The following is a 144,171-nucleotide window of genomic DNA, read 5'->3' as shown; positions in this document are numbered from 1 at the left end:
GATCCTATTGGTGGCCCTCTTTACCTAAAGATGTACAGTAGGGCGGAGTGAAAAAACTGAAATTGAGAAATTCAAAATCGGCTAGTGTGGAAAAGTTGTGACTTGACTTGAATAAGAAACGTGCAAAAGCATTTTGATCTGAGTCAACATCTTCTGTTCTGGCAAGAGGCCTGAAGTTTCACTTTTTTGGTAAAAATGACGAAAACTATGAAGATGCTCCGATCTAGTTAAAATTATGTCAGGATGTCTTAGAGTGGTTCATTAATATACTTTAGCATAGTAAAAGAGAGTACGAGATTGTCCTAGTGCAAAGTGACTGACTTTGGTGGGAGAAAAAATCCCTAATAATTGACCCATTTTCATGGTCACAATTGTGAATATTGTGTGTTTTCTCCTGAACGTGTTTATAATAGAAGAAGCACAAATACTCTAAATGGAATTTCGGTGACGCTGTGTGAAATATAACACTGCATAATAGCCCTTAATCAGACCTGATCCCAGTACAAATTTGTTCTCAAAATGGGCAAAACAAATGCTGCATTGCAGGTGGGGCAGATGTAACGTGCTGAGAGAGTTAAATTTGGGTGGGGTGTGTTGAAGCTGAAATCTAAATTACAGTGTAAAAATAATGCAGCAGGTATATTTACCTTGCACAGAAACAAAATAAGTCGCACAAATCTAAAGGTGGCCATACAGATCGATTGTCAGATATGGCCGGTTGGAACAAACAGCTGGTAATATCTGAATGACAGTTTTTCAGCATTTCAAAGCAAATGGTCAATTGTCATTTGCTCTCATCTTTTACCAGGATTTTGTTCCAACCAGACAGATCGGACAATAAATCTGTAGATGTATGGCCACCTTAAATCTCTCTGCACATGTTACATCTGCCCCACCTGCAGTCCAGCATTTTTTTTGCCCATTTTGAGAACAAATTTGTACTGCGATCAGGTCTGATTAAGGGCCATTATGCAGTGTTATGCAGTGTTATATTTCACACAGTGTCACTGAAATACATGAAATTGGATTTATGCTGCTCTCTTTGCAGTGCATATACAAAGATAGAAAATCCTGTGTACATAAATAAGAAATAACTGTTGCAGTCTGTTATTGAAAAACAGTAACTGTTACAATAAGTATTACAAGTAAGTGTAAACTGTCTAATGTATCATTTTACATATCACTTCTGTTTATTGACAGAAATACAGTGTTGCATCCCCTATGCTGGGAACATGAATGGGCTGCATTACAGCATATAATTATGCCAAAGATAAGCCAATATATTAACTGTTAAATACATTGAAGTGTATTATGATGTAATAAATTGTAAGCTTGCAGCAGGGCCCTCTAACCCCCAAGTCTGTCTGTCATTACCCAGTTTGTTTTATCACTGTCTACTATTGTAAAGTGCAACGGAATCTGCTGAGCTATATAAGAAACTGTAAATAAATAAATAAATAAACAAATACATCTAATGTTTAGGGGAAAAAAAACAAGAACATTGATTCAAAAAAATAACAGGTTAATCATTCTATGAGTGGTGTCCAGCAGTACATATATGCCAATCACTGTGTTCATTTCTAGGCAGCAGGGCCGTCTTAACAGCAGTGTGGGCACCTGGGCAAAGCAATGCCCTTGGGCCCTTACCCATTCTCCCCTCATAGGGGTGGGGGGTGGTATCAGCAGCAGCTTTGATGTCCCACGGGTGGCAGGGGGTGCTCTATCTTCCATTCAACATGTAGGACCTGGAGCAGTAACTTCTGCTAATTACTCCTTTACTGCACAGGTGGCGGGAGGGTGAACACTAACGTGTGGAAGGGGGCATTGAGCTGAATGAAGGGTCCCTTGTAAATGACTTCCAGGGAGGTAGGGGGTGTTTTATACACAGGGGACGGTTGGATAATGGAGTGGGCTTAATATTCGTCATTTTCCGGTGGAAGGGCAGCTTGTTTGACTGCAGATATCACCATTATCTGGAAATAGATTTCTTAGCCTAGTATAAAAACCTAGAGTCCCAACTTTCAGGAGGTGCTGGGAACTTGGGTATCAGAGATCAGGAGCCAGAGCAATCCATTGACAAAAATATAAAACTACACCAGACGTTTGGAGCTGGAGCAGGGACCGGCTGCTGGAAGGCTGATATCTCTGGTTCTGGGCATGATAGAGACAAGCTGCTAGTGTCAGAGAGAACCTGAGAAATAGGACTGGAAATTGTAATTAACAGGTCGGATGTGGACTGCTGCTTTGAAGTTGGATATCTGCAGTTCCCCAGGGCCGATTTTCAAAATTCTGGTATCCCTGGAAAAAGGGCTATCAACATACAGCCCTTATATGCCTGGGGCCCCTGGGCAATTGCCTATTAAGCCCATACAAACAGACGGCCCTGCTAGGCAGGATTGATCAGCAATACTTATTACCGCATAATGCATTTTAATGTATTTAACTGTTAATATATTGGGCTTATCTTTGGCATAATTATATGCTGTAATGCAGCTGCAGGTGGGGCAGATGTAACATGTGCAGAAGGAGTTAAGGTGGCCATACATCTACAGATTTATTGTCCGATCTGTCTGTTTGGAACAAAATACTGGTAATGGATGAGAGCACTTTGCTTTGAAATGCTGGAAAACTGCCCAAAACTGTCATTCAGATATTACCAGCTGTTTGTTCCAACTGGCCCAATCTGACAATCGATCTGTAGATGTATGGCCACCTTTAGATTTGTGTGAGTTATTTTGTTTCTGTGCAAGGTAAATACCGGCTGCATTATTTTTACACTGCAATTTAGATTTCAGTTTCAACCCACCCCACCCAAATTTAACTCTCTCAGCATGTTACATCTGCCCCACCTGCAATGCAGCATTTGTTTTGCCCATTTTGAGAACAATTTTGTACTGGGATCAGGTCTGATTAAGGGCCATTATGCAGTGTTATATTTCACACAGTGTCAATGAAATTCCATTTAGGGTATTTGTGCTTCTTCTATTATAAACACCTTCAGGAGAAAACACACAATATTCACAATTGTGACCATGAAAGTGGGTCAATTATTAGGGATTTTTTTCTCCCGCCAGTCAGTCACTTTGCACTAGGACAATCTTGTACTCTCTGTTACTATGCTAAAGTATATTAATGAACCACTCTAAGACATCCTGACATAATTTTAACTAGATCGGAGCATCTTCACAGTTTTCATTATTTTCACCTAAAAAGTGAAACTTCAGGCCTCTTGCCAGAACAGAAGATGTTGACTCAGATCAAAATGCTTTTGCGCGTTTCTTATTCAGGTCAAGTCACAACTTTCCCACACTAGCCGATTTTAAATTTCTCAATTTCAGTTTTTTCACTCCGCCCTAATGTACAGTCCTTCGTTGCATCATGTCCCGTTTGTGCACAGCATAAGTCCCCTCGACATGCACCCGCAGGGAAACTCCGGCCCTTATCCATTCCGACGCGTCCCTGGTCCCATCTGGCTATGGATTTCGTTACTGATCTCCCAAACTCCAACGGATATACCACCATTTGGGTCATAATTGACCGATTCTCGAAGATGGCCCATTTCGTGCCTCTAAAAGGACTACCTAGTGCTCCTACCCTGGCCCAACTATTCCTCACGCATGTGTTCCGTCTGCACGGGCTTCCAGAGGAGATCATCTCCGACCGAGGGGTACAATTTGTAGCCAGGTTTTGGAGAGCTTTATGTTCAGTTCTCCGCATACAGCTCAAGTTCTCAACTGCCTACCACCCGCAAACTAATGGGCAAACAGAGAGGGTAAATCAAGACCTCGAGACATTTCTTCGACTTTATCTATCCTCATCCCAGGACAACTGGGCGGAGTTACTTCCCTGGGCAGAGTTCTCCCATAATAACGCTTATCATAGCTCAAGTCAAACCACTCCGTTCCTGGTAGTTTACGGTAGGCACCCCAAAGTACCCGAGTTCTCTCAGCTCCCGGCTAGTGACGTTCCAGCAGTCAACACCTCGGTTCGTTTCTTTGCCAACATTTGGAAGAATGTCCACTCGGCTCTCCGCCAGGCATCCACCAGATATAAGAAGTTTGCAGATCAGCACCGATCAGCCGCACCAGTCTATCGTGTAGGCGATCGAGTCTGGCTTTCCACAAGAAACCTCAGACTTAAAGTCCCGACCATGAAGATGGCCCCTAGGTACATAGGCCCCTACGCCATCACCAGAGTGATCAACCCTGTAGCGGTTCGCCTAAAACTCCCATCTTCATTTAAAGTTTCCGACACCTTTCACGTCTCCCTGCTCAAACCTTTGATTTTGAATCGGTTCCGAAAGATCTCTCCCAAATTAACCTCGCCCAAAGTAGAGAAGGGAGTAGAGTTTGAAATTAAAAGAATCGTTGATGCCCGTCGGGTTTGGGGCAGGCTTCAGTTTTTGGTGGACTGGAGGGGATACGGACCAGAGGAGAGATCATGGGTACCAGCAGTAGATGTCCATGCACCGACCCTGGTGAAGAGTTTTTATCTCAGAAATCCGGCTAAGTGTCCTGTGGCCACTCCTAAAAGGGGGGGTACTGTCACGCGCCGCTGCGGCGCCAGGTCCGGCTCTGCCTACTCACCCCGTCGGGTCCTCCGGTCCTGGCGCCGCGATGGTGCAGGTCTGGGCGGCTCTGGGGTGCAGGCTGGCACAGGGGCTCCCCGGGTCCCGGCGGGTCCGGGCGCTGCGCAAACGCCGGCTCCCGGGACTGGGCGCCGCCATCTTGCCGGGGTCACGTGACCGCAGCGCTGAGGGTGATTTATCCCCTCTCTGAGTAGGAGGCTGGCCTAAACTAGCTGGGCTGAGTATAAATCCCAGCAGCCCTTGTACCTCAGTGCTGGTACAACTCTGCAGCAGCAGCATAGCTCTGCAAACAGCTCCCAGTGTCTATAGTGTGGTACTGCGCTCCCAGTCTCCTTCTATGTTCCAGTGTCTCTCCCATCCCAGATCCTGCAGTCCTGCCTGTCCCTGTGTATCCGGTTCCTGACCCGAGTTATACCTTTCCTGGACCCTCCAAGCCAAGTCGGCCATTTCAGTTATATTTATACCTTCCCTGGACCCTCCAAGCCAAGTCGGCCATTTCAGTTATATTTATACCTTCCCTGGACCCTCCAAGCCAAGTCGGCCATTTCAGTTATATTTATACCTTCCCTGGACCCTCCAAGCCAAGTCGGCCATCTTCAGTTTATTAAACCTTCCCAGAACCCTCCGAGCCAAGGCGGCTATCTCCGTTTCGTTTTCCCTCTACTGGACTTCTCCTAACACCCCGTGGTCTCCTCTGACCATCCCCAGTCCTGGCTATTGGGTTCTCCGAGTGAGGGGCCGCGACCTGCTGTCCAGACGCAGCGAAACCCAAACTTCCTTGCGGGGGGCCCTGGAGAAGACCGCTGGGCAGTTAGACTCCGCGCCTTCACTTCGGAGCTTCCGCCTAACCCTTAGCCTGGTATTTATGCAGAGGTCCTATATCCAGCCTGCTAAGTTTCAAGGGCCTCCAATACAGTCCTCCTTGGTCCAAACACCTGAGGTGGGTCCTCAACCTCCGTCGGCCGTGACACCACCTATCGTACCATTCGGTGCTTTATGGACTGTTCCCCGGCACACACACTGTTGGGGCGACCCAGGAAGCCTGGCGCCTTATAAACTGTTTTGAGGACGCTGTGTGGTTTGCCAGGAATCGCCTCATTTTGAGGAGGGAGAGGATGTCCGTGCAGGACTGCCGCAGGCTGATCCACAGCCTGCTCAGAGACTACTCCATCCGGGATAGCCCTGAGGAAGAAGAGGATTAACCCCCCCTTCTTCTGGCCCTTTCCCCATTGAACTGAGTGATACGAACTGTGACGTGGCCCCACTCCCCCATTTCACGATGTCTGTTGTTTTATTGATGTCCTGTCTATTTATTGCCCTCCCCTTATATGTGTCTGTCTGGTCAATAAAGCTTCGGGCAACGTGACTCCCCCTCCCTCACCCCCCTCCCCTCCACCCATAGTCTTATCCATAGTCAATGATTGTTTAAGGTTAGAATGCATAGTGCATAGCATGTCTTATGGTATTTGATTTCTTATACTGTATTTCATGAAATGTACTATACAGTTTTGCATGTGTGCTGTGTTTTGGCTGTGCTGCGACACAGTAGATATGTCTAAATGTTACCGTCTGTTTTTTGCTTTCTTTATGCACAATAAAGATTTGCCTTTTTCAATCAAAAAAAATGAGTCAATGGACGGGTCAGACTCTGCCCCCCTACAAACATCAGTAAAAGATAGAACTATTTTCTAGAAGGGCTGGGCCTATAACGTACCAGATGCTTACTGAAGCACCCAGCAGCAGCTGTTATATCTGGCACATGCCGATTTTCCTCAGGGGCGTGTGACACTTAAAACTGCCATTGGCTGCTGCTGGAAGCATCTCATACTTTATGCGCTTTTGGATTAAATCACTGTTTTCATCAATACCTGAGAGCTGCTCCTTTACTTTACCCACGTACTGGGGAGGTCAGTGTGTTTTTAAGGAATATTTTATGGACCCTGCACCATTCTTTAGTTACTATATTGGAGTGCCGCCTTGTCTGCAAATCCGATGTATATACAGTATATCTACATTTTTTACATATACAAAAACATGACTGAAATAACAGTATCGGATATATAACAGTATGGCAAGTGGATTTGCAGCTCCAGGTCCTATACTTCTTATGGGCCCATAGAATTTCAGTGGATTAAGGTATAGGGAACAGGCCAGTAAACTGACAACCAGCCTGCCCCCTGTCCTATGGGCTGAAGCTGGTTGGTTGACCAGAGGGTCTATCACTCTGTCAGCCACCAGCAGCAGCAAAAGAGAGAAAAAAACAAAGACATTGTTTTTTTAGGAAACATTGGTGCAGACCTAGCGATGTTTAAGGGTTAAATAGTGACCATCGGAACCATTTTACCGATGGTTCTGATCTAATGATCCCCATCCCTAGTTTGCTAAATAGAATGTCATGTGTCATGAATGACCAACCCTCCTGCTTTAATCCTAGGCTGGTATTGGAAAAATACATGTGTGATGTGATCCCGATATTTCACTAGCCGGCTAACACTGGTCGATATTGTTACCGCTATATCACCCAGTGTGTTTTCCCAGCTTAGTGGAAACCCCTTTAACACTTGGTACATCTCCAACTTGGGCTTTTCAGCACCCTGGCTCCACTCCGAGGTGGAACTAGCGAGTTCTGGGCTCTGTATTCAGCTGTTACAGTAGTCAGGGGCTGATGGGCAGTGTATGGGCAGTGTATGGGCACTGTATGCAGCTGTTACAGTAGTCGGGCTGATGGGTAGTGTATGGGCACTGTATGCTGCTGTTACATAGTCAGGGGCTGATGGGTAGTGTATGGGCACTGTATGCTGCTGTTACATAGTCAGGGGCTGATGGGCAGTGTATGGGCTCTGTATGCTGCTGTTACATAGTCAAGGGCTGATGGGCGGTGTATGGGCACTGTATGCTACTGTTACATAGTCAGGGGCTGATGGGTGGTGTATGGGCACTGTATGCAGCTGTTACAGTAGTTAGGGGCTGATGGGCAGTGTATGGGCACTGTATGCTGCTGTTACATAGTCAGGGGCTTATGGGTGGTGTATGGGCACTGTATGCTGCTGTTACATAGTCAGGGGCTGATAGACAGTGTATGGGCACTGTATGCTGCTCTTCCTGTAGTCAGCGGCTGATCTTCCTGTAGTCTGGTGCTGATAGGCGGTGTATGGGCACTGTATGCTGCTCTTCCTGTAGTCAGGTGCTGAAGGGCGGTGTATGGGCACTGTATGCTGCTGTTACAGTACTCAGTGCTGATGGGCAGTGTATGGGCACTGTATGCTGCTGTGAAATAGTCAGGGGCTGATGGGCGGGGTATGGGCACTGTATGCTGCTGGCACAGTAGTCAGGGGCTGATGGACAGTGTATGGGCACTGTATGCAGCTGTTACAGTAGTCAGGGGCTGATGGTCAGTGTATGGGCTCTGTATGCTGCTGTTACATAGTCAGGGGCTGATGGGTGGTGTATGGGCACTGTATGCTGCTGTTACATAGTCAGGGGGTGATGGGTGGTGTATGGGCACTGTATGCTGCTGTTACAGTAGATAGGTGCTGATGGACAGTGTATGGGTAATGTATGCAGCTCTTCCTGTAGTCAGGTGCTGATGGACAGTGTATGGGCTCTGTATGCAGCTGTTACAGTACTCTGGGGCTGATGGGCAGTGTATGGGCATTGTATGCTGCTCTTCCTGTAGTCAGGTGCTGATGGATGGTATATGGGTTCGGTATGCAGCTGTTACAGTACTCAGGGGCTGATGGGCAGTGTATGGGCACTGTATACTGCTCTTCCTGTAGTTAGGGGCTGATGGGCACTGTATGCTGCTCTTCCTGTAGTCTGGTGCTGATGGACGGTGTATGGGCACTGTATGCTGCTCTTCCTGTAGTCTGGTGCTGATGGGCGCTGTATGGGCACTGTATGCTGCTCTTCCTGTAGTCAGGTGCTGAAGGGCGGTGTATGGGCACTGTATGCTGCTGTTACAGTAGTCAGGGCTGATGTGCAGTGTATGGGCACTGTATGCTGCTGTTACATAGTCAGGGGCTGATAGGCGGTGTATGGGCACTGTATGCTGCTCTTCCTGTAGTCAGGTGCTGAAGGGCGGTGTATGGGCACTGTATGCTGCTGTTACAGTAGTCAGGGCTGATGGACAGTGTATGGGCACTGTATGCTGCTGTGAAATAGTCAGGGGCTGATGGGCGGTGTTTGGGCACTGTATGCTGCTGGCACAGTAGTCAGGGGCTGATGGACAGTGTATGGGCACTGTATGCAGCTGTTACAGTAGTCAGGGGCTGATGGTCAGTGTATGGGCTCTGTATGCTGCTGTTACATAGTCAAGGGCTGATGGGTGGTGTATGGGCACTGTATGCTGCTGTTACATAATCAGGGGGTGATGGGTGGTGTATGGGCACTGTATGCTGCTGTTACAGTAGTCAGGTGCTGATGGACAGTGTATGGGTACTGTATGCAGCTCTTCCTGTAGTCAGGTGCTGATGGACAGTGTATGGGCACTGTATGCAGCTGTTACAGTACTCTGGGGCTGATGGGCAGTGTATGGGCATTGTATGCTGCTCTTCCTGTAGTCAGGTGCTGATGGATGGTATATGGGTTCGGTATGCAGCTTTTACAGTACTCAGGGGCTGATGGGCAGTGTATGGGCACTGTATACTGCTCTTCCTGTAGTCAGGGGCTGATGGGCACTGTATGCTGCTCTTCCTGTAGTCTGGTGCTGATGGGCGGTGTATGGGCACTGTATGCTGCTCTGCCTGTAGTCTGGTGCTGATGGGCGGTGTATGGGCACTGTATGCTGCTCTTCCTGTAGTCAGGTGCTGAAGGGCGGTGTATGGGCACTGTATGCTGCTGTTACAGTAGTCAGGGCTGATGTGCAGTGTATGGGCACTGTATGCTGCTGTTACATAGTCAGGGGCTGATGGGCACTGTATGCTGCTGGCACAGTAGTCAGGGGCTGATGGACAGTGTATGGGCACTGTATGCAGCTGTTACAGTAGTCAGGGGCTGATGGACAGTGTATGGGCACTGTATGCAGCTGTTACAGTAGTCAGGGGCTGATGGGCAGTGTATGGGCACTGTATGCTGCTCTTCCTGTAGTCAGGTGCTGATGGGCGGTGTATGGGCACTGTATGCTGCTCTTCATGTAGTCAGGTGCTGATGGATGGTGTATGGGCTCGGTATGCAGCTGTTACAGTACTCAGGGGCTGATGGGCAGTGTATGGGCACTGTATACTGCTCTTCCTGTAGTCAGGGGCTGATGGGCAGTGTATGGGCACTGTATGCTGCTCTTCGTATAGTCAGGTGCTGATGGATGGTGTATGGGCTCTGTATGCAGCTGTTAAAGTACTCAGGGGCTGATGGGCACTGTATGGGAACTGTATGCTACTCTACCTGTAGTCAGCGGCTGATGGGCACTGTATGCTGCTCTTCCTGTAGTCTGAAGCTGATGGGTGGTGTTCTCAGGGCAGGCGACAGGGTTAGGGTTAGGCCTGAGTCTGTGGCATCCCCTGAAACCATGCCCCTTTTATATAGGCCACACCCCTTTTGGCATACATACAGGAGTGGCGGTGGGGATACCAGTGGTCAGAATACCAATGCTTGCATCCTGATGGAGGGACAGAACCCAACCTCCCCTTTAATGCCTAACTGTAAGCTGAAACCTTACCCCCCACCCAGCAGCCTAACCCTAAGCCCCCTTATAAGTTTCTAATGCTCTCCCCCCAACCTTATTACCAGCCAGGGCAGGCGACAGGGGGGTCAAAAGGGACACCCGTACCGGGCCCCGACCAGCTAAGGGGCCCAAAAGCTTTGAGGAACTCAGGGTCTGTAAGCATGACTGCCTAATCGCCTGTCTGGCTACCCATACTAATGAGTTTAATGACACAACACACCAAACCACACAACGCACAATGCTATGCCCTCCCATCTGCCCTTCCCTATTATATTGCATTGTGAATATTATCTGTTTATTTTTATTAATAAAAAATACATTCAATATGCAATGTAATAACAATCCACGTTCGTTGTTGGGGGGTCTCAGAGATATCCGCGTTCCGGGCCCCAAGATTTCTGTTGCCGGCCCTGCTACCAGCTGTCCCTACAGATGTGTTCACATAAGCCTTTCCTAAAATCTAGCCTTATGGTTTGATTTGGCACATCATGAACTAGGCCATTGATTGTCTAACTGCAATGTCTGGTGGGAAAGGGCGTTATGGTCAAACTTGTTGGAGGAGCCAAGCTTGTTGGAGGAGCCATGATGCACTAGGTGTTTACCCAGCATGCCCTGCTGTTCGTATGCAAATTAGCTGACCCATAATGCACTCTGATTTCAAAGGATGTCAGGTTTTATTGTTATTTTCCATAGTGCAGTTAATAGAAACGGTGATCAGCATACAGTACTGTAAGTATTCTACAAGACCAGATATAATTAAGACCAAAAAAGACACAAAGGATTACTCTCCATGACCCTAACAGCAATTGAAAACAAGGCCTTGAAAGCCGGTGCCATTGTTTAGGTGGGGGGGGGATGAGTCAATGGACGGGTCGGACTCTGCCCCCCTACAAACATCAGTAAAAGATAGAACTATTTTCTAGAAGGGCTGGGCCTATAACGTACCAGATGCTTACTGAAGCACCCAGCAGCAGCTGTTATATCTGGCACATGCCGCTTTTCCTCAGGGGCGTGTGACACTTAAAACTGCCATTGGCTGCTGCTGGAAGCATCTCATACTTTATGCGCTTTTGGATTAAATCACTGTTTTCATCAATACCTGAGAGCTGCTCCTTTACTTTACCCACGTACTGGGGAGGTCAGTGTGTTTTTAAGGAATATTTTATGGACCCTGCACCATTCTTTAGTTACTATATTGGAGTGCCGCCTTGTCTGCAAATCCGATGTATATACAGTATATCTACATTTTTTACATATACACAAACATGACTGAAATAACAGTATCGGATATATAACAGTATGGCAAGTGGATTTGCAGCTCCAGGTCCTATACTTCTTATGGGCCCATAGAATTTCAGTGGATTAAGGTATAGGGAACAGGCCAGTAAACTGACAACCAGCCTGCCCCCTGTCCTATGGGCTGAAGCTGGTTGGTTGACCAGAGGGTCTATCACTCTGTCAGCCACCAGCAGCAGCAAAAGAGAGAAAAAAACAAAGACATTGTTTTTTTAGGAAACATTGGTGCAGACCTAGCGATGTTTAAGGGTTAAATAGTGACCATCGGAACCATTTTACCGATGGTTCTGATCTAATGATCCCCATCCCTAGTTTGCTAAATAGAATGTCATGTGTCATGAATGACCAACCCTCCTGCTTTAATCCTAGGCTGGTATTGGAAAAATACATGTGTGATGTGATCCCGATATTTCACTAGCCGGCTAACACTGGTCGATATTGTTACTGCTATATCACCCAGTGTGTTTTCCCAGCTTAGTGGAAACCCCTTTAACACTTGGTACATCTCCAACTTGGGCTTTTCAGCACCCTGGCTCCACTCCGAGGCGGAACTAGCGAGTTCTGGGCTCTGTATTCAGCTGTTACAGTAGTCAGGGGCTGATGGGCAGTGTATGGGCAGTGTATGGGCACTGTATGCAGCTGTTACAGTAGTCGGGCTGATGGGTAGTGTATGGGCACTGTATGCTGCTGTTACATAGTCAGGGGCTGATGGGTAGTGTATGGGCACTGTATGCTGCTGTTACATAGTCAGGGGCTGATGGGCAGTGTATGGGCTCTGTATGCTGCTGTTACATAGTCAAGGGCTGATGGGCGGTGTATGGGCACTGTATGCTACTGTTACATAGTCAGGGGCTGATGGGTGGTGTATGGGCACTGTATGCAGCTGTTACAGTAGTTAGGGGCTGATGGGCAGTGTATGGGCACTGTATGCTGCTGTTACATAGTCAGGGGCTTATGGGTGGTGTATGGGCACTGTATGCTGCTGTTACATAGTCAGGGGCTGATAGACAGTGTATGGGCACTGTATGCTGCTCTTCCTGTAGTCAGCGGCTGATCTTCCTGTAGTCTGGTGCTGATAGGCGGTGTATGGGCACTGTATGCTGCTCTTCCTGTAGTCAGGTGCTGAAGGGCGGTGTATGGGCACTGTATGCTGCTGTTACAGTACTCAGTGCTGATGGGCAGTGTATGGGCACTGTATGCTGCTGTGAAATAGTCAGGGGCTGATGGGCGGGGTATGGGCACTGTATGCTGCTGGCACAGTAGTCAGGGGCTGATGGACAGTGTATGGGCACTGTATGCAGCTGTTACAGTAGTCAGGGGCTGATGGTCAGTGTATGGGCTCTGTATGCTGCTGTTACATAGTCAGGGGCTGATGGGTGGTGTATGGGCACTGTATGCTGCTGTTACATAGTCAGGGGGTGATGGGTGGTGTATGGGCACTGTATGCTGCTGTTACAGTAGATAGGTGCTGATGGACAGTGTATGGGTAATGTATGCAGCTCTTCCTGTAGTCAGGTGCTGATGGACAGTGTATGGGCTCTGTATGCAGCTGTTACAGTACTCTGGGGCTGATGGGCAGTGTATGGGCATTGTATGCTGCTCTTCCTGTAGTCAGGTGCTGATGGATGGTATATGGGTTCGGTATGCAGCTGTTACAGTACTCAGGGGCTGATGGGCAGTGTATGGGCACTGTATACTGCTCTTCCTGTAGTTAGGGGCTGATGGGCACTGTATGCTGCTCTTCCTGTAGTCTGGTGCTGATGGACGGTGTATGGGCACTGTATGCTGCTCTTCCTGTAGTCTGGTGCTGATGGGCGGTGTATGGGCACTGTATGCTGCTCTTCCTGTAGTCAGGTGCTGAAGGGCGGTGTATGGGCACTGTATGCTGCTGTTACAGTAGTCAGGGCTGATGTGCAGTGTATGGGCACTGTATGCTGCTGTTACATAGTCAGGGGCTGATAGGCGGTGTATGGGCACTGTATGCTGCTCTTCCTGTAGTCAGGTGCTGAAGGGCGGTGTATGGGCACTGTATGCTGCTGTTACAGTAGTCAGGGCTGATGGACAGTGTATGGGCACTGTATGCTGCTGTGAAATAGTCAGGGGCTGATGGGCGGTGTTTGGGCACTGTATGCTGCTGGCACAGTAGTCAGGGGCTGATGGACAGTGTATGGGCACTGTATGCAGCTGTTACAGTAGTCAGGGGCTGATGGTCAGTGTATGGGCTCTGTATGCTGCTGTTACATAGTCAAGGGCTGATGGGTGGTGTATGGGCACTGTATGCTGCTGTTACATAATCAGGGGGTGATGGGTGGTGTATGGGCACTGTATGCTGCTGTTACAGTAGTCAGGTGCTGATGGACAGTGTATGGGTACTGTATGCAGCTCTTCCTGTAGTCAGGTGCTGATGGACAGTGTATGGGCACTGTATGCAGCTGTTACAGTACTCTGGGGCTGATGGGCAGTGTATGGGCATTGTATGCTGCTCTTCCTGTAGTCAGGTGCTGATGGATGGTATATGGGTTCGGTATGCAGCTTTTACAGTACTCAGGGGCTGATGGGCAGTGTATGGGCACTGTATACTGCTCTTCCTGTAGTCAGGGGCTGATGGGCACTGTATGCTGCTCTTCCTGTAGTCTGGTGCTGATGGGCGGTGTATGGGCACTGTATGCTGCTCTTCCTGTAGTCTGGTGCTGATGGGCGGTGTATGGGCACTGTATGCTGCTCTTCCTGTAGTCAGGTGCTGAAGGGCGGTGTATGGGCACTGTATGCTGCTGTTACAGTAGTCAGGGCTGATGTGCAGTGTATGGGCACTGTATGCTGCTGTTACATAGTCAGGGGCTGATGGGCACTGTATGCTGCTGGCACAGTAGTCAGGGGCTGATGGACAGTGTATGGGCACTGTATGCAGCTGTTACAGTAGTCAGGGGCTGATGGACAGTGTATGGGCACTGTATGCAGCTGTTACAGTAGTCAGGGGCTGATGGGCAGTGTATGGGCACTGTATGCTGCTCTTCCTGTAGTCAGGTGCTGATGGGCGGTGTATGGGCACTGTATGCTGCTCTTCATGTAGTCAGGTGCTGATGGATGGTGTATGGGCTCGGTATGCAGCTGTTACAGTACTCAGGGGCTGATGGGCAGTGTATGGGCACTGTATACTGCTCTTCCTGTAGTCAGGGGCTGATGGGCAGTGTATGGGCACTGTATGCTGCTCTTCGTATAGTCAGGTGCTGATGGATGGTGTATGGGCTCTGTATGCAGCTGTTAAAGTACTCAGGGGCTGATGGGCACTGTATGGGAACTGTATGCTACTCTACCTGTAGTCAGCGGCTGATGGGCACTGTATGCTGCTCTTCCTGTAGTCTGAAGCTGATGGGTGGTGTTCTCAGGGCAGGCGACAGGGTTAGGGTTAGGCCTGAGTCTGTGGCATCCCCTGAAACCATGCCCCTTTTATATAGGCCACACCCCTTTTGGCATACATACAGGAGTGGCGGTGGGGATACCAGTGGTCAGAATACCAATGCTTGCATCCTGATGGAGGGACAGAACCCAACCTCCCCTTTAATGCCTAACTGTAAGCTGAAACCTTACCCCCCACCCAGCAGCCTAACCCTAAGCCCCCTTATAAGTTTCTAATGCTCTCCCCCCAACCTTATTACCAGCCAGGGCAGGCGACAGGGGGGTCAAAAGGGACACCCGTACCGGGCCCCGACCAGCTAAGGGGCCCAAAAGCTTTGAGGAACTCAGGGTCTGTAAGCATGACTGCCTAATCGCCTGTCTGGCTACCCATACTAATGAGTTTAATGACACAACACACCAAACCACACAACGCACAATGCTATGCCCTCCCATCTGCCCTTCCCTATTATATTGCATTGTGAATATTATCTGTTTATTTTTATTAATAAAAAATACATTCAATATGCAATGTAATAACAATCCACGTTCGTTGTTGGGGGGTCTCAGAGATATCCGCGTTCCGGGCCCCAAGATTTCTGTTGACGGCCCTGCTACCAGCTGTCCCTACAGATGTGTTCACATAAGCCTTTCCTAAAATCTAGCCTTATGGTTTGATTTGGCACATCATGAACTAGGCCATTGATTGTCTAACTGCAATGTCTGGTGGGAAAGGGCGTTATGGTCAAACTTGTTGGAGGAGCCAAGCTTGTTGGAGGAGCCATGATGCACTAGGTGTTTACCCAGCATGCCCTGCTGTTCGTATGCAAATTAGCTGACCCATAATGCACTCTGATTTCAAAGGATGTCAGGTTTTATTGTTATTTTCCATAGTGCAGTTAATAGAAACGGTGATCAGCATACAGTACTGTAAGTATTCTACAAGACCAGATATAATTAAGACCAAAAAAGACACAAAGGATTACTCTCCATGACCCTAACAGCAATTGAAAACAAGGCCTTGAAAGCCGGTGCCATTGTTTTTCACCTGGGTGTAAAACCCCAGGTGGGGGGGGATGAGTCAATGGACGGGTCGGACTCTGCCCCCCTACAAACATCAGTAAAAGATAGAACTATTTTCTAGAAGGGCTGGGCCTATAACGTACCAGATGCTTACTGAAGCACCCAGCAGCAGCTGTTATATCTGGCACATGCCGCTTTTCCTCAGGGGCGTGTGACACTTAAAACTGCCATTGGCTGCTGCTGGAAGCATCTCATACTTTATGCGCTTTTGGATTAAATCACTGTTTTCATCAATACCTGAGAGCTGCTCCTTTACTTTACCCACGTACTGGGGAGGTCAGTGTGTTTTTAAGGAATATTTTATGGACCCTGCACCATTCTTTAGTTACTATATTGGAGTGCCGCCTTGTCTGCAAATCCGATGTATATACAGTATATCTACATTTTTTACATATACACAAACATGACTGAAATAACAGTATCGGATATATAACAGTATGGCAAGTGGATTTGCAGCTCCAGGTCCTATACTTCTTATGGGCCCATAGAATTTCAGTGGATTAAGGTATAGGGAACAGGCCAGTAAACTGACAACCAGCCTGCCCCCTGTCCTATGGGCTGAAGCTGGTTGGTTGACCAGAGGGTCTATCACTCTGTCAGCCACCAGCAGCAGCAAAAGAGAGAAAAAAACAAAGACATTGTTTTTTTAGGAAACATTGGTGCAGACCTAGCGATGTTTAAGGGTTAAATAGTGACCATCGGAACCATTTTACCGATGGTTCTGATCTAATGATCCCCATCCCTAGTTTGCTAAATAGAATGTCATGTGTCATGAATGACCAACCCTCCTGCTTTAATCCTAGGCTGGTATTGGAAAAATACATGTGTGATGTGATCCCGATATTTCACTAGCCGGCTAACACTGGTCGATATTGTTACTGCTATATCACCCAGTGTGTTTTCCCAGCTTAGTGGAAACCCCTTTAACACTTGGTACATCTCCAACTTGGGCTTTTCAGCACCCTGGCTCCACTCCGAGGCGGAACTAGCGAGTTCTGGGCTCTGTATTCAGCTGTTACAGTAGTCAGGGGCTGATGGGCAGTGTATGGGCAGTGTATGGGCACTGTATGCAGCTGTTACAGTAGTCGGGCTGATGGGTAGTGTATGGGCACTGTATGCTGCTGTTACATAGTCAGGGGCTGATGGGTAGTGTATGGGCACTGTATGCTGCTGTTACATAGTCAGGGGCTGATGGGCAGTGTATGGGCTCTGTATGCTGCTGTTACATAGTCAAGGGCTGATGGGCGGTGTATGGGCACTGTATGCTACTGTTACATAGTCAGGGGCTGATGGGTGGTGTATGGGCACTGTATGCAGCTGTTACAGTAGTTAGGGGCTGATGGGCAGTGTATGGGCACTGTATGCTGCTGTTACATAGTCAGGGGCTTATGGGTGGTGTATGGGCACTGTATGCTGCTGTTACATAGTCAGGGGCTGATAGACAGTGTATGGGCACTGTATGCTGCTCTTCCTGTAGTCAGCGGCTGATCTTCCTGTAGTCTGGTGCTGATAGGCGGTGTATGGGCACTGTATGCTGCTCTTCCTGTAGTCAGGTGCTGAAGGGCGGTGTATGGGCACTGTATGCTGCTGTTACAGTACTCAGTGCTGATGGGCAGTGTATGGGCACTGTATGCTGCTGTGAAATAGTCAGGGGCTGATGGGCGGGGTATGGGCACTGTATGCTGCTGGCACAGTAGTCAGGGGCTGATGGACAGTGTATGGGCACTGTATGCAGCTGTTACAGTAGTCAGGGGCTGATGGTCAGTGTATGGGCTCTGTATGCTGCTGTTACATAGTCAGGGGCTGATGGGTGGTGTATGGGCACTGTATGCTGCTGTTACATAGTCAGGGGGTGATGGGTGGTGTATGGGCACTGTATGCTGCTGTTACAGTAGATAGGTGCTGATGGACAGTGTATGGGTAATGTATGCAGCTCTTCCTGTAGTCAGGTGCTGATGGACAGTGTATGGGCTCTGTATGCAGCTGTTACAGTACTCTGGGGCTGATGGGCAGTGTATGGGCATTGTATGCTGCTCTTCCTGTAGTCAGGTGCTGATGGATGGTATATGGGTTCGGTATGCAGCTGTTACAGTACTCAGGGGCTGATGGGCAGTGTATGGGCACTGTATACTGCTCTTCCTGTAGTTAGGGGCTGATGGGCACTGTATGCTGCTCTTCCTGTAGTCTGGTGCTGATGGACGGTGTATGGGCACTGTATGCTGCTCTTCCTGTAGTCTGGTGCTGATGGGCGGTGTATGGGCACTGTATGCTGCTCTTCCTGTAGTCAGGTGCTGAAGGGCGGTGTATGGGCACTGTATGCTGCTGTTACAGTAGTCAGGGCTGATGTGCAGTGTATGGGCACTGTATGCTGCTGTTACATAGTCAGGGGCTGATAGGCGGTGTATGGGCACTGTATGCTGCTCTTCCTGTAGTCAGGTGCTGAAGGGCGGTGTATGGGCACTGTATGCTGCTGTTACAGTAGTCAGGGCTGATGGACAGTGTATGGGCACTGTATGCTGCTGTGAAATAGTCAGGGGCTGATGGGCGGTGTTTGGGCACTGTATGCTGCTGGCACAGTAGTCAGGGGCTGATGGACAGTGTATGGGCACTGTATGCAGCTGTTACAGTAGTCAGGGGCTGATGGTCAGTGTATGGGCTCTGTATGCTGCTGTTACATAGTCAAGGGCTGATGGGTGGTGTATGGGCACTGTATGCTGCTGTTACATAATCAGGGGGTGATGGGTGGTGTATGGGCACTGTATGCTGCTGTTACAGTAGTCAGGTGCTGATGGACAGTGTATAGGTACTGTATGCAGCTCTTCCTGTAGTCAGGTGCTGATGGACAGTGTATGGGCACTGTATGCAGCTGTTACAGTACTCTGGGGCTGATGGGCAGTGTATGGGCATTGTATGCTGCTCTTCCTGTAGTCAGGTGCTGATGGATGGTATATGGGTTCGGTATGCAGCTTTTACAGTACTCAGGGGCTGATGGGCAGTGTATGGGCACTGTATACTGCTCTTCCTGTAGTCAGGGGCTGATGGGCACTGTATGCTGCTCTTCCTGTAGTCTGGTGCTGATGGGCGGTGTATGGGCACTGTATGCTGCTCTTCCTGTAGTCTGGTGCTGATGGGCGGTGTATGGGCACTGTATGCTGCTCTTCCTGTAGTCAGGTGCTGAAGGGCGGTGTATGGGCACTGTATGCTGCTGTTACAGTAGTCAGGGCTGATGTGCAGTGTATGGGCACTGTATGCTGCTGTTACATAGTCAGGGGCTGATGGGCACTGTATGCTGCTGGCACAGTAGTCAGGGGCTGATGGACAGTGTATGGGCACTGTATGCAGCTGTTACAGTAGTCAGGGGCTGATGGACAGTGTATGGGCACTGTATGCAGCTGTTACAGTAGTCAGGGGCTGATGGGCAGTGTATGGGCACTGTATGCTGCTCTTCCTGTAGTCAGGTGCTGATGGGCGGTGTATGGGCACTGTATGCTGCTCTTCATGTAGTCAGGTGCTGATGGATGGTGTATGGGCTCGGTATGCAGCTGTTACAGTACTCATGGGCTGATGGGCAGTGTATGGGCACTGTATACTGCTCTTCCTGTAGTCAGGGGCTGATGGGCAGTGTATGGGCACTGTATGCTGCTCTTCGTATAGTCAGGTGCTGATGGATGGTGTATGGGCTCTGTATGCAGCTGTTAAAGTACTCAGGGGCTGATGGGCACTGTATGGGAACTGTATGCTACTCTACCTGTAGTCAGCGGCTGATGGGCACTGTATGCTGCTCTTCCTGTAGTCTGAAGCTGATGGGTGGTGTTCTCAGGGCAGGCGACAGGGTTAGGGTTAGGCCTGAGTCTGTGGCATCCCCTGAAACCATGCCCCTTTTATATAGGCCACACCCCTTTTGGCATACATACAGGAGTGGCGGTGGGGATACCAGTGGTCAGAATACCAATGCTTGCATCCTGATGGAGGGACAGAACCCAACCTCCCCTTTAATGCCTAACTGTAAGCTGAAACCTTACCCCCCACCCAGCAGCCTAACCCTAAGCCCCCTTATAAGTTTCTAATGCTCTCCCCCCAACCTTATTACCAGCCAGGGCAGGCGACAGGGGGGTCAAAAGGGACACCCGTACCGGGCCCCGACCAGCTAAGGGGCCCAAAAGCTTTGAGGAACTCAGGGTCTGTAAGCATGACTGCCTAATCGCCTGTCTGGCTACCCATACTAATGAGTTTAATGACACAACACACCAAACCACACAACGCACAATGCTATGCCCTCCCATCTGCCCTTCCCTATTATATTGCATTGTGAATATTATCTGTTTATTTTTATTAATAAAAAATACATTCAATATGCAATGTAATAACAATCCACGTTCGTTGTTGGGGGGTCTCAGAGATATCCGCGTTCCGGGCCCCAAGATTTCTGTTGACGGCCCTGCTACCAGCTGTCCCTACAGATGTGTTCACATAAGCCTTTCCTAAAATCTAGCCTTATGGTTTGATTTGGCACATCATGAACTAGGCCATTGATTGTCTAACTGCAATGTCTGGTGGGAAAGGGCGTTATGGTCAAACTTGTTGGAGGAGCCAAGCTTGTTGGAGGAGCCATGATGCACTAGGTGTTTACCCAGCATGCCCTGCTGTTCGTATGCAAATTAGCTGACCCATAATGCACTCTGATTTCAAAGGATGTCAGGTTTTATTGTTATTTTCCATAGTGCAGTTAATAGAAACGGTGATCAGCATACAGTACTGTAAGTATTCTACAAGACCAGATATAATTAAGACCAAAAAAGACACAAAGGATTACTCTCCATGACCCTAACAGCAATTGAAAACAAGGCTTTGAAAGCCGGTGCCATTGTTTTTCACCTGGGTGTAAAACCCCAGGTGGGGGGGGGATGAGCCAATGGATGGGTCGGACTCTGCCCCCCCCTACAAACATCAGTAAAAGATAGAACTATTTTCTAGAAGGGCTGGGCCTATAACGTACCAGATGCTTACTGAAGCACCCAGCAGCAGCTGTTATATCTGGCACATGCCGCTTTTCCTCAGGGGCGTGTGACACTTAAAACTGCCATTGGCTGCTGCTGGAAGCATCTCATACTTTATGCGCTTTTGGATTAAATCACTGTTTTCATCAATACCTGAGAGCTGCTCCTTTACTTTACCCACGTACTGGGGAGGTCAGTGTGTTTTTAAGGAATATTTTATGGACCCTGCACCATTCTTTAGTTACTATATTGGAGTGCCGCCTTGTCTGCAAATCCGATGTATATACAGTATATCTACATTTTTTACATATACACAAACATGACTGAAATAACAGTATCGGATATATAACAGTATGGCAAGTGGATTTGCAGCTCCAGGTCCTATACTTCTTATGGGCCCATAGAATTTCAGTGGATTAAGGTATAGGGAACAGGCCAGTAAACTGACAACCAGCCTGCCCCCTGTCCTATGGGCTGAAGCTGGTTGGTTGACCAGAGGGTCTATCACTCTGTCAGCCACCAGCAGCAGCAAAAGAGAGAAAAAAACAAAGACATTGTTTTTTTAGGAAACATTGGTGCAGACCTAGCGATGTTTAAGGGTTAAATAGTGACCATCGGAACCATTTTACCGATGGTTCTGATCTAATGATCCCCATCCCTAGTTTGCTAAATAGAATGTCATGTGTCATGAATGACCAACCCTCCTGCTTTAATCCTAGGCTGGTATTGGAAAAATACATGTGTGATGTGATCCCGATATTTCACTAGCCGGCTAACACTGGTCGATATTGTTACTGCTATATCACCCAGTGTGTTTTCCCAGCTTAGTGGAAACCCCTTTAACACTTGGTACATCTCCAACTTGGGCTTTTCAGCACCCTGGCTCCACTCCGAGGCGGAACTAGCGAGTTCTGGGCTCTGTATTCAGCTGTTACAGTAGTCAGGGGCTGATGGGCAGTGTATGGGCAGTGTATGGGCACTGTATGCAGCTGTTACAGTAGTCGGGCTGATGGGTAGTGTATGGGCACTGTATGCTGCTGTTACATAGTCAGGGGCTGATGGGTAGTGTATGGGCACTGTATGCTGCTGTTACATAGTCAGGGGCTGATGGGCAGTGTATGGGCTCTGTATGCTGCTGTTACATAGTCAAGGGCTGATGGGCGGTGTATGGGCACTGTATGCTACTGTTACATAGTCAGGGGCTGATGGGTGGTGTATGGGCACTGTATGCAGCTGTTACAGTAGTTAGGGGCTGATGGGCAGTGTATGGGCACTGTATGCTGCTGTTACATAGTCAGGGGCTTATGGGTGGTGTATGGGCACTGTATGCTGCTGTTACATAGTCAGGGGCTGATAGACAGTGTATGGGCACTGTATGCTGCTCTTCCTGTAGTCAGCGGCTGATCTTCCTGTAGTCTGGTGCTGATAGGCGGTGTATGGGCACTGTATGCTGCTCTTCCTGTAGTCAGGTGCTGAAGGGCGGTGTATGGGCACTGTATGCTGCTGTTACAGTACTCAGTGCTGATGGGCAGTGTATGGGCACTGTATGCTGCTGTGAAATAGTCAGGGGCTGATGGGCGGGGTATGGGCACTGTATGCTGCTGGCACAGTAGTCAGGGGCTGATGGACAGTGTATGGGCACTGTATGCAGCTGTTACAGTAGTCAGGGGCTGATGGTCAGTGTATGGGCTCTGTATGCTGCTGTTACATAGTCAGGGGCTGATGGGTGGTGTATGGGCACTGTATGCTGCTGTTACATAGTCAGGGGGTGATGGGTGGTGTATGGGCACTGTATGCTGCTGTTACAGTAGATAGGTGCTGATGGACAGTGTATGGGTAATGTATGCAGCTCTTCCTGTAGTCAGGTGCTGATGGACAGTGTATGGGCTCTGTATGCAGCTGTTACAGTACTCTGGGGCTGATGGGCAGTGTATGGGCATTGTATGCTGCTCTTCCTGTAGTCAGGTGCTGATGGATGGTATATGGGTTCGGTATGCAGCTGTTACAGTACTCAGGGGCTGATGGGCAGTGTATGGGCACTGTATACTGCTCTTCCTGTAGTTAGGGGCTGATGGGCACTGTATGCTGCTCTTCCTGTAGTCTGGTGCTGATGGACGGTGTATGGGCACTGTATGCTGCTCTTCCTGTAGTCTGGTGCTGATGGGCGGTGTATGGGCACTGTATGCTGCTCTTCCTGTAGTCAGGTGCTGAAGGGCGGTGTATGGGCACTGTATGCTGCTGTTACAGTAGTCAGGGCTGATGTGCAGTGTATGGGCACTGTATGCTGCTGTTACATAGTCAGGGGCTGATAGGCGGTGTATGGGCACTGTATGCTGCTCTTCCTGTAGTCAGGTGCTGAAGGGCGGTGTATGGGCACTGTATGCTGCTGTTACAGTAGTCAGGGCTGATGGACAGTGTATGGGCACTGTATGCTGCTGTGAAATAGTCAGGGGCTGATGGGCGGTGTTTGGGCACTGTATGCTGCTGGCACAGTAGTCAGGGGCTGATGGACAGTGTATGGGCACTGTATGCAGCTGTTACAGTAGTCAGGGGCTGATGGTCAGTGTATGGGCTCTGTATGCTGCTGTTACATAGTCAAGGGCTGATGGGTGGTGTATGGGCACTGTATGCTGCTGTTACATAATCAGGGGGTGATGGGTGGTGTATGGGCACTGTATGCTGCTGTTACAGTAGTCAGGTGCTGATGGACAGTGTATGGGTACTGTATGCAGCTCTTCCTGTAGTCAGGTGCTGATGGACAGTGTATGGGCACTGTATGCAGCTGTTACAGTACTCTGGGGCTGATGGGCAGTGTATGGGCATTGTATGCTGCTCTTCCTGTAGTCAGGTGCTGATGGATGGTATATGGGTTCGGTATGCAGCTTTTACAGTACTCAGGGGCTGATGGGCAGTGTATGGGCACTGTATACTGCTCTTCCTGTAGTCAGGGGCTGATGGGCACTGTATGCTGCTCTTCCTGTAGTCTGGTGCTGATGGGCGGTGTATGGGCACTGTATGCTGCTCTTCCTGTAGTCTGGTGCTGATGGGCGGTGTATGGGCACTGTATGCTGCTCTTCCTGTAGTCAGGTGCTGAAGGGCGGTGTATGGGCACTGTATGCTGCTGTTACAGTAGTCAGGGCTGATGTGCAGTGTATGGGCACTGTATGCTGCTGTTACATAGTCAGGGGCTGATGGGCACTGTATGCTGCTGGCACAGTAGTCAGGGGCTGATGGACAGTGTATGGGCACTGTATGCAGCTGTTACAGTAGTCAGGGGCTGATGGACAGTGTATGGGCACTGTATGCAGCTGTTACAGTAGTCAGGGGCTGATGGGCAGTGTATGGGCACTGTATGCTGCTCTTCCTGTAGTCAGGTGCTGATGGGCGGTGTATGGGCACTGTATGCTGCTCTTCATGTAGTCAGGTGCTGATGGATGGTGTATGGGCTCGGTATGCAGCTGTTACAGTACTCAGGGGCTGATGGGCAGTGTATGGGCACTGTATACTGCTCTTCCTGTAGTCAGGGGCTGATGGGCAGTGTATGGGCACTGTATGCTGCTCTTCGTATAGTCAGGTGCTGATGGATGGTGTATGGGCTCTGTATGCAGCTGTTAAAGTACTCAGGGGCTGATGGGCACTGTATGGGAACTGTATGCTACTCTACCTGTAGTCAGCGGCTGATGGGCACTGTATGCTGCTCTTCCTGTAGTCTGAAGCTGATGGGTGGTGTTCTCAGGGCAGGCGACAGGGTTAGGGTTAGGCCTGAGTCTGTGGCATCCCCTGAAACCATGCCCCTTTTATATAGGCCACACCCCTTTTGGCATACATACAGGAGTGGCGGTGGGGATACCAGTGGTCAGAATACCAATGCTTGCATCCTGATGGAGGGACAGAACCCAACCTCCCCTTTAATGCCTAACTGTAAGCTGAAACCTTACCCCCCACCCAGCAGCCTAACCCTAAGCCCCCTTATAAGTTTCTAATGCTCTCCCCCCAACCTTATTACCAGCCAGGGCAGGCGACAGGGGGGTCAAAAGGGACACCCGTACCGGGCCCCGACCAGCTAAGGGGCCCAAAAGCTTTGAGGAACTCAGGGTCTGTAAGCATGACTGCCTAATCGCCTGTCTGGCTACCCATACTAATGAGTTTAATGACACAACACACCAAACCACACAACGCACAATGCTATGCCCTCCCATCTGCCCTTCCCTATTATATTGCATTGTGAATATTATCTGTTTATTTTTATTAATAAAAAATACATTCAATATGCAATGTAATAACAATCCACGTTCGTTGTTGGGGGGTCTCAGAGATATCCGCGTTCCGGGCCCCAAGATTTCTGTTGACGGCCCTGCTACCAGCTGTCCCTACAGATGTGTTCACATAAGCCTTTCCTAAAATCTAGCCTTATGGTTTGATTTGGCACATCATGAACTAGGCCATTGATTGTCTAACTGCAATGTCTGGTGGGAAAGGGCGTTATGGTCAAACTTGTTGGAGGAGCCAAGCTTGTTGGAGGAGCCATGATGCACTAGGTGTTTACCCAGCATGCCCTGCTGTTCGTATGCAAATTAGCTGACCCATAATGCACTCTGATTTCAAAGGATGTCAGGTTTTATTGTTATTTTCCATAGTGCAGTTAATAGAAACGGTGATCAGCATACAGTACTGTAAGTATTCTACAAGACCAGATATAATTAAGACCAAAAAAGACACAAAGGATTACTCTCCATGACCCTAACAGCAATTGAAAACAAGGCCTTGAAAGCCGGTGCCATTGTTTTTCACCTGGGTGTAAAACCCCAGGTGGGGGGGGATGAGTCAATGGACGGGTCGGACTCTGCCCCCCTACAAACATCAGTAAAAGATAGAACTATTTTCTAGAAGGGCTGGGCCTATAACGTACCAGATGCTTACTGAAGCACCCAGCAGCAGCTGTTATATCTGGCACATGCCGCTTTTCCTCAGGGGCGTGTGACACTTAAAACTGCCATTGGCTGCTGCTGGAAGCATCTCATACTTTATGCGCTTTTGGATTAAATCACTGTTTTCATCAATACCTGAGAGCTGCTCCTTTACTTTACCCACGTACTGGGGAGGTCAGTGTGTTTTTAAGGAATATTTTATGGACCCTGCACCATTCTTTAGTTACTATATTGGAGTGCCGCCTTGTCTGCAAATCCGATGTATATACAGTATATCTACATTTTTTACATATACACAAACATGACTGAAATAACAGTATCGGATATATAACAGTATGGCAAGTGGATTTGCAGCTCCAGGTCCTATACTTCTTATGGGCCCATAGAATTTCAGTGGATTAAGGTATAGGGAACAGGCCAGTAAACTGACAACCAGCCTGCCCCCTGTCCTATGGGCTGAAGCTGGTTGGTTGACCAGAGGGTCTATCACTCTGTCAGCCACCAGCAGCAGCAAAAGAGAGAAAAAAACAAAGACATTGTTTTTTTAGGAAACATTGGTGCAGACCTAGCGATGTTTAAGGGTTAAATAGTGACCATCGGAACCATTTTACCGATGGTTCTGATCTAATGATCCCCATCCCTAGTTTGCTAAATAGAATGTCATGTGTCATGAATGACCAACCCTCCTGCTTTAATCCTAGGCTGGTATTGGAAAAATACATGTGTGATGTGATCCCGATATTTCACTAGCCGGCTAACACTGGTCGATATTGTTACTGCTATATCACCCAGTGTGTTTTCCCAGCTTAGTGGAAACCCCTTTAACACTTGGTACATCTCCAACTTGGGCTTTTCAGCACCCTGGCTCCACTCCGAGGCGGAACTAGCGAGTTCTGGGCTCTGTATTCAGCTGTTACAGTAGTCAGGGGCTGATGGGCAGTGTATGGGCAGTGTATGGGCACTGTATGCAGCTGTTACAGTAGTCGGGCTGATGGGTAGTGTATGGGCACTGTATGCTGCTGTTACATAGTCAGGGGCTGATGGGTAGTGTATGGGCACTGTATGCTGCTGTTACATAGTCAGGGGCTGATGGGCAGTGTATGGGCTCTGTATGCTGCTGTTACATAGTCAAGGGCTGATGGGCGGTGTATGGGCACTGTATGCTACTGTTACATAGTCAGGGGCTGATGGGTGGTGTATGGGCACTGTATGCAGCTGTTACAGTAGTTAGGGGCTGATGGGCAGTGTATGGGCACTGTATGCTGCTGTTACATAGTCAGGGGCTTATGGGTGGTGTATGGGCACTGTATGCTGCTGTTACATAGTCAGGGGCTGATAGACAGTGTATGGGCACTGTATGCTGCTCTTCCTGTAGTCAGCGGCTGATCTTCCTGTAGTCTGGTGCTGATAGGCGGTGTATGGGCACTGTATGCTGCTCTTCCTGTAGTCAGGTGCTGAAGGGCGGTGTATGGGCACTGTATGCTGCTGTTACAGTACTCAGTGCTGATGGGCAGTGTATGGGCACTGTATGCTGCTGTGAAATAGTCAGGGGCTGATGGGCGGGGTATGGGCACTGTATGCTGCTGGCACAGTAGTCAGGGGCTGATGGACAGTGTATGGGCACTGTATGCAGCTGTTACAGTAGTCAGGGGCTGATGGTCAGTGTATGGGCTCTGTATGCTGCTGTTACATAGTCAGGGGCTGATGGGTGGTGTATGGGCACTGTATGCTGCTGTTACATAGTCAGGGGGTGATGGGTGGTGTATGGGCACTGTATGCTGCTGTTACAGTAGATAGGTGCTGATGGACAGTGTATGGGTAATGTATGCAGCTCTTCCTGTAGTCAGGTGCTGATGGACAGTGTATGGGCTCTGTATGCAGCTGTTACAGTACTCTGGGGCTGATGGGCAGTGTATGGGCATTGTATGCTGCTCTTCCTGTAGTCAGGTGCTGATGGATGGTATATGGGTTCGGTATGCAGCTGTTACAGTACTCAGGGGCTGATGGGCAGTGTATGGGCACTGTATACTGCTCTTCCTGTAGTTAGGGGCTGATGGGCACTGTATGCTGCTCTTCCTGTAGTCTGGTGCTGATGGACGGTGTATGGGCACTGTATGCTGCTCTTCCTGTAGTCTGGTGCTGATGGGCGGTGTATGGGCACTGTATGCTGCTCTTCCTGTAGTCAGGTGCTGAAGGGCGGTGTATGGGCACTGTATGCTGCTGTTACAGTAGTCAGGGCTGATGTGCAGTGTATGGGCACTGTATGCTGCTGTTACATAGTCAGGGGCTGATAGGCGGTGTATGGGCACTGTATGCTGCTCTTCCTGTAGTCAGGTGCTGAAGGGCGGTGTATGGGCACTGTATGCTGCTGTTACAGTAGTCAGGGCTGATGGACAGTGTATGGGCACTGTATGCTGCTGTGAAATAGTCAGGGGCTGATGGGCGGTGTTTGGGCACTGTATGCTGCTGGCACAGTAGTCAGGGGCTGATGGACAGTGTATGGGCACTGTATGCAGCTGTTACAGTAGTCAGGGGCTGATGGTCAGTGTATGGGCTCTGTATGCTGCTGTTACATAGTCAAGGGCTGATGGGTGGTGTATGGGCACTGTATGCTGCTGTTACATAATCAGGGGGTGATGGGTGGTGTATGGGCACTGTATGCTGCTGTTACAGTAGTCAGGTGCTGATGGACAGTGTATAGGTACTGTATGCAGCTCTTCCTGTAGTCAGGTGCTGATGGACAGTGTATGGGCACTGTATGCAGCTGTTACAGTACTCTGGGGCTGATGGGCAGTGTATGGGCATTGTATGCTGCTCTTCCTGTAGTCAGGTGCTGATGGATGGTATATGGGTTCGGTATGCAGCTTTTACAGTACTCAGGGGCTGATGGGCAGTGTATGGGCACTGTATACTGCTCTTCCTGTAGTCAGGGGCTGATGGGCACTGTATGCTGCTCTTCCTGTAGTCTGGTGCTGATGGGCGGTGTATGGGCACTGTATGCTGCTCTTCCTGTAGTCTGGTGCTGATGGGCGGTGTATGGGCACTGTATGCTGCTCTTCCTGTAGTCAGGTGCTGAAGGGCGGTGTATGGGCACTGTATGCTGCTGTTACAGTAGTCAGGGCTGATGTGCAGTGTATGGGCACTGTATGCTGCTGTTACATAGTCAGGGGCTGATGGGCACTGTATGCTGCTGGCACAGTAGTCAGGGGCTGATGGACAGTGTATGGGCACTGTATGCAGCTGTTACAGTAGTCAGGGGCTGATGGACAGTGTATGGGCACTGTATGCAGCTGTTACAGTAGTCAGGGGCTGATGGGCAGTGTATGGGCACTGTATGCTGCTCTTCCTGTAGTCAGGTGCTGATGGGCGGTGTATGGGCACTGTATGCTGCTCTTCATGTAGTCAGGTGCTGATGGATGGTGTATGGGCTCGGTATGCAGCTGTTACAGTACTCATGGGCTGATGGGCAGTGTATGGGCACTGTATACTGCTCTTCCTGTAGTCAGGGGCTGATGGGCAGTGTATGGGCACTGTATGCTGCTCTTCGTATAGTCAGGTGCTGATGGATGGTGTATGGGCTCTGTATGCAGCTGTTAAAGTACTCAGGGGCTGATGGGCACTGTATGGGAACTGTATGCTACTCTACCTGTAGTCAGCGGCTGATGGGCACTGTATGCTGCTCTTCCTGTAGTCTGAAGCTGATGGGTGGTGTTCTCAGGGCAGGCGACAGGGTTAGGGTTAGGCCTGAGTCTGTGGCATCCCCTGAAACCATGCCCCTTTTATATAGGCCACACCCCTTTTGGCATACATACAGGAGTGGCGGTGGGGATACCAGTGGTCAGAATACCAATGCTTGCATCCTGATGGAGGGACAGAACCCAACCTCCCCTTTAATGCCTAACTGTAAGCTGAAACCTTACCCCCCACCCAGCAGCCTAACCCTAAGCCCCCTTATAAGTTTCTAATGCTCTCCCCCCAACCTTATTACCAGCCAGGGCAGGCGACAGGGGGGTCAAAAGGGACACCCGTACCGGGCCCCGACCAGCTAAGGGGCCCAAAAGCTTTGAGGAACTCAGGGTCTGTAAGCATGACTGCCTAATCGCCTGTCTGGCTACCCATACTAATGAGTTTAATGACACAACACACCAAACCACACAACGCACAATGCTATGCCCTCCCATCTGCCCTTCCCTATTATATTGCATTGTGAATATTATCTGTTTATTTTTATTAATAAAAAATACATTCAATATGCAATGTAATAACAATCCACGTTCGTTGTTGGGGGGTCTCAGAGATATCCGCGTTCCGGGCCCCAAGATTTCTGTTGACGGCCCTGCTACCAGCTGTCCCTACAGATGTGTTCACATAAGCCTTTCCTAAAATCTAGCCTTATGGTTTGATTTGGCACATCATGAACTAGGCCATTGATTGTCTAACTGCAATGTCTGGTGGGAAAGGGCGTTATGGTCAAACTTGTTGGAGGAGCCAAGCTTGTTGGAGGAGCCATGATGCACTAGGTGTTTACCCAGCATGCCCTGCTGTTCGTATGCAAATTAGCTGACCCATAATGCACTCTGATTTCAAAGGATGTCAGGTTTTATTGTTATTTTCCATAGTGCAGTTAATAGAAACGGTGATCAGCATACAGTACTGTAAGTATTCTACAAGACCAGATATAATTAAGACCAAAAAAGACACAAAGGATTACTCTCCATGACCCTAACAGCAATTGAAAACAAGGCTTTGAAAGCCGGTGCCATTGTTTTTCACCTGGGTGTAAAACCCCAGGTGGGGGGGGGATGAGCCAATGGATGGGTCGGACTCTGCCCCCCCCTACAAACATCAGTAAAAGATAGAACTATTTTCTAGAAGGGCTGGGCCTATAACGTACCAGATGCTTACTGAAGCACCCAGCAGCAGCTGTTATATCTGGCACATGCCGCTTTTCCTCAGGGGCGTGTGACACTTAAAACTGCCATTGGCTGCTGCTGGAAGCATCTCATACTTTATGCGCTTTTGGATTAAATCACTGTTTTCATCAATACCTGAGAGCTGCTCCTTTACTTTACCCACGTACTGGGGAGGTCAGTGTGTTTTTAAGGAATATTTTATGGACCCTGCACCATTCTTTAGTTACTATATTGGAGTGCCGCCTTGTCTGCAAATCCGATGTATATACAGTATATCTACATTTTTTACATATACACAAACATGACTGAAATAACAGTATCGGATATATAACAGTATGGCAAGTGGATTTGCAGCTCCAGGTCCTATACTTCTTATGGGCCCATAGAATTTCAGTGGATTAAGGTATAGGGAACAGGCCAGTAAACTGACAACCAGCCTGCCCCCTGTCCTATGGGCTGAAGCTGGTTGGTTGACCAGAGGGTCTATCACTCTGTCAGCCACCAGCAGCAGCAAAAGAGAGAAAAAAACAAAGACATTGTTTTTTTAGGAAACATTGGTGCAGACCTAGCGATGTTTAAGGGTTAAATAGTGACCATCGGAACCATTTTACCGATGGTTCTGATCTAATGATCCCCATCCCTAGTTTGCTAAATAGAATGTCATGTGTCATGAATGACCAACCCTCCTGCTTTAATCCTAGGCTGGTATTGGAAAAATACATGTGTGATGTGATCCCGATATTTCACTAGCCGGCTAACACTGGTCGATATTGTTACTGCTATATCACCCAGTGTGTTTTCCCAGCTTAGTGGAAACCCCTTTAACACTTGGTACATCTCCAACTTGGGCTTTTCAGCACCCTGGCTCCACTCCGAGGCGGAACTAGCGAGTTCTGGGCTCTGTATTCAGCTGTTACAGTAGTCAGGGGCTGATGGGCAGTGTATGGGCAGTGTATGGGCACTGTATGCAGCTGTTACAGTAGTCGGGCTGATGGGTAGTGTATGGGCACTGTATGCTGCTGTTACATAGTCAGGGGCTGATGGGTAGTGTATGGGCACTGTATGCTGCTGTTACATAGTCAGGGGCTGATGGGCAGTGTATGGGCTCTGTATGCTGCTGTTACATAGTCAAGGGCTGATGGGCGGTGTATGGGCACTGTATGCTACTGTTACATAGTCAGGGGCTGATGGGTGGTGTATGGGCACTGTATGCAGCTGTTACAGTAGTTAGGGGCTGATGGGCAGTGTATGGGCACTGTATGCTGCTGTTACATAGTCAGGGGCTTATGGGTGGTGTATGGGCACTGTATGCTGCTGTTACATAGTCAGGGGCTGATAGACAGTGTATGGGCACTGTATGCTGCTCTTCCTGTAGTCAGCGGCTGATCTTCCTGTAGTCTGGTGCTGATAGGCGGTGTATGGGCACTGTATGCTGCTCTTCCTGTAGTCAGGTGCTGAAGGGCGGTGTATGGGCACTGTATGCTGCTGTTACAGTACTCAGTGCTGATGGGCAGTGTATGGGCACTGTATGCTGCTGTGAAATAGTCAGGGGCTGATGGGCGGGGTATGGGCACTGTATGCTGCTGGCACAGTAGTCAGGGGCTGATGGACAGTGTATGGGCACTGTATGCAGCTGTTACAGTAGTCAGGGGCTGATGGTCAGTGTATGGGCTCTGTATGCTGCTGTTACATAGTCAGGGGCTGATGGGTGGTGTATGGGCACTGTATGCTGCTGTTACATAGTCAGGGGGTGATGGGTGGTGTATGGGCACTGTATGCTGCTGTTACAGTAGATAGGTGCTGATGGACAGTGTATGGGTAATGTATGCAGCTCTTCCTGTAGTCAGGTGCTGATGGACAGTGTATGGGCTCTGTATGCAGCTGTTACAGTACTCTGGGGCTGATGGGCAGTGTATGGGCATTGTATGCTGCTCTTCCTGTAGTCAGGTGCTGATGGATGGTATATGGGTTCGGTATGCAGCTGTTACAGTACTCAGGGGCTGATGGGCAGTGTATGGGCACTGTATACTGCTCTTCCTGTAGTTAGGGGCTGATGGGCACTGTATGCTGCTCTTCCTGTAGTCTGGTGCTGATGGACGGTGTATGGGCACTGTATGCTGCTCTTCCTGTAGTCTGGTGCTGATGGGCGGTGTATGGGCACTGTATGATGCTCTTCCTGTAGTCAGGTGCTGAAGGGCGGTGTATGGGCACTGTATGCTGCTGTTACAGTAGTCAGGGCTGATGTGCAGTGTATGGGCACTGTATGCTGCTGTTACATAGTCAGGGGCTGATAGGCGGTGTATGGGCACTGTATGCTGCTCTTCCTGTAGTCAGGTGCTGAAGGGCGGTGTATGGGCACTGTATGCTGCTGTTACAGTAGTCAGGGCTGATGGACAGTGTATGGGCACTGTATGCTGCTGTGAAATAGTCAGGGGCTGATGGGCGGTGTTTGGGCACTGTATGCTGCTGGCACAGTAGTCAGGGGCTGATGGACAGTGTATGGGCACTGTATGCAGCTGTTACAGTAGTCAGGGGCTGATGGTCAGTGTATGGGCTCTGTATGCTGCTGTTACATAGTCAAGGGCTGATGGGTGGTGTATGGGCACTGTATGCTGCTGTTACATAATCAGGGGGTGATGGGTGGTGTATGGGCACTGTATGCTGCTGTTACAGTAGTCAGGTGCTGATGGACAGTGTATGGGTACTGTATGCAGCTCTTCCTGTAGTCAGGTGCTGATGGACAGTGTATGGGCACTGTATGCAGCTGTTACAGTACTCTGGGGCTGATGGGCAGTGTATGGGCATTGTATGCTGCTCTTCCTGTAGTCAGGTGCTGATGGATGGTATATGGGTTCGGTATGCAGCTTTTACAGTACTCAGGGGCTGATGGGCAGTGTATGGGCACTGTATACTGCTCTTCCTGTAGTCAGGGGCTGATGGGCACTGTATGCTGCTCTTCCTGTAGTCTGGTGCTGATGGGCGGTGTATGGGCACTGTATGCTGCTCTTCCTGTAGTCTGGTGCTGATGGGCGGTGTATGGGCACTGTATGCTGCTCTTCCTGTAGTCAGGTGCTGAAGGGCGGTGTATGGGCACTGTATGCTGCTGTTACAGTAGTCAGGGCTGATGTGCAGTGTATGGGCACTGTATGCTGCTGTTACATAGTCAGGGGCTGATGGGCACTGTATGCTGCTGGCACAGTAGTCAGGGGCTGATGGACAGTGTATGGGCACTGTATGCAGCTGTTACAGTAGTCAGGGGCTGATGGACAGTGTATGGGCACTGTATGCAGCTGTTACAGTAGTCAGGGGCTGATGGGCAGTGTATGGGCACTGTATGCTGCTCTTCCTGTAGTCAGGTGCTGATGGGCGGTGTATGGGCACTGTATGCTGCTCTTCCTGTAGTCAGGTGCTGATGGATGGTGTATGGGCTCGGTATGCAGCTGTTACAGTACTCAGGGGCTGATGGGCAGTGTATGGGCACTGTATACTGCTCTTCCTGTAGTCAGGGGCTGATGGGCAGTGTATGGGCACTGTATGCTGCTCTTCGTATAGTCAGGTGCTGATGGATGGTGTATGGGCTCTGTATGCAGCTGTTAAAGTACTCAGGGGCTGATAGGCACTGTATGGGCACTGTATGCTACTCTACCTGTAGTCAGCGGCTGATGGGCACTGTATGCTGCTCTTCCTGTAGTCTGAAGCTGATGGGTGGTGTTCTCAGGGCAGGCGACAGGGTTAGGGTTAGGCCTGAGTCTGTGGCATCCCCTGAAACCATGCCCCTTTTATATAGGCCACACCCCTTTTGGCATACATACAGGAGTGGCGGTGGGGATACCAGTGGTCAGAATACCAATGCTTGCATCCTGATGGAGGGACAGAACCCAACCTCCCCTTTAATGCCTAACTGTAAGCTGAAACCTTACCCCCCACCCAGCAGCCTAACCCTAAGCCCCCTTATAAGTTTCTAATGCTCTCCCCCCAACCTTATTACCAGCCAGGGCAGGCGACAGGGGGGTCAAAAGGGACACCTGTACCGGGCCCCGACCAGCTAAGGGGCCCAAAAGCTTTGAGGAACTCAGGGTCTGTAAGCATGACTGCCTAATCGCCTGTCTGGCTACCCATACTAATGAGTTTAATGACACAACACACCAAACCACACAACGCACAATGCTATGCCCTCCCATCTGCCCTTCCCTATTATATTGCATTGTGAATATTATCTGTTTATTTTTATTAATAAAAAATACATTCAATATGCAATGTAATAACAATCCACGTTCGTTGTTGGGGGGTCTCAGAGATATCCGCGTTCCGGGCCCCAAGATTTCTGTTGCCGGCCCTGCTACCAGCTGTCCCTACAGATGTGTTCACATAAGCCTTTCCTAAAATCTAGCCTTATGGTTTGATTTGGCACATCATGAACTAGGCCATTGATTGTCTAACTGCAATGTCTGGTGGGAAAGGGCGTTATGGTCAAACTTGTTGGAGGAGCCAAGCTTGTTGGAGGAGCCATGATGCACTAGGTGTTTACCCAGCATGCCCTGCTGTTCGTATGCAAATTAGCTGACCCATAATGCACTCTGATTTCAAAGGATGTCAGGTTTTATTGTTATTTTCCATAGTGCAGTTAATAGAAACGGTGATCAGCATACAGTACTGTAAGTATTCTACAAGACCAGATATAATTAAGACCAAAAAAGACACAAAGGATTACTCTCCATGACCCTAACAGCAATTGAAAACAAGGCCTTGAAAGCCGGTGCCATTGTTTTTCACCTGGGTAAAACCCCAGGTGGGGGGGGATGAGTCAATGGACGGGTCGGACTCTGCCCCCCTACAAACATTAGTAAAAGATAGAACTATTTTCTAGAAGAGCTGGGCCTGTAATGTACCAGATGCTTACTGAAGCACCCAGCAGCAGCTGTTATATCTGGCACATGCCGCTTTTCCTCAGGGGCGTGTGACACTTAAAACTGCCATTGGCTGCTGCTGGAAGCATCTCATACTTTATGCGCTTTTGGATTAAATCACTGTTTTCATCAATACCTGAGAGCTGCTCCTTTACTTTACCCACGTACTGGGGAGGTCAGTGTGTTTTTAAGGAATATTTTATGGACCCTGCACCATTCTTTAGTTACTATATTGGAGTGCCGCCTTGTCTGCAAATCCGATGTATATACAGTATATCTACATTTTTTACATATACACAAACATGACTGAAATAACAGTATCGGATATATAACAGTATGGCAAGTGGATTTGCAGCTCCAGGCCCTATACTTCTTATGGGCCCATAGAATTTCAGTGGATTAAGGTATAGGGAACAGCCAGTAAACTGACAACCAGCCTGCCCCCTGTCCTATGGGCTGAAGCTGGTTGGTTGACCAGAGGGTCTATCACTCTGTCAGCCACCAGCAGCAGCAAAAGAGAGAAAAAAACAAAGACATTGTTTTTTTAGGAAACATTGGTGCAGACCTAGCGATGTTTAAGGGTTAAATAGTGACCATCGGAACCATTTTACCGATGGTTCTGATCTAATGATCCCCATCCCTAGTTTGCTAAATAGAATGTCATGTGTCATGAATGACCAACCCTCCTGCTTTAATCCTAGGCTGGTATTGGAAAAATACATGTGTGATGTGATCCCGATATTTCACTAGCCGGCTAACACTGGTCGATATTGTTACCGCTATATCACCCAGTGTGTTTTCCCAGCTTAGTGGAAACCCCTTTAACACTTGGTACATCTCCACCTTGGGCTTTTCAGCACCCTGGCTCCACTCCGAGGCGGAACTAGCGAGTTCTGGGCTCTGTATTCAGCTGTTACAGTAGTCAGGGGCTGATGGGCAGTGTATGGGCAGTGTATGGGCACTGTATGCAGCTGTTACAGTAGTCGGGCTGATGGGTAGTGTATGGGCACTGTATGCTGCTGTTACATAGTCAGGGGCTGATGGGTAGTGTATGGGCACTGTATGCTGCTGTTACATAGTCAGGGGCTGATGGGCAGTGTATGGGCTCTGTATGCTGCTGTTACATAGTCAAGGGCTGATGGGCGGTGTATGGGCACTGTATGCTACTGTTACATAGTCAGGGGCTGATGGGTGGTGTATGGGCACTGTATGCAGCTGTTACAGTAGTTAGGGGCTGATGGGCAGTGTATGGGCACTGTATGCTGCTGTTACATAGTCAGGGGCTTATGGGTGGTGTATGGGCACTGTATGCTGCTGTTACATAGTCAGGGGCTGATGGGCACTGTATGGGAACTGTATGCTGCTCTTCCTGTAGTCAGCGGCTGATCTTCCTGTAGTCTGGTGCTGATAGGCGGTGTATGGGCACTGTATGCTGCTCTTCCTGTAGTCAGGTGCTGAAGGGCGGTGTATGGGCACTGTATGCTGCTGTTACAGTACTCAGTGCTGATGGGCAGTGTATGAACACTGTATGCTGCTGTGAAATAGTCAGGGGCTGATGGGCGGGGTATGGGCACTGTATGCTGCTGGCACAGTAGTCAGGGGCTGATGGACAGTGTATGGGCACTGTATGCAGCTGTTACAGTAGTCAGGGGCTGATGGTCAGTGTATGGGCTCTGTATGCTGCTGTTACATAGTCAGGGGCTGATGGGTGGTGTATGGGCACTGTATGCTGCTGTTACATAGTCAGGGGGTGATGGGTGGTGTATGGGCACTGTATGCTGCTGTTACAGTAGATAGGTGCTGATGGACAGTGTATGGGTACTGTATGCAGCTCTTCCTGTAGTCAGGTGCTGATGGACAGTGTATGGGCTCTGTATGCAGCTGTTACAGTACTCTGGGGCTGATGGGCAGTGTATGGGCATTGTATGCTGCTCTTCCTGTAGTCAGGTGCTGATGGATGGTATATGGGTTCGGTATGCAGCTGTTACAGTACTCAGGGGCTGATGGGCAGTGTATGGGCACTGTATACTGCTCTTCCTGTAGTTAGGGGCTGATGGGCACTGTATGCTGCTCTTCCTGTAGTCTGGTGCTGATGGACGGTGTATGGGCACTGTATGCTGCTCTTCCTGTAGTCTGGTGCTGATGGGCGGTGTATGGGCACTGTATGCTGCTCTTCCTGTAGTCAGGTGCTGAAGGGGCGGTGTATGGGCACTGTATGCTGCTGTTACAGTAGTCAGGGCTGATGTGCAGTGTATGGGCACTGTATGCTGCTGTTACATAGTCAGGGGCTGATAGGCGGTGTATGGGCACTGTATGCTGCTCTTCCTGTAGTCAGGTGCTGAAGGGCGGTGTATGGGCACTGTATGCTGCTGTTACAGTAGTCAGGGCTGATGGGCAGTGTATGGGCACTGTATGCTGCTGTGAAATAGTCAGGGGCTGATGGTCAGTGTATGGGCTCTGTATGCTGCTGTTACATAGTCAAGGGCTGATGGGTGGTGTATGGGCACTGTATGCTGCTGTTACATAATCAGGGGGTGATGGGTGGTGTATGGGCACTGTATGCTGCTGTTACAGTAGTCAGGTGCTGATGGACAGTGTATGGGTACTGTATGCAGCTCTTCCTGTAGTCAGGTGCTGATGGACAGTGTATGGGCACTGTATGCAGCTGTTACAGTACTCTGGGGCTGATGGGCAGTGTATGGGCATTGTATGCTGCTCTTCCTGTAGACAGGTGCTGATGGATGGTATATGGGTTCGGTATGCAGCTTTTACAGTACTCAGGGGCTGATGGGCAGTGTATGGGCACTGTATACTGCTCTTCCTGTAGTCAGGGGCTGATGGGCACTGTATGCTGCTCTTCCTGTAGTCTGGTGCTGATGGGCAGTGTATGGGCACTGTATGCTGCTCTTCCTGTAGTCTGGTGCTGATGGGCGGTGTATGGGCACTGTATGCTGCTCTTCCTGTAGTCAGGTGCTGAAGGGCGGTGTATGGGCACTGTATGCTGCTGTTACAGTAGTCAGGGCTGATGTGCAGTGTATGGGCACTGTATGCTGCTGTTACATAGTCAGGGGCTGATGGGCACTGTATGCTGCTGGCACAGTAGTCAGGGGCTGATGGACAGTGTATGGGCACTGTATGCAGCTCTTACAGTAGTCAGGGGCTGATGGACAGTGTATGGGCACTGTATGCAGCTGTTACAGTAGTCAGGGGCTGATGGGCAGTGTATGGGCACTGTATGCTGCTCTTCCTGTAGTCAGGTGCTGATGGGCGGTGTATGGGCACTGTATGCTGCTCTTCCTGTAGTCAGGTGCTGATGGATGGTGTATGGGCTCGGTATGCAGCTGTTACAGTACTCAGGGGCTGATGGGCAGTGTATGGGCACTGTATACTGCTCTTCCTGTAGTCAGGGGCTGATGGGCAGTGTATGGGCACTGTATGCTGCTCTTCGTATAGTCAGGTGCTGATGGATGGTGTATGGGCTCTGTATGCAGCTGTTAAAGTACTCAGGGGCTGATGGGCACTGTATGGGCACTGTATGCTACTCTACCTGTAGTCAGCGGCTGATGGGCACTGTATGCTGCTCTTCCTGTAGTCTGAAGCTGATGGGTGGTGTTCTCAGGGCAGGCGACAGGGTTAGGGTTAGGCCTGAGTCTGTGGCATCCCCTGAAACCATGCCCCTTTTATATAGGCCACACCCCTTTTGGCATACATACAGGAGTGGCGGTGGGGATACCAGTGGTCAGAATACCAATGCTTGCATCCTGATGGAGGGACAGAACCCAACCTCCCCTTTAATGCCTAACTGTAAGCTGAAACCTTACCCCCCACCCAGCAGCCTAACCCTAAGCCCCCTTATAAGTTTCTAATGCTCTCCCCCCAACCTTATTACCAGCCAGGGCAGGCGACAGGGGGGTCAAAAGGGACACCCGTACCGGGCCCCGACCAGCTAAGGGGCCCAAAAGCTTTGAGGAACTCAGGGTCTGTAAGCATGACTGCCTAATCGCCTGTCTGGCTACCCATACTAATGAGTTTAATGACACAACACACCAAACCACACAACGCACAATGCTATGCCCTCCCATCTGTCCTTCCCTATTATATTGCATTGTGAATATTATCTGTTTATTTTTATTAATAAAAAATACATTCAATATGCAATGTAATAACAATCCACGTTCGTTGTTGGGGGGTCTCAGAGATATCCGCGTTCCGGGCCCCAAGATTTCTGTTGCCGGCCCTGCTACCAGCTGTCCCTACAGATGTGTTCACATAAGCCTTTCCTAAAATCTAGCCTTATGGTTTGATTTGGCACATCATGAACTAGGCCATTGATTGTCTAACTGCAATGTCTGGTGGGAAAGGGCGTTATGGTCAAACTTGTTGGAGGAGCCAAGCTTGTTGGAGGAGCCATGATGCGCTAGGTGTTTACCCAGCATGCCCTGCTGTTCGTATGCAAATTAGCTGACCCATAATGCACTCTGATTTCAAAGGATGTCAGGTTTCATTGTTATTTTCCATAGTGCAGTTAATAGAAACGGTGATCAGCATACAGTACTGTAAGTATTCTACAAGACCAGATATAATTAAGACCAAAAAAGACACAAAGGATTACTCTCCATGACCCTAACAGCAATTGAAAACAAGGCCTTGAAAGCCGGTGCCATTGTTTTTCACCTGGGTGTAAAACCCCAGGTGGGGGGGGATGAGTCAATGGACGGGTCGGACTCTGCCCCCCTACAAACATCAGTAAAAGATAGAACTATTTTCTAGAAGGGCTGGGCCTGTAACGTACCAGATGCTTACTGAAGCACCCAGCAGCAGCTGTTATATCTGGCACATGCCGCTTTTCCTCAGGGGCGTGTGACACTTAAAACTGCCATTGGCTGCTGCTGGAAGCATCTCATACTTTATGCGCTTTTGGATTAAATCACTGTTTTCATCAATACCTGAGAGCTGCTCCTTTACTTTACCCACGTACTGGGGAGGTCAGTGTGTTTTTAAGGAATATTTTATGGACCCTGCACCATTCTTTAGTTACTATATTGGAGTGCCGCCTTGTCTGCAAATCCGATGTATATACAGTATATCTACATTTTTTACATATACACAAACATGACTGAAATAACAGTATCGGATATATAACAGTATGGCAAGTGGATTTGCAGCTCCAGGCCCTATACTTCTTATGGGCCCATAGAATTTCAGTGGATTAAGGTATAGGGAACAGGCCAGTAAACTGACAACCAGCCTGCCCCCTGTCCTATGGGCTGAAGCTGGTTGGTTGACCAGAGGGTCTATCACTCTGTCAGCCACCAGCAGCAGCAAAAGAGAGAAAAAAACAAAGACATTGTTTTTTTAGGAAACATTGGTGCAGACCTAGCGATGTTTAAGGGTTAAATAGTGACCATCGGAACCATTTTACCGATGGTTCTGATCTAATGATCCCCATCCCTAGTTTGCTAAATAGAATGTCATGTGTCATGAATGACCAACCCTCCTGCTTTAATCCTAGGCTGGTATTGGAAAAATACATGTGTGATGTGATCCCGATATTTCACTAGCCGGCTAACACTGGTCGATATTGTTACCGCTATATCACCCAGTGTGTTTTCCCAGCTTAGTGGAAACCCCTTTAACACTTGGTACATCTCCACCTTGGGCTTTTCAGCACCCTGGCTCCACTCCGAGGCGGAACTAGCGAGTTCTGGGCTCTGTATTCAGCTGTTACAGTAGTCAGGGGCTGATGGGCAGTGTATGGGCAGTGTATGGGCACTGTATGCAGCTGTTACAGTAGTCGGGCTGATGGGTAGTGTATGGGCACTGTATGCTGCTGTTACATAGTCAGGGGCTGATGGGTAGTGTATGGGCACTGTATGCTGCTGTTACATAGTCAGGGGCTGATGGGCAGTGTATGGGCTCTGTATGCTGCTGTTACATAGTCAAGGGCTGATGGGCGGTGTATGGGCACTGTATGCTACTGTTACATAGTCAGGGGCTGATGGGTGGTGTATGGGCACTGTATGCAGCTGTTACAGTAGTTAGGGGCTGATGGGCAGTGTATGGGCACTGTATGCTGCTGTTACATAGTCAGGGGCTTATGGGTGGTGTATGGGCACTGTATGCTGCTGTTACATAGTCAGGGGCTGATGGGCACTGTATGGGAACTGTATGCTGCTCTTCCTGTAGTCAGCGGCTGATCTTCCTGTAGTCTGGTGCTGATAGGCGGTGTATGGGCACTGTATGCTGCTCTTCCTGTAGTCAGGTGCTGAAGGGCGGTGTATGGGCACTGTATGCTGCTGTTACAGTACTCAGTGCTGATGGGCAGTGTATGAGCACTGTATGCTGCTGTGAAATAGTCAGGGGCTGATGGGCGGGGTATGGGCACTGTATGCTGCTGGCACAGTAGTCAGGGGCTGATGGACAGTGTATGGGCACTGTATGCAGCTGTTACAGTAGTCAGGGGCTGATGGTCAGTGTATGGGCTCTGTATGCTGCTGTTACATAGTCAGGGGCTGATGGGTGGTGTATGGGCACTGTATGCTGCTGTTACATAGTCAGGGGGTGATGGGTGGTGTATGGGCACTGTATGCTGCTGTTACAGTAGATAGGTGCTGATGGACAGTGTATGGGTACTGTATGCAGCTCTTCCTGTAGTCAGGTGCTGATGGACAGTGTATGGGCTCTGTATGCAGCTGTTACAGTACTCTGGGGCTGATGGGCAGTGTATGGGCATTGTATGCTGCTCTTCCTGTAGTCAGGTGCTGATGGATGGTATATGGGTTCGGTATGCAGCTGTTACAGTACTCAGGGGCTGATGGGCAGTGTATGGGCACTGTATACTGCTCTTCCTGTAGTTAGGGGCTGATGGGCACTGTATGCTGCTCTTCCTGTAGTCTGGTGCTGATGGACGGTGTATGGGCACTGTATGCTGCTCTTCCTGTAGTCTGGTGCTGATGGGCGGTGTATGGGCACTGTATGCTGCTCTTCCTGTAGTCAGGTGCTGAAGGGCGGTGTATGGGCACTGTATGCTGCTGTTACAGTAGTCAGGGCTGATGTGCAGTGTATGGGCACTGTATGCTGCTGTTACATAGTCAGGGGCTGATAGGCGGTGTATGGGCACTGTATGCTGCTCTTCCTGTAGTCAGGTGCTGAAGGGCGGTGTATGGGCACTGTATGCTGCTGTTACAGTAGTCAGGGCTGATGGGCAGTGTATGGGCACTGTATGCTGCTGTGAAATAGTCAGGGGCTGATGGTCAGTGTATGGGCTCTGTATGCTGCTGTTACATAGTCAAGGGCTGATGGGTGGTGTATGGGCACTGTATGCTGCTGTTACATAATCAGGGGGTGATGGGTGGTGTATGGGCACTGTATGCTGCTGTTACAGTAGTCAGGTGCTGATGGACAGTGTATGGGTACTGTATGCAGCTCTTCCTGTAGTCAGGTGCTGATGGACAGTGTATGGGCACTGTATGCAGCTGTTACAGTACTCTGGGGCTGATGGGCAGTGTATGGGCATTGTATGCTGCTCTTCCTGTAGACAGGTGCTGATGGATGGTATATGGGTTCGGTATGCAGCTTTTACAGTACTCAGGGGCTGATGGGCAGTGTATGGGCACTGTATACTGCTCTTCCTGTAGTCAGGGGCTGATGGGCACTGTATGCTGCTCTTCCTGTAGTCTGGTGCTGATGGGCGGTGTATGGGCACTGTATGCTGCTCTTCCTGTAGTCTGGTGCTGATGGGCGGTGTATGGGCACTGTATGCTGCTCTTCCTGTAGTCAGGTGCTGAAGGGCGGTGTATGGGCACTGTATGCTGCTGTTACAGTAGTCAGGGCTGATGTGCAGTGTATGGGCACTGTATGCTGCTGTTACATAGTCAGGGGCTGATGGGCACTGTATGCTGCTGGCACAGTAGTCAGGGGCTGATGGACAGTGTATGGGCACTGTATGCAGCTGTTACAGTAGTCAGGGGCTGATGGACAGTGTATGGGCACTGTATGCAGCTGTTACAGTAGTCAGGGGCTGATGGGCAGTGTATGGGCACTGTATGCTGCTCTTCCTGTAGTCAGGTGCTGATGGGCGGTGTATGGGCACTGTATGCTGCTCTTCCTGTAGTCAGGTGCTGATGGATGGTGTATGGGCTCGGTATGCAGCTGTTACAGTACTCAGGGGCTGATGGGCAGTGTATGGGCACTGTATACTGCTCTTCCTGTAGTCAGGGGCTGATGGGCAGTGTATGGGCACTGTATGCTGCTCTTCGTATAGTCAGGTGCTGATGGATGGTGTATGGGCTCTGTATGCAGCTGTTAAAGTACTCAGGGGCTGATGGGCACTGTATGGGCACTGTATGCTACTCTACCTGTAGTCAGCGGCTGATGGGCACTGTATGCTGCTCTTCCTGTAGTCTGAAGCTGATGGGTGGTGTTCTCAGGGCAGGCGACAGGGTTAGGGTTAGGCCTGAGTCTGTGGCATCCCCTGAAACCATGCCCCTTTTATATAGGCCACACCCCTTTTGGCATACATACAGGAGTGGCGGTGGGGATACCAGTGGTCAGAATACCAATGCTTGCATCCTGATGGAGGGACAGAACCCAACCTCCCCTTTAATGCCTAACTGTAAGCTGAAACCTTACCCCCCACCCAGCAGCCTAACCCTAAGCCCCCTTATAAGTTTCTAATGCTCTCCCCCCAACCTTATTACCAGCCAGGGCAGGCGACAGGGGGGTCAAAAGGGACACCCGTACCGGGCCCCGACCAGCTAAGGGGCCCAAAAGCTTTGAGGAACTCAGGGTCTGTAAGCATGACTGCCTAATCGCCTGTCTGGCTACCCATACTAATGAGTTTAATGACACAACACACCAAACCACACAACGCACAATGCTATGCCCTCCCATCTGTCCTTCCCTATTATATTGCATTGTGAATATTATCTGTTTATTTTTATTAATAAAAAATACATTCAATATGCAATGTAATAACAATCCACGTTCGTTGTTGGGGGGTCTCAGAGATATCCGCGTTCCGGGCCCCAAGATTTCTGTTGCCGGCCCTGCTACCAGCTGTCCCTACAGATGTGTTCACATAAGCCTTTCCTAAAATCTAGCCTTATGGTTTGATTTGGCACATCATGAACTAGGCCATTGATTGTCTAACTGCAATGTCTGGTGGGAAAGGGCGTTATGGTCAAACTTGTTGGAGGAGCCAAGCTTGTTGGAGGAGCCATGATGCGCTAGGTGTTTACCCAGCATGCCCTGCTGTTCGTATGCAAATTAGCTGACCCATAATGCACTCTGATTTCAAAGGATGTCAGGTTTTATTGTTATTTTCCATAGTGCAGTTAATAGAAACGGTGATCAGCATACAGTACTGTAAGTATTCTACAAGACCAGATATAATTAAGACCAAAAAAGACACAAAGGATTACTCTCCATGACCCTAACAGCAATTGAAAACAAGGCCTTGAAAGCCGGTGCCATTGTTTTTCACCTGGGTGTAAAACCCCAGGTGGGGGGGATGAGTCAATGGACGGGTCGGACTCTGCCCCCCTACAAACATCAGTAAAAGATAGAACTATTTTCTAGAAGGGCTGGGCCTGTAATGTACCAGATGCTTACTGAAGCACCCAGCAGCAGCTGTTATATCTGGCACATGCCGCTTTTCCTCAGGGGCGTGTGACACTTAAAACTGCCATTGGCTGCTGCTGGAAGCATCTCATACTTTATGCGCTTTTGGATTAAATCACTGTTTTCATCAATACCTGAGAGCTGCTCCTTTACTTTACCCACGTACTGGGGAGGTCAGTGTGTTTTTAAGGAATATTTTATGGACCCTGCACCATTCTTTAGTTACTATATTGGAGTGCCGCCTTGTCTGCAAATCCGATGTATATACAGTATATCTACATTTTTTACATATACACAAACATGACTGAAATAACAGTATCGGATATATAACAGTATGGCAAGTGGATTTGCAGCTCCAGGCCCTATACTTCTTATGGGCCCATAGAATTTCAGTGGATTAAGGTATAGGGAACAGGCCAGTAAACTGACAACCAGCCTGCCCCCTGTCCTATGGGCTGAAGCTGGTTGGTTGACCAGAGGGTCTATCACTCTCAGCCACCAGCAGCAGCAAAAGAGAGAAAAAAACAAAGACATTGTTTTTTTAGGAAACATTGGTGCAGACCTAGCGATGTTTAAGGGTTAAATAGTGACCATCGGAACCATTTTACCGATGGTTCTGATCTAATGATCCCCATCCCTAGTTTGCTAAATAGAATGTCATGTGTCATGAATGACCAACCCTCCTGCTTTAATCCTAGGCTGGTATTGGAAAAATACATGTGTGATGTGATCCCGATATTTCACTAGCCGGCTAACACTTGTCGATATTGTTACCGCTATATCACCCAGTGTGTTTTCCCAGCTTAGTGGAAACCCCTTTAACACTTGGTACATCTCCACCTTGGGCTTTTCAGCACCCTGGCTCCACTCCGAGGCGGAACTAGCGAGTTCTGGGCTCTGTATTCAGCTGTTACAGTAGTCAGGGGCTGATGGGCAGTGTATGGGCAGTGTATGGGCACTGTATGCAGCTGTTACAGTAGTCGGGCTGATGGGTAGTGTATGGGCACTGTATGCTGCTGTTACATAGTCAGGGGCTGATGGGTAGTGTATGGGCACTGTATGCTGCTGTTACATAGTCAGGGGCTGATGGGCAGTGTATGGGCTCTGTATGCTGCTGTTACATAGTCAAGGGCTGATGGGCGGTGTATGGGCACTGTATGCTACTGTTACATAGTCAGGGGCTGATGGGTGGTGTATGGGCACTGTATGCAGCTGTTACAGTAGTTAGGGGCTGATGGGCAGTGTATGGGCACTGTATGCTGCTGTTACATAGTCAGGGGCTTATGGGTGGTGTATGGGCACTGTATGCTGCTGTTACATAGTCAGGGGCTGATGGGCAGTGTATGGGCACTGTATGCTGCTCTTCCTGTAGTCAGCGGCTGATCTTCCTGTAGTCTGGTGCTGATAGGCGGTGTATGGGCACTGTATGCTGCTCTTCCTGTAGTCAGGTGCTGAAGGGCGGTGTATGGGCACTGTATGCTGCTGTTACAGTACTCAGTGCTGATGGGCAGTGTATGGGCACTGTATGCTGCTGTGAAATAGTCAGGGGCTGATGGGCGGGGTATGGGCACTGTATGCTGCTGGCACAGTAGTCAGGGGCTGATGGACAGTGTATGGGCACTGTATGCAGCTGTTACAGTAGTCAGGGGCTGATGGTCAGTGTATGGGCTCTGTATGCTGCTGTTACATAGTCAGGGGCTGATGGGTGGTGTATGGGCACTGTATGCTGCTGTTACATAGTCAGGGGGTGATGGGTGGTGTATGGGCACTGCATGCTGCTGTTACAGTAGATAGGTGCTGATGGACAGTGTATGGGTACTGTATGCAGCTCTTCCTGTAGTCAGGTGCTGATGGACAGTGTATGGGCTCTGTATGCAGCTGTTACAGTACTCTGGGGCTGATGGGCAGTGTATGGGCATTGTATGCTGCTCTTCCTGTAGTCAGGTGCTGATGGATGGTATATGGGTTCGGTATGCAGCTGTTACAGTACTCAGGGGCTGATGGGCAGTGTATGGGCACTGTATACTGCTCTTCCTGTAGTTAGGGGCTGATGGGCACTGTATGCTGCTCTTCCTGTAGTCTGGTGCTGATGGACGGTGTATGGGCACTGTATGCTGCTCTTCCTGTAGTCTGGTGCTGATGGGCGGTGTATGGGCACTGTATGCTGCTCTTCCTGTAGTCAGGTGCTGAAGGGGCGGTGTATGGGCACTGTATGCTGCTGTTACAGTAGTCAGGGCTGATGTGCAGTGTATGGGCACTGTATGCTGCTGTTACATAGTCAGGGGCTGATAGGCGTGTGTATGGGCACTGTATGCTGCTGTTACAGTACTCAGTGCTGATGGGCAGTGTATGGGCACTGTATGCTGCTGTGAAATAGTCAGGGGCTGATGGGCGGGGTATGGGCACTGTATGCTGCTGGCACAGTAGTCAGGGGCTGATGGACAGTGTATGGGCACTGTATGCAGCTGTTACAGTAGTCAGGGGCTGATGGGCAGTGTATGGGCTCTGTATGCTGCTGTTACATAGTCAGGGGCTGATGGGTGGTGTATGGGCACTGTATGCTGCTGTTACATAGTCAGGGGGTGATGGGTGGTGTATGGGCACTGTATGCTGCTGTTACAGTAGCCAGGTGCTGATGGACAGTGTATGGGTACTGTATGCAGCTCTTCCTGTAGTCAGGTGCTGATGGACAGTGTATGGGCTCTGTATGCAGCTGTTACAGTACTCTGGGGCTGATGGGCAGTGTATGGGCATTGTATGCTGCTCTTCCTGTAGTCATGTGCTGATGGATGGTATATGGGTTCGGTATGCAGCTGTTACAGTACTCAGGGGCTGATGGGCAGTGTATGGGCACTGTATACTGCTCTTTCTGTAGTCAGGGGCTGATGGGCACTGTATGCTGCTCTTCCTGTAGTCTGGTGCTGATGGGCGGTGTATGGGCACTGTATGCAGCTGTTACAGTAGTCTGGTGCTGATGGGCGGTGTATGGGCACTGTATGCTGCTCTTCCTGTAGTCAGGTGCTGAAGGGCGGTGTATGGGCACTGTATGCTGCTGTTACAATAGTCAGGGCTGATGTGCAGTGTATGGGCACTGTATGCTGCTGTTACATAGTCAGGGGCTGATGGGCACTGTATGCTACTGGCACAGTAGTCAGGGGCTGATGGACAGTGTATGGGCACTGTATGCAGCTGTTACAGTAGTCAGGGGCTGATGGGCAGTGTATGGGCACTGTATGCTGCTCTTCCTGTAGTCAGGTGCTGATGGGCGGTGTATGGGCACTGCATGCTGCTGGCACAGTAGTCAGGGGCTGATGAACAGTGTATGGGCACTGTATGCTGCTCTTCCTGTAGTCAGGTGCTGATGGATGGTGTATGGGCTCGGTATGCAGCTGTTACAGTATTCAGTGGCTGATGGGCAGTGTATGGGCACTGTATACTGCTCTTCCTGTAGTCAGGGGCTGATGGGCAGTGTATGGGCACTGTATGCTGCTCTTCGTATAGTCAGGTGCTGATGGATGGTGTATGGGCTCTGTATGCAGCTGTTAAAGTACTTAGGTGCTGATGGGCACTGTATGGGCACTGTATGCTACTCTACCTGTAGTCAGCGGCTGATGGGCACTGTATGCTGCTCTTCCTGTAGTCTGAAGCTGATGGGTGGTGTACTCAGGGCAGGCGACAGGGTTAGGGTTAGGCCTGAGTCTGTGGCATCCCCTGAAACCTTGCCCCTTTTATATAGGCCACACCCCTTTTGGCATACATACAGGAGTGGCGGTGGGGATACCAGTGATCAGAATACCAATGCTTGCATCCTGATGGAGGGACAGAACCCAACCTCCCCTTTAATGCCTAACCGTAAGCTGAAACCTTACCCCCCACCCAGCAGCCTAACCCTAAGCCCCCTTATAAGTTTCTAATGCTCTCCCCCCAACCTTATTACCAGCCAGGGCAGGCGACAGGGGGGTCAAAAGGGACACCCGTACCGGGCCCCGACCAGCTAAGGGGCCCAAAAGCTTTGAGGAACTCAGGGTCTGTAAGCATGACTGCCTAATCGCCTGTCTGGCTACCCATACTAATGAGTTTAATGACACAACACACCAAACCACACAACGCACAATGCTATGCCCTCCCATCTGCCCTTCCCTATTATATTGCATTGTGAATATTATCTGTTTATTTTTATTAATAAAAAATACATTCAATATGCAATGTAATAACAATCCACGTTCGTTGTTGGGGGGTCTCAGAGATATCCGTGTTCCGGGCCCCAAGATTTCTGTTGCCGGCCCTGCTACCAGCTGTCCCTACAGATGTGTTCACATAAGCCTTTTCTAAAATCTTGCCTTATGGGCCCCATACATCAGCAATCACAATTTATGGATTTTCAGATATAGGGATATTTTGGCCAGATAAATGGATTTTCAGATCTATCTGACTTTGCACACACATTACAGATGTATTTCAGTGATCGGCAGATTTTTCCATCTAAAGACTGCATCTTCATATCTGGAAATTGCCCAATCGATTGGGATTGCCAAATTGGGAGAGCCCACACATCTAAAATTAATTGTGGCAATCATCTCCATATCTGAAAATTGCCACAATTAATTGCTGATGTATGGGGCCCATAATGGTTTGATTTGGCACATCATGAACTAGGCCATTGATTGTCTAACTGCAATGTCTGGTGGGAAAGGGCGTTATGGTCAAACTTGTTGGAGGAGCCAAGCTTGTTGGAGGAGCCATGATGCACTAGGTGTTTACCCAGCATGCCCTGCTGTTCGTATGCAAATTAGCTGACCCATAATGCACTCTGATTTCAAAGGATGTCAGGTTTTATTGTTATTTTCCATAGTGCAGTTAATAGAAACGGTGATCAGCATACAGTACTGTAAGTATTCTACAAGACCAGATATAATTAAGACCAAAAAAGACACAAAGGATTACTCTCCATGACCCTAACAGCAATTGAAAACAAGGCCTTGAAAGCCGGTGCCATTGTTTTTCACCTGGGTGTAAAACCCCAGGTGGGGGGGGATGAGTCAATGGACGGGTCGGACTCTGCCCCCCTACAAACATCAGTAAAAGATAGAACTATTTTCTAGAAGGGCTGGGCCTGTAATGTACCAGATGCTTACTGAAGCACCCAGCAGCAGCTGTTATATCTGGCACATGCCGCTTTTCCTCAGGGTCGTGTGACACTTAAAACTGCTGCTTTATGCGCTTTTGGATTAAATCACTGTTTTCATCAATACCTGAGAGCTGCTCCTTTACTTTACCCACGTACTGGGGAGGTCAGTGTGTTTTTAAGGAATATTTTATGGACCCTGCACCATTCTTTAGTTACTATATTGGAGTGCCGCCTTGTCTGCAAATCCGATGTATATACAGTATATCTACATTTTTTACATATACACAAACATGACTGAAATAACAGTATCGGATATATAACAGTATGGCAAGTGGATTTGCAGCTCCAGGCCCTATACTTCTTATGGGCCCATAGAATTTCAGTGGATTAAGGTATAGGGAACAGGCCAGTAAACTGACAACCAGCCTGCCCCCTGTCCTATGGGCTGAAGCTGGTTGGTTGACCAGAGGGTCTATCACTCTCAGCCACCAGCAGCAGCAAAAGAGAGAAAAAAACAAAGACATTGTTTTTTTAGGAAACATTGGTGCAGACCTAGCGATGTTTAAGGGTTAAATAGTGACCATCGGAACCATTTTACCGATGGTTCTGATCTAATGATCCCCATCCCTAGTTTGCTAAATAGAATGTCATGTGTCATGAATGACCAACCCTCCTGCTTTAATCCTAGGCTGGTATTGGAAAAATACATGTGTGATGTGATCCCGATATTTCACTAGCCGGCTAACACTGGTCGATATTGTTACCGCTATATCACCCAGTGTGTTTTCCCAGCTTAGTGGAAACCCCTTTAACACTTGGTACATCTCCACCTTGGGTTTTTCAGCACCCTGGCTCCACTCCGAGGCGGAACTAGCGAGTTCTGGGCTCTGTATTCAGCTGTTACAGTAGTCAGGGGCTGATGGGCAGTGTATGGGCAGTGTATGGGCAGTGTATGGGCACTGTATGCAGCTGTTACAGTAGTCGGGCTGATGGGTAGTGTATGGGCACTGTATGCTGCTGTTACATAGTCAGGGGCTGATGGGTAGTGTATGGGCACTGTATGCTGCTGTTACATAGTCAGGGGCTGATGGGCAGTGTATGGGCTCTGTATGCTGCTGTTACATAGTCAAGGGCTGATGGGTGGTGTATGGGCACTGTATGCTACTGTTACATAGTCAGGGGCTGATGGGTGGTGTATGGGCACTGTATGCAGCTGTTACAGTAGTTAGGGGCTGATGGGCAGTGTATGGGCACTGTATGCTGCTGTTACATAGTCAGGGGCTTATGGGTGGTGTATGGGCACTGTATGCTGCTGTTACATAGTCAGGGGCTGATGGGCAGTGTATGGGCACTGTATGCTGCTCTTCCTGTAGTCAGCGGCTGATCTTCCTGTAGTCTGGTGCTGATAGGCGGTGTATGGGCACTGTATGCTGCTCTTCCTGTAGTCAGGTGCTGAAGGGCGGTGTATGGGCACTGTATGCTGCTGTTACAGTACTCAGTGCTGATGGGCAGTGTATGGGCACTGTATGCTGCTGTGAAATAGTCAGGGGCTGATGGGCGGGGTATGGGCACTGTATGCTGCTGGCACAGTAGTCAGGGGCTGATGGACAGTGTATGGGCACTGTATGCAGCTGTTACAGTAGTCAGGGGCTGATGGTCAGTGTATGGGCTCTGTATGCTGCTGTTACATAGTCAGGGGCTGATGGGTTGTGTAAGGGCACTGTATGCTGCTGTTACATAGTCAGGGGGTGATGGGTGGTGTATGGGCACTGTATGCTGCTGTTACAGTAGATAGGTGCTGATGGACAGTGTATGGGTACTGTATGCAGCTCTTCCTGTAGTCAGGTGCTGATGGACAGTGTATGGGCTCTGTATGCAGCTGTTACAGTACTCTGGGGCTGATGGGCAGTGTATGGGCATTGTATGCTGCTCTTCCTGTAGTCAGGTGCTGATGGATGGTATATGGGTTCGGTATGCAGCTGTTACAGTACTCAGGGGCTGATGGGCAGTGTATGGGCACTGTATACTGCTCTTCCTGTAGTTAGGGGCTGATGGGCACTGTATGCTGCTCTTCCTGTAGTCTGGTGCTGATGGACGGTGTATGGGCACTGTATGCTGCTCTTCCTGTAGTCTGGTGCTGATGGGCGGTATATGGGCACTGTATGCTGCTCTTCCTGTAGTCAGGTGCTGAAGGGCGGTGTATGGGCACTGTATGCTGCTGTTACAGTAGTCAGGGCTGATGTGCAGTGTATGGGCACTGTATGCTGCTTTTACATAGTCAGGGGCTGATAGGCGGTGTATGGGCACTGTATGCTGCTCTTCCTGTAGTCAGGTGCTGAAGGGCGGTGTATGGGCACTGTATGCTGCTGTTACAGTAGTCAGGGCTGATGGGCAGTGTATGGGCACTGTATGCTGCTGTGAAATAGTCAGGGGCTGATGGGCGGTGTTTGGGCACTGTATGCTGCTGGCACAGTAGTCAGGGGCTGATGGTCAGTGTATGGGCTCTGTATGCTGCTGTTACATAGTCAAGGGCTGATGGGTGGTGTATGGGCACTGTATGCTGCTGTTACATAATCAGGGGGTGATGGGTGGTGTATGGGCACTGTATGCTGCTGTTACAGTAGTCAGGTGCTGATGGACAGTGTATGGGTACTGTATGCAGCTCTTCCTGTAGTCAGGTGCTGATGGACAGTGTATGGGCACTGTATGCAGCTGTTACAGTACTCTGGGGCTGATGGGCAGTGTATGGGCACTGTATACTGCTCTTCCTGTATTCAGGGGCTGATGGGCACTGTATGCTGCTCTTCCTGTAGTCTGGTGCTGATGGGCGGTGTATGGGCACTGTATGCTGCTCTTCCTGTAGTCTGGTGCTGATGGGCGGTGTATGGGCGCTGTATGCTGCTCTTCCTGTAGTCAGGTTCTGAAGGGCGGTGTATGGGCACTGTATGCTGCTGTTACAGTAGTCAGGGCTGATGTGCAGTGTATGGGCACTGTATGCTGCTGTTACATAGTCAGGGGCTGATGGGCACTGTATGCTGCTGGCACAGTAGTCAGGGGCTGATGGACAGTGTATGGGCACTGTATGCAGCTGTTACAGTAGTCAGGGGCTGATGGACAGTGTATGGGCACTGTATGCAGCTGTTACAGTAGTCAGGGGCTGATGGGCAGTGTATGGGCACTGTATGCTGCTCTTCCTGTAGTCAGGTGCTGATGGGCGGTGTATGGGCACTGTATGCTGCTCTTCCTGTAGTCAGGTGCTGATGGATGGTGTATGGGCTCGGTATGCAGCTGTTACAGTACTCAGGGGCTGATGGGCAGTGTATGGGCACTGTATACTGCTCTTCCTGTAGTCAGGGGCTGATGGGCAGTGTATGGGCACTGTATGCTGCTCTTCGTATAGTCAGGTGCTGATGGATGGTGTATGGGCTCTGTATGCAGCTGTTAAAGTACTCAGGGGCTGATGGGCACTGTATGGGCACTGTATGCTACTCTACCTGTAGTCAGCGGCTGATGGGCACTGTATGCTGCTCTTCCTGTAGTCTGAAGCTGATGGGTGGTGTTCTCAGGGCAGGCGACAGGGTTAGGGTTAGGCCTGAGTCTGTGGCATCCCCTGAAACCATGCCCCTTTTATATAGGCCACACCCCTTTTGGCATACATACAGGAGTGGCGGTGGGGATACCAGTGGTCAGAATACCAATGCTTGCATCCTGATGGAGGGACAGAACCCAACCTCCCCTTTAATGCCTAACTGTAAGCTGAAACCTTACCCCCCACCCAGCAGCCTAACCTTAAGCCCCCTTATAAGTTTCTAATGCTCTCCCCCCAACCTTATTACCAGCCAGGGCAGGCAACAGGGGGGTCAAAAGGGACACCCGTACCGGGCCCCGACCAGCTAAGGGGCCCAAAAGCTTTGAGGAACTCAGGGTCTGTAAGCATGACTGCCTAATCGCCTGTCTGGCTACCCATACTAATGAGTTTAATGACACAACACACCAAACCACACAACGCACAATGCTATGCCCTCCCATCTGCCCTTCCCTATTATATTGCATTGTGAATATTATCTGTTTATTTTTATTAATAAAAAATACATTCAATATGCAATGTAATAACAATCCACGTTCGTTGTTGGGGGGTCTCAGAGATATCCGCGTTCCGGGCCCCAAGATTTCTGTTGCCGGCCCTGCTACCAGCTGTCCCTACAGATGTGTTCACATAAGCCTTTCCTAAAATCTAGCCTTATGGTTTGATTTGGCACATCATGAACTAGGCCATTGATTGTCTAACTGCAATGTCTGGTGGGAAAGGGCGTTATGGTCAAACTTGTTGGAGGAGCCAAGCTTGTTGGAGGAGCCATGATGCACTAGATGTTTACCCAGCATGCCCTGCTGTTCGTATGCAAATTAGCTGACCCATAATGCACTCTGATTTCAAAGGATGTCAGGTTTTATTGTTATTTTCCATAGTGCAGTTAATAGAAACGGTGATCAGCATACAGTACTGTAAGTATTCTACAAGACCAGATATAATTAAGACCAAAAAAGACACAAAGGATTACTCTCCATGACCCTAACAGCAATTGAAAACAAGGCCTTGAAAGCCGGTGCCATTGTTTCTTACCTGGGTGTAAAACCCCAGGTGGGGGGGATGAGTCAATGGACTCGTCGGACTCTGCCCCTCTACAAACATCAGTAAAAGATAGAACTATTTTCTAGAAGGGCTGGGCCTGTAACGTACCAGATGCTTACTGTAGCACCCAGCAGCAGCTGTTATATCTGGCACATGCCGCTTTTCCTCAGGGGCGTGTGACACTTAAAACTGCCATTGGCTGCTGCTGGAACTGGAAGCATCTCATACTTTATGCGCTTTTGGATTAAATCACTGTTTTCATCAATACCTGAGAGCTGCTCCTTTACTTTACCCACGTACTGGGGAGGTCAGTGTGTTTTTAAGGAATATTTTATGGACCCTGCACCATTCTTTAGTTACTATATTGGAGTGCCGCCTTGTCTGCAAATCCGATGTATATACAGTATATCTACATTTTTTACATATACACAAACATGACTGAAATAACAGTATCGGATATATAACAGTATGGCAAGTGGATTTGCAGCTCCAGGCCCTATACTTCTTATGGGCCCATAGAATTTCAGTGGATTAAGGTATAGGTAACAGGCCAGTAAACTGACAACCAGCCTGCCCCCTGTCCTATGGGCTGAAGCTGGTTGGTTGACCAGAGGGTCTATCACTCTGTCAGCCACCAGCAGCAGCAAAAAAGAGAAAAAAACAAAGACATTGTTTTTTGAGGAAACATTGGTGCAGACCTAGCGATGGTTAAGGGTTAAATAGTGACCATCGGAACCATTTTACCGATGGTTCTGATCTAATGATCCCCATCCCTAGTTTGCTTAATAGAATGTCATGTGTCATGAATGACCAACCCTCCTGCTTTAATCCTAGGCTGGTATTGGAAAAATACATGTGTGATGTCATCCCGATATTTCACTAGCCGGCTAACACTGGTCGATATTGTTACCGCTATATCACCCAGTGTGTACCCAGCTTAGTGGAAACCCCTTTAACACTTGGTACATCTCCACCTTGGGCTTTTCAGCACCCTGGCTCCACTCCGAGGCGGAACTAGCGAGTTCTGGGCTCTGTATTCAGCTGTTACAGTAGTCAGGGGCTGATGGGCAGTGTATGGGCACTGTATGCACCTGTTACAGTAGTCGGGCTGATGGGTAGTGTATGGGCACTGTATGCTGCTGTTACATAGTCAGGGGCTGATGGGTAGTGTATGGGCACTGTATGCTACTGTTACATAGTCAGGGGCTGATGGGCAGTGTATGGGCTCTGTATGCTGCTGTTACATAGTCAAGGGCTGATGGGCAGTATATGGGCACTGTATGCTACTGTTACATAGTCAGGGGCTGATGGGTGGTGTATGGGCACTGTATGCAGCTGTTACAGTAGTTAGGGGCTGATGGGCAGTGTATGGGCACTGTATGCTGCTGTTACATAGTCAGGGGCTTATGGGTGGTGTATGGGCACTGTATGCTGCTGTTACATAGTCAGGGGCTGATGGGCAGTGTATGGGCACTGTATGCTGCTCTTCCTGTAGTCAGCGGCTGATCTTCCTGTAGTCTGGTGCTGATAGGCGGTGTATGGGCACTGTATGCTGCTCTTCCTGTAGTCAGGTGCTGAAGGGCGTGTGTATGGGCACTGTATGCTGCTGTTACAGTAGTCAGGGCTGATGGGCAGTGTATGGGCACTGTATACTGCTGTGAAATAGTCAGGGGCTGATGGGCGGTGTATGGGCACTGTATGCTGCTGGCACAGTAGTCAGGGGCTGATGGACAGTGTATGGGCACTGTATGCAGCTGCTACAGTAGTCAGGGGCTGATGGTCAGTGTATGGGCTCTGTATGCTGCTGTTACATAGTCAGGGGCTGATGGGTGGTGTATGGGCACTGTATGCTGCTGTTACATAGTCAGGGGGTGATGGGTGGTGTATGGGCACTGTATGCTGCTGTTACAGTAGTCAGGTGCTGATGGACAGTGTATGGGTACTGTATGCAGCTCTTCCTGTAGTCAGGTGCTGATGGTCAGTGTATGGGCACTGTATGCTGCTGTTACATAGTCAGGGGCTGATGGGTGGTGTATGGGCACTGTATGCTGCTGTTACATAGTCAGGGGGTGATGGGTGGTGTATGGGCACTGTATGCTGCTGTTACAGTAGTCAGGTGCTGATGGACAGTGTATGGGTACTGTATGCAGCTCTTCCTGTAGTCAGGTGCTGATGGACAGTGTATGGGCTCTGTATGCAGCTGTTACAGTACTCTGGGGCTGATGGGCAGTGTATGGGCATTGTATGCTGCTCTTCCTGTAGTCATGTGCTGATGGATGGTATATGGGTTCGGTATGCAGCTGTTACAGTACTCAGGGGCTGATGGGCAGTGTATGGGCACTGTATACTGCTCTTTCTGTAGTCAGGGGCTGATGGGCACTGTATGCTGCTCTTCCTGTAGTCTGGTGCTGATGGGCGGTGTATGGGCACTGTATGCAGCTGTTACAGTAGTCTGGTGCTGATGGGCGGTGTATGGGCACTGTATGCTGCTCTTCCTGTAGTCAGGTGCTGAAGGGCGGTGTATGGGCACTGTATGCTGCTGTTACAGTAGTCAGGGCTGATGTGCAGTGTATGGGCACTGTATGCTGCTGTTACATAGTCAGGGGCTGATGGGCACTGTATGCTACTGGCACAGTAGTCAGGGACTGATGGACAGTGTATGGGCACTGTATGCAGCTGTTACAGTAGTCAGGGGCTGATGGGCAGTGTATGGGCACTGTATGCTGCTCTTCCTGTAGTCAGGTGCTGATGGGCGGTGTATGGGCACTGCATGCTGCTGGCACAGTAGTCAGGGGCTGATGAACAGTGTATGGGCACTGTATGCTGCTCTTCCTGTAGTCAGGTGCTGATGGATGGTGTATGGGCTCGGTATGCAGCTGTTACAGTACTCAGTGGCTGATGGGCAGTGTATGGGCACTGTATACTGCTCTTCCTGTAGTCAGGGGCTGATGGGCAGTGTATGGGCACTGTATGCTGCTCTTCGTATAGTCAGGTGCTGATGGATGGTGTATGGGCTCTGTATGCAGCTGTTAAAGTACTTAGGTGCTGATGGGCACTGTATGGGCACTGTATGCTACTCTACCTGTAGTCAGCGGCTGATGGGCACTGTATGCTGCTCTTCCTGTAGTCTGAAGCTGATGGGTGGTGTACTCAGGGCAGGCGACAGGGTTAGGGTTAGGCCTGAGTCTGTGGCATCCTCTGAAACCTTGCCCCTTTTATATAGGCCACACCCCTTTTGGCATACATACAGGAGTGGCGGTGGGGATACCAGTGGTCAGAATACCAATGCTTGCATCCTGATGGAGGGACAGAACCCAACCTCCCCTTTAATGCCTAACCGTAAGCTGAAACCTTACCCCCCACCCAGCAGCCTAACCCTAAGCCCCCTTATAAGTTTCTAATGCTCTCCCCCCAACCTTATTACCAGCCAGGGCAGGCGACAGGGGGGTCAAAAGGGACACCCGTACCGGGCCCCGACCAGCTGAGGGGCCCAAAAGCTTTGAGGAACTCAGGGTCTGTAAGCATGACTGCCTAATCGCCTGTCTGGCTACCCATACTAATGAGTTTAATGACACAACACACCAAACCACACAACGCACAATGCTATGCCCTCCCATCTGCCCTTCCCTATTATATTGCATTGTGAATATTATCTGTTTATTTTTATTAATAAAAAATACATTTAATATGCAATGTAATAACAATCCACGTTCGTTGTTGGGGGGTCTCAGAGATATCCGTGTTCCGGGCCCCAAGATTTCTGTTGCCGGCCCTGCTACCAGCTGTCCCTACAGATGTGTTCACATAAGCCTTTTCTAAAATCTTGCCTTATGGTTTGATTTGGCACATCATGAACTAGGCCATTGATTGTCTAACTGCAATGTCTGGTGGGAAAGGGCGTTATGGTCAAACTTGTTGGAGGAGCCAAGCTTGTTGGAGGAGCCATGATGCACTAGGTGTTTACCCAGCATGCCCTGCTGTTCGTATGCAAATTAGCTGACCCATAATGCACTCTGATTTCAAAGGATGTCAGGTTTTATTGTTATTTTCCATAGTGCAGTTAATAGAAACGGTGATCAGCATACAGTACTGTAAGTATTCTACAAGACCAGATATAATTAAGACCAAAAAAGACACAAAGGATTACTCTCCATGACCCTAACAGCAATTGAAAACAAGGCCTTGAAAGCCGGTGCCATTGTTTCTTACCTGGGTGTAAAACCCCAGGTGGGGGGGATGAGTCAATGGATGGGTCAGACTCTGCCCCCCTACAAACATCAGTAAAAGATAGAACTATTTTCTGGAAGGGCTGGGCCTGTAATGTACCAGATGCTTACTGAAGCACCCAGCAGCAGCTGTTATATCTGGCACATGCCGCTTTTCCTCAGGGGCGTGTGACACTTAAAACTGCCATTGGCTGCTGGAACTGGAAGCATCTCATACTTTATGCGCTTTTGGATTAAATCACTGTTTTCATCAATACCTGAGAGCTGCTCCTTTACTTTACCCACGTACTGGGGAGGTCAGTGTGTTTTTAAGGAATATTTTATGGACCCTGCACCATTCTTTAGTTACTATATTGGAGTGCCGCCTTGTCTGCAAATCCGATGTATATACAGTATATCTACATTTTTTACATATACACAAACATGACTGAAATAACAGTATTGGATATATAACAGTATGGCAAGTGGATTTGCAGCTCCAGGCCCTATACTTCTTATGGGCCCATAGAATTTCAGTGGATTAAGGTATAGGGAACAGGCCAGTAAACTGACAACCAGCCTGCCCCCTGTCCTATGGGCTGAAGCTGGTTGGTTGACCAGAGGGTCTATCACTCTGTCAGCCACCAGCAGCAGCAAAAGAGAGAAAAAAACAAAGACATTGATTTTTGAGGAAACATTGGTGCAGACCTAGCGATGGTTAAGGGTTAAATAGTGACCATCGGAACCATTTTACCGATGGTTCTGATCTAATGATCCCCATCCCTAGTTTGCTAAATAGAATGTCATGTGTCATGAATGACCAACCCTCCTGCTTTAATCTTAGGCTGGTATTGGAAAAATACATGTGTGATGTGATCCCAATATTTCACTAGCCGGCTAACACTGGTCGATATTGTTACCGCTATATCACCCAGTGTGTTTTCCCAGCTTAGTGGAAACCCCTTTAACACTTGGTACATCTCCACCTTGGGCTTTTCAGCACCCTGGCTCCACTCCGAGGCGGAACTAGCGAGTTCTGGGCTCTGTATTCAGCTGTTACAGTAGTCAGGGGCTGATGGGCAGTGTATGGGCACTGTATGCAGCTGTTACAGTAGTCGGGCTGATGGGTAGTGTATGGGCACTGTATGCTGCTGTTACATAGTCAGGGGCTGATGGATAGTGTATGGGCACTGTATGCTGCTGTTACATAGTCAGGGGCTGATGGGCAGTGTATGGGCTCTGTATGCTGCTGTTACATAGTCAAGGGCTGATGGGCGGTGTATGGGCACTGTATGCTACTGTTACATAGTCAGGGGCTGATGGGTGGTGTATGGGCACTGTATGCAGCTGTTACAGTAGTTAGGGGCTGATGGGCAGTGTATGGGCACTGTATGCTGCTGTTACATAGTCAGGGGCTTATGGGTGGTGTATGGGCACTGTATGCTGCTGTTACATAGTCAGGGGCTGATGGGCAGTGTATGGGCACTGTATGCTGCTCTTCCTGTAGTCAGCGGCTGATCTTCCTGTAGTCTGGTGCTGATAGGCGGTGTATGGGCACTGTATGCTGCTCTTCCTGTAGTCAGGTGCTGAAGGGCGGTGTATGGGCACTGTATGCTGCTGTTACAGTACTCAGTGCTGATGGGCAGTGTATGGGCACTGTATGTTGCTGTGAAATAGTCAGGGGCTGATGGGCGGTGTATGGGCACTGTATGCTGCTGGCACAGTAGTCAGGGGCTGATGGACAGTGTATGGGCACTGTATGCAGCTGTTACAGTAGTCAGGGGCTGATGGTCAGTGTATGGGCTCTGTATGCTGATGTTACATAGTCAGGGGCTGATGGGTGGTGTATGGGCACTGTATGCTGCTGTTACATAGTCAGGGGGTGATGGGTGGTGTATGGGCACTGTATGCTGCTGTTACAGTAGATAGGTGCTGATGGACAGTGTATGGGTACTGTATGCAGCTCTTCCTGTAGTCAGGTGCTGGTGGACAGTGTATGGGCTCTGTATGCAGCTGTTACAGTACTCTGGGGCTGATGGGCAGTGTATGGGCATTGTATGCTGCTCTTCCTGTAGTCAGGTGCTGATGGATGGTATATGGGTTCGGTATGCAGCTGTTACAGTACTCAGGGGCTGATGGGCAGTGTATGGGCACTGTATACTGCTCTTCCTGTAGTCAGGGGCTGATGGGCACTGTATGCTGCTCTTCCTGTAGTCTGGTGCTGATGGACGGTGTATGGGCACTGTATGCTGCTCTTCCTGTAGTCTGGTGCTGATGGGCGGTGTATGGGCACTGTATGCTGCTCTTCCTGTAGTCAGGTGCTGAAGGGCGGTGTATGGGCACTGTATGCTGCTGTTACAGTAGTCAGGGCTGATGTGCAGTGTATGGGCACTGTATGCTGCTGTTACATAGTCAGGGGCTGATGGGCAGTGTATGGGCACTGTATGCTGCTCTTCCTGTAGTCAGCGGCTGATCTTCCTGTAGTCTGGTGCTGATAGGCAGTGTATGGGCACTGTATGCTGCTCTTCCTGTAGTCAGGTGCTGAAGGGCGGTGTATGGGCACTGTATGCTGCTGTTACAGTAGTCAGGGCTGATGGGCAGTGTATGGGCACTGTATGCTGCTGTGAAATAGTCAGGGGCTGATGGGCGGTATATGGGCACTGTATGCTGCTGGCACAGTAGTCAGGGGCTGATGGACAGTGTATGGGCAATATATGCAGCTGTTACAGTAGTCAGGGGCTGATGGTCAGTGTATGGGCTCTGTATACTGCTGTTACATAGTCAAGGGCTGATGGGTGGTGTATGGGCACTGTATGCTGCTGTTACATAATCAGGGGGTGATGGGTGGTGTATGGGCACTGTATGCTGCTGTTACAGTAGTCAGGTGCTGATGGACAGTGTATGGTTACTGTATGCAGCTCTTCCTGTAGTCAGGTGCTGATGGACAGTGTATGGGCACTGTATGCAGCTGTTACAGTACTCTGGGGCTGATGGGCAGTGTATGGTCATTGTATGCTGCTCTTCCTGTAGTCAGGTGCTGATGGATGGTATATGGGTTCAGTATGCAGCTTTTACAGTACTCAGGGGCTGATGGGCAGTGTATGGGCACTGTATACTGCTCTTCCTGTAGTCAGGGGCTGATGGGCACTGTATGCTGCTCTTCCTGTAGTCTGGTGCTGATGGGCGGTGTATGGGCACTGTATGCTGCTCTTCCTGTAGTCTGGTGCTGATGGGCGGTGTATGGGCACTGTATGCTGCTCTTCCTGTAGTCAGGTGCTGAAGGGCGGTGTATGGGCACTGTATGCTGCTGTTACAGTAGTCAGGGCTGATGTGCAGTGTATGGGCACTGTATGCTGCTGTTACATAGTCAGGGGCTGATGGGCACTGTATGCTGCTGGCACAGTAGTCAGGGGCTGATGGACAGTGTATGGGCACTGTATGCAGCTGTTACAGTAGTCAGGGGCTGATGGACAGTGTATGGGCACTGTATGCAGCTGTTACAGTAGTCAGGGGCTGATGGGCAGTGTATGGGCACTGTATGCTGCTCTTCCTGTAGTCAGGTGCTGAAGGGCGGTGTATGGGCACTGTATGCTGCTGTTACAGTAGTCAGGGCTGATGGGCAGTGTATGGGCACTGTATGCTGCTGTGAAATAGTCAGGGGCTGATGGGCGGTGTATGGGCACTGTATGCTGCTGGCACAGTAGTCAGGGGCTGATGGACAGTGTATGGGCACTGTATGCAGCTGCTACAGTAGTCAGGGGCTGATGGTCAGTGTATGGGCTCTGTATGCTGCTGTTACATAGTCAGGGGCTGATGGGTGGTGTATTGGCACTGTATGCTGCTGTTACATAGTCAGGGGGTGATGGGTGGTGTATGGGCACTGTATGCTGCTGTTACATAGTCAGGGGCTGATGGGCGGTGTATGGGCACTGTATGCTGCTGGCACAGTAGTCAGGGGCTGATGGACAGTGTATGGGCACTGTATGCAGCTGTTACAGTAGTCAGGGGCTGATGGTCAGTGTATGGGCTCTGTATGCTGCTGTTACATAGTCAGGGGCTGATGGGTGGTGTATGGGCACTGTATGCTGCTGTTACATAATCAGGGGGTGATGGGTGGTGTATGGGCACTGTATGCTGCTGTTACAGTAGTCAGGTGCTGATGGACAGTGTATGGGTACTGTATGCAGCTCTTCCTGTAGTCAGGTGCTGATGGACAGTGTATGGGCTCTGTATGCAGCTGTTACAGTACTCTGGGGCTGATGGGCAGTGTATGGGCATTGTATGCTTCTCTTCCTGTAGTCATGTGCTGATGGATGGTATATGGGTCCGGTATGCAGCTGTTACAGTACTCAGGGGCTGATGGGCAGTGTATGGGCACTTTATACTGCTCTTTCTGTAGTCACGGGCTGATGGGCACTGTATGCTGCTCTTCCTGTAGTCTTGTGCTGATGGGCGGTGTATGGGCACTGTATGCAGCTGTTACAGTAGTCTGGTGCTGATGGGCGGTGTATGGGCACTGTATGCTGCTCTTCCTGTAGTCAGGTGCTAAAGGGCGGTGTATGGGCACTGTATGCTGCGGTTACAGTAGTCAGGGCTGATGTGCAGTGTATGGGCACTGTATGCTGCTGTTACATAGTCAGGGGCTGATGGGCACTGTATGCTACTGGCACAGTAGTCAGGGGCTGATGGACAGTGTATGGGCACTGTATGCAGCTGTTACAGTAGTCAGGGGCTGATGGGCAGTGTATGGGCACTGTATGCTGCTCTTCCTGTAGTCAGGTGCTGATGGGCGGTGTATGGGCACTGCATGCTTCTGGCACAGTAGTCAGGGGCTGATGAACAGTGTATGGGCACTGTATGCTGCTCTTCCTGTAGTCAGGTGCTGATGGATGGTGTATGGGCTCGGTATGCAGCTGTTACAGTATTCAGTGGCTGATGGACAGTGTATGGGCACTGTATACTGCTCTTCCTGTAGTCAGGGGCTGATGGGCAGTGTATGGGCACTATATGCTGCTCTTCGTATAGTCAGGTGCTGATGGATGGTGTATGGGCTCTGTATGCAGCTGTTAAAGTACTTAGGTGCTGATGGGCACTGTATGGGCACTGTATGCTACTCTACCTGTAGTCAGCGGCTGATGGGCACTGTATGCTGCTCTTCCTGTAGTCTGAAGCTGATGGGTGGTGTACTCAGGGCAGGCGACAGGGTTAGGGTTAGGCCTGAGTCTGTGGCATCCCCTGAAACCTTGCCCCTTTTATATAGGCCACACCCCTTTTGGCATACATACAGGAGTGGCGGTGGGGATACCAGTGGTCAGAATACCAATGCTTGCATCCTGATGGAGGGACAGAACCCAACCTCCCCTTTAATGCCTAACCGTAAGCTGAAACCTTACCCCCCACCCAGCAGCCTAACCCTAAGCCCCCTTATAAGTTTCTAATGCTCTCCCCCCAACCTTATTACCAGCCAGGGCAGGCGACAGGGGGGTCAAAAGGGACACCCGTACCGGGCCCCGACCAGCTGAGGGGCCCAAAAGCTTTGAGGAACTCAGGGTCTGTAAGCATGACTGCCTAATCGCCTGTCTGGCTACCCATACTAATGAGTTTAATGACACAACACACCAAACCACACAACGCACAATGCTATGCCCTCCCATCTGCCCTTCCCTATTATATTGCATTGTGAATATTATCTGTTTATTTTTATTAATAAAAAATACATTCAATATGCAATGTAATAACAATCCACGTTCGTTGTTGGGGGGTCTCAGAGATATCCGTGTTCCGGGCCCCAAGATTTCTGTTGCCGGCCCTGCTACCAGCTGTCCCTACAGATGTGTTCACATAAGCCTTTTCTAAAATCTTGCCTTATGGTTTGATTTGGCACATCATGAACTAGGCCATTGATTGTCTAACTGCAATGTCTGGTGGGAAAGGGCGTTATGGTCAAACTTGTTGGAGGAGCCAAGCTTGTTGGAGGAGCCATGATGCACTAGGTGTTTACCCAGCATGCCCTGCTGTTCGTATGCAAATTAGCTGACCCATAATGCACTCTGATTTCAAAGGATGTCAGGTTTTATTGTTATTTTCCATAGTGCAGTTAATAGAATTGGTGATCAGCATACAGTACTGTAAGTATTCTACAAGACCAGATATAATTAAGACCAAAAAAGACACAAAGGATTACTCTCCATGACCCTAACAGCAATTGAAAACAAGGCCTTGAAAGTCGGTGCCATTGTTTCTCACCTGGGTGTAAAACCCCAGGTGGGGGGGGGGGAGATGAGTCAATGGATGGGTCGGACTCTGGCCCCCTACAAACATCAGTAAAAGATAGAACTATTTTCTAGAAGGGCTGGGCCTGTAACGTACCAGATGCTTACTGAAGCACCCAGCAGCAGCTGTTATATCTGGCACATGCCGCTTTTCCTCAGGGGCGTGTGACACTTAAAACTGCCATTGGCTGCTGCTGGAAGCATCTCATACTTTATGCGCTTTTGGATTAAATCACTGTTTTCATCAATACCTGAGAGCTGCTCCTTTACTTTACCCACGTACTGGGGAGGTCAGTGTGTTTTTAAGGAATATTTTATGGACCCTGCACCATTCTTTAGTTACTATATTGGAGTGCCGCCTTGTCTGCAAATCCGATGTATATACAGTATATCTACATTTTTTACATATACACAAACATGACTGAAATAACAGTATTGGATATATAACAGTATGGCAAGTGGATTTGCAGCTCCAGGCCCTATACTTCTTATGGGCCCATAGAATTTCAGTGGATTAAGGTATAGGGAACAGGCCAGTAAACTGACAACCAGCCTGCCCCCTGTCCTATGGCTGAAGCTGGTTGGTTGACCAGAGGGTCTATCACTCTGTCAGCCACCAGCAGCAGCAAAAGAGAGAAAAAAACAAAGACATTGATTTTTGAGGAAACATTGGTGCAGACCTAGCGATGGTTAAGGGTTAAATAGTGACCATCGGAACCATTTTACCGATGGTTCTGATCTAATGATCCCCATCCCTAGTTTGCTAAATAGAATGTCATGTGTCATGAATGACCAACCCTCCTGCTTTAATCCTAGGCTGGTATTGGAAAAATACTTGTGTGATGTGATCCCGATATTTCACTAGCCGGCTAACACTGGTCGATATTGTTACCGCTATATCACCCAGTGTGTTTTCCCAGCTTAGTGGAAACCCCTTTAACACTTGGTACATCTCCACCTTGGGCTTTTCAGCACCCTGGCTCCACTCCGAGGCGGAACTAGCGAGTTCTGGGCTCTGTATTCAGCTGTTACAGTAGTCAGGGGCTGATGGGCAGTGTATGGGCACTGTATGCAGCTGTTACAGTAGTTAGGGGCTGATGGGCAGTGTATGGGCACTGTATGCTGCTGTTACATAGTCAGGGCCTGATGGGTAGTGTATGGGCACTGTATGCTGCTGTTACATAGTCAGGGGCTGATGGGCAGTGTATGGGCTCTGTATGCTGCTGTTACATAGTCAATGGCTGATGGGCGGTGTATGGGCACTGTATGCTACTGTTACATAGTCAGGGGCTGATGGGTGGTGTATGGGCACTGTATGCAGCTGTTACAGTAGTTAGGGGCTGATGGGCAGTGTATGGGCACTGTATGCTGCTGTTACATAGTCAGGGGCTTATGGGTGGTGTATGGGCACTGTATGCTGCTGTTACATAGTCAGGGGCTGATGGGCAGTGTATGGGCACTGTATGCTGCTCTTCCTGTAGTCAGCGGCTGATCTTCCTGTAGTCTGGTGCTGATAGGCGGTGTATGGGCACTGTATGCTGCTCTTCCTGTAGTCAGGTGCTGAAGGGCGTGTGTATGGGCACTGTATGCTGCTGTTACAGTAGTCAGGGCTGATGGGCAGTGTATGGGCACTGTATGCTGCTGTGAAATAGTCAGGGGCTGATGGGCGGTGTATGGGCACTGTATGCTGCTGGCACAGTAGTCAGGGGCTGATGGACAGTGTATGGGCACTGTATGCAGCTGTTACAGTAGTCAGGGGCTGATGGTCAGTGTATGGGCTCTGTATGCTGCTGTTACATAGTCAGGGGCTGATGGGTGGTGTATGGGCACTGTATGCTGCTGTTACATAGTCAGGGGGTGATGGGTGGTGTATGGGCACTGTATGCTGCTGTTTCAGTAGTCAGGTGCTGATGGACAGTGTATGGGTACTGTATGCAGCTCTTCCTGTAGTCAGGTGCTGATGGACAGTGTATGGGCTCTGGTACCTACCCCTTTCACCATACCTCCCAACTGTCACGATTTTAGAGGGACAGTCCCGATTTTCGGGTCCTGTCCCTCTGTCCCACCCGCGGCAGGCATTGTCCCGCTGCGGGGGGTGACAGTTGGGAGACCCCCCAATCTAGTAGAATAGACGCTGTTTGGCAGTATACCCCCCCCCCTAATTGCACCCTCTACCTGGCAAAATATTGAGTTGTAATGTATAAGTAGATTGCTTAGTCTGCCCGGTTGCCACAGAATTCTCTTTATCTTAGCAAGTAATTGTGAAACTACAAGAAAAAAGTTTTAACTGCATTGACATTGTTTATTGTCTTGGATTGTTGCAACTGCTTTTAGATAAGTATTTCATATGCTGTATTGCCTTTTCCTTATACCTGTAAAACATAAATAAAGAATATATATAAAAAATATATATTGCAGTGCGAAAATGAAAAGGCCTGATTTTAAACAACACCTAAATTAAATCACTCACCCAAATGTAATTGTCAAAGCACATTTTACTAGGGAAGCCAATCCCAGGGCATTTTTTCAATCCCGGGATTCGGGATTGAAAAATGCTCAATCCCGGGATTCCCGGGATCCCGGGATTGGCTTTCCCAATAAAAAGACTGCCCCAAAATTACTTACATTTTGAGGGGTTGCTGTGTGGGGGGCGGGTCGTCAATGCCGCTGGGTGCGGGCTGGCGTGCTGGCTGGGTGGGCGGGTGGATGCGCTGGCTGGTTGGGTAGGCGCGCTGCTGGCTGGCTGGCTGGCTGGCTGGGCGGGCGGGCGGGCGGGTGGACGCGTTGGCTGTCTGGGTGGGTGGGTGGATGGGTGCGCTGGCTGGGCGGGCGGTGCGGCATTACAATGCCGGGCGCGACCTCTTCCTGCGCAGCGTGACCTCTGATCTCACGCTGAGAGGTCACGCTGCGCAGTGCTGCCGGGAGAAGTCGGGCAGCGTCTGAGCAATGCTCAGATGCTGCCCGGCATTAGACTGCGCGCATGCGCAGTCTAATCCCGAAATCCCGGGATTGGAAACTCCAATCCCGGGATTAAAATCCCGGCGTTTTGGGGGCCAAATCCCGGGATCCCGCCGATCCCGATCCCGGGATTGGCCACCCTACATTTTACATCTGCACCTCTGTAGTGCAGATTTTAATCACCAGCTAAAGCTGGGTACACATATATACAATCCCTGTTTCTTGCAACCGTTTGGCCGACCGTACTCCCGTAGGACCGTCCACAAACAACAGCCGATCACACGCGTACACACATGTACAATTTTACTGGCGACGTCCGATGTACTCCCGTCCAAACAGTCGCAAGAAAAAGATTGTACCACCGTACACACTGTCTCGATTTGGGCTATTGACACGTCGTATGTGAGCAAAATTATCATAATGGGCTGGGTTAGGGCATAATTATAGCAAACTGCTATATACGCGAAATTAGTCAGCCGGCATGGTGACTAAAATTTAGACGCAAACCCGTCTATATAGAAGTTTAGTCAGCCGGTAGGGTGACTAAACTTCTATATAGATGGGTTATGCGTCTACATTTTAGTCACCCTTTTACCCATTAAAAAAAATGGCGTGGGGTCCCCCCGCACGGCTGTAACCAGCACCAGGCTGAAAGAGCCGGGGCTGGTATTAAAAAATCAGGAAACCCGACAAATAGGGCTTCGCTGATTTTTTAAAACCAGCTCCAGGTCCGGGTCTGGTTCCCAAAATACGGGGGACAAAATGACTAGGGGTCCCCCGTATTTTAAGAACCAGCCCCAGCCCAAACCAGCCAGCAGGGTAATGCCACAGCCGGGGGATACTTATTATATAAGGTCCCGCGGCCAAAGCATTCAGCCCTCTGACCGGTCAGCCTGGCCAGGGGTCCTGGGGACCCCCCAATTAAGGGGTCCCCCCCTCCAGGATATACCTGACCAGGCTGAAGCCTGGTGCTGTCCCTGGTGACCCTGTGCGGTGGTCACCGGGCTGATTGAGTGTAAAAAAAATAGAATTAAAAACTATTGTCTTTTCCAAGCCTCCCCCACATGCTGGGACTTGGAGAACCACATTAAAGGGCCCGCTGGCACTTGTAGTTCCACAAAAAAAAATAGTCAAATAAACACACACTGACACACAATAAAAATAAAACTTGATTACATCCAAAGCCCATACATACTGATACGGTAGGTCCCTGGGTCCGGTGCCTTGGTTCCGGGACTGATCCGGGGTCTGGGGCTCCAGGGCTGAAGAGTCCGGGGTCCTGGATCCTAAGAAATCCATGGGGGACCTGTGGAAGGAAATCCTACTCACCCAGGTCCTCTGGCGACGATCTTCTCATCTTCTCCATCTTCTTCATCTCCGCCGCCGGTACCCGATGGACATTGAGAGGCACAGAGATGTTTCATCTTCAGCGCCTCTCATCCAAATGATTCTATTGGCCGCCTAGCGGCCAATCAGGAGCCGACTTTCTAGGCGGCCAATAGAATCATTTGGATGAAAGGCGCAGAAGATGAAACATCTAAGCGTGTACTGGCGGCGGAGACGACGGAGAAGAAGAAGAAGATGGAGAAGATGTCGGGATGTTCTCCAGAGGAACTGGGTGAGTAGGATTTCCCTCCACAGGTCCCCCATGGATTTCTTCAGATCCAGGACCCCGGACTCTTCAGCCCTGGAGCCCCGGACCAGCCCCGGAACCAAGGCCCCGGTACCAAGCCACCGGACCGGACCCAGGGACCTACCGACGGGCTCAAGATAGGTAAGTATCAGTATGTATGGGCTTTGGATGTAATAAAGTTTTATTTTTATTGTATGTCTGTGTGTTTATTTGACAATTTTTTTTCTGTGGAACTACAAGTGCCAGCGGGCCCTTTAATGACCCGCATGCTGGGACTTGTGGTTCTCCAAGTCCCAGCATGCGTGGGAGGCTTGCTGGGACTCATAGTTCCACAGGAAAAGACAATAGTTTTTAATTCTATTTTTTTACACTTAATCAGCCCGGTGACCACCGCACAGGGTCAACGGGGGCAGCACCAGGCTTCAGCCTGGTCAGGTAAGTCCTGGAGGGGGGGACCCCTTAATTGGGGGGGTCCCCACTCCCCCAGGACCCCTGGCCAGGCTGACCGGTCAGAGGGCTAAATGCTTTGGCCGCGGGACCTTATATAATAAGTGTCCCCCGGCTGTGGCATTACCCTGCTGGCTGGTTTGGATTAGAGGATTAAGGATTCTCAAAACCTCCACGTTTAAAGATAATAAAACATTTACGGAGGAGTGGGATACAATTTTAGATAATTGCTCAAAAAATCTTATTAGAATACTCATAAGATATAGAGAGACTAAAGTAAATGAAATACAAAAACAAATAGAGAAAATACAAGAGCAATTAAAGGGACATGTGGGAGACCCTGAGTTCTTAAAACGAGACCAGCAGGTCAACAAAAATGTGGAGGAATTTGAGAAATCCTTGATTCACAGGAAAAATAACAAACTGAATAGGGATAAAACTGATTATGCCCAAGGAACTGTACATACGTACAACAGAACAAAAAGGTGGGAGTATAACAACTATCCCAATAGAGGGAATGAAAGAAGGTACCAGGGAGGAAATCCGGAGCAAAGAAATAAAAAGTTTAACTATAAACAGCAACATGAACAGACTAGGTGGAGAGCACCCGTGGTAACAACCCAAAATAGGTATGAACCCCTGAATAATTTGGAAACCCCCAATAGTCAGAGAGATGAATATACCCCTAGAAATAAATATCACAGAAGGGATATTGGGTGGAAAAATCAGGATAGTCCCATACCCTCAAGTAGAGAGAATGATTTTTTAGGGGATCGCCCCAGACAACAGTTGAGAAATCGAGGGGAGGGCCAATATGGACCATTAAAAAGACAAAGAGATCACGATTCCGGGGAAAACGAGGAGGAAGGAAATTATCAAGGAGGAAAAAATCAAAGACAAAGGTAAAAGGGAAAGGTATATTTAATCTCACAAAAAGAACGTTGAGTGAAGAAGAAATAAGCCTCCTTGAGAAAGGGTTAAACTATGCGCCGGCAAATAAGCCAAACTTATTTGAATTATTCATCGACCTAAATAGGTTTGTTAGGAATTTAAGCCAAAAAAGATACTTTGCCCTAAAAAAACAGAAAGATGTGCCAGAAATTCCCATAATCCTAGACTTGGAAGATCAGGAAGCGATAGAAATGCTAGAATCATTATCAGAGGAGAGTCTAATCAAATCCAGTAATGAAAGTATACCCATATATGATTTAAAAAGAAACTCCCCAACAAAGAAAAAATTTAGAAAAAAATCAGATTTCTACCCCTTACAATATAGGGGACCCTATGTAGAGAGTTTCTACAAAACTACCCTAGAACAGTTCCGTGAGTTGTGTAATAGAACAGATAAAACCCCCTTGAAGGACAATTTAACAAAAAAAGAGAGAAAGGCCATCAAACAATTATGTGATGATCCGAGTTTAACTATAAAGCAAGCCGATAAAGGGGGGGGGGTGGTAATTATGGAGTCAGTAGATTACCTGAGGGAAGCCTCTAGACAATTATCCAATACTCAATATTATAGTAATTTACAAAGTGACCCCACCCAAATTTTCCAGAAAGAATTTAGTCATCTATTGGATGAGGGTGTGATGGTGGGAGCAATATCCAGGGAGGTGTATAATTTTTTGTTTGTTCAGTACCCTATAATACCCACTTATTATTTTCTGCCCAAGATACATAAAACAATAAATAACCCGCCAGGTAGACCTATAATAGCGGGGGTAGGGTCTATGACAAATAATTTATCATTTTTCGTTGACAGTTATTTACAAAAATATGTACACAAATTAGATTCACATATAAGGGATACCACTCATTTTCTGCAAAAAATTAGTACCATTAAATGGAAGGATAGTTACTTTTTTATTACATGCGATGTCGAGGCACTTTACTCGAACATCGATCACGAATTAGGGATTAAAGCTGTAGCACATTATTTTTCCAATGACTCAGAAATTTCTGATGAATTGGGAAAATTTATTTTACAATCAATTAAATTTATTTTGACACATAATTATTTCATTTTTGACTCTAAATTTTATTTACAGTCGCTTGGCACGGCCATGGGGACCAGGTTCGCCCCAAGTTTCGCAAACCTCTTCATGGGGCGCTTTGAGGAGCAACACGTGTGGGGGTGCGATCTTGGGGAGAACCTGGTCCTCTATGGGAGATTCATCGATGATTTGATTTTTGTTTGGGATGGGGACATTGAGTCAGTTATTAATTTCACAGCTAGTTTAAACAATAACACATGGGGTTTAAAGTTTACCAGTGATTTCCAAAAGGGGGGGATAAACTTCCTGGATATTGCTCTCACCATCAACAATGGTAATATAACAACTGAAACTTATATTAAAAGTGTTGATCAGAATAGATATCTTGATTATCATAGCAACCATTATAATAAATGGAAAAATAATATTCCAAAAAGTCAACTTATGAGAATAAAGCGTAATTGCTCCACACAAGGGGCTTTTGAAAAACAAAGTAAAATGATATGTCAGTCTTTTCTGGAACAAGGCTACCCAGCTAAACTGGTGGAGGAATCAATGTTAACAGTCAGTCTGATGGAGAGGGAAGATTTGCTTAAAGATAAACCCACTAAAAAGAACGAGAAAAAGGATAAAATAACGAAAACCTCATTTGTAACACAATATAATGTAAAGGCCATGGAGATAAAAAAGATCATAAAGAAAAATATGTTGTTATTGGAATCAGATGAGGTTCTAAAGAAAGAAACTGATATTAGTGATGTGGTGGTGTTTAGAAAAGCACGGAATCTAAAAGAAAAATTAGCTCCTAGCTTTTATAGTGATAAAAAAGATAAAAAGGAAGAGAATCAAGGGAGACCTACTTGGCTTCCAGAAAAGCCGATTGGCTTCCATGTCTGCGGGATGGATGCATGTGTATCGTGCAAACACACAACAAGGAAAACTGTGAAATTCACATCATTTGTTACAGGGGAAGTATTCCCTATAAAGAGTTTTATTAATTGTAAAACGAAATACGTGATTTATGTGCTTATCTGTGGATGCGGTCTACAGTATGTGGGCCGCACAATTAGGAATACACATATAAGATTTATGGAACATAAAAGGAACATTGAAAAAATGAATAGAATGAACAGTTTATATAAACACATAACGGTCTGCCAGCAGGGGAGGATGGGAGAAATAAAAATGTTAGCAATAGAACAGATAAAAAGTACACCCAGGGGAGGAGATAGATATACTTTATTATGTAGGAGGGAGGCGTATTGGATATTTTGTTTAAGAACGTTGACACCTTCTGGGTTGAACGACACAATAGAGCTAAATAATGTATAATAATAGGGAGGAGGGTAGGGATCAATTAGTGGGGTATGATATGTATGGGTTCTGTGAGAGGGGATTGGTCAAATAATGGTAAGGGTTATAAATTCAAGGGGAGGAGGGAGGATGTGAGGGAGGGGGAATGATTATTAATTTAATTGGGTTTATATTCATGAATTATATATACAATTTTAATATTATTTTAATTATGTTTAGTTTAATTGAGTGTATGTATTAATTAGATATGTAAATCGTGATTATACAAAATGGAGGCATATGAGGCTTTGGTGATTTATGTAAAATGAGGCATGGTGTTAAATATGAGGTGATTATCTATGGAGGCTATTATATGAACTGTAAAAATTATATGGTAATATGGCTTGGTAAAATCAAATTCCATTATAAGTCCGGATTATGGATCCAAAATGGCGGCCAGCTACATTTGATTGGAAGCTGAAAATGAGGCATGGTTCTATGTAACATCCAGGAACATATGAAAGTTAAAATGGACGCTTGTGAATGCTCATAGGAGAACCAAAACGAGGTTTGGAGCACAATCTAAAATGGCCGCCGTAAGCCTATAAAAAGGCTGAGTGAAAGAGAGGCTTGGAGCGCAACCCGGAAGTAAACACGGAAGCGCGATCGCGGCAAAACCCCGCGAATATCTGGCTATAAATGAGTGGCAGTGGAGTATGGAGGCTTATCTGAGGAAGCCGCCGATACAACAAAGGCGGAGAAACGCGTATGTAAGCCTCTTATCTATTGCCAGGAACCGCTGATTATCGCAATATCTATGGCCATTGGGCTAAACAGAGACTGTGACCGGTTTATGGATTCTAATTAAACATCCAAGCCTGGGAGTGTGGAGTCCTGTTGGATATAAGGAGAAGGGGGCGCTTATACCCCACAAGGAGAAGACTACCAAAAGCACACCAGGGAGAGACATTTCCAACAACCATAACATATGGTCACAGATGAGATTGATTCTGTGAAATGCGGGACTGGTAACTATACCCATTGCCTCATATATATTGCAAAAGCCTAAATTACCAAAGCCTCATTAGTTAAATTTATAGCCTCATCATGAATTCTATTATATGTTATATGTAGTTTGTCTTGTTTGTCTATTTTTATTAAGAAGTGCACTTCAAATAACTGTTTTATGCTATGTGGAAAATAAATTTGTATTTTTGAATATATACCAATTGTGTTTATTGCTCTGGGTTTGGCTGCGCCTCTTATAAACAGAAGTTGGTGTTTTCACCAATCTTCTATCCCCAAAAAGTTTCCGTCCAGAGGACCACAAAAACCTCTGAATATAGGGGGCAGCAATCTAAACCCAGATTAAAAACCCTCCCTTCTTGAAAAGGTTATAATAAACTGATATCATCAGCGCTTCTGTGTGGCATATTGTCACAAAAAACCTATCCTAGATCTGTTCGCGAATTTTTGTGAAACAGGAGCAGCAGATATATATGTTTATGAAAATTTGTTGATTGAAAATTGTTTTTAGTACATATAATTATATAAAGATGTCAGGTTTGAAATGCATTAGTGAAAGACTGGAGAGGAGGAATATGTATTTAAAAGATCCTGTAAGAGCCCAGCAGATGGCAGTAGAGAATAATGATGAGAATATGCATAGTTTGTTTAATAAACTTGAGAATCTTTGTACCGATGAAACGAGACACTGGTGGGACCAGGTCTCACTGCAGAAATATTTAGACCAGGACCTAATCCCTAGAGGATTAAGGATTCTCAAAACCTCCACGTTTAAAGATAATAAAACATTTACGGAGGAGTGGGATACAATTTTAGATAATTGCTCAAAAAATCTTATGAGAATACTCATAAGATATAGAGAGACTAAAGTAAATGAAATACAAAAACAAATAGAGAAAATACAAGAGCAATTAAAGGGACATGTGGGAGACCCTGAGTTCTTAAAATGAGACCAGCAGGTCAACAAAAATGTGGAGGAATTTGAGAAATCCTTGATTCACAGGAAAAATAACAAACTGAATAGGGATAAAACTGATTATGCCCAAGGAACTGTACATACGTACAACAGAACAAAAAGGTGGGAGTATAACAACTATCCCAATAGAGGGAATGAAAGAAGGTACCAGGGAGGAAATCCGGAGCAAAGAAATAAAAAGTTTAACTATAAACAGCAACATGAACAGACTAGGTGGAGAGCACCCGTGGTAACAACCCAAAATAGGTATGAACCCCTGAATAATTTGGAAACCCCCAATAGTCAGAGAGATTAATATACCCCTAGAAATAAATATCACAGAAGGGATATTGGGTGGAAAAATCAGGATAGTCCCATACCCTCAAGTAGAGAGAATGATTTTTTAGGGGATCGCCCCAGACAACAGTTGAGAAATCGAGGGGAGGGCCAATATGGACCATTAAAAAGACAAAGAGATCACGATTCCGGGGAAAACGAGGAGGAAGGAAATTATCAAGGAGGAAAAAATCAAAGACAAAGGTAAAAGGGAAAGGTATATTTAATCTCACAAAAAGAACGTTGAGTGAAGAAGAAATAAGCCTCCTTGAGAAAGGGTTAAACTATGCGCCGGCAAATAAGCCAAACTTATTTGAATTATTCATCGACCTAAATAGGTTTGTTAGGAATTTAAGCCAAAAAAGATACTTTGCCCTAAAAAAACAGAAAGATGTGCCAGAAATTCCCATAATCCTAGACTTGGAAGATCAGGAAGCGATAGAAATGCTAGAATCATTATCAGAGGAGAGTCTAATCAAATCCAGTAATGAAAGTATACCCATATATGATTTAAAAAGAAACTCCCCAACAAAGAAAAAATTTAGAAAAAAATCAGATTTCTACCCCTTACAATATAGGGGACCCTATGTAGAGAGTTTCTACAAAACTACCCTAGAACAGTTCCGTGAGTTGTGTAATAGAACAGATAAAACCCCCTTGAAGGACAATTTAACAAAAAAAGAGAGAAAGGCCATCAAACAATTATGTGATGATCCGAGTTTAACTATAAAGCAAGCCGATAAAGGGGGGGGGGTGGTAATTATGGAGTCAGTAGATTACCTGAGGGAAGCCTCTAGACAATTATCCAATACTCAATATTATAGTAATTTACAAAGTGACCCCACCCAAATTTTCCAGAAAGAATTTAGTCATCTATTGGATGAGGGTGTGATGGTGGGAGCAATATCCAGGGAGGTGTATAATTTTTTGTTTGTTCAGTACCCTATAATACCCACTTATTATTTTCTGCCCAAGATACATAAAACAATAAATAACCCGCCAGGTAGACCTATAATAGCGGGGGTAGGGTCTATGACAAATAATTTATCATTTTTCGTTGACAGTTATTTACAAAAATATGTACACAAATTAGATTCACATATAAGGGATACCACTCATTTTCTGCAAAAAATTAGTACCATTAAATGGAAGGATAGTTACTTTTTTATTACATGCGATGTCGAGGCACTTTACTCGAACATCGATCACGAATTAGGGATTAAAGCTGTAGCACATTATTTGTCCAATGACTCAGAAATATCTGATGAATTGGGAAAATTTATTTTACAATCAATTAAATTTATTTTGACACATAATTATTTCATTTTTGACTCTAAATTTTATTTACAGTCGCTTGGCACGGCCATGGGGACCAGGTTCGCCCCAAGTTTCGCAAACCTCTTCATGGGGCGCTTTGAGGAGCAACACGTGTGGGGGTGCGATCTTGGGGAGAACCTGGTCCTCTATGGGAGATTCATCGATGATTTGATTTTTGTTTGGGATGGGGACATTGAGTCAGTTATTAATTTCACAGCTAGTTTAAACAATAACACATGGGGTTTAAAGTTTACCAGTGATTTCCAAAAGAGGGGGATAAACTTCCTGGATATTGCTCTCACCATCAACAATGGTAATATAACAACTGAAACTTATATTAAAAGTGTTGATCAGAATAGATATCTTGATTATCATAGCAACCATTATAATAAATGGAAAAATAATATTCCAAAAAGTCAACTTATGAGAATAAAGCGTAATTGCTCCACACAAGGGGCTTTTGAAAAACAAAGTAAAATGATATGTCAGTCTTTTCTGGAACAAGGCTACCCAGCTAAACTGGTGGAGGAATCAATGTTAACAGTCAGTCTGATGGAGAGGGAAGATTTGCTTAAAGATAAACCCACTAAAAAGAACGAGAAAAAGGATAAAATAACGAAAACCTCATTTGTAACACAATATAATGTAAAGGCCATGGAGATAAAAAAGATCATAAAGAAAAATATGTTGTTATTGGAATCAGATGAGGTTCTAAAGAAAGAAACTGATATTAGTGATGTGGTGGTGTTTAGAAAAGCACGGAATCTAAAAGAAAAATTAGCTCCTAGCTTTTATAGTGATAAAAAAGATAAAAAGGAAGAGAATCAAGGGAGACCTACTTGGCTTCCAGAAAAGCCGATTGGCTTCCATGTCTGCGGGATGGATGCATGTGTATCGTGCAAACACACAACAAGGAAAACTGTGAAATTCACATCATTTGTTACAGGGGAAGTATTCCCTATAAAGAGTTTTATTAATTGTAAAACGAAATACGTGATTTATGTGCTTATCTGTGGATGCGGTCTACAGTATGTGGGCCGCACAATTAGGAATACACATATAAGATTTATGGAACATAAAAGGAACATTGAAAAAATGAATAGAATGAACAGTTTATATAAACACATAACGGTCTGCCAGCAGGGGAGGATGGGAGAAATAAAAATGTTAGCAATAGAACAGATAAAAAGTACACCCAGGGGAGGAGATAGATATACTTTATTATGTAGGAGGGAGGCGTATTGGATATTTTGTTTAAGAACGTTGACACCTTCTGGGTTGAACGACACAATAGAGCTAAATAATGTATAATAATAGGGAGGAGGGTAGGGATCAATTAGTGGGGTATGATATGTATGGGTTCTGTGAGAGGGGATTGGTCAAATAATGGTAAGGGTTATAAATTCAAGGGGAGGAGGGAGGATGTGAGGGAGGGGGAATGATTATTAATTTAATTGGGTTTATATTCATGAATTATATATACAATTTTAATATTATTTTAATTATGTTTAGTTTAATTGAGTGTATGTATTAATTAGATATGTAAATCGTGATTATACAAAATGGAGGCATATGAGGCTTTGGTGATTTATGTAAAATGAGGCATGGTGTTAAATATGAGGTGATTATCTATGGAGGCTATTATATGAACTGTAAAAATTATATGGTAATATGGCTTGGTAAAATCAAATTCCATTATAAGTCCGGATTATGGATCCAAAATGGCGGCCAGCTACATTTGATTGGAAGCTGAAAATGAGGCATGGTTCTATGTAACATCCAGGAACATATGAAAGTTAAAATGGACGCTTGTGAATGCTCATAGGAGAACCAAAACGAGGTTTGGAGCACAATCTAAAATGGCCGCCGTAAGCCTATAAAAAGGCTGAGTGAAAGAGAGGCTTGGAGCGCAACCCGGAAGTAAACACGGAAGCGCGATCGCGGCAAAACCCCGCGAATATCTGGCTATAAATGAGTGGCAGTGGAGTATGGAGGCTTATCTGAGGAAGCCGCCGATACAACAAAGGCGGAGAAACGCGTATGTAAGCCTCTTATCTATTGCCAGGAACCGCTGATTATCGCAATATCTATGGCCATTGGGCTAAACAGAGACTGTGACCGGTTTATGGATTCTAATTAAACATCCAAGCCTGGGAGTGTGGAGTCCTGTTGGATATAAGGAGAAGGGGGCGCTTATACCCCACAAGGAGAAGACTACCAAAAGCACACCAGGGAGAGACATTTCCAACAACCATAACATATGGTCACAGATGAGATTGATTCTGTGAAATGCGGGACTGGTAACTATACCCATTGCCTCATATATATTGCAAAAGCCTAAATTACCAAAGCCTCATTAGTTAAATTTATAGCCTCATCATGAATTCTATTATATGTTATATGTAGTTTGTCTTGTTTGTCTATTTTTATTAAGAAGTGCACTTCAAATAACTGTTTTATGCTATGTGGAAAATAAATTTGTATTTTTGAATATATACCAATTGTGTTTATTGCTCTGGGTTTGGCTGCGCCTCTTATAAACAGAAGTTGGTGTTTTCACCAATCTTCTATCCCCAAAAAGTTTCCGTCCAGAGGACCACAAAAACCTCTGAATATAGGGGGCAGCAATCTAAACCCAGATTAAAAACCCTCCCTTCTTGAAAAGGTTATAATAAACTGATATCATCAGCGCTTCTGTGTGGCATATTGTCACAAAAAACCTATCCTAGCCCCGGACCTGGAGCCTGAGGCTGGTTTTAAAAAATCAGCGAAGCCCTATTTGTCGGGTTTCCTGATTTTTTAACACCAGCCCCGGCTCTTTCAGCCTGGTGCTGGTTTTGGCAGTGGGGTGGACCCCACGTCATTTTTTTTTTGTCACCCTGCCGAGAGATTATGCAGCTAAGGAACGCCCACATGGGTGTTCCAGCTTTGGCAGTATATCGGTCGAACGTGCGTACACACTGCACTTTTGTTCTGATATGGGGCCGTCCTGTCGGATGAAAATTAAACAGCAAAGAACCGTAGACCGAACGAGTATGGACGGTCAAGACAGTTTTTTGCCGTTTATCGCTCGTACGGGACAGCGTACACACAATTGAACGGCCGTCCGAACCAGAACTGAAGAATGGCCCGACAATTGTATATATGTGTACACAGCTTAAGAAGGATTTAGTCTGAAAGAGTGAGGTACAATAAGGGCAATTAATTCAGTCATGTGTCTGTTTGTGTGTCTCTATCTGTGTGTGTACATATATATCCTCATATCATGAGGGATGCCTGTATCTATATGTGTGTCACTTTTACAACAATCCTGCATGGTGACATGACACATATATGCACAGAACCATACAACCTACAATTGTTCTTAAACTCTCAATGGGGCAGATGTATTAATCTGCCTATAACGTTTGGCGAATAACGATTCCCGCTTCGCCAGCATAACCTGGAGAAGCGGGCAAACGTTATAGGCAGATGTTTTAACTCCATCCCAGCTGATAAGGAGAGCCGTTATCCCCAGCATGAATGGCTCTCCTTATCGTCTCCCTCGCCGCCCCGCACATGCACACTCGCCCCGGCCGGCTTTCTGGGCATGCGCGAGATCTCGCTAAAACCGCGAGATCTCCAGCGCAGCCCAAGCCAGACGGCTAGCGTTGTCCCCATAGTGGGGGATAGGACAACGCTAGCCCTGAGCTGGCGAAGCGGCCGGGGTGAATTAACGCCTTGAAGGCTGTTAATACATCGCCCCGGCCGCTAATCCCTGGGGGGATTGCAGGGGACAGTACACTCGGCGGGCTGTCACTAGCGCACGTTAGGTGCGCTAGTAATACATTAGGATAAACGTAATCCCCCCCAGTTAACCAGCGCTAAGTGCATTTTTGCACTTAACGCTGGTTGATACATCTGCCCCACTGTTCCTAAATAATGTCATGCATATGTGTGTGAATGTGTGTCCTGTTGGAAACATTAGTAATAATAAATTCATGTATGGTTGTGTATGCTGCCTCCTCACTCCACTGTCTTCCACCATATCAGATGCAGATCACTAATTTCAGCTTGGTCATAAGGGCACCAGATGTGTGTGACAGATATGCGTTTGCCTTTTGAAAGTATGTTTTGGTAGCCTAGATAAGTCTGTTGGTTTGTTGTTGTACACGCCTGAAAAGGTGGTGCAATTTGTGATGGGTTGCTATTTTCTCCACAACCTCTGTGTGTATTAACATCTCCCAGACATTGCCATGGAGAGAACAGCAAGCCTGCATTGGACCTTAAAACATCTACGAATAGATGGAGTTCTGCGTCTGTGTGGCAGATTAACTATGACCTCATACAGGCGTCCTTTAGTGGTGAGTAATTATTGCAGAACGGCAACATGTAATCCATCCTATATGCACATTGCAATGGTACATGTGATGTTAGCTACTACACTTTGAAAGTGGCGTCACGTGTGCTACATTTGTTTTGTTATGATCAATGCTACTGTATGTTACATATGGTGCAAGATCAGTTGTATGATTGGGGTGAATAGTGGTTGTATGGGTTCTAATGATGTCACATTCTCTCCCCGACATACCAATACATGTATTTGAAATAAATTTTATTAATTGAGAATTAATAATGTAGCTTGTTTGTGTGCATCTCACACACACACACACACACACACACACACACACACACATCACACACACATCACACACACATAACACACACATGTGGATGGTGCTACTGTGCGTGGGGTGGGTTGTACCTTGATCTCACCTCCAGTGCTGTTATTTGCCAGTAACTATTGTGTTTGAAGTGTAAATTGTACAAATATGTGTGTTATGTATGATTACTGTATGTTGCAAATGTATGTACTGTAATATTTTATTTTGGTATTTAAACTTGTGTATGCTAATTTGTACACATAGAAATACATCATATCCTCATGATATAATTAATACCTACCTCTCTTTCTTCCCTGCACACTGATGGTGTGCGTTCATCACACCTATGTGGATGATGTGTGAAGCTGTGGTTAGCCTGGATGGCGCCTCCTGTAACTTTATTTTCGTGTGAATGCTGACAGTATAAATGAGGAGTATGGGTTGGCATGATGTATACGTTTGATTACTAAATGGTTATTAGATTGATGTTATGCAAATGTTGTGGACTGTATGCAGTTCTTTATATAATTTTTTGTGTAAAGGCTTCCCAGGGGTGGATTGGCCCACCGGGAAACCGGGCCATTTCCCGGTGGGCCGGCCAATAACACATTAGAAGGGGCCGGTTTCTTCCCTGGCTGCGCCACGGAGCGAGCGTCAACAGCCAGGGTATTTTGCCCTAATCCACAATGGCCACGGGAGGGCTGCTGCGCATGAGCGGCCACACACAGCTCCTCCCATGGTCCTTTGCGGAGCTCATGAGTAAAGGCTCACGGCTCCGCCCTCTTGCCTCTGACCCCCGGCTGCCCGGCGGCAGTTTAGCGCAGCACTGAGTGTTTGAGTGTTTGCGCGCTGCGGCTGCACCTGCTGGCAGCAATAGACAGTCACTGAAGGGACCAAGAGAGGAAAACAGTGGGCAGCGGCAAGGAGAGCGCAGCGGCGGCCGGAGACCAAGCAGAGCAGCAGCACCCGTGAACCAGGAGCCGGAGAGCAGTGGCAAGCGGCGAGCAGGAAAGTCATGAGGCCGGCGCTGGGGAATGGGTGGCTCATTGATCATGGTAAGATGAGACCTGCCTCACTCTCCCCTCCCTCTACTCTTCCACCTGTCACCTTGTCCATCTGTCAACTCAACTCATCCCCTCACAGCTTGCCCCGCATTACCTTGAACCCTGCCATCTCACCCTCTGTCACTCCAGTCCCCCTCACCCCCTGTCAGCTTGCCCCCATCACCTCAAGCCCTCTTGTCCCCCCCCCCCCATCATCAGCTTGCTTCCCCGTCAACACACTCACCCTGACGCCACCCCCACCCCCCCACCTCACCTCACCTCACTCCGTACTGGCCCAGGGGCTGACTGGCAACTTTTAGCCTGGGGGGCAAGTCCAGGGCACTGGCCCATTGGGGGACAGGAACCCCTTGCTCCCCCGTATAATACTAATAACAGCAGGACACCACAGGCAGCTCCCCCTGTATAAATAGAACGTGACACCGCAGGCAGCTCCCCCTGTTTAAAAAGAACGGGACACTGCAGGCAGCTCCCCCTATTTAAAAAGAACGGGACACCACAGGCAGCTCCCCCTGTATAAAAAGAACGGGACACAGCAGGCAGCTCCCCCTGTATAAAAGAACAGGACACTACAGGCTGCTCCCCCTGCATAAAAACAGTACACCACAGGCTGCTCCCCCTGTATTATATTAACACCATGACACCACAGGCAGCGAAAAGCAGAAATATATTTGTGTTTTGTTATTTAGTAGATAATGTCACCTGCCTGTGTAAGTCTCTACTACTGCCTTTCAAGTTTTGCCGATCTCTGGGTCCTTGCTAAAATGCTGCGGCTCCTGCCTCTTAGTTTCTGCCCAGGCGCTGCTTTCCCATGTTGCGGCCACAGGCTCAACCTCCGTCCTCCCCGTCCTCCATCTCTTTCCCCCCACCATTAGAGTCGACGCACGGTGGGAGATGTCGGCGTCATGTCATCACACGCTGCGTCCATCACTGCAAAAGGAAATTCATTTAAGACAGCCAGCCATCACCTATTGATCCCTGGACATGTCCTCATCTAGGAGGCCAGCCGCCATTTTCAGGTAGTCGCAGCCATGTTTTCAAAGCCGGCGCCACCTACAGGAGGACTGGAGATCTGGGTGAGGTGGTAAAAAAACCAGGCAGCCCGCAGCAGTACCTGATAGAGCGGCCCGGGGGACACATGGCACCCTGCCCCCCGGCCCAGCCAGCCACTGCCCTGGCCCCCCTCATCACCTCACCTGGTCACCCCACCGCCTCTCTCCTCACCCTGTCACCTCACACCCTCTTGCCTCACCCCCCGTCACCTCACCCCATCACCTCACTCCGTCACACACAATTCTAGGGGCCCAAAGCCTTTTATGCTACCCCTGTTGTAAAGCCCTTCTTCCCTCACCTGATCTGCTGCACTGCACTGTATGCCCTTATAACCACCAGCATCTGCTGTAGTACCACTCAGCCCAAAACATAGTCGGTAGGCCGCACTGCATTACTGGGATTCCTGGGACAGCTGCTATATAGCGCTGTCAGTCTGCCACTAACCAATCAGTAGCCTGTCCTACAGTGGGAGGCGGGAATCAGGATTCCTGTTCCATGCTCGCTGGCTTGTGTTCAGCCAGCGGCTGTGGCAGCGTGTCTTCTGGCTCCTGGGGCCTAGCTTCACTGGCTCAGGGCTAGATGTACTAAGCTTAAAAAGTGATAAAATGGAGAGTGATAATGCACCAGCCAATCAGCTCCTACCTGTCATTTTTCAAACTCAGTCTGTGAAATGACAAACAGGAGCTGATTGGCTGGTGGTTTATCACTCTCCATCTATCTATGAAGTCAGGCTCTCCCTGTTAATAACTCTTATGTGTCGGGTGCCCCCATAGATAACACACACATACCCCTTAGATGGGGCACTCCTGGCATCATGAAATAATAAATCCACAGAGGCATAGATATACTGGGCAATGTTTCCCATTTTACATTCCTGTGAGTGGTTTTGTAGGTAGGGGCCCCACTGCACTGCTTTGCCCAGGGCCCACAATGCTGTTAAGATGACCCTGCTGTCACCCCACTCTTCACCCCCACCCATTATTCCTATTTTTAGCTCCCCCCATGACCACTGACAATTAGCATTCATGTTATTTTTCCCTTTAAATGAAGAAACGTAATGGAGTTCCGCTGCCAGAGAGCCTTTCCTCCTGTATGATGATGATGATGAGCGCACCATGAAACCATGCAACACTGCATAGGAATGAGGTACTGTAAGTAAAATGTTTTTTTTTTTTACAGTAATACAGCATTTCAGCTGCCACCAACCCCACCCTCTGTCCACCTCAGTGTAAACCACCCAGGGCCTCACCACTACCACTGTTTCCTGTATTGCGAATCCTATGACAGCTGTCTTGCCCAACATTGCTAGATACCACTTACACTATCTCTCCCCGTCCTGTTTGCTCTCCCCTCTCTAGTTCTCTCTACCATGGTCTTCCCCCCACCCTGTCTCTGCCACCCTCTGTCTCCCCTGCTGTCTTTTCTTTTTCTCTCTCACCTTGTACCCTCGCTCCTCTCCCTTTACCTGCTTTCTTCCCCCATCTCTCTTTCTCAGCCCTCTCTCACTCCGCCTCCATCTCCCCTCTCTTTATCTCTCTATCGCCCCCAGTTCCTCTTTATCCTCTATCTCTAATCTCCTCTTCTTTCCCCATGCATCCCCTCACACTCTCTCTCTCTTTTCTCCCTCTCTGACAGTCTCTCTCTCGCTCTCTCTACCTGGCGCTGTCTCTCTCCCTTTCCCTGACTCCCTCTCTCTCATTCTGTCCCCTTTCTCTCCCTGACACTCTCACTGTCTCTTGCTTCCATCTCTTTCCCTGACATTCTCTCTTACTCCTGCTCACAACCTTCCTTCGCAGGTTGGCTACACATAAACACACACACATGTAGCCTAACCCTATCCACACACACCTATAGCCTAACCCTATCCACATACACCCGTAGCCTAACCCTATCCATACACACACACACACATACCCATAGCCTAACCATGTCCATACACACACACACACACAGCCTAACTCTGTCCATACACCCTCCCTCCCGCAGCCTAACCCTAATCTTTCATACACCCTGGTCTGCACCATAACAGTGGTGGGAAAATCTCTTAAGGTGGCATGGTCAGCTGGGGGGGAGAGAGATATGAGGCGGGAGTATATCCTTTCACTTGGATGACCACGCCCCCTCATGAGATCCCGCCCCCATTAGGGCTGCTTTGAGAAATTTCCCGGGCTGGTTTAAAATCCAAATCCGCCCCTGAGGCTTCCTATTGGTTGAATACAGTGTAGAAGTGTCCTTTTCATGTTCAGGGCTGGACATGCAGCTATTTTGATAAGTAGCTTTGTTTTCTATTGTGTGTGTGTGTGTGTGTGTGTATGGGTGAAAAGTAATACATAGAGAAGGTAATTTTTTGGGCTTAGTAAGTTGTATTGTTTTGTGTAATAAATTCATTACTTGTGCTAATGTTTGTGTGTGTGATGTGTTACATATATTGCATAAAAAACGTCACACATGGTTATGGCAAAATGTTTTACTGGTCTTTGAAAATTGAAAATACCAATTGTTGCCTTACAAGGAAATACATTATTTCTTGTGACCACGCTTGGTGCCTGTAGACTCCTTCACAGTCCCATTATCGGAGCGACTTGTTTTTTGCCGATGAGATCGGCGTGGTGGTGATGCTATAGGTGTTGATAGTGGGGTTGCCGTGCTTCCTTGTGAGGGTGTGGTGCCTCTTCCAGCTAAAATATTTTGCTCCTTTAGCGACAACGAAATGTCCTCGAAATTTTCCTCCAGCGCCAAGGGACCGCCATGAGGTCTAATATGGAACAAAGTTATGCCAACCTGGTCATGGCGGCCTATGAGGAGGAGCACATAATCGGAAACCCAGCCTACAGTGGAGATATTGTCATGTATGTGAGATACATTGACGACCTGTTCCTGATCTGGACAGGGGGTGAAGAGAAGCTCTTGAGTTTCATCCAATACCTGAATTCTATACCCGGGACCATCAGGTTCACCACCAGTCTCAGCCAAAAGCTCATCAACTACCTAGATGTCACTGTGATGCTGCATGAAGGACACCTCAGTACAAAGATTTATTCCAAAGAATCGGACAAAAACACATTGCTACTAGCCTCCAGCTTCCATCCTGGGCCACTCAAGCGAGGTCTGCCTTACTCGCAACTCCTACGGGTGGTGCGCATCACATCTGACCCTGATACTATGAAGCAAGCCTTGGAAACTATGAAGAACAAGTTTCTGGAGAGGGGCTATCATGCCGCTGAGGTCAAAGAAGCAATGGAGAGGGTATCCCTACTCAACAGAGAGGACTTGCTTTGCACTACTGCCACGGCTTCCACAGATAAATCACCCAGATTGAATTTTGTCAGCACATATACAGTGGCATCGAAACACATCCGAGAGAAAATTAATGAACACTGGCACTTGGTAGCCAGTGACCCCTTTTTATCAAAAGAGCTCAGCCTGCCCCCGAGATTTGCATATCATAGAGGCCCTAACCTCAGGGATATGCTGGTCAAGACTGCCACAAACCCCACCGTATCCTCCAAATTTAATTGGCTTAAACTAAAGAAGGGTACGTTCAAGTGTGGCAGCTGTGTGAACTGTCAGTTCCTGCTCACTGGGACAAAATTCACCAATCCCTCAGATGGGGAGACCTTCAATATTAAATACCGCCTGGACTGTAACAGCAAATTTGTTATATATGCTCTGCAGTGTCCCTGCAAATTGGTCTATGTGGGCAAGACCACCCGCATGCTTAAAGAGAGGCTGAACCAACATAGATCGTCCATAAAGAAGAGTACCAGTCCAGATGTGATACACAGTGATTTGAAGAACTTACCTGTTGCAAGACACTTTCTCAATAAATCCCATAAAGTCACAGATCTGAAATGTACTATACTAGACCACATCCCTCCCCTCAAATATGGCGGGGACAGGGAAAGGATGTTACTCCAGCGGGAGCTCTCGTGGATTTTCAGACTGAACTGCCTTGCACCCTTGGGTCTCAATGAAGACTTTAAAATGGGTTGTTTCCTGTGACTTATGATTCCCTTTATTTTATATGTCTTTCCTGTATTGCTGTGATGGTTCTTGCTAACTCTGGGCACCGCTGAGTGCTCAGGGATCAGATGTATGCGCTGCCGTGCGCTTTTCTACCTACTATGATGTGCTGATGTGTTATTTGCGGTATTCTTTCCCCAAATTTATGGTACAGGTGTTGACACCGCCGCGTGTCGTCAGTTTTGAGGCAATATTTATAATAGAGGTGTTGACACCGCTATGTGTCGTCCGTTTATATTAACATGTGTTTTTTGCTTTAACACATGGCTATGTGCATCAATGTCGTCAGTTTTGAGGCATTATATACAATAGAGGTGTTGACACCGCTGTGTGTCGTCAGTTTATTGCAACATGTGTTTTTTGCTTTAACACATGGCTATGTGCACAATTAACGACCCTGCCGTTTGTTTGACACTGTACATCCATGCTTCCCTGTATTATGCTATACCCTGGGGTCAACCAGCCTGACACATGGACACAACATGATACGCTACTATCCACTTGATATGACAGCGCCAGCGCAGCATCTATGATCTTCCCCTTACGGCCCGCAGCATCACCCTTCCCCTCTCCTTCAGCAACAATGAGCGCCCAGCGGCTCAGCTGTACAAGTAGTGACAGCAGCCGCATCGCACTCATGATGCGCACGGAACCCCAGAGACAGCCGCATCTAGGCTGATTATGCTCTGGAGTTTCCCATTCAGTCGCATCACAGAGCCCCTCCCCCCGCCTTCCCAGCTGTCACTCAATGGAGATGACGAGCCAGGTCAGTGGAGGTCTGGTTGACCTCATTTACATGTTTTTTGGCGCAATTGTATGGTATATATGTTTGCTCTGCTGCAGTGTGCTTCACCTCTGATGAAAACTGCTCACATGCAGTTGAAACGGCTGTCAGGTCGGCAGCTGTCTCTTTGTGCAATGATGTAATTGCAATAAACCCTTTTTTTCTTCACCTACTACCGTTTGCCGGCTCAAATCCTTTCTGCGAGGGGGTAAGTGCTTTCTATTAACCACATTATGTGCCTGGCACCGGAACAGTTTTATCTTTAACCAGAGTGCCAACCTGAGAACCCAACTGTCTATATATATATATATATATATATATATATATATATATATATATATGTGTGTGTGTGTGTGTATGTAACAGCACCCTTGTGACGGTGTAATGTTGTACCTGGTTTCCAGGTGATGGTTGGGTTCAGCACTCAACAACTTCTTCTTCCTTAGCAGGAGCCTGTGGCAGAAGGATGAACACCCCACGCAACACACCCACAGAGTAACTAGTACACAAAGTGATGGTGACAATAAAATGTATTAACCAGGAATCAATTGGTCACCTCTGATTAAACGTGGTTATTGCCAAAACACAAACAATAATCCTCAGCACAATACACTGTTTCGATGCAGCATTCAATTATGACAACACTGGTTATACATTCAAAGGACCACATAAGAACTTGTAATGGTCTATTCACATAAATCTTATCTAGCAATTAATCATTTAAATCTACATATCAATATTCAGACACTATAAAGCCTGCAATAACATATCACTGAAACTGGCAAAATATCTAAACTGTCCACAGAATATTAGCCCCTACTGTTTTTGAGTTCAGTCCGTTATTGTAAGTGAATTGTTCAAAGTAATAAGATTCTCTGAGAAGGCTGATGGTGTGTACACACGGTAGATGTGCCTTAAGATCCTATCCACGATCCGATCAGATAGGATCGTGGATAGGATCTTAAGGTACATCCGATTTGCATCCTATCTTGACTATATAGTGCAGATCTGCACTATATAGACAAGGCAGCCAAGACTTTCTGGCTTCCGATACGTGAACACGCATCGGGATCGGATCGGGATCGCAAGGGTTAAAACCCTTGCGATCTGCATCCGATTCCGATCCGATGTTGACTATATCATCAACATCGGAAAGGAAATCGGACCGTGTGTACACACTATGCAAAGTTGAACTGTGCACAGTTATTTGTATTCCAATAGGGGTTGTTAGAAGCATACAAGTTTAATGTATACAAGAGTCAACAAATAGAGGGCACTGTGGAACACTTTTCCTCAATGTACGACAGAAGCAACAAATAGAGGGCGCTGTGGAGCACTTGGCTTAACACACTGTACTCTCAATGCAGTCTTTCAGCAATGGGAACACTGTATAACGATTAAACAGCTCAGTCCTGACTTGTACAGTAGGTGAAAGTAAATACACTGTCTCTCCTTAATTCCAATTCCAGCAACACTGTGGGAGTAATGGCACAAGTTATTGGTAGGCAGCCCACACACTTCCAGGCTAAACACTGTCTCTAGTTAGCACTCTGTCTGACATGCTGAGCATCTTCCAGTGACCGACTCCAGAAGGCTGGAATAATTACAGGGCAGTCTCTGTTGGAGTTTATCCCCATAGGGATTTGCATGTGACCAGGGGGTCTGGAATAAAGCATACCTCCCAACTGTCATGATTACAGCGGGACAGTCCCGATTTTCGGGTCCTGTCCCGCTGTCCCACCCGCGGCAGGCATTGTCCCGGGGGTGGCAGTTGGGAGACCCCCCAATCTAATAGAATAGACGCTGTGCACATGCGCACAGCGTCTATTCTCGTATGAAAATGAGGACGGATTTTGGGCTCCTGCCAGTATTGTCTCCTTGCAGCTCCCACTGCTGTCTCTCCCTCGCTCTGCTCCTCCACACTCGGCATACCTGCCCTCGCAGTCCAAATTAAGCAGGGACTTCCTCTCTCAGCACAGCATGCCTCCTCTCCACATGCTGCCTTCTCTCCTCTCTTCCTCCCATGCTGCCTGGCTGACCTCACACCTCAGTTTGAGAGAAAGACAGATTTGTCTCTATAGTGGTGCACCAGGAAATAATTTGGAGACTTAAAATATACCTTTTATTAGGTTAATTAAAAAAGGCGCTGCGAGATATGACAAACTACAATAAACATGTAACATAGACAGTGAAACAAGTGCAAATTAAAATTAGGGCTCATGCGGTGTCCCTTAGCTTTCTTCCTAATTAATTCAATGGGTTGTGATTTAGGCGTCTCTCTCCCAAAGTGCCGGCTATTTGGCCTGTGCTTTTAATTGGGGGACGCTATAGACACAATTTTTAAATTTTATCGATATTTTCTTATCTGTTGTGGTGGCTTGTGTTCACTGATAACCTGTCAGATATATCCCAGTTCTCAATAGTGTCCTTAGGTTCACTGTCTCATGTCAGTACATACATCAGGCTTGAATAAATTCTTTACCCCACATGAAACTGTGTCAAGTTGTGACATTTATTACAAATATCTGCAGAGAGAGAGGCTAGTAACATACATTGTTGCAATATAAGTGGCAATCCTAGTAATCTCACTGTGTAGCGTATAGGTCTTGATGTCAGACCAGCTCAGTGATTGGTGGGTGTGTTTGTCCCTGTGGTAGCCGGCAGATATCTCCTGGTGTATACTGCACGGATTGCGCAATCTGTGGGAAACACCTTACATCAGTTTTGCAAACTAGTTGCAGCCTCTAATCTCTTTCCTGCAGTATATATCAAAGTGTCGATAAGTCACTGTTATAAGTACTAAGGCAATGGTAGACACCGTATTACTAACAATATGGGGGGAATAGATGCAGCGCTACTGATGGATACCTGGATATAGTAAGTGAGCGGGTGAGCCATACGGGTCTAAATGCCGGTGTGCCCGTATGCTGGGATATGCACGGCACCTCGGTCAGATCGCTGTGTTTAATGCCAGTGTGGACAGTATATGACAGTCGAACTCATGCACACATTTACAAAAACAGAGTCCTTAAAAGGACTGGAAATCAGACAGTTAGACAAGATGTAGGAAGGCTAAACGAACGTCCGCACGGCTTGTGGAGGCCGGCGTACGCTTCGCAGTTCTTCTTCGGGGTTGCCTGACAGGAACACTTTCAGCAGCAGAACGTGATGCTGTTAGGAGGAAAGAAAAACAACAAACAATATAGAGTGTGTGCAAACACACATGAGGAGACAAACATGTACCTGTGTGAACATCAAAGAACTCGGACTCAGGAGGGGCATCCGAAACAGTAGCCGAGGGACGGGCTTTGTGGTCCGGGACACTTTCAGCAGCAGACCGTGATCGGTGTTGGCGGTGCTGGGAGCTTTGTCTGGGTGAGGAAATCAAAACCCCTTTAGCACGTGCTGCTGTAATCATAAAAATGATTAGTAAAAACATGACAAGTCGTAAACATTCGTACACGTATGAATCTGAAATACGAATACAAATTTTTTCAAGCGTAATCTTAGTAAATTTCCCCCGAATTGTAAAGCATGAAAAATGCAAATAAAGAAGAAAAATCGTGAAAAACATGTTAACCTTTTCATGTGCCAACCTAGTGATTTCAACCCTGTTCCTGACAACCTATTATCCAGATACCATTACAAACACCCTGGGTAAGCTAATGTATGTAGTTACAGGTGCCAGCATAGTATTTCATCTAGTAACTTAGGGGTACATTTATTATAGCGGCGCTAAACGCTTCATCTCATTAGCGAGGAGGGGAGACCGACAAGATGTATTAACATCTTGTCCGCTGAAGTGGGGGAGCGCTAACTTCCCCCTCCGGTGATGTCCCCTCCTGGAGACAGCGCATCAGTTAACACTGATGCGCTGTCTCCTTTCCCCCGGCTGGCTCACTGCGCATGCGCGGGATCTCGCTGCTCACATGAGAGTCCCAGCGCAGCCCAGAGCTAACAGCAGGGACAGCGTTGTCCCTGCTGTGGGCATAGGGCATTGCCACCTGCAGCTGTCGAAGTCGATAGCTGCAGGCGACAGAATGGTCAGCGATGCTGACCGTTTATACATTAGACAGGAGGCAGCAGTACAAAATATCCTCCCTGCGCTATGCCTCCTGCCCCACACCGCCGCACGTTAGACACCCGCTCAGTGGGTGTCATAGATCAGGGGAAGACTATTGTACTTATGGGCTGTAGTACCCTGATCAAGTGGGTGTTTTCATTTAAAGAAAACAAATGGCATTCATTATTGCTTGCTTTCTCCTTTTACATCACAGTAACACTGATTAGTATATGTGTGAACGGGGCTAAGGGCAGAGTAGGCGGGGCGGGGGCCTTGGGTAAAGGGGTGTGACCCGTTTTTATCATTTTGGGGGGAGTGCTCAGAGCTTGTTGCAAAGGCACAGACAATGACACACAGGTCCATACCTCCCAACATAACCCATTCTAGGAGGGAGCTCTAGTCTTAATGTATGATTGCCATCACCTGTTTTGAAATGGTTAATGGCGGGATGTAGTAATGGGAAAATGCGGTAAAACATTTGGGTGGCGATACCCTATAGAAGCCTATGGGCTTCTTTTCGTGCCCGATGCCTCCGCCGAAAAACCCGCCGACCCCCTCTCCCCCTCCATCTGGCTTACCTGGTCCAGGTCCTCCTGGACCCGGAAGGTAACACCTTCCTCCCCCTAGTGATGCAGCCGGACGTTCTTCCGGCTGCAGGGGGAAGGAGGAGGTGCCGGGGCCAGCCTGCTTAGCTGTCCCCAGAGTGAGTGATGCAGGAGGGGGCAGGGAGGTGATGGAGGCCCCCGCCGGCGAAGGGCGGTGATGTATATTAATTAGAGATGTGCGGCGGCCACTTTTTTGGGTTTTGGTTTTGGATCTGGATCTCCCTTCGTGTTTTGGATCTGGATTGGTTTTAGCAAAACCACCCTTGTGTGTTTTGGTTTTGGTTTTGGATCTGGATTTTTATGAAAAAATGCTAAAAATGGCTAAAATAACAGAATTTGGGCCTGTTTTTGCCCCTAAAGTATTATTAACCTCAATAACATTAGTTTCCACTCATTTCTAGTCAATTTTGATCACTTCACAGCTTACAAAATTGTTTTTATTTACTGTAGTTGGGCCAAAAGGTCACACTGAACACAGCCCCTGTACAGCCCCTTGTACACTGGCCACTGCAGCCCCTGTACACTGGACTTGTGTACAGCAGCCCCTGCAGACCCTAATCGAGTGAGCAGCAACAAAATAATATATTATTATTATAGCACAGCACACAGCACAGAGCACAACCACCCTCTTCCCTCTCCTATGCTGGAGTAAAGATGGCGGGGCGCGCGTGCGTCTTATATAGAATCCAGAACTCGCGCGATGATGACGTTTTGCCTCGGTTTCGGTCCGGAATTTAGGCGGGAACTCCCGAGCCGGCTCGGATCCAGACTCGGCTCGCGATATTCGGATCTGTCGGATCCCGGCGATCCGGACCCGCTCATCTCTAATATTAATACATCCCGCCCTAAGTGATAAGAAAGGTGTTTCAACACAGATGATTGTGTCCATCCTGGAAAGGGTTAGGTTGTGAGCTATGCAGGTCTGAATCAGCTGTACTCTGCACTACAATTGTGAAATGTTTATAGGTGCTTCAGCAAGACCTTTGTAATACTTTCTGTTTCAGCTCAGGTGGGGCCAGTGACAGGCAAAATTCTAAAGAATAAGCTGCAATACGAACTGCGAGGTTGGTAATAATAGTTACAGCTGATGACTGGGAACAACTTACCTTTCCACAGAACAGGTAAAGAGGACAGGTACAGTAATTGTGCTGCAGCGAAGGGTGACCAGTCCTATGGGGGTGAAGGACAAAGGGTGAAATGTAGGGTTATAACATGCCCACTAAGTAATGTGACGAGGCAATACACTCTGTGGCATTATTACGTACTCAATAGAAAACTATCACAGGATATAAGTGGTTGTGGGGAAGGAGGGGGGAGATTGTGATTTGTTCCAATTAGTGTCAACTTGTATGTCAACTACACGGACTCTGTTGGTTAACAAAGAAAAAACATAGACAACTATGATCTGCAGTAGGGTTGTTACTTCTGTTCCTTGGGAGACTTTATTTGTTTACTTTGTGTTTATAATTATATACTGTGCTGTGTAACTAGTAGTGGATATTTCATTGTATAATTAGTAGTGGATGAAGGGATTTGGATATACAGATAATATCAATACGTCAAAGTATGTGACTGGCTTTAATATGTTACTGTGGGTTTAACTCATTCTATTCCTGCAGATCCGTACAAGCATTGGTGTAACTGTAGAGGGTGGAAGGGGTGCGCTTGCTAAGCGGCACGGTTAGGGTGGCCAACTCATCCCTTTAATACGGGACACATATTAATTACACAGGTTCTGTGGCTGGCTTTCACCTGGTTTTAAACTGCAACGCCTCAAGACTCCATTTCACCTCGTTTTAAACTGCCACAGAACCTGTGTAATTAATATGTGTCCCGGATTAAAGGGATGAGTTGGTAACCCTAGGCACGGTGGCAGTGCCTGCACCCCCACTCTCTCTCTGGGGGCTTCTCCCCCTGCCATAGGTCTCCAACAGCCAACATCTCTGTCCCATCACCAGGGCACAGCAGCAGCCTGATTTTCTCTCTCTTTCACTTTGAAAGAGCACAACAGCAGCCAATCTATCTCCAATCCCCCCACCAACACCCACACATACGCATCAGCAGCGATTGTCAGTGTCTCTCCTACCCCACCCCCAAAGCAGCAGACCCCCCCCACACACACACACACACACACTCTTCACACACAGAAGCAGCAAGCTTCTCCCCTCTCCCACTAGAGTGCAGCACTGGCAAGCTTCTAAAGAGCCCCACAACACCAGATCACAGCAGTGGCCAGCTTCTCCAGCCCCCACTCCCACCACGGCGAAACAGGAGCCACCATCCCACCACACCCTAGACCACAGCAGTGGCAAACTTCTCCAACCTCAAAGCGTAGTGCAGTAGCTGCCAGAACCCCACCCAGACCACAGCAGTCAACTGTTCCAACCTCAACATCCCTGCTAGAGAAAATGCCGTTAAGTACACAAATATATAAATATATATATTACTGATTAAGTCCAGTTCAGTGGCACTGAAAAAGTAAAAGTTGTACCATTGGTACTGCTGCTGCATAAGTACATACTGCCGTTAAGTAAAAAAATAGAGATTTATTTTAATCAAATTTTCTTCTGTCTTTGCCGTATGTGTGTGGTTTAGGGGTACACTACTCTCCTGTGCTGCTCGAATAATATTTTTCAAATAAAGGGGTTATTAATAATCCCTTTAATTTTTTTCTGTGTTTGCTGTGTGTGTGTGTGGTTTAGGGGTACACTACTCTACTGTTATTAATCAGTCTAATGTTTTTAGGCTTTGCCGTGTGAGTGTGGTACACTCTCCTGTGCCGCATATAGTAAATAACCCACACTGGAGAGTTATCCGGGCATTGTGGGAGAGGAATGGTGCTGTATTAGATATTAAATTGTTGAGTATTCACTGGAGTAAAACAAAGGTAGTTTGTGGAAGGCCCAACTGAAATATTGCATCTTTTTCCTGCCAATATGATTGTAAGCTAGCAAGCAGGGCACTCCTACATATACATAGGTCTGTTACTAGTACTACTACCCAGTTTGTTTTATCACTGTTATTCCAATTGTAATGTGCAGCGGAATATGCTGCGCTATATAAGAAACTGTAAATAATAAATGGACGGTCTGACATGCCTGCTTGGATACTGTCACTGAAGAAATAAATATTATCCTCCACCATTCTTTCAATGGAGACAGTCTCATATGCAGTAACACTGTAGACCTGTCCGTAATTGTAGCGTGTTTTTTTTTTTTTTATGTTGTTGAGCTCTTTGTACCTCTGCAGATTTGTGTCCATCAGAAACATAGATACAGATTTACAATACCTGGAATTAAGTACAGTGGCCAAAATACTATGATCTGATTTCAAAAGAGTGACCACCCTTTTCAGCCCGCCGACAGAATCTCCTGCACGCCCCTGTCATTTTATGGAATAAAATGATCCTCTGCTATCAAATAAATTGTGTCAGAAAAACATGGGACTTTTTGGAATTTGCAGTTACTTGTCTCACAACATAAATTATCCCTACAATGAATGTGTTTGCGTAAAATGTGTTTGTGTAAAATAATACATGTGGTAATAATAAGGGAATACGTATAATAAGCTCAATTTTGTCCTTTCCACATGTGGGTGGTTAAGTGGATGGGTGGTACAACTGCATTTATGAGTTAAGGACACCAATGACACTTTTTTAAATGTCCCTTGTGCAGGAAATTGCTTGTGTAGTGAAGTTGAATCCAGAGTGGGCACGCAGTATGTCAATTAACTGTGTAAATCCCACTGCACCAATGGTGGATACTGGATGCATGTCTAACAGCACCAAAGTTGCTATGGCCCCAGTAATCTGCTTAGCGACTAGGTGACTGCTGTCATACTTCCTTGTTCCCTGTAAAATGAAATAGTATTCCAAAACAGAATTATTTTCACACTAGCCAAGTGTAGTTACCGTACAGTATTGGTAGGGTCAGGCCTAGACATCACAAACCGTGGACACACTTGGACTCTGTTGGGGATATCTGAATCACCGTTAGTTCCTGTGCTTGCCTTTAACAAGCTTTATTTTTAAAAATTTTAGAGAGGGAGGAGGGCTTCCATCTACATGAGAAGCTGAACCACCAGTCATGAACATAAGTCAAGGCCTTAGCCTTTACTTGCCTCTTCCTGTTGTAAATAGCATGTTGCCAAGTTAGCATTTGTCTGTACATAGTTAAAAAAAAATGAGTTATTAATTATTATGTTTAGGTTGTTGGATTTTGCATTCCCTCTATGACATTGTGCATCAGCCTGAGCAGACAATGTTTTTTTTATCTTTATAATTTTATTCACAATATATAACAGTACATTTAAAATCACATTACATGGGGGGGGGGGGGGGGGCATGGCTTGACCTAGCTAGGGGAAGGAAGCAGAGTGCGGGAGCTCCGGGGAAAAATCCTTTTAAATACCCTGTTCAGGTCATCCGGGCACCCTTGATCTACTCACCCATGCTCCTGGAGTTTTCCTGCTTCCAACAAGCTCCTCCGTACCCCGGTGCAGCGTCTTGTGTGGCCGCAACTAAACCTCTGGCCTGATACCGCTGGCTCTCTGGATCCTTCACACCCGGGCGCCATCTTGAAAGCTGCACTCCGCGACGATCCCCGCTGCGTGCGACTGCTGTGACCGCAGTATATTCGCTCCTGCACACAGCTGCCAGGACTGGTAAGCGGGTCTCCTAGATGAGAAGGGGCCTGACTGTTCAGATAAGTGCGCGCTGTCTTCCTGCAGTTAGCGCAGTAGTAGCCAGGTGCCAGCTTGGTAGCTCCGATTCTTCTTGTGGAGCACCCTCTCAGTGACTGCCCTACAGCTCTCTTCAACTGGTTACCCCATATATACAAGACCTGCAGCTCCACACCGGTCTCTTGCCCTACTCTGTTTGCGGTGTGCTAGCCACCGCCACTTCTGCAGTTGCTGTTTGGTCTGATTATTGAGCTGGACATCTCCTGTGCAATATCCGCATATATTTTGTTTTTTTCAACATATTCCATATCCTGGAAGCTATCCATGCCTCTACGCAAAGGCTACTTAATATGTTTGAGGAGCCTAGAGTGGATAAGTCTCCATTCTCCTACAATCCTGTGACGGAGTTTAAATCTGAGATATTTATACCCTGTGAACCATCTACTCCTCGAATCCCAATAGCTGATTCCATCTTGGATATGCCCCTGCCTGTACCTATGCCTAACAATACAGTGTCTGGTCATTACATATTCAGTCATTATAAAGTCACCATGTACTGTCTAAAATTTTCTCCTGTTCACTCGCTGGATGTCATGGGACCTTGGAATTTTGTGGACATGCCTCTGATGTGGTACACCTTGTGTCTCGGCTCTAGAGGGCCTCGGGGCAGGGGTAGCACTGTACAGGGGCGGATCCAGGATAAAATGACAGGGGGGGCACCATGATAAAAAAGGGTTTAGGTGGGGGAGGGGCGGTGTTAGTGGTGCCAGTGTACATGCTAAGAGAGCGGCAGGAGAGGGTGGGAATGAAAATAAAAATAGGCCCTGGCATTTAAAGTCCCACCATGGCGACAAAAGTGAAGGATGTAGTGAGCGCGCCAAAGGCGCGCTCCAGAAAAGGGTGTGTGGCCACTCAACAGGGGGCGTGTCAACATCATATACAACTTCTACACATTATGCAACAAAATACTAGACCCCATTATACTTGCCCCTTACACATGATGCCAAATGGAATGAGCCAAAATTGACATAATGCCACATGGATTGTGTCAAAATTCACATAATGCCATACTGATTGAGCCAAAATTCACATAATGCCACACGGATTGAGCCAAAATTCACATAATGCCACACGGATTGAGCCAAAATTCACATAATGCCACATGGATTGGGAAAAAATTCACATAATGCCACACGGATTGGGAAAAAATTCACATAATGCCACATGGATTGAGCCAAAATTCACATAATGCCACACGGATTGAGCCAAAATTCCCATAATGCCACATGGATTGAGCCAAAATTCACATAATGCCACACGGATTGAGACAAAATTCACATAATGCCACATGGATTGAGCCAGAATTCACATAATGCCACACAGATTAAGCCAAAATTCACAATACACTTCATAAACAGGGACATTGTCCACCAAAGGCGCGCATTACACATTTACACCATAATGTCCATTACACGTTAAGTTACACGCCATTATGTCCATTATGTGTTATGCCAAACACCATAATGCCTATTAAAAATTACGCTACATAAGTGCTGCTTCTCTACATGCTCATTGCCAAGGGTTCCATGCTCATTGCCATGTGGGATTACATGCTCATTGCCAAGGGGGAATACATGCTCGTGGTAAATGGGGGACAGCCGCCGCCAGGCAGAAGTGATAGCCACTGACAGTGTCAGAGCCTGGCTGTATTCAGAGCACTGCAGGTCCCGGCTATTTGAAATAATACCCGTTTCACACCAGAAAATGCATTTCCAGGTTGGCCCCTTTTACACCAGCCTAGTCCCTGCATTTTCTGGTGTGAGGGGGAGAGAAAACCACCCCTCCCCCCTTTAACCAGTTATCTCATAGTACCGGCTATATCTTCGGAACCAACTGACCCATTAACATGAGAAAAGTATTATATTGAAGAACTTTTGAGTGGGCTTTGAATGATTTTGGTCCAGTGAAACTGGAACGTTTGGTTCCAGAGTAATCTGCCCTCAAAAACATGAACAGCCATGAAATTACATTTCAAAAATAAAGAAATCGGTTTACACGCAATATCTGTAGAACCGATTAACCGATTTGGACCAGCCTGGTACCATATTGAAGGCCCAGCGATTTGGAATTGAATGAAATCAACCACAAGCTTCTGTGATGCCAGGGCGGGAACTGGCAGCCGTCGGAACCGGGTGGGGGGCGGAATTGTCGGGTCCCATATTATCCTATGGGGAAAAAACGTTACAGCTTTGCCATGCGATATCTCCGGTTCCCGGGGGGCTAGAGACACGGGGCTGGGCTCGTTGGAAAGCCCTGGTCCTCAGCTACAAAATAAATGACAGGGGGGCACGTGCCCGGGTGCCCCCCCCCTGAATCCGCCACTGGCACTGTATCCGCTCTCGGACGAGATGTCGAGAGTTGGCCGGACTGATTTTGCTAAATTTGATATGTCGACCTCTACCACATCTCACCACGTTTATTATCCTGCATGCATATGTGCATTTATAATTTCTGTGAATCTCTACATTTTTTTTAGTTGCCTGCTTGTTATATAACCAAAAATCCAGTTTGAGCCTTCTCGCTTCTCTACGTGTGTCATATCACAATGTTGCCTATATAGCTCATCCTTGAGTAAATCTTAATGCTATGTAAATATATTTTTACACTTTCTGTGGACAAAGCATTGGGGTTGCGTGGCAAACGTATTTTTATTTTATGTTAATTCCTTTTTTCACCATTGGCACCGGGGGAGCAATGGTTGAATATTATGCCTTTGGGTCTTAAAATAATTTGCTCCTGCTTTGTATTGCCCCTGTCAGCTATCCGTTTCTCTTATCCTTTAAGGGGAAGGGGGGAGGGGGGGTTAGATAGGTAATATCTAAATAGTTGGGTGGGTGGGACGGGAGGGATAGATTAGCTACTTGGCGTAGATTAGTACATTTTTTAACTGATGGCCACTAATCTAATTCCTCTTGAGTTAATCTATTTTAATATAGGTTGGGGAAGGTTGCAATTATTGGGATCTAAGTATGCCTAGGGTTGGGTTAGGCCATACAGGGTGGGTTTTTTTTGGGAGGTTTGTGTTGGGAAGTTTTATTTTATTTAACTCTATTTCTACTCTTGATTTGGTTGCTCAGACACGATGTGGCGATATATATTTAATAGCTATTGCAACGGTGATTTATAACTCTGACATCTCTATGGCTATTCTCTTAACATTGGGAGTGGGTTGGGTGACTCCGAATGGCGCCTTCAGTCGCTCAGTCCACGACCACTTCCTGATACAATATTTTGCTTTCTACCATGCTATCCTAGCTGCCTAATTCTGTGCCAATTGAGATACTTGAAATATGTATCTGATACTCCTGCTACTTGTCTTGGGAGTTGTGTTTTGTCTCTTGTTTTTTTTTGTCTTGTTTTCCAAAAATCGAAAAAAAAAAATACTTAATAAAAAAAAAAAAAATCACATTACATTCCGTCTGTTCATCACATTTCAGTTTGACATTTTACACAGTTAACCTTGTTTGTTTAAACTATCACACCTTCCCTCACGATTTAAGGTTGACCTTCTTACTTCCCTTCTTTCACTAAAATGGGGGTTCATTATTTAATGTTTCTTGTATATACCATGTAGTATCTACAAATTAATTTCTAAGAGCTATCTTCATGGGCGGCAACATTATTTTTATATATGGTAGCCATATTTCAAATTATTTTTTTGTCAATTTCTCTTTCTGGAGCGATGTCTCTGTCCAATCCATAAGGAATATTTGAAAATCCATATTATATTTGTATGTATTAACCTTTGGTGGACTAGGGTCATCGAGGCTGGAGTAGTAGTAATCCATTACTCTAGTATAGTTTTTTTGTTGCTGCCGCCATTTTTATATGTAATTTTTCTGTTAGCTGGTGTTAATCTCTTTTGATCTTGTGGCGAATATATTCCCCAGACTATGAGCAGACAATGTTGATGGACTTGCACGTCAGTGTCATGACTGGTGCCAGTAGCTTCAGCACTAGTAGTAGGAATTGTTTCCTGATCTTTTATTGTTTGTCCTCCATTCTGGACACTGTAATGTGAATGAGACAGGACAATCTAAATTGGACGCCATTCCCCCATACTCAAATGGGCAGGATGGAGGCAAAGTCAGATCCGCAAAGCTGTGTGCACTTACGCACTGTAGTAAATCAACTCCTCATTAATGTCTTAATGTTACTTTCTGGGGTTTCAGGTCCAGAAGACATCTTTTTAAGATGACTACACAAATTGTAAGATGGAAACTTGACATTATAACGGTTTATGTTTGCATTCATTGGGGTCAATAGACTGATACAGATCAACTTCATTTTAGTGTTTAAGACTATCAGGTCCTCCAAGACAACTAAAAGTCACTTTAACTTTTCCATCTTCACTGCAAAATTAAATGACCACATAATCCCTCCTATCGTACCATTTTGCAGATGCTGACTGCATGTTGATGCGGTTCTCCCGGCTCTCCGTACACGCTCCACGTTTGGTAAGGAAGATGATCTGGCTGCAGCATTGAGTATATATTGGAGTGGAGAGACATATATCAGGTATTCCACATAGGAGGAGATTACAGTAGTCCAGTCTGGAGGTAACCAGTGTTCCCCACCATCACTGACCACACCATCCAAGTGTCTCCACTTTCTCTTCCAAACCAGCCCACTGTTACCATCTTACTGCCTTACACCTAGAATCCTCTGCCAGTCCAATCACAGTGATCCCCTTCCAGTTAGACCAGCGTTCCCACCTCTCACACGTCATTGTCCTCTTCCTATCCTGCACTGTACCAGTCAAAAAGTGCCCATCTATCCCAGTATCCCAACATCTCACTGACACCCAACCCAGTGTCTCTCCAATACCCTCCTCAATCAGACCATTGCCCCATGATCATTTAAGTGTTCCCCAGCAAGAACCCAGAAGCAAATTCAGTCATAGTATCCTCCCTTTATTCAGCCCAGAGTACTCCCTTCTTCAGCCTAGTGTTTCTCCCTCCCATTCCTATCAAACTGCAATTCCCCCTTCCTTTCCAGGTCCATAGTCAATAGGTCGACATGCACTAGGTCAACATTGGCAAAAGGCTGGCACAAGCAAAAGGTTGACATGGCAATGGTCAACAAATAAAAAGTCCAGTAAAATGCTGGAAAGCAATGTAACAAAGCAATGAGGAAAGCAAGTCAGATGCTTGGTTGCATAGGGAGAGGAATCATCAGTAGAAAGAAATAATAATGACACTGCATAGGTCATTGGTACGACCTCATATAGAATACTATGTCCAGTTCTCAAGGCCATGGAGGAGATTCTCTAAACTAAAAATGCGGTAAAAAACCCCGTTATCGGATTTTTACTGCATTTTGGGATGCTCTAAGCATCCACCGCCGGGGGGCATTGCCAGAAAAATCTGGCGATGCCCCATAGAAGCCTATGGGCTTCTACCGCAACCCACCGCTGCCCCACACTGACCCCCCCTCACCTGTGTCCGGGCAGCACAGAGTTGTGCTGCCCGGACCTGTGACCTCCTCCTCCCTGCACTATGATCCTCTTCCGGGTGCAGGGAGGAGGAGAGCCCAGAGCAGCAGCAATGCCGGGTAAGGGAGGGAGGGGGGAGCCGCCGGGACCAGCTGGGACCCGGCGACTAACTGTAAAGGACAGCAAGAGCTGTCCTTTGCCATAATTATCGCATATGTAGAACATATGCGATAATTATGTATGCGATGGGGGGTGGAGCTGGGCCGTGATTGTTAGAAAATCTCCCCCTATATCTCCAGAAGGACAGTACAGAGAAGTACAACTAAAATGGGGCATAGTCTGCATCACAAAACTTACCCAGACAAGGAAAAAAAATATCGCAATACAGTATGTATAGTTTAGAGCAGAGAAGCGAAATGGGGAGTGATGGGGTGGGCTATGATAGAAACTTTCAAATATATTAAGGTTTATAACAAGGTCCAGGAGGGAAACCTTCGACAATTAAAGACAAATATTAGAACACGAGGACGTGCACTGAAACTGGAGGGAGGGAGGTTCAGGAAAAATTACAGAAAGGGTAGTGAACAAGTGGAATAGCCTCCCATCAGAGGTGATAGAGGCTAAGACAGTGGAGCAAATGAAACATGCATGGGATAGACATAAGGCTATCCGCAGCAGGTACAAAGGCAGCAGAGACCTGACATCACGACAAGTGGCAGCCCCCCCTTACGTGCCGGTAGGAGCTGTTGTTGGACCTTACAGCTCACGAGTGACCTGTAGTGGAAGGGTAACCAATCTGTATAAAGTCAGCATGTCAGATGAAAGGTTCCTGGATAGGGGCAGAATCCCTGTATCCTGTAGGATGCATTTTATTGGACTAACATGCTGTAGAACCACTGTGTAAGCAGGAATGGGGAACCTTCGGCCCTCCAGCTGTTGTTGAACTACACGTCCCAGCATGCCCTGCTACAGTTTTGCTATTTGGCCATGCTAAAACTGTTGCACGGCATGCTGGGATGTGTAGTTCAACAACAGCTGGAGGGCCCAAGGTTCCCCATCCCTGGTGTACAGTGACACTGGGTATGGCTTGGGTGACCCATGCATAGTCACCTTATTGCACCTGCTGTAGCAGGGTTCAGCTTTGATTTGTTCTTCTTCTCCATGGTTCCTTCCCTCCATATAATTATATGCCCTAATAACACTTACTGTATATACTTTATAACTTACCTTTCCTACTGAACAACCCCTTTCAGAGACAACAAATATCAGAATGAAGCATTTCTGTGATTAGTCTTTCTTGTTGGACAGCTCTGTCAAAACATGTTGCAATGTTATCTGTCAATAATTTATTCATTGGCATACCATTCCTCAGACGTCACTGGCTGGGACTTTTACTTTCTGTTTTAAATGTATACACAACACTGAGAAGGAATAAACAAGACAAGTGGAAATTGCAATATTAAGTAGAAATGGCTTTCAAATATTCCAGAAGTACATTTGTATTGTGATTACTATTACCAGTAAAATGTTGCTGCTAGATAGACACACATACATGCACACAAATATTCTAGGATTTATTTTATTAGGAGCCAATTAACCAACAGTGTGGGAGGAAACCGGAGTACCCAGAGGAAACCCACGCAAGCACTGGGAGAATATACAAACTCTGCAGTTAGGGCCATGGTGGGAATCAAACCCACGACCTCAGTGCTGTGAGTAACTCCGTCAACTATCAAGCTAATGGGCAAGATTTGTGTATTCAACTGCTATTTCCATCTTGCTCACATCATCCCTATTATTGGTACATGAATTCAGGTATCCATTTAAATTGTGGGCAGATTAGAATGTAGGGTCCCATTTATTGACAAGTTTTAGCTATTTTGAATTTCATTGCTTATGATAAATAGTGTTACAGCCAGTCAGCTCCTGTCATGTGTTTGAAAACCAAAGCACAGTTTATATTAAGCAGTGAGTTTTAAATACCGTAGTTTAAACTCATTGATACACAAGCCCCATAATACTGTATCTGGACATTTTAGTGAAGGGGGGCCAACACAATTCTCAATATACCTTCATTAAACAGGAACTAGAATACACACTAATAGGTAAATTTACTATAGCTTCTAAAAATAAAAAGGTGATGTTGCCCACAACAACCAAACAGATTATATATAATTTTCTATGATGCTAAAGAGAAATGATAGACCGAATCTGATTGGCTGCTATAGGCAACATATTTTTACTTTTAGAAACATTCATAAATTTACCCCTAAGAGCCTGATGCATTGTTGTACGCAAACCCATTCAGCAATTCCGATTATGATCTTCCCGGCACATCTCCCTCTCCCTGTTATAGTCTGTTCTCCACTCCTTGTCTGTCACCACCTGCTTATCCTTCTCTCTCCCCATCTCCCACTGCCTGTGCTTGTCATTCTCTCCCTCCCTATCCTTTGAGGCCACGCCCTGTGCAGTGAAGCTACACCCATTTCCTTAGAGCGCTTGCACTCTGGCATCGATATAAACCCCCTGTCCCCTATCATGGTGCTCCCCTGTCTTTTTCTCCTGGATCCACCCTTGCCACTTCCAGTTCTGTCTCTGGGGCTGCTGATGGAAGTGGTGTTTAGATTCTCCTACCATATCAGCAATTATATAGCTTTGTTCTAGAGCACCTCCATAACAAAGTATCAACAAGTACCTGCCTTGTAAATGTAATCTTTTCTTGTTTTTACAATGTTTTACATTTTCAGTAATTTGTGGAAAGATTTAAAAATATATTGTGTTTTTTGACATGGTACTGCTTCAACTACACAACCGTTTAAATAATCCTACTTTTAAACTATTTCAAATGTGGACATTGTGACAAACTAATATGAATATCGTACTGAATAAATGTTTAGGTCAGTATACTGTATGATGCAGTTTTGCAATACTGTATGGCCCTTATTCTGGTTCACTCGCAAAAACCAAATGTAACATGTGCAGAGAGTTAGATTTGGGTGGGTTATTTTGTTTCTGTGCAGGGAAAATACTGACTGCTTTATTTTTACACTGCAATATAGATCTCACTATGAAGCAAACCCCCACCCAAATCTAATTCTCTCTGCACATGTTACATCTGCCCCACCTGCAGTGCACATGGTTAAGGAAAGAATTTGCCTATGTGAGTGAATCAGAATAATGGGCAATGTATGGTTACCACAGTACAATTATCACTAGGTTACATTCCATGTTTCTTATTCTATGACAAACCTATTTTATTTGTTGTGTTTTGAAATAAGGAACACAGAGATTAGGGCGAGGCATAAGGAACACAGTGTAAGGTAAGAAATCATCTTCTCCAGTACTCTTCTACTATAGTATACTTTTATATTTTTGGGGTCAGTTAAGAACTACGTGAGGCAGAAATGTAAACAACCATGAGGTAAGTTAGATAAAGCAGCAGTCATCACTGGTAATGGCACTTACACCTATGCTTAAGAAGAATATCTAGCTAAAAATGGTGTGCACACCATATAAAATAGGTCACAGCTCTCGCTACATGCCAATGCAGACATCAACATACCTCACAACTGTCCTGCTTATAGTCCTGCTACTTGGACATTGTTCCACTCGCTGGTTGCAGTATCCCATGGACATGCGGGCAGGTTGGAGGAGCCAGTGATTACCACTGCTCTGCAAAGCAGCCAGTGATCACTGAATAGATGCCATATACATGCTCACAACGTGGGGAGGGGAGCCGGGGGGCTGCTCAGTGAATGCTGTACACGCCCCCAACTTTTTGAAAACTGGGGTTGTGTCTCTCACTCGTGCCCCTCCACCTGAGACAGCACCCCTTTGTCATCCATGGTCGCACCCCCAGATTTGCTAGTCCTGCATCAACAATGAATAAGGTTCTCCATCTTCCCCGCTTCTTCATTCACCATCTTCCTCCTCTCTCCTTCATTTATGCCCCTTCCTAATTCCCTTCCAGCCTTATCTCTCTTGCTAAGTCACGTGAGTGAGTGCCAGTCTGCTGAGCCCTGTTCAGGGCCGGTGCAAGGCACCGGAGCGCCCCAGGCGAGTCGGGGTGGGGGCGCCCCGGTCCTGGGGGGGGGGGGGTTTGAGGTTGGTACCTGTGTAAAAAAACTTGCGTCCCTGCTGAGTGCTGGTGCGTGCAGGGGTGTCCGTGCCGCCGGGGGAGCCTGCGGCGCTGTTATTGTGTATAAGCTTGTCGCGGCCAGCGGGGTCCCTACAGTGAATATAAAATAACTAGCGCTTCCCGCGCCGCCGCGCGCATAGCGCTAGTTATTTTCTATTCACTGTAGGGACCCTGCCGGCCGCGACAAGCTTATACACAATAACAGCGCCGCAGGTTCCCCCGGCGGCACGGACACCCCTGCACGCACCCGCACTCAGCAGAAACGCCGGGGACGCAAGATTCTTCACAGGTACCACCGTGCTGGGGGTGAGGGGCGAACTGCCGCCCTCCAGGTGCCGGCGCCCTAGGCAAATGCCTAGAGCTGCCTAGTGGTGGCGCCGGCCCTGGCCCTGTTGATGGAGTTTCTGCTGAGCATTGATATGAAGTAGAGAATGAGAGAGGGCATTGGGCAAATCCAGTGTATAATATAATTATATATAGAGAGAGAGAGAGAGAGAGATGTGTCCTCATAGGGCCAAAACACCATGCAACTTGAGCCGCCAGGTCCTGTTCAGCTCTAACTCTAGCTCTGCAGGGGTGTGGTCCTGGGGTGCACACTGGTAATGAGAAGTACGGAGACCTTTCAGTAGTACTGCATGCAAAGACTAGGTTGCAGGTGCACAATTCAAACTCCCAATTTGTTAATAATAATCATTGCAATAAAATTTTTAGCGAGGTTCTTCACATAGTTGTTTGCCCACTGCATCCAGGTGACCTCATTAGTCGGGCAAGTCCCTAACATTTTGAGGGGTGCAAATCTAGGGTGCTGGGTACCCCCAGAGTGAAGCAGCTGAGTGACCCCAGTGCAACAAAAAAGTGAAAAAATATAGTGAAAAAAGTGAGGATAGTGAGTTGTGTTTTGAAATAAGGAACACAGACATTAGGGCGAGGCATAAGGAACACAGTGTAAGGTAAGAAATCATCTTCTCCAGTACTCTTCTAATATAGTATACTTTTATATTTTTGGGGTCGGTTAAGAACTACGTGAGGCAGAAATGTAAACAACCATGAGGTAAGTTAGATAAAGCAGCAGTCATCACTGGTAATGGCACTTACACCTATGCTTAAGAAGAATATCTAGCTAAAAATGGTGTGCACACCATATAAAATAGGTCACAGCTCTCGCTACATGCCAATGCAGACATCAACATACCTCACAACTGTCCTGCTTATAGAGGACGAGAGGATGGTGAAAGAGGCGAGAGAGGATGGTGAAAATTGGGACTGCAGATCTCCCCAGCCTGCGGTAGCCAATGAGGACTGCCACTCCTCTGGCACCCCGTGTTAGCCGGGGGTATAGAGATGATACACTAGTGGTTAACCCTTCAAGAGCTAAGGCATGCGGCGGTGTGCCAAATACAGTGCCGTCTGAGTTATTGCCCGCTCTAGAAGGTAAGGAGGGAGCTCATACACAGCGAGCAAGGCAGGCGGCAGCGTGTCAAGTGTCAAGTACAACGCTGTCCGTCTTATAGCCTGCTCCTAATAAATACAAGGTAGCGGCAAAAGTAAACAGAGACTATGGTGAGCGGCGGCATGCCAAATACAACGCCGTCCGACTTAACACCAGCTCTGTAAAACAGCAAGTTGCAGCGCAGACGTTTCACGCTGCAGCCTGAGACAATTAGTGAGCCCAGTGGAGACTGGCGTTCACTCGGTCTAAAAATAAAACTGGACACAATCAAAATGCAGTATAAGTGGGAAGGGGAAGAGGGAATAACACACTGAGGGTTAGGTCAGTGTACACTTCGCAAACAGAGCTTCATCAGGACCAGTGAAACAAAACAAACCATAGGGATAAAAGTAAATATGAAAATAAGTTCCAATGGCCCTTATTCTGGTTCACTCACAAAGGCAAATTCCTTCTCAACATTATGGACATTATGTTACATACTATACTGTACTTACATAGTAGTTTAGGCTGGAAAAATGGTCTATTTGTTATATCCCTATATATAAATTTGTGTATTTTGATTTAATTTTGCACAAATTATGATTGTTGATTGTACTCCTGAATGTTTTTAACCAATAAATGTTTGTCCAACCTTATTTTAAATGTATTTATACTTTTATAGTGCCGACACCACCTCTCCATGAAAAGTGTTCTATTGTTTATTTGCCCTGACCGTAAAAAAGTTTTTCCTTCTAAGGGTACGAAATCTTTCCTCTAGTCTAAACGCAAGCGCACGTGTCCTAGGGTCTTTCCTCAAAGCAAATCAGGTGCCCGACAGAACGTTATATATATTTGTTCATGTTAAGCATGATAAAAGTCAGCAAAAAATTAGACGGTTCTCAATGATAAATTATATTTATTAACTCTAATAATATAAAAGGTAAAAAGTAATGAAATATAAACAATAAAAAATGGTGAACATAATATGCAGAAATAATACAGAATATTGCAAGTGTCACATAAGTGACATCATATGAGGTATTTCATTAAAATGTCATTTGGTAAAAAGACTGGGTATAAAGGTAAACATATTATCATTTAGGTGATCCGTTGATATTATATGCTGCTTTCCCACTGCAGACCCGTTTTAGTTTACAGGTAATCTTAAATGGTATTTAGCATTCCCACTGCAGCAGATTACAGTTTCAAATGCCATTTAAGTACCATTCCCATTGCAGGTAAAACGTTTTAGCTCTTCAAAACGTTTAGTGCCTGTGACAATGGGTCAGGCCTGTCTTTCCTTGTTGATATATATATATATATATATAGATAGATAGATATCTATCAACAAGGATAGACAGGCAGCTTGGAGGGAGTAGAGGGGGGAAGCTGTCCCCGGGTGCTGTGGGGGTAGAGGGGGGAAGCTGTCCCCATGTGCTGCGGGAGGAGGGGGGTCCCTGCTGCTGCTGAGGGGAGAGGGGGTACCTGTCAGCCTGACACGGCGCTGCCGCTGCTGTATCTCCCCCCCCGGCGGCCGGTCCTTGCGGCGTATGTACAGTCAGTGTCAGCGGTCCCTCTGGCGCAGGGGAAATAAGTACTATTTCCCCTGCGCCAGAGGGACCGCCGACACTGACTGTACATCCGCCGCAAGGACCGGCCGCCGGGGGGGAGATACAGCAGCGGCAGCGGCCGCCGGGGGGGAGATACAGCAGCGGCAGCGGCCGCCGGGGGGGAGATACAGCAGCGGCAGCGGCCACCGGGGGGGGGAGATACAGCAGCGGCAGCGGCAGCGGCCGCCGGGGGGGAGATACAGCAGCGGCAGCGGCCGCCGGGGGGGGAGATACAGCAGCGGCAGCGCCGTGTCAGGCTGACAGGTACCCCCTCTCCCCTCAGCAGCAGCAGGGACCCCCCTCCTCCCGCAGCACCTGGGCACATCTTGCCCAGCGCTGCACGCTGTGGACCCGCTGCGGGCTGAAAGTGGTTAATCTTTCAGCCTGGCAGCGTACACACACGGAGATGATTGCTGAAAAAAATCATCTCTACCGTTTAAAGATGCATTCCCATTGCATCTTAAACGGTAGATTACCGTGCAAAACCCTGCTCTGAAAACGGGTTGAAATACCGTTTAACTTTAAACGGTATTTCAACTCTGGCGCTTTCCCACTGCAGCCTTAAACGGTATTTTGCCCTCAAAAATCGGCAAAATACCGTTTTAAGGCTGCAGTGGGAAAGGGGCATGAAAGACTTATAAAATTGGAAATATATTTCCTTAAATTTATTGTAGAAAAATGGGAATGGTATTTGTGTATTATCACGGCGCCCCCGATTTACATCGTAGGGCATTGTATCGGTCGCATGCGATCGCGATGCGACCGATACAATGCGATGCGATGTGACCCGATTTTTTATTGTACAGCCACCCTGATCGGTGATTACTATTTTAAATGCAGCCCCATTGTTAACGCCACCCCCACTATAAACGCCAACCCAAAGTATGGCGAGCGTGACCTTTTTATACCCCCACTATCCACGTCGGCGTGGAGTTGATTTTATATAGTGTGGCGAGTGCAGTGAGGCGAGCAGACGCGGATTACTTCACATGTATTCCACGTCCCCTCGTGGGGCTCGCTGTGCTCGCCACGCTTTGGGCTCGGTGGCTACACTCAGCCCTTAAAACCCTCAAATTGGGTCCCATCGCATCCCTTAATTAGTGGTATGCGATGCGATGGGCGCCGTGATAATACACAAGTACCACGGGAAGTTCCCAATCAATATGTTTGAGATTTCCTGATGGCAGCCACTTGTCCACTGGTGTGCTTGTTTAGGGATTGGGCTAGGTATCCCAAATAGATGGTCATTCACTCAACCAGTCTCTTGATGAGTCCGTTCTATCCTTCAATCTGCTTCTCCCTCCACCTGCCCGCTCGATCCTATCCCCTCCAATATTATCCGTCGTCTCTGTCCGTCGGTGTGCTCTCACCTGGCTCACCTCTTTAATCTTTCCCTATACTCTGGGATCTTCCCCTCCTCCTTCCCCAATTCTCAAAAAAACAAATCTGGACTCCAACTCTCCATCCAACTACAGGCCCATCTCCCTCCTCCCTTTTGCCTCCAAGCTCCTAGAACGTCTGGCCTATAATCGTCTCCTAAACCACCTTACTGCTAACTCCATTCTAGACCCTCCAATCCGGGTTCCGCCCTTTACATTCCACTGAAACTGCCCTGACCAAAAGTCACTAACGATCTACTATCGGCTAAATCCAAAGGCCTCTTCTCTATCCTCATCCAGCTTGATCTGTCGACTGCCTTTGACACTGTTGACCACCCTCTCCTGCTCAACACTCTCCGCTCCTTTGGCATCACTGGCACGGTCTTCTCCTGGTTCACCTCATACCTTTCCGATCGCTCCATCTCCACTCTGAGCTCCTCCTCTCCTACTACCCCGCAGCCATTCGGTGTTCCCCAAGGGTCAGTCCTTGGCCCTCTCCTCTTCTCCCTCTACACCACCTCTCTGGGCACCCTCATCAGCTCCTACGGCTTCCATTACTACCTTTATGCTGATGATACCTTAATCTATCTCTCCTCCCCCGACCTATCCCCATCACTCCTGTCCAAGGTTTCCGAATGCCCCAAGGCCATCTCAGCCTGGATGACCCAACGCTTCCTGAAACTAAACATGGCTAAAACTGAACTTCTAATCTTCCATCCCCCGAACATCCCCTCTTCCACCACTATCTCCATCAGCATTGGTGAAAACGAGATCACCTCCACCGACCAAACTCGCTGCCTCAGTGTCATCATTGACTCCTCCCTCTCTTTCACCCCCCACATTCGTGCTCTCACAGTCTTGCTGCTTTCACCTCTGCAAACATCTTGCGTATTAGACCATTCCTCTCCACTGACGCAACCAAAATTCTCATTCACTCTCTTGTCATCTCCTGCCTTGGCTACTGCAACATCCTTTTCTCCGTGCTACAGTACATCTCACCCGCTTCGCCCCTCTACAATCCATTCTTAACGCCGCTGCTAGGCTCATCTTCCTCTCCCGCCGCTTTACCTCCGCCGTCCCCCTCTGTCTAGCTCTTCACTGGCTCCCCATCATTCCTTTCCGAGTTCTCCTTAAACTCCTCACCACCACCTACAAGGCTCTATCCTCCTCTACCGCTCCTTACTTCTCTTCACTGATCTCTATCCACACTCCCTCCCGTCCTCTTCGCTCCGCCGACGACCGCCGCCTGATCTCTCACCTAATCACCTCCTCCCACTCCCGTGTCCGAAACTTCTCTCGCACTGCCGCCCTGCACTGGAACAACCTACTGCCACCCATCAGGCTTTCTGATTCCTTTACCTCCTTCAAGCGCTCCCTCAAAACCCACTTCTTCCAACTAGCCTATCCCTCCTCCTTACCTCTTTCGCTCCTCCTATCCTGCCTACCCTACCCCTCCATCCGTTCCCATCCATTCCTACTTATCCTATTGTTTTCCATTTGTCCACCCACCTCCTTTTAGTCTGTTAACTCTTATGAGTAGGGCCCTCCTTCCTCACATACTCACCCTACCTCTTTACCTCACCAGTGCTCCTGCCCTGTTCTTCCCTTCCTCTACTTGATCTTCAGTCTCCTCAACAAATTCGACACCTACTTCCGAACTGATGCTGATTTTAGTTCTACCAGCTATACCCCCATTTATGCTGTATTTTATCAACACACCCTGTACATTGCCTTGTAATTTGTTTTTATTTGCTATGTACGGCGCTGCGGACACTTTGTGGCGCCTTATAAATAAACAAACTACTATACTTGATGAGGCTCTAAGATTTCAGGATGATTGGATTGGATCACAAACGATTTGTAGTAACCCAATGAGAATAGTAAAACTGCTCAATAGCATTATGGATAAATAAATGGTTTGAATACCAAAGGTTGGCAACATCCCAGTAAGGTTTGAAAAAAAGCTCAATGCGTTTCCCTGGATAATTGTAGCTTCCAGCTTCTTCAGGAACTTGCTCACACATACACTTTTTTTGCAGTCGGTGGCGGGAGAGCGGGCTGTGCGGTCTGGCGCCGGGACCAAAGGAGAGCGGGGTCAGCTGTGTAGCAGCCACTCAGCAGATTATGCTAAGTAGGGAGGCACTCTTCCCGCTCAGCATCCTGTCTGCTATGTAGTGTTTTTGCTGGCTGCCGGGAGGTGCAGGGTAGCAGCAGTGTAGTGTGCGGGAAAAAGGGTACAGGGTAACAGCAGTTTGTGTGTGGGGGTTGTAGGGCATGGTAGGGAGGTGTAGTGGAGGTAGTGTAGTGTGTACATGGAGGTGGTGCAGTGCTGTGGTCACACCCCCTCCTGGGGGGCCCTGGGAAGTTGTTGTACCGGGGCCCAGGATTTCTCTTGGCGGCCCTGGGTGGACCATACTGCTAGAAGCTAAAGTAAAGGATGTCAGTCGCACTGGAGAAATGTAGGTACTTGTGTATTATCATGGCGCCCGCAAAATCGGCCACAATCCGCGCCCCCACTTCAGGATCGTTTTCCACGTCCCCTCGCCGGGCTCGCCACGCTTTGGGCTCGGTGGCTTGCTGCGCTCACCATGCTTTATAAAATCAACTCCACCCCGACATGGACAGTGGGGGTATGAACAGGTCGGGAGGACGCGTACCGCGTCTGCTCGACACGCTTTGGGCTGACTTGGATAGTGGGGGTGTGCAAGGATGGAATAGCATGCAAATTGGCAGGAAATCGTGGAAAATCGGATACAAATTGGCCGCGAAATCACATCGCGGATCGAATTGGCCACAAATCGGCCGCTAAATCATATGCGATAATCGTATAGATAAGAGATAATAGATATAGATAAAATCGGGTGCCGTGATAATACACAAGTACTGACATTTTTTCAAAATCATACAGTTTAACCTCTTAATTATCATAAAGACTCGGATATATATGTTGTAGAGGTGTGCTACCACAAGATACAAAAAATACGTCAATTTAAGGGTCTACAGGCAGTGCACAAAGAAGAAGATAATCAATTAAAAAAACATCAGGTTTGTTATCCTTTTTTTAAATTTGTCCAATTATGTCTTTATTGTTATATGTTTGCTTTTATAGTCTTGCAGTATTTTAGTCTGATAGATCAATAAAAGTTATATTGTAATTGATTATCTTCTTCTTTGTGCACCCCCTGTAGACATACTTTTCTTTACCCTTAAATTCACACTGCTGGAAAAGCAGCGGCCACACTTGGATTCTGCTGTGAACCACACTGGTGCAGCTGGTGCTATGCAGGGCTTGGAGCCTGGCAGCAGACATCTCCATTGCCTTTTGGAAGTTATGCCCCTGGTACACAATGCAATGCGCAAGCCTGTAGACTAATTGCACACAGCATACCTCCCAAAAGTCCCAGAAAACAGTCCCGCGGTGGGGGGGGGGGCTGTTGGCAGTCCCCTTTGTCAGCTGCTGAACAGCGATGAATAAACGCTGTGTGCATGCGCGCAGCATCTATTCCCACAACCAGGGGGGCTGGGGGCATGGCTAGAGGCTCACAGAGCCTCTGGGCCATGCTCCCACAGCGGCAAAACGAGGGCATGTCCCCGTGCGAAGACGCAAGTATAGGCCACACCCCTTTTCCGGATAGCCACGACCCCTAATTTTCCTGTGTCCCTCTTCAGGGACCATCATAGTTGGGAGGTATGCACACAGGTATTTACAAATGCAGCAGTAATTGCAGAGAATATTTGGTGCCTCGAAATTCATTGTTGGCGATGTAGTCAACATTGAGCATGCAGCACAGACAACAGCTGGGGGGGTGTCGTTAAAGATGCGTGTGAGCTTCATTAACAATATCATTATAATTCATATTGTTAACAATATATGGTCTAGTGTGGGGCTGAACCCTTTGAGTGCCAATTGAATTGTCAAAATTGGGGTGAAAATAGCCAAACAAAAATTCATTATATTATTCATTATTATTCATTATTATGACCTGTAATGTTTACCTTTTTATATAAAAAATGTGAGTGACGCTGACATTTTAAGCTGATATTTTGCACATCTCGCACAGAGATGTTGGCACGCAAAAGGTAAAGAACTTTTTATCTTTCACTTCCTAAGCGTTTGTTGAATGTTCATTAAAAGTAGAATCAAGCAATTGAAAATAATGTATCTTCAAAGCTACAGTACAGTGACACTGTGTTGTGTATTCTATAGGGCACATCCTAGCAACTATGAAACTATGATTGGATATATCTACAATGCAGTTTTTCCTATTCGTGGTAATATTTGAGGGTCTGTGGCTAGTTCAAAGTAAGTCATTTTAATTGTAAACTGTCATTATATGTGCTACATAATTAATGTGTAGTTTATATACCTCAGTTTAATCTAATGTCATTGTCAATCCGTATTTACATTGATTGTTTTTACATCACCTGTTCCACTAGACATGGGATTCTCATTGTTTATATGCTTGTTTTTGTTCTGAGGATGTTTTAAAAATCTCCCTGATATAGACCAAACCAGAGGTGGAACAAGCGAGATGTGGGCCCACGTGCGAAAATATGGCTTGGGCCCCCTTCAACACACACAAAAAAATGCATTGTCTTTTTGTTTTGTAAACTTCAAACTTCAAATTTAAAGCCCATTACACATTATACCACACACTGTAGTGCCCATTACACATTATGTCGCACACTGTAATGCCCATTACACATTCACACACCATAATGTCCATTACACATTATACCCACACATGTAATGCCCATTACACATTATGCAACACACCAAAATACCCATTACACATTATACTGACACACAATAATGCTCATTGCCAAAGGTATTACATGTTTATTGCCAGGGGTAGTTACATGCTAATTGCCCAGGGGGATTACCTGCTCATTTCCCAGGGGGATTACATGCTTGTTTCCCGGGCAGATTACATGCTCGAGCCAGGTCTCCTCCTGCATCTTGGCGCACGCCTCCCACTGCAGTGGCGTAACTATAGAGGGCTATCCCCTGCACCCTCTTGAAGATTTTTTTTCCTTTTTCTTGTAATTGTCTGCCCCCCTAAGCATCCCGTAATCCGTTACCTGTCAGAGCTTCTGTAGAGGGGGAGGGGGGAGAAATTGAGATAGGGAAGCATGAGGATCAGAGAGACAAAAAATAAGGGACATGGGGCAGAGAGAGCGAGAGAGAGAGAGATGAATTGGTGAGCGAGAGTTGAGTAAAAAAGGGTACAGGGAGAGAGGCAGAGGAAAGAGGGTGAGAAAAGGATTAAGTGGGAGAGCACAGAATGGACAAAAAAAGGGGAGAGGTGAGAAGAGAAATAAAGAAGCTGGGGGAGAGAGAAAGAGAGTAGAGAGGTGTATGGAGGGGAAAGGGAGGGGTGTGGGGAAGAGCCTCATTAACACCTTCCGCATCCCCCTCCTCCGATAACTTGCTCCCTCACCAACATTAAAAGCTGTGTAGCTTCAGCTCTTCCCGATACGGAGATCTGTTCCCCCGCTGACCACCGTCGAACCTCATGCAGGGCCTCCTGTTCTGCCACAGGTCTGCTTCTCCCACATTGCCGCTGCCAGGCCTCATGCTACTCCGTGCACTGGCACTGGCAGTTGCTTCCGGGCACAGTAGATGCTGGCTCTGCTGCAGCCTGCATATTCAACCCAGCACCGGGTTCCCTTCTGCTGCACGGTGGCCGGCAGCCACTGGCCGGGCAGAGGCAGGGACTAAACTGCTGTCGACAGCGGGCCCCATTGACTCCTTGAGCCCTGGTGCACTGCACCGACAGTAGTTCTACCCCTGGACTAGGAGCTGCTAGTTATTCACTTAAGTAGTGGTGTATATGAGGCAGTGTGGAATGTACATAATGGAGGAAATTTACTAAGATCAAATGGATACGAATGCACCCATTTTCTACCCAATCAATCTTAATTACGGCTGGGACCCGCAGGTCGGCTTATTTAAAGACAGACAAATTTGGTTGATTTGCTGTTTTTACAAATGGCAAGCTCAGCTGAATTCCACTGTACAAATGATTACACCATCAATAGAACTCGGCCCCATTTGGCCATAGAGTTCTATCAGATTGACACATTTACAATCATTCGTATGGCTGAATTAATTAACCAGCACCGACCGGGCTCTTGCACGATTCTGGTTGGCACAACTGGTTTGCTAGAACCGCAGTCTTTGCATAGCTAAAGCCCCAGCCTAGACTCATTGATCATTTTAATATGTGATGTGGGATGCAGATTTTTATTAAGAGAGTTCGGACAGGTTTGGGATATGATTTTTAATGAGGTGGGGAAAGCCAGATTTGACTTGTGATTTTTAATGAGTGGTAATGGGTCAAAGCAGGAGTCTAATTGTTAATGATCTATTTTTAAATCTGGGGTGTAATGTAAATTTTAATTAAGGAGGAGGATTGGATTTGGGTCATGATATATAATGAAGGATGGGGTTTCAGATTTGTGTTTGGTTTTTATGAGGGACTGGTAGGCAAAAGTTGTATATTATATTTATAATAAAGAAAGGGAATTAAGTTTAACGAGTGTTATTCAGATCTGAGTTCTGATTTTATAATATGGGTAAAAATGGGGGGGGGGGTCAAGTTTTGTATTCTTTTTAAATAAAGTGAGTTGGGATTAATACAAAAAGTGGTCTGAATTTAAACGAGGTAGGTTAGATATGGGGGTATATTTACTAAAGATTGGGCTGGATTTAAAAGGTCATACACACAAAATCTGTCTTGTTTTAAGTTTTAACCACATTTATTGCCATATCCATACTTTATTTCAGCTGCAGGTTTCAGGTAGAAAACCTAAAGGCCCCCACAATGCATCCAAATACCCCGTGAGCCTTCCGGCGGTTTCTCTGGAGGCTCAGATGTGATTTGTCACATGATGTGCCATTTTTTACATGCAATAAATCATGCAGCATGCGGAAAGCTGCAGCAGAGGCGGGAGCAGGAGAATGAAAAAAACTCTAAATGCCATTCAGCGGTCACCTATTCTTTTGTATGTTTTTTTTTTTTTTTTTAAATCTCCTGCCCGCCACCAACCGCTCAGAGGTTGGACCAGCAGATAGGTTTGCACCATCAGTGCGGCACCACTGGCACACAACTATGGATGGAATCAGACGCGATACATCGCAGGTGCTAAAAAGCACCAGAGATGTGCTGCTGATGGTTCCAATTGCGATTTATCTTATATTCTGCAGGTCCGTTCTTATGCGTACAGGACCGCCTGATCAGATTGGATGTTATACACATTCTATTTGGCCTGATCTGCCAAAATAGGGCCCAAACCGCATAGTGTATGGGGGCATTTAGGCCTCTTATTTGTGTATCAAACAACAAAAAGTAGAAAAGTCCCAAGGCGCTATCAGTCCTTGCAGCCTCAATTCCAAAAGAAGGACCACTTGGTATTCCTCACTTGCAAACACTCTAGAACAAATAAGGAAATGATGGCGCTTGACTTGTATGTCCAATGATGCAATTTTTCTCATGAAAAAAACATAAACAAAAAAGTGTATAAGTGACACAAATTATAATATCTAATAAATGGGGTAAAGTTAACCTAGGGGGGAAAAACCGTACCGAAACTCACACTGTGTGAAGTGTTATAAGTGTGTAACAATTTGTTTTATAGGTTCACCATTGTGATTGATATTGAATATATACCAAAAAGAGTGAGAGCAATCTCTGGTGCATACCGTACTCACTGATTAAACACTGCATAACCAAAGCAGCAAGGCAGCATTATATACTTGCCTCCCAGCCTGCAGCCAGATATTGAATGGCTGTCAGCATGGTGGATGGCTGGAGCTATCACCAATCAGAGTGCGTATAGCCATTCATTGTATAGAAGCATGTTGAGACTTTCCCCTCTAGTTGCATTGGATGCTAAACCACTAATGACCTTGCAGTGCACCTCATTTCATAAAAAAATTAAAATGTTGAACGGTAAACTGCCTGATCAGAATGTGGTAAAGAAAGCTACTGTAAGTGTAGTGTGTGTGTGACACTATGGAGGCAGTGTGTGTGTGTGTGTGTGTGTGTGTGTGTATATGCATACATGCAGCATGTGTGAAGCTATAGGGGCAATTTGTCTGTGAGGCTATATGGGAAGTGTGTATGTGATTATGAGGTCAGTATGTGTGTGTTATCTTGTGGGGGCACCTTGTATGAGGCTATGCGTCAGCCTGTGTATGGCACTATGGGGGCAGCATGTGTATAGCATTATGCAGCATATGTGTGAAACTATGGAAACCCGCATGTTTGTGTGTGCTGCTATGGAGGCAGCATGGGTGCGGGGATGCTATGGGGACAGCGTGTGCGTTTGAGTGTATGTGAGCAGAGTGTGTGTGAGGGTAAGGGGACAGTGTGTGCGTGAGGCTATGGGGCAGTGTTTGTGTGTGGCTATGGGGCAGTGTGTGTGTGTGTGTGTGTGTGTGTGTGTGTGTGAGAGAGAGAGAGAGAGAGAGAGAGATAGATAAAGAGTTTATTGGGGCAGTGTATGTGTGTGGCTATGGGGGCAGCATGTAGAGTACTGTGTGTGCAAGGCAATCCTAACAGCACTGTAGACCCTGGACAAAGCAATGCAATGCAATGCAATGCATCCCATAAGGAGATGACAAGAAAATAATGTGCAACCTAGATAAGAATAAATAACTGAAACAGACAGCGCCCTGAAAAATGAAGCCAAACCTGTATTTAATTTGTCAAGTGTGATTGTAGTATTTAGGGATGGTTCAGACTAGAGGCTAAAATGTATCATGGTAAACAGCTAAAAATAATAAGAAAATGTATTTTGAAACACACCCATTACAGTTTGCCCTCATTCACCATATTATTGTTCAACCTCATACCGGAGATGCAGGAGTATGGCATGCCCCCTCTTTGCGCATAGATAAATAAAATCTATAATTAATCTTGTCACATGCAAGAATAGCCGTAGCCTCTATATTACTTACACACTGGGACACAACTCAGAAGGACTCTCTAGGTGTCTCTCTCTCCTTGACCAAATGCTCTCAAAGAGGTTACACCAGTCTAGGGTGGCCAATCCCAGGATAGGGATCAGCGAGATCTTGGGATTTGTCCCTAACATCTCTGGGATTAGCCGGTGCATGCGCAATCTAATGCTGAGCTGCGCCTGCCGGATGCTCCCTTCTCGGCTGTGCGGTTCTGCGGCGCATGACGTGATGTCATGGGGGCAGTATGATTGGTGTAATGGTTAGCATTACTGCCTCACAGCACTGAGGTCATAGGTTCGATTCTCACCATGGCTCTAACTGTGTGGAGTTTGTATATTCTCCCCTTACTTGCGTGGGTTTACTCCGGGTACTCTGGTTTCCTCCCACAATCCAAAAATATTCTGGTAGGCTAATTGGCTCCCAGAATGTCTGTGTGTGCATGTACATGTGGTAGGTAATATAGATTGCAAGCTCCTCTGGGGCAGGAACTGATTTGAATGTTTAAATATTATCTGTAAAGTGCTGCGGAATATGTGTGCGCTATATAAGAAACTGTTAATAAAATAGAATGTCAGAGGTCACGCTGCGCAGTCCTTCACCATACCGCTCCGGCCACCTCACCTGCCAAAACTCACCATCCAATGCACCTCTCCAGCCACCGCACCAACCTCACGTGAGTAAACCTGCAGTGCGGACAGTTTGGGGTGGGTTGGTATGCAATTTATTAGGTTGGCTCATTCCGGGAATCCTGGGATTGAGCATTTTTCAATCCCGAATCCCACTATTGTATATATGTCCCTGGATTGGCATCCCAACACCAAACCCAGACACCCAGGGATGGAGGAGGTAAAGCTGGAATCCATAGGTCACTTAAAGCTCTCTCTAATCCTACCTTCCTATGTCTCCTGGTTGGGAAGCTCCATTAGTAGCCCATGAAACCGGATACTCCTGTATCTCTGCCTGCATTGCATACTGTCCTGCTCAGTGCTCACACATATTCTGGCTGCCTGGTTCTACTGCTGCAAAAGAGGGTTAGCTAGTGATGCCAGTGTGCTTTGGCCAGGGGGCATCCATCGGCTGGGGTAAAATATCCCCTGCTCTCAGTCTGGCTATGGAGGCCAATAAAGTAGACCATTAAACAAAAGTTAAAGGTCTTTTTTCCAGGTTATTATTAATACTTAAATAAATTATGTTTCAGTAATGGTATCAAGAGGTCATTATGAGTCATCAGCTGGTGATGATGCAGCTAGAAATATTGGCTGTAAGCTGTGTACACACTGCAATTCTGGCTCATGGCCGACTTTAGCTATCCAATCTTACCTATCCAGTTTTGGCTATCTGCACTTTAAATGTATTTTAGATTTAGACTTTCTTGCTAATTATCCCTAGGCCAAATATATTTCACAAGTGAGATAGTCAAGATAGACTTGCCAGCACAGTATTTTTTTCTATGTAATACTGACTAATCTGGGGCACGCATCGGCATCGCATCGACATCAAATGTGGCTGAATACTGGCCCTTATTCAGATCTGATCGCAGATCTGATCGCAGTGCAAATTTGTTCTCAAATGGGCAAAACCATGTGCACTGCAGGTGAGTCAGATGTAACATGTGCAGAGAGAGTTAGATTTGGGTGGGGTTTGTTGAAACTGAAATCTAAATTGCAGTGTAAAAATAAAGCAGCCAGTATTTACCCTGCACAGAAACAAAATAACTCACCCAAATCTAACTCTCTCTGCACATGTTACATCTGCCCCACCTGCAGTGCACATGGTTTTGCCCATTTTAAGAACTAATTTATACTAGATCTGAATAAGGGCCACTGTGCGATTCTAACATTCTATTTGATTTTGATTATATAGTTAAAATCAATAGCCAGAATTGCTCCGTGTGTACACAGCTTAAATTGTGCACATCACAGTGCAACAAACATCATGTCAACTGTGAAATTGCTATAAGTTGTTCTTGGGTCTAATTCTGTACCATATTCTGAGCAATAGGAGACTGCGCTGTTTCAATAAAATAACCTCTCCCGTGCCATGGATGAGTTCAGATGCTCAGAAACAATGGAGACTGTTTGTATTTAAAAGCAAATAATTTGCAATTTATTAATAAACATTAAATAAACAATATATCTGAATTGGCGGCCACCTAGAGCAATATATGTACTGGTACATTGTATCAATATGTGTACACAAAACACATTAGAAAAATGCACGCAATTACATACAAACCCTATAAAAAAGTGACTTTCCTTTGGTGAGGGAATTACTCCTCTTTTATTTGTGGCCATTTGACTTCCATCTACAATTAACGGGCTAAAATCAGCTCTCTTGAAATTATAAAACATCCAATAAGGAGTATACAAATATCTGCTGGAAGTCACGTGGTTCTTTTTCATTATCCATTATTCAAAGTGTTTATAATATTCTTTTTATATATATATTTTTTATATATATTTTTATGTATTTTTTTTCTAATGTGTTTTGTGTACACATATTGATACAATGTACTAGTACATATATTGCTCTAGATGGCCGCCTATTTAGATATATTGTTTATTTAATGTTTATTAATAAATTGCAAATTATTTGCTTTTAAATACAAACAGTCTCCATTGTTTCTGAGCATCTGAACTCATCCATGGCACGGGAGAGGTTCTCCTATTCCTCTTGGATTATTTTCCCTTGTATATTTTCATAGTCAGTGATTTAGTGATCTGACGTGTGGGTGTATACAATTTTTTGCACTGACACTAGTGTATTTGTTGAAAACTGCAGCTTATTGCACATATATATATAAAAAATATTTACATCATTCAATTATAACATATATTTCTCCAAACATTTTGATTTTTTGTGTGGTCAATTAGTGCCCAAATCCCCCTCTGCTGTTCAGGGGGTATATTTATTACTAATTCTGTACCACCCCATATATGCAGGGAAAAAATGGTCAACATTTTCATCTGTAGTTTCTTCTTAATGAGAGCTTTTAAATCAGAAAAATGGCAATGAACAATGAAATCCACTGTAACATACTGTAACGTTGAGCTTCTATGTTTTTCAGGTACCAGTGAAAACCAAGGTAATTTTTCTGTTTCAATCTTGGGTTAGAGTGCAATTGTAAAGTTAATGATTCAGCGAAGAAATGTAGATAAAAAGCACCTACTATTACTATTATCATCATGATAAGGAGATGCTGAAGAAAACATTTATGTGGATTTCCCTTACTGTCATTAAATGCAGGAAGCACAGGAAACTTCTTTTGTACTAAGAAATCTCCACGACATAATGAAGTGTTTGCCAATATCACTGAGTTTTGGAAAACTATTTTATCAGACAAAATAAATGTATGCAATTCTATATACAGTATATTTTGTTATAAAGAATCACGAATGCTGAGTAAGCAGTGAGAGGGCATAAACCGCTGATGGGTTCTCCAGGTTACACTTGGAAGGTGTCATGTGATATTGTAATTAGGATGGGCACAAGGCCTATCAGAGCAGGGGGAGGGATGTAGACAGGGTAAGAAAAGTCACATGCTTGATGTGAAGCTTCCTCTGTCCGGCGAAGCCCCACCCACCCTTCCCTATTTTTTCTCTCTTCGGAGGCGGTAAAGAACGGTCATCCTTGTAAGATCTCTGTGTGTGTGTAGATAGTGGGGTGCACTCTCCCTTGACATCGATTGTCATGGGCCATGCTTCTGCCTGGGGGATGGCCACACCACCAGCCTGGGTGGATGACCAGGGAGAGTGATCACCAGCGATGGTGTGTATATGTATTCATCTTTAACCCCCACTTTCCTATAGTGACCGTTCTTTGGTGCTGCCACCATTTATAGTTATAGTTTATTGTCAAAATAAATTTGACATTCATTTTGAAACGCCAGTACTTTGTGTCCGTGTCTTTTTTATTAGATAAGTTAGTTGTTAAGGTTAAGTTAAGGTTGAGCTTTATGAATCGTAAAGTGTGGACCTGGGGATACCCGATGGCGAGTTTATGTACAGTACAGATGTCTTAATATATTATGTAGTACTGTACTGTACAGTACAGCAGTAATGTTAGTGTAGCCTTCGGTGTCTAACAAGGAGAGTACGAAGTGTCAGTGGTCAGGATCCCAAGGATCACATTCCCACAACACCAACGTATCCTGATAAGTATTCTAACCATAACCCACCCCTTTGGCAGCCTAACCGTAACACTCCCCTAGTGCCTAACACTCCCCACGGGGACCCATTAGCATTGTGACCTTCGGGATTCGGCTGTTGGGATTCTGACCTGATCCTCTGACAATAGACTGTGGGACTATGAAAGAGTACAATGTTATAACAAAATAGGTTTTGAATGTATTTTTTATTTCAATAACAAATGGCCCAATTGTTTAAATGAACACAATGTTGATCAAAGTTGTTCACATGTCTATCTTACATAATAACCATTTTATATATAGTCTGGGGTGAACTCCACGGAACTGCCACCTTGAGATGCCTTTTTACCCCTGGGGAGGAGGAAGTGATTCACTGGAACGACAAAGATAATCAAAGAGTGCACAGCTATTATAAAGGCAAAGATCAGCTGGACCACCAGAACAAACAATTCTCAGGAAGAACCAAATTGTTCTTAAGTGAAGTAAAAAATGGAAATGCCTCCCTCCAGCTAAGAGACCTGAAAAGAAATGATCAAAACAGTTACTCCTGCTATGTGAGCACAAAATTGGGTAGAACAGAAAGTACGGTGACATTGCAGATTGCAGGTAAGACACTAATAAAAAAGAGACCATGGGCCAAATGTAATAGGGTGAGAGTTTCAGAAAGTGAGAGATTTTGGGAGAGTTTTCCCTTTTTTTTTAAAGCAGCAATCAATTACATGGCAAAATCAACCTGGTTTTGCAGTGTAAATGATTGCCGCATTTAAAAAAAGGGAAAACTCTCCCAAAATCTCTCACATTCTGAAACTCGCACCCTATTCCATTTGGCCCCATATGTCTCACAGTACATCTACAGAAGTAGCCTCGCTCATCTTTTCCGGATCGCCACCACTCCTGCCCATTTGTTGAGCCAAATTAGCATCTGCGTGCGGAATCGCAACATTGTGATATTGTCACTCAAGGAATTTCTAGGAGCCGCAGGAGCAAATTAATTGCACATGCATGGCAACCAATCGCTACAGGAATCGGGACAATGAGAGTGGCGAAATCTGTATATGTTCTATGACAGCTGGACCTTGCGAGTAACCTATTTATTGGTGTGTATCCTTTACTCTATAGTGTCTCAAACGGAAAAAGAGGGGTGGTAGCAGCGCTAAAAATAATAAAAGATATTGGATGATCTTTACAAAATTTTACTGATATAAAAAACAATATATCACATAGACACATGGATAAAATTGAAATAATTTGCATATATATATAATACAGTTGATAATCAACGCCCAATTCCACAATATAGCAGCAATAGGAGAGTCCGTTCCTAGTTTGCCCAGATTAGACGAGAGGAAAGCATAGTTACCACTCCATGTACGTTGGTGGTTAAAATGTCCTGGTATCCACGTGTTTGGCCCAAGATGGCACAAATAACCGAAGTCCACTGGAGTTGGTCTAGGACATATAGGTGGATAGCCTCAGGTACCTGGGTGATGAAATCTGGAATGGTATGCGGTGATATTCCAGGTTTTAGTGTCCCAAGATGATATGAGGGAACAATAGGATCCTCCGCTGGGCTGGTCCAGACTGCAATCCAAAGTGGTGGTGGTAGAAAAAGGGCAACAGCACTGCTGACGCGGTTCGCTGCTACAGCAGTTTTATCAAAGTGTCTAGTGTATAGTGTATTGACCAGTGTTCTTTACTGTAACTTATAGACCATTGATCCAAAGGAATTAAGGATCTTAACCTGCGGTTGGACTGTCATAGTCGTATTTATTTGGTTACAGCGAGTGGAAGATATTTGTATGTTTCGTGATGGCGTATAAGGGAGACGGGTCTGTGAGATTAGGTCAAAGATGTGTGAATGACGTGTGTATTGTTGTTCATGCCTCTACTATGTGTAGCACCTGCTTACCATAGAGCTGGGGAAGCCAACCCTAGTCCTCGAGAGCTACCAACAGTGCATGTTTTGCAGGTCTCCTCACAGAATCACAAGTGAGCTAATTAGCTCCATCTGTGTATCTTTTAAAATGTGTCAGTGATTAATGAGTGCAGCTGGGCAGCAGCTAGGTTGTCTGGAAAATGTGAACTGTTGGTAGCTCTCGAGGGCTAGGGTTGGCTACCACTGCCATAGAGAATAAGGTCATACATACATCACAAGTACATTTGAATTGGAACTCATTCACATGCAAAGTAGTTCCCTCAAATTGCGTTTACACAAGCCTACACAATTTATCAGGGAAATGGTAACTTTGCTCACATCGTACAACAGCGGCAGTTTAATAGAGGCTACTTTTGTACTGCTTATGTCTTCATAGAAATGGCACCATAACTATTTTCCCATTGGCGGAGAATTCATTGTAGTCTATGGCTGCAGGGTGTGCATTGTTGCCCTTCCCCTGGACTCATGGGCCCATGCACCCTATGCCCATTATAATTATGCCTGAGGCTTCTTATCTAGAATAGAACTAGGTCACCTAAACACTAGGTAGTCCTAAATAGACTATGATCATTTTTGTGCTAACTTTGGTGAAAAAACAAGTAAAAAAAGAACTGCTCATTCTAAATAAGCTTCTCACTGTTGTATGGTAACATTGACCTGTATCTTGTTTGCAGACTTTAATCACTCAATAGACTATAAATGGGTTAACAACAAGCTGCATCTCAGCTGCACTGTAAATACTATCTATCCCGATGATACTTATAGGATAACATGGTATGTGGATAATGTGCAGACAATATCAAGCAACAAAAGTTTCTATATTGTTTCTGATACTTCACTGCCATATCAGTGCATTATCCGTCACTCAATAGTGGAAAGCACCTGGACAGGAAATTGGAAAAGGAAAGGTAAGAACTGACTTGATGGCTAAGTACATTTAACCATGTGACAGTAATAATATATATATATATATATCCACATTGCAGCATATAGGGCCATCACTAGGGCCAGGTGGGTAGTGCAATGTCAAGGGTTCCCTGCGGCCAGTGTCCCTGCAGGATCACTGAGGGGCAGGGCTGAGCTGATGGAAACATGGACCTCACAGCCACAGCCACCTCCTAGGCTGGCTGTGTGGTACTGCAGAGTATATGGGAGAGAGAAAGCCGCTCTGAAACTACATCTTTCAGAATCCCAGTTGTTTTCCATGATTTTTTCATATTTCATAAGTGTAGTTTTCCAGGATCACTGGGGCAGATGTATTAAGCCAGACGAAGAGATAACCTGGAGATAAAGTGGAAGGAGATAACACACCAGCCAATCAGCTGTGTTTGAAATATGACAGTTGGGAGTTGATTGGCTGGTGCGTTATCTCCTTCCACTTTATCTCCAGTTTATCTCCTCACCAAGGCCCTTATTCTGATCGGTGCGGCCCGATCAGAATATGCGGCCGCAACCGTGCAGGCGAATCCCCGCCTTCCATACGGATCGCCACCTGCCGTCCGTATGCGGATATGTGGCGATCCGCATGAAATTGTACGGGGATACGCCTCCTCCATGGTGGGAGCAGCCCCTGCATTCGATGGTCGCCGAACATCGAATGCAGGGCCGCACGCTCCACCAGGTCCCGCAACACAAGACCACACGGACACTTGTCCGTGTGAAATCATGTATAGGGGCGGGCAGCTGACATCCGGCGATGTCAGATGCCCGCCCCGTACCCACGCGTCACGGCCTCATTACCATGCATACGCCCCGCGTTTGCATGGGAACGCCCATGAAACGGGGGGCGTATGCATAGGGTAATGAGGCTAAGTAGCCCCTCACACCCCTCTACGCCCCCTGTGCGGCGTATAAAGAATCCGTGCGGCGAAATCGCCTGCACATGCGCAGAGTGACCTCTGCACATGCGCAGACGATCAACATCGGCGGTCCGTCCGCATGCGGGAATTTCCGCACCGATCAGAATAAGGGCCCAAGCTTAATACATCTGCCCAAATGTGACTGTGATGTGAATCAAATTGAGGTATATTAGTCTCTGAGGTGCCTTATAATTGAGGTTTTATTGAGATTTTAGATACCTTTGTTTGAGAATCCATCAAAAAGCATTTTTGTTTAATTTGTTAGATTAGAGTACAAAGGAACAAAAGTTACTGGTACAACAGGCGCTTTCCAGGTTTAAACTTACACTATTATTGGTGCAAGTGTCCATATAAATAATATGGTTTCTTTCAAGGAGATTCAACCAGTCCTAGGTGTATTCATATAGGTTACCAGGAATATCCACAGGCTGTGAAATGTTTTCTAGAATGGAAAAAGAAGATAGTGCAACACCTTTTTCCAAAGGGGGGGAACAATTTATTATGCACTCACAATTTCCATAAAACAAAGACAGCGTATAATCACCAGCCGGTGATAACAGGTGGGAGGTTACACCCAAGGATTACTTCACCAGATAGTAGCCAGGTTCCGGACACCCTTCTCTAACGGCAGAAGCTCCAGGCGATATCGCATCCCAGGACACAAAAAACAAGCAGCGAGATTCTTCCAGCCACGGGAACACCTGCTTAATGCATTTCGGACTGTAGTAGTCCTTCTTCAGAAGCATAATGTTTCCCGTGGCTGGCAGGAGTATAAATAGTAAAAAAGGGCGCCAAACACAGCGATCACGCCGCTCTGACGCTTACAGGAAGCGGAAGTGTCTCCATACCGCAACCGGAAGCGAAACGTCATGCCGTGCGGTCCACCTGACGCTCCCCTTGCGTTCCAAAGTAGCGGGACGTCACTTCCGGTACGCGGAGAGACTCCGTATTGCACATTGCCCAGATGAATGGAACGCATCTCCATTGTGCATGCGTTCCAGACAGACGGAACAAAGCTTCCTTAAACGGAAAAACAGTAATTGCACATTTGCCCATATATATGATACATTTCGCAAAACCATATTACATCTTGCAAAAATTAATTTATCATTTCATTTTCTCCGATGTTTTCAATAGTTCATATTTTCATACGAAAAGAAAAAGTCCTCCTTTCTTGTAGTCCTTATTTTGCTTAGTCCATATATAAAAAAGGAAAAGGAAGGGGAGGGGAGAGAAAATGGAGAGCAATCAGGTACATTTTTACAAATTCACAGATTATATAAAAAGTACAGTGCATAAAATATTTAAAAATTACTTAAAAAGACAATAGATTAAAAAACAGATAAAAAGGCATTATAAAAACCATTTAATTTCAAAGTCACTATTAAGACCATTTGGCACCAGGGTATTGAGTTTAAAAATCCACCTCATTTCACACTGGGCAAGGCGAGTTTCTATGTTTTTATTACGCCATGTGGGAGTTATAATTTCAAGACCACCAAAAGATTTAATACAACATTCCTTAGAATTATGTACCTTTTTAAAATGAGCAGGAACTGTGTGGGTTTCTAAGCCCTTTCTTATATTATACACATGCTCCGCTAAGCGTGTTTTAAGGTTCCTGGTGGTTTTTCCCACATAAAATAAGCCACAATCACATTGTAAAAAATATATAACATTTTTAGAATTACATGTGATAAAATCATTAACTTTAAAACTGGTGCCATTAAAAATATATTCTTTGGTTTTACTAATGCCCTTAGCTGTTCTGCACATCAAGCACATACCACAACGGTGGAACCCCTTTGTGCGATCGCTGGTTCGGGGCATCACATCAAGACAACTTTTAACAAGTTTGTCTTTTAGAGATGGTGCTTTTCTATAAATAAAGCCTGGATTACATGGTAAAGATGGACCTATTACTGGATCATTTTTTAATAAGTGCCAGTTTTTTTTGATTACAGCCTCAACTTTTTTGTGATCAGGATTATAGTCTGATATGAAAGACCATTCTGTACTTTTTTTCGGTTTCTTTACTTTTTCTCCAAGGAGATCCTGTCTACTAATTGTGTCTGTTTTTTCTTTTGCACTCGTTAATTCCTTCTGATCGTATCCCTTCACCCGGAAACGATTTGCCATTTCAGATACCTGATTCTCATATACATCGTTTTCTGTACAGTTACGTTTCACCCTCAGAAATTGGCCATAAGGAATCCCCTCAAGCCAATCTCTGTGGTGTTGGCTATTTCTGTCGATGTAACTGTTGGAATCGGTAGCCTTGATATGGTTAGATGTGCAAATAACATTATTCTTGATATAAATATTCAAGTCTAAAAACACAATTTTCTCCTTACTCCAGACAAAAGTTAAATTTAAATTAAAATCATTTTGATTAAGATTATTAAAAAAGGTTAAAAGGGTCATTTCATCCCCCTTCCATACCATAAAAACATCATCTATATAACGATGCCAAGAGACCAGACTTGCCCCCAGCTCTGAACCTGACCAAATGACAAGCTCCTCCCAGTACGCCATATACAAATTGGCGTAGCTGGGGGCAAATCTGGTCCCCATTGCAGTTCCAACCATCTGCAGATAAAAATTTCCATTAAAATAGAAGAAATTATTTTCTAAAATAAAGGTTATGCTATCCAAGATAAAAGTTTTTAATTTTTCTGACATAGATGTTTTGTCTAAAAAGAACTTTACAGCTATTCTTCCTTTTGTCGAGTCAATTATAGTATACAATGTGGATACATCACCACTTACAAGAAAAGAATCAGGCCCCCAATTTATCTCCTCAATTTTTTGTAGGACATCTTTTGTGTCTTTAAGGTATGCCTTAGTTTCTTTGACTATTGGTTGGAGGTGATAGTCCACCAAGGCAGATAAATTTGAGGTTAAACTATTTGTACCCGAAATAATGGGCCTGCCCGGTGGATTGGTTAGGCTTTTGTGTACCTTCGGCAACACATAAATTGTGGGTACCGAAGGTTCCTTAATTGTCACAAAATCATGTTCGGGTTTTGTTATAATGCCATCCTGTAAAGCTTTATTCATAAAATCATCAAATGATTTTTTTATTCTAATTGATGGGTCAGATTTTAGTTTTTTGTAAGTCTCACCACTTTCAAGCTGTCGATTTATTTCTGAAATATAATCATCTTTATTTAAGATGACAACCCCTCCCCCCTTATCGGCGGGTTTGATTATTATTTCTTTGTCATCTTTAAGGGATTGCACAGCGTTTATTTCTTTTCTAGTGAGATTTTGTTTTTTCACCCTCTTCTTGGGGATAGAGTTTAATTCCTCAGCAACAATTTTACTAAAACTATCTATAAAACATCCCTTTGCATGTGACGGGTAAAAGGTGGATTTCCCCCTAAAACCTGACCCGGATGGTTCTCCGGTCTCAGGTAAGGGATCCTCCTCCCTTTCCGCGAAAAACCTTTTAATTGTGATTTTTCGGGTAAACTTTTGAAGGTCAACATATAGCTTAAAAGGGTCCATTACATTGGTTGGTGCAAATTTTAAACCTTTTTCAAGAATTTTTTCTTCTTCAGTGGTGAGTATTCTCTTACTTAAATTAAAGACTGGTGCTGGCTGCCTCCGGGCATCAGCGCAGACAAATTGCACTATCTTGTTTTTTCTGTATCTATTGTATTCACCTGTGTAATTTTTTTGCTGCAAGATGTTTAGTTATAGAGAGTCCAGGAGGGAACTCCTTAAAGGTCTTTTTGATGTTGAAAGTAATGAAATTAACTGTAGTGATGAAGACCTAACCTCGGTACTATTAAAATTAGAAAATCTGATTTTAAAAGAAAATCGAGTGTGGTGGGAGGTCACCACACTTGAAAAGTATCAAATGGAATCTCTTGTTCCAAAAGGTCTGAAAATTGAAAAAATACCCTCTTTTAGGTCTGGTAATAGTGACTTTCAGACAGAATGGGAAAAAATTATAGACCATTGCTCTTTAAAATTAGTAGAGTTGATTCTTAAAGAAAGACGCCAGTTTCTAAAAGAAATTAATGAAGAAATCAATAATTTACAAATAATGGTTAAACCCTTTATGAATTTAGAAGATTATAAAAATAGTGAGGAAAAAATTCTGAGGAAAATAACAAAAGAGACAAAAGAATTAAAAGAAAAAAAGACCAAAAAGTATCAAAGGGATTTAAAAATTAGAGAAAATGCATCTAAAAAATCAGGAGATATCCCTATAATTACCAATATTCACCCAGAACCACAACCCACTATTGAAACCCCTAGATGGAGAAAACAACCCAAGAAAAAAGTTCCTAAAGAAAAGAATCAAGGGTATAATCAATATATAAAAAAATACCAAGGGAATAATCAATATGGTAAAAGGTTTAACCAACCTCCAGAAACCCCCTATGTAATACCACCCAAAAGAAAACGAATGCCCAGTCAGTATAATAAAGAGTTTTATAAAGAAAATCATCCTAGAGGGGAAGAAAGGACCCCTTATAATCGATACCACACTAGAAATAGATTTGACCCATTAACTCAAGAAGAACCTGAACAAACACCTTTTTTAGAGAGAGGAGGAAAAATGAGAGGTCGGTATCGGAATTAAGAGAAAGAATTAAAACTAAAAGAGGAAAAAGGGGTGGTCTAAAGAAAAAATCAAAATCTAAAAAGAGTAATCCCGTTTTAGAACAGAATGTAGAACGGGGAAAAGTCTTTAATTTAAGTAAGAGAATACTCACCACTGAAGAAGAAAAAATTCTTGAAAAAGGTTTAAAATTTGCACCAACCAATGTAATGGACCCTTTTAAGCTATATGTTGACCTTCAAAAGTTTACCCGAAAAATCACAATTAAAAGGTTTTTCGCGGAAAGGGAGGAGGATCCCTTACCTGAGACCGGAGAACCATCCGGGTCAGGTTTTAGGGGGAAATCCACCTTTTACCCGTCACATGCAAAGGGATGTTTTATAGATAGTTTTAGTAAAATTGTTGCTGAGGAATTAAACTCTATCCCCAAGAAGAGGGTGAAAAAACAAAATCTCACTAGAAAAGAAATAAACGCTGTGCAATCCCTTAAAGATGACAAAGAAATAATAATCAAACCCGCCGATAAGGGGGGAGGGGTTGTCATCTTAAATAAAGATGATTATATTTCAGAAATAAATCGACAGCTTGAAAGTGGTGAGACTTACAAAAAACTAAAATCTGACCCATCAATTAGAATAAAAAAATCATTTGATGATTTTATGAATAAAGCTTTACAGGATGGCATTATAACAAAACCCGAACATGATTTTGTGACAATTAAGGAACCTTCGGTACCCACAATTTATGTGTTGCCGAAGGTACACAAAAGCCTAACCAATCCACCGGGCAGGCCCATTATTTCGGGTACAAATAGTTTAACCTCAAATTTATCTGCCTTGGTGGACTATCACCTCCAACCAATAGTCAAAGAAACTAAGGCATACCTTAAAGACACAAAAGATGTCCTACAAAAAATTGAGGAGATAAATTGGGGGCCTGATTCTTTTCTTGTAAGTGGTGATGTATCCACATTGTATACTATAATTGACTCGACAAAAGGAAGAATAGCTGTAAAGTTCTTTTTAGACAAAACATCTATGTCAGAAAAATTAAAAACTTTTATCTTGGATAGCATAACCTTTATTTTAGAAAATAATTTCTTCTATTTTAATGGAAATTTTTATCTGCAGATGGTTGGAACTGCAATGGGGACCAGATTTGCCCCCAGCTACGCCAATTTGTATATGGCGTACTGGGAGGAGCTTGTCATTTGGTCAGGTTCAGAGCTGGGGGCAAGTCTGGTCTCTTGGCATCGTTATATAGATGATGTTTTTATGGTATGGAAGGGGGATGAAATGACCCTTTTAACCTTTTTTAATAATCTTAATCAAAATGATTTTAATTTAAATTTAACTTTTGTCTGGAGTAAGGAGAAAATTGTGTTTTTAGACTTGAATATTTATATCAAGAATAATGTTATTTGCACATCTAACCATATCAAGGCTACCGATTCCAACAGTTACATCGACAGAAATAGCCAACACCACAGAGATTGGCTTGAGGGGATTCCTTATGGCCAATTTCTGAGGGTGAAACGTAACTGTACAGAAAACGATGTATATGAGAATCAGGTATCTGAAATGGCAAATCGTTTCCGGGTGAAGGGATACGATCAGAAGGAATTAACGAGTGCAAAAGAAAAAACAGACACAATTAGTAGACAGGATCTCCTTGGAGAAAAAGTAAAGAAACCGAAAAAAAGTACAGAATGGTCTTTCATATCAGACTATAATCCTGATCACAAAAAAGTTGAGGCTGTAATCAAAAAAAACTGGCACTTATTAAAAAATGATCCAGTAATAGGTCCATCTTTACCATGTAATCCAGGCTTTATTTATAGAAAAGCACCATCTCTAAAAGACAAACTTGTTAAAAGTTGTCTTGATGTGATGCCCCGAACCAGCGATCGCACAAAGGGGTTCCACCGTTGTGGTATGTGCTTGATGTGCAGAACAGCTAAGGGCATTAGTAAAACCAAAGAATATATTTTTAATGGCACCAGTTTTAAAGTTAATGATTTTATCACATGTAATTCTAAAAATGTTATATATTTTTTACAATGTGATTGTGGCTTATTTTATGTGGGAAAAACCACCAGGAACCTTAAAACACGCTTAGCGGAGCATGTGTATAATATAAGAAAGGGCTTAGAAACCCACACAGTTCCTGCTCATTTTAAAAAGGTACATAATTCTAAGGAATGTTGTATTAAATCTTTTGGTGGTCTTGAAATTATAACTCCCACATGGCGTAATAAAAACATAGAAACTCGCCTTGCCCAGTGTGAAATGAGGTGGATTTTTAAACTCAATACCCTGGTGCCAAATGGTCTTAATAGTGACTTTGAAATTAAATGGTTTTTATAATGCCTTTTTATCTGTTTTTTAATCTATTGTCTTTTTAAGTAATTTTTAAATATTTTATGCACTGTACTTTTTATATAATCTGTGAATTTGTAAAAATGTACCTGATTGCTCTCCATTTTCTCTCCCCTCCCCTTCCTTTTCCTTTTTTATATATGGACTAAGCAAAATAAGGACTACAAGAAAGGAGGACTTTTTCTTTTCGTATGAAAATATGAACTATTGAAAACATCGGAGAAAATGAAATGATAAATTAATTTTTGCAAGATGTAATATGGTTTTGCGAAATGTATCATATATATGGGCAAATGTGCAATTACTGTTTTTCCGTTTAAGGAAGCTTTGTTCCGTCTGTCTGGAACGCATGCACAATGGAGATGCGTTCCATTCATCTGGGCAATGTGCAATACGGAGTCTCTCCGCGTACCGGAAGTGACGTCCCGCTACTTTGGAACGCAAGGGGAGCGTCAGGTGGACCGCACGGCATGACGTTTCGCTTCCGGTTGCGGTATGGAGACACTTCCGCTTCCTGTAAGCGTCAGAGCGGCGTGATCGCTGTGTTTGGCGCCCTTTTTTACTATTTATACTCCTGCCAGCCACGGGAAACATTATGCTTCTGAAGAAGGACTACTACAGTCCGAAATGCATTAAGCAGGTGTTCCCGTGGCTGGAAGAATCTCGCTGCTTGTTTTTTGTGTCCTGGGATGCGATATCGCCTGGAGCTTCTGCCGTTAGAGAAGGGTGTCCGGAACCTGGCTACTATCTGGTGAAGTAATCCTTGGGTGTAACCTCCCACCTGTTATCACCGGCTGGTGATTATACGCTGTCTTTGTTTTATGGAAATTGTGAGTGCATAATAAATTGTTCCCCCCCTTTGGAAAAAGGTGTTGCACTATCTTCTTTTTCCATTCTAGAAAACATTTCACAGCCTGTGGATATTCCTGGTAACCTATATGAATACACCTAGGACTGGTTGAATCTCCTTGAAAGAAACCATATTATTTATATGGACACTTGCACCAATAATAGTGTAAGTTTAAACCTGGAAAGCGCCTGTTGTACCAGTAACTTTTGTTCCTTTGTACTCTGATCGGAAAAGTTGGTGAACTTTTCTCAACTGGTGCTGGCTGCCTCCGGGCATCAGCGCAGACAAATTGCACTATCTTGTTTTTTCTGTAATTTGTTAGATTAAACAAATGCAGAATGCATACTAAAAAAATACAACACAGAAATAATGTAGCCAGGGCTGTAATAATGAAAAGCAATGCCTTCTATGACAGCTCTATTACCGATTCTGGTTTGGTAGTAGAGGGGGAGAAAAAGGAAGTAACTGTCCACCTGGGCAAAACCATGTTGGGCTGTAGGTGGGGCAGATGTAACATGTGCAGGGAGAGAAAGGGTTTGGGTGAAATCTAGTAGTGTAAACCTGTAAACCTAAAGCTGACCATCATTAGGCTACATGCAAAGCAGTCAGTATTTACTCAACAGAGAAAAAATATAATGTATTTGCTCCCCTTGCATGGAAATATGGTTTGTTCCATATAGTTACTTGCTTTTTGTTTGTTTTTTTGCTTTATTTCCAAATCTGAATCAGACCCATAGTTCCAGTGGATAGCAACCACGAGGCTGCGCTGCCATTAAACATATAAATGAACCCTAATGCTGAGGTAGACCTTTTAATACATTTTCTTCTATTTCCCAGAAAGCATTGAGAAAAAGGAAGACAATCTCACATGTATATGTACATTTTGCAATTCTTTGAACATTGATTTTTTGGACATTTACTTAAAGAAAAACGAAACCGAGCAAGTCACTGTGGCATGTACAAACAGCACATCTAACATAATTACAGCAAGAGACTATGGGAACAGAGTACATATGGCGGTGGAACACAGTTTGTATTTAAGCAATCTCAGTATGAATGATAATGGGGATTATGCTTGTGTGATCAAAACATCAAAGCAAATGGATATTAAGATGACCACTGTCAACATCACAGAAAAAGGAGGCAAGTCTGACTTTTTGTACTATGAAAATTTATATCTTAATAATTCTAAAGTAATAGTTCACTTTTTTATGTAAGATAATGGGGGAAATATACTAAGATAGGAATAAGACATGTGATATTGCTATGGGCAACCAATCAGACCCTGTCTACTATCTTCTAGAGGGTGCTAAATAAATAAGTAGATTCTGATTGGTTGCCCATATCTGCATCAATCAAAAATGTAAGATAAATAAAATAATTGGCTGATGCAATGTTGGCAGTAAATTGGGTGCATGGCACATATGTAATTATGTGCATGTTGCGGTAAGCCAGCAGGTGTGGATGGAAAGGTCTACTGTGCCTAGGTTGACAGTAAATATGCCGACACCAAAATTTTGACATGCAAAAGTTCAGTATTGACAAAAGGTCGATATGAAAAAAAGGTTGATATATGAAAAGGTCAACATGAGTTTTTTAAAGGGCCTGGGTCTGAGTTCGAGGCAGCCGTGGCCTCCTTTCATTTTTTGCTGCAGTTGAGTATGTGACTTTATGCAAATGCCACGACTATGCCCATTCCTGATCAACATCTATGCATGGATGATACATGCGCATATGCCAGCTTTCGTTACACCATTGAAACTTGCACAAGCTGTATATCAGTTATATGTCTGCTCCGTTTGGTGCAATTGCTTTCATACTTAAGGGTCAATCCAATTCAGAGCAATGAACTCATGGGTGTGACTTGTCGTGGCATCGTCTGTAATTTACGATGGCCAAGATTCACACTTAGGGCTCCGAACACTTTCTGCGGCCTGTCGGAAGTAGGGCTACAGGATAGAGGGTGTGGTTTTTATGAGTCCGCACTGGGTTTGCCACACTATGAATGAGGGAGGTCAAGTGAGGCCTTATGTCTTCGTAGTGGGATTCGCCCTGAGTAGTCTTAGACCAGGGGTGGCCGGACTTTTGTAACCCGGGATCTACTTTTTGTACATTTACTTACCGTGATCTACCGGCGTTTCCCCATGTGCAAGAAATGTTCCCTTCCCAGTGCAATACGCCCCTTACACATTATGCCTCACAGAATAGGCCAAAATTCACATTAGGACACAGGTTTTGAGCCAAAATATAACATTAGGACACAGGGAATGAGCCCGAATTTCACATTCTGACACAGGGAATGTGCCCAAAATTCACATTCTGACACAGGAAATGTGCCCGAAATTCACATTCTGACACAGGAAATGTGCCCGAAATTCACATTCTGACACAGGGAATGTGCCCTAAATTCACATTCTGACACAGGGAATGTGCCCTAAATTCACAATCTGACACAGGGAAGGAGTCCGAAAGTCACATACTGACACAGGGAAGCAGGGCCGGCACCACCACTAGGCAGCCTTAGGCATTTGCCTAGGGTGCCGGCCACTGGAGGGTGGCAGTTTGGAGCACCCCCCCTGGATGGAGGTCAGCGCCATGCACAACTCTCTCCCCCACCGGAGCATCTGCTCCGATCCTCTCTGATCCTCAGAGAGGATCGGAGCAGCAGCAGGGACGACGGCATCAGGGGTAAGTTTCCTGCACCCGGCAAAACCCGCCCGCCCCCTCCTACCCGTGGAGCGCCTCAGCACCCATCACCCGACACACCACCTACCCCCAAATGAATTGGGTACTCCACGTCGCCCGGCAAACTGTGGAGCGCCGCGGCAGAGCCCAGGTCCCTCCCGCGCAGCAGCACCGATCACCCCCCGTGGATTTGGTGAGCGCCGGGGCGTCCCCCCTGCCTGGGGCGCTCCGGTGCCTGCAGGGAAGTAGTCCGAAAGTCACATCCTGACACAGGGAAGTCCAAAAGTCAAATTTTGCCACAAATAATGTTCTGTCATGTGGTGGGAGGGGGGGGGGGGTGTCTTCACAAGTGTAAGTTCATCCCAATTGCTGCCTGCCTGATGGAGATTTGTGACCCCTTACAAAAAAAAAAATAACACACATATACACACACTTTTAGGGGGCACAAAAATCCATAACAAGCAGCATCTGGGATGAATTTACAATTGTGAAGACACCTCCCCCTCCCACCACATAAAAGCATATATACACCCACATTCAATTCTTACTGTGCTTTGAAGCTGTCAGGATCCCCGCTGTTGGTGCTGCCGCTGAGCCTCCCACTGGCACTTCATTCTGACTGAGCACAGTGGATCTCCCTTGCCGTGTGCTGCTCTCCCCGGCCCGCTGCTGCCCGCTGAAGAGCATCTCCCCGGCCGCATGCTGCTCTTGCCCGGCCCGCTGCTGCCCGCTGAAGATGTTCTCCTCGGCACGCTGCTGCTGCCGCAAGCTGACAGGCTCCTCAGATGCTGTGTGCAGGCGACGTCATGACGTTACCTGCGCACTGCATCACTGGGAACGCTGAAGCCTCTGAGATCTCAGAGGCTTCAGCAGATCCTTTTACATAGGAAAGAAGGGCATTTGATCACGATCTACTGGCGGGAGCTACGCGATCGACCGGTAGATCGTGATCGACCTTTTGGCCACCCCTGTCTTAGACCAACTAGTGACAATATTTAGATCCCCGATTTGGGAAGAGGTTTTCGAGTTGGTGGTGCTCCCCTGAGTCCAAAAGTATTAGGTAGATAAAAAGGAGAAAGAAGACTCTTTTTTGGGGGCTACCTCAGGCCCCAAAGGGTGCAAATTCAGGTGCTGTTACTGGCACATTGCACCGCTCACACTGAATAGGATTGAACCCTTAGCATCAGGCCCATTCTACTTACCCCTTTTTTATATGCAACCAGATTAAAGGTTACATTTTTATATACCTTTCTACTAAAGAATGAAAGAGGGCCCTAACAAAGAAATTATTTTTCCTTTACTCCAAGTTAGCCAAAACCAGCAGGTATATTTAATTATTGACCAAACCAAGCAAAAGTGCCAGGTTTGCCAATAAATTGTATGTAAATTCAAAAACAATAGGAATGGTGAGATCTCTAAAGGTGCCCACACACTAGAAAGATCTGCAATCTTAAGATGTGCGCATAAATTAGCCTTCAAATCTTTGGTCCGCCCTGGACCAAAGATTTCAGGCAAGCGCACATCTTTACCAAAGATTTTTCTTAAGATCCCGTGTGCGTTCCTATGGATCTTTTGTTAAATCTTCTGATCTTTTGTGCAGCACGTAAGATCAGAAGATTCAGCTAAAGATCCACAGGAGCGCGCATCGGACCGATATCGGGCCGATTTTCGACCGATTATCGGTAAATATCGTACGATATATCGACCGATTTATCGAAAATCGGACAATTGGCCAAAAAATCGTTCTAGTGTGTGGGCACCTTAAGAGGGATGCAGTGGGAGAGCCAGCAGTTGGGATCCCAACATTCATGGTTTAAAGGCATCCTAATGTAGGGTACACACCAGGACGACCCGCTCACGATGCACATCGTGAGCGGGTCGTCAGTGTCTCGTCCGACCCGCTCACGGTGACGCGGGGGGGCACGACCCGCTCACGATGTGCACCGTGAGCGGGTCCGATCCGATGGCGACCCGCACCCGCCTGTATGGTCGTCATTGAGATCCTACCTGCAGCAGGTAGGATCTCAATAACGACCGACCCGCGGGACAGTGCATCGGATCGGTATCGGTCCATACCAGGTCAGAAAAGGGCCCAATCAGCACACAATCTACATCCAATTGATCAGAATTGGATCTAGATTGTGGGGATCGGGCCCTAGTCGTCCTGGTGTGTACCCAGCACAGTAATTATTAGGATTAGGGTTATGGCTAGGCGCTATGGCAAGGTAAGGCTGTGGGGTTATGGGGGTTAGGGGTACGGGTAAAATACACATCGGGATCATTCTGAATTTTGCATTTGTTTAGCTCTAGATATACCAGTTTTGTTTTATTATTTTATCTTTGTGATTATTCTGTAAATATTATTCAGGATATTTGGCTTGATTCTGGTTCACTCGCAAAAGCAAATTCTCTAATGGACAAAACCATGTGCACTGCAGGTGGGGCAGATGTAAAATGTGCAGAGAGAGTTAGATTTGGTTGTTGTTTTGATTCTGTGCAGGGTAATTACTGTCTGCTTTATATTTACACTGCAATAAACTGTCGATATCAGTTTGAAGTACAAACCCCACCCAAATCTAACTCTCCCCGCACATGTTACTTCAAGCTCCACCTGCAGTGCCCATGGTTTTGTCCATTAGAGAGAGAATTTGCTTTTGCGAATGAACCAGAATCAGGCCCATTGTTTCTGAAAATCTACACTTTTTTTAAATTATTGTCCATATATCTTTACTATCTGTATAGTGCTCACTAAAGATAATGTCTCTTTAGCTACAGAAAAGTATCAACACCGACATCACTGGGTATACGTCATTCTGGTGGTTCCTCCGGTGGTTCTCTTGGGAATCCAGTATTGTTGCCCCAGGCAAAAAAAACAGGAGCAACAAAATCAGCAGTACTGAGCCGCTCACATGAAGGCAGCAACAATCACCAATCCTATTTTGATTATGGACATTCATCACAGTTGTAAGATACTAACAGTGATCACTAGCAAAAAATACATCACATAAAGGTTCAGGAAGACCAGACAATCATGAATGGCAAAATGAATATAAAGTAAATTACATATGTTTTCTAAGTAATCTAAATTTTGTAAAATAACTGCGGCTATAATCAGTTAATTTCCTACGTCAGTAAAAAACCCTGGAAAACACCTCATGAGAGGTGCTTATGGGACGCTCAGCAAGAGATGCTTGTCCCAGTCTGGATAGCCGTGCCGATGTTAAAACTACGAAGAAAAGGGTGAACCTTAATTTATACCCTCTTAATGGGGTTAATAGAATGCACCTGATATGCTTAGATCATCCAATCGAATCTATATAGTTAAAAATAATAATGTATACTTGAAAAGGAGGCAGTATTATTTACATATATATTATATTAAACGATAACTGTTGTGACGGGTAATAAGTGGCACTCGGAGACTTTCCAGCTAATCAAATGTTGTATTCAAAATATCACCTAGAACCGACGTTTCAGAGCTACCTAGCCCCGTTTTCAAGGTGTGAGAACCCTTGAAAACGGGGCTAGATAGCTCTGAAACGTCGGTTCTATGTGATATTTTGAATACAACATTTGATTAGTTGGAAAGTCTCCGAGTGTCACTTATTACCCATCACAACATTTACTTGAGAGGGAACCAGAGCAGCTGTGTACATTGAAGGGAGTGTCGGACCAGACATAACCTAACAATAATGTATACAAAATATATAAAATATATATCCAGAAAAATACCTTAAATCAAATACAAATTTATTGGTTGTTTACATCTCCCCAGTGTCACGATTGGTCCTCTCCGGTCACCTGGCATGTGGTAGTCATGTGATCAGAAAGGGGGGGAGTCAATGGCCACATCCCTAATGGTCATGTGGTTCCATCGGTCACATGAGCGGGTCTGGACTATACTCCACCTGGGCACTGCTATTTCCAGAACTCAGGCGCCTTATAACCACGTCACGTGGCCCGGTGCACCATGTGGATCCCCACCATGGCTCTATCTGTGCGGAGTTTGTATATTCTCCCCGTACTTGCGTGGGTTTCCTCCCACAATCCAAAAATATACTGGTAGGCTAATTGGCTCCAAACAAAACAAAAATTAACCCTAGAATGTCTGTGTGTGCGTATATATGTGGTAGGGAATATAGATTGTAAGCTCCACTGGGGCAGGGACTGATGTGAATGTTCAAATATTCTATGTAAAGCGCTGCGGAATATGTGTGCGCTATAGAAGAAA

General features: G+C 46.3%; 1 protein-coding gene across 23 annotated transcripts; it reads left to right on the top strand.

The window, feature by feature from the left end:
* The first annotated feature begins 81,787 nt into the window (after positions 1-81,787).
* On the top strand, positions 81,788-143,384 carry HHLA2 (HHLA2 member of B7 family). 23 transcript variants are annotated; one of them, XM_083174204.1, is made up of 11 exons: positions 81,788-81,922; positions 94,816-94,945; positions 102,953-103,069; positions 105,572-105,697; positions 107,264-107,305; positions 116,749-116,844; positions 124,577-124,594; positions 125,960-126,262; positions 128,267-128,500; positions 138,093-138,398; positions 142,710-143,384. In XM_083174204.1, the coding sequence occupies exons 6-11, from the start codon at positions 116,793-116,795 to the stop codon at positions 142,838-142,840; spliced, it is 1,044 nt and encodes a 347-aa protein (XP_083030330.1). In that variant the 5' UTR covers positions 81,788-81,922; positions 94,816-94,945; positions 102,953-103,069; positions 105,572-105,697; positions 107,264-107,305; positions 116,749-116,792; the 3' UTR covers positions 142,841-143,384. The 23 variants fall into 23 exon arrangements, with proteins under 23 accessions (XP_083030330.1, XP_083030338.1, XP_083030329.1 ...); XM_083174212.1 differs by lacking the exon at positions 105,572-105,697 and having other exon boundaries at positions 94,816-94,875; positions 102,953-103,008; XM_083174203.1 differs by lacking the exon at positions 105,572-105,697 and having other exon boundaries at positions 94,816-94,875.
* Positions 143,385-144,171: the final 787 nt, after the last annotated feature.

The sequence above is a fragment of the Crinia signifera genome, chromosome 2 (genome assembly GCF_055691185.1).
Source record: "Crinia signifera chromosome 2, ASM5569118v1, whole genome shotgun sequence".
Taxonomy (NCBI): domain Eukaryota; kingdom Metazoa; phylum Chordata; class Amphibia; order Anura; family Myobatrachidae; genus Crinia; species Crinia signifera.
Note: the sequence above shows the minus strand (reverse complement) of the source record. Positions and strands in the feature narration are given on the sequence as shown.

Excerpts from the sequence above, each read along its gene's own strand:
- HHLA2 (XM_083174222.1), top strand. The coding sequence starts at position 116,793 with ATGCAGTTTTTCCTATTCGTGGTAATATTTGAGGGTCTGTGGCTAGTT. Across the intron at positions 128,501-138,092 it reads AGGAAATTGGAAAAGGAAAG|AAAGCATTGAGAAAAAGGAA; the intron begins GTAAGAACTGAC and ends TCTATTTCCCAG. Across the intron at positions 138,399-142,709 it reads CAACATCACAGAAAAAGGAG|CTACAGAAAAGTATCAACAC; the intron begins GCAAGTCTGACT and ends ATGTCTCTTTAG.